We start from the raw sequence: 144,179 nt of genomic DNA, 5'->3' as shown, positions 1-144,179 counted from the left end.
TTCAAAAGCCTTTAATTCTAGTCCATGCTTTATACTGGTTATAGCTTTTCAATGCCTGAAACTTTACTATCAGTGATTTGTTCCTTTCAGTAAGTTTCTGTAGTCTGTGAAAATGAAACCATCTTACTCTCAGGTTAGAAATACCCCTTAGTTTAAAGGAGCTAGTTTTCATAAAGGAATGAGGGGGACTCACGTGCTGGGAACAGTAAAGGAAGAACCCAGGAGACTAGAAGCATAGGTGTAAAGGGTCCATTGCTCTTAAGTCAAAGAAGAGTCAGGCGTTCACAGACCTCAACTTAAAGCTGTTTATTTAATTCTGAAGCAAATGCTATCCAGTTTATAATATTAAAAAAAATACGTAGGTAAGCACTGTTGAGATGAACAATAATTGAACATATATTTAGTTCATTCAATTGATAATTACTTCAGACCTATCTATATATTGGCAGGCACTTATCTATATATTGGAGACAGAACAATAAAGAAAGAGGCTTTGAGAGTCCCAGCTTTCAAGGAGATGTCATTCTAATAAAAAATCACTGTGTTCTAGAAAATACCTAATTTTAGCTACCACCTACAAATGAACGGTTTTGCCTCCTTAGTTGTAAACTGTGTGCCAAATATACCTATTGTGATGGTTCATTTTTGTATTGGTCAGGGCTCTCTAAAGGAACAGAAATAATAGGACATACGTATATATGAATGGCAGTTTATTAGGAGTATCGACTCACATGATCACAAGGTAAAGTCCCACAATAGGCCATCTGTAGGTTCAGGAGCAGGGAAGCCAATCTGAGTCCCAAAACTTCAAAAGTAGGGAAGCTGACAGTGCAGCCTTCAGTCTATGGCCAAGGGCCTGAGAGCCCCCGGCAAAACACTGGTGTAAGCCTAAGGGTCTAAAAGCTGAAGAACTTGGAGTCTGATGTTTGAGGGCAGGAAGCATCCAGCATCAGAGAAAGATGAAGGCTGGGAGACTCAGCAAGTCTGCTCTTTCCAGTTTCTTCTGCCTGCTTTATTCTAGCTGTGCTGGCAGCTGATTAGATGGTGCCCATCCAGATTGAGGGTGTGTCTGCCTCTCCCAGTCCACTGACTCGAATGTTAATCTCCTTTAGCAACACCCTCACAGACACATCCAGGAGCAATATTTTGCATCCTTCAATCCAATCAAATTGACACTCAATATTAACCATCACAATTGTATACACCAACTTTCCTTGGTTAAGGGATGCCCCAGATAGCTAGTACAACACTATTTCTAGATGTGTCTGTGAGAATGTTTCCAGAAAAGATTAGAATTTGATCCCTCATCTATGCGGGTGGGCATCATTCAATTTGTTGAGGGCCCAAATATAATAAGAAAGTGGAGGAAGGGTGAATTCTCTCTCTTTTCTGGAGCCAGGACATCCATCTGCTTCCGCCCTCGGACATCAGAGCCCCTGGTTCACTGGCCTTTGAACTCTGAATCTCTTACCACTGGTCCTCCCCTCCATATATTTCCTATATTTCCACCTGCCTCAATATGTCCAAAAGCAAGCTCATGGCCTCCTTTCGGACAGCCTGTATTCCCAATTATGGCATCATCTTCCATGCTGTCACTCATATTGGAAACCTAAGAAATATTCTTGATTACTTCCACTGTCCCAACACTCTCAGTGATCAGTCTTAGCAACTGCCCCCACCCCCCGTATCTTTATCAGCCATCATTGTCTCCAGCCTGGACCACTGCCATACCCTTCAGAGAGGGGCCTTGGCTTCTTGCCACTCTGCCTCTTCAATCCAGGATGTCCACTCTTCTTAGAATAATTATTCAGAACCCCAAAGTCCAGTTATGGAATGCTTCTGAATAGGAACTTTGTATTAGTCCATTCTCACACTGCTATGAAGTACTGTCCAAGACTTGATAATTTATAAAGGAAAGAGGTTTAATTGACTCACAGTTCTGCATGGCTAATAAGAACTCAGAAAACTTACAATCATGGCAGAAGGCCCCACTTCACAGGGCGGCAGGAGAGAGAATGAGAGCTGAGCAAAAGAGGTAGCCCCTTATAAAATCATCAAATCTTGTGAGAACTTAGTATCATGAGAATAGCATGGGGGAAAATGCCCCCATGATTCAGTTACCTCCCACAGGGTCCCTCCCACCACATGTGGGGATTATGGGAACTACAATTCACGATGAGGTTTGGGTAGGGACACAGCCAAACCATACCAAGCTTTTAAGAAGTTATCTACAAAATACTATGCACGATGACAATAAAGATAACTGAACCATAACGAATATTCCACATACTTCCTTGTATCTCCAAATAACCTTGTGCACCAGGCAAATATGATTACACACATTTTATAGAGGAGGACAATGGATTAACAGATTGAGGCTCTTCCCTGAGCTTTATCTCAGCACATCTGCATTGTCTTCTTGAAATAGTCAGTTTGCACCATTGTGTCTCTCCTTTCTCATTTGTAAAACAAAGACATCAGACAAAAATCTAATGACATTAAACCCAGCCCCCTGCCCTTTTTTTTAGATAGGAATCATGAATTTCTTTAAAAATTAAATGAAATCTATGGACTGTCTCCACAGAAAATTTACCACACGCATATAAAAGTAGACCTTCTAGGGGTCCATGGAAGCCATGTTAAGAATCCTTGTGCAAGTTCTAAGATAATTCTAGTGTTCATGTAGAATCTATGTTAAGTTCCTTAGCCAGTGTCAATAACAAAACTCGAACTTCTGAAAAGTGTCTTAAACTATGTCATAGAATTGCTCACACCACTCATTTCCTCCTTCTCTAATTGCATAGAATTTCTGGCTCATTGGTGGTTTTGTCATTTTACGTAAGGACTAATATTGCAGAAGAACTAAGAACTATGGTTTGCTCTTTGAAGTGTTATTAGCAATTATCTGTTCCAGATTGCAAATATCATCCAAATAGGCCAAAGTAAAGATTTCCACTCCCTGAAAGATACCTGGGCTGGAAATGTACACCTGATTGTGGAGCATGTGCTAGCGTCTTGTCAATAAGAATGAATAGAGTGCTGTAATCCCAGCACTTTGGGAGGCCGAGGCAGGTGGATCATGAGGGCAGGAGGTCAAGACCATCCTGGCCAACAAGGTGAAACCCTGTCTCTACTAAAATACAAAAAAATTAGCCAGGCATAGTGGTGCGCACCTGTAGTCCCAGCTACTTGGGAGGCTGAGGCAGGGGAATCACTTGAACCCGGGAGGTGGAGATTGCAGTGAGCCGAGATCGTGCCGCTGCACTCCAGCCTGGGCAATAGAGTAAGACTCCATCTAAAAAAAAAAAATGAATAGAGCTCCTCTCCAGTAAGAGCTGGGAATCTTCATGGGACCTGAAACATGAGCAGGCAATTACAATTTTAAAAGGCACGTGTTCCTAGCTCCAGACTACCCTGGTTTCATTCTGCACTCTGTAACCAATCACAACACTCATGGACTCTGAAAAAGTGAGGTTCCCCAATGATTACACTCCCTGGGAGTAAGTTTGTCATTTGTGGAAGTAGCATTTTCTCATCTAGTACTGAAAGATGCCCTGAAGCATGGACCTATCTCCAAACATAAGCTTACACTGAGAAAGAATTCAGTTCAGAATCTTAGATATGAATACAGTAAAAAATATACAAAGGCTGAGGAATGTTTTTTGACATAGCCAAGAACAGCAGGAAATGTCTACATAGAATATTAAATTGATGTTAATGAGCAGACTTGTTATGTATCCAGTTGTCCGTTTTCTAAATGACATAAGCAAATAATCCCATTGTGTATAAGTTGTAAACTTAAGTCTTTAGTTACACATTTGCAGGAATTTTGGAGGAATGCTCTATCTGCTATGTAGACATTTGCCCATTTCACAGATATTATTAAGCTTCAGCTATGTACAAATGACTTAGCCTGTGTCAATGAATAAAACCGGCAGAAATACCTGCCTTCTTGGAGCTTACAGCCTGCCTGATGGGGAGAGCTATCTGGGAAGATAGGAAAAGTTGAACATTATAGACAGGTAAATCATATAGTGTATTAGAAGGGGAGGAAAACAATGGACGAAATAGAGCAGGGTATGAAAATCAGGAGTTCCAAACTAGCTATGTGTTCAATTGTAAAGATGCCTGAATAAATATCTTTCTGAATGGCTCACCATGTGCCTGTCCCCTCTGAATACCACTACTGTGGGGTAAGACACTGTCTCTAGAAATCAGGGCTAGGTTAGTGGAGGGACCAGGCTTGGAGGCAGGCTACCTTGTCTTTGGAGACTTAGTTCCCTCACTGCTGCCAATGCATCACTTCTTTCCCAATAGGCACCCAGTACCTTTATGTTTATTTTAGCCTCTTTTGTGAAACTGCTCTGTGAGTGTTCTTTCAGGGTAAGGAAGGATTTATACTTTAATCAATTACACTACCATATCTGCAGAAGATGGAAATGTCCAAGGTGCATGCTGCTAACCTGGGCAGAGGACTCTAGATGAGGTGTCAGGGCAGAAAATATGGTGGAGTTCCAGGTGTTGACAACCATGCAGTGAGCAGTAGACAGGACTTGGTATGTCAGAAGGTGGTGACCAACTCCACATCCAGCACAGAGCCTCCTACACCCTGCTGCTTACCTCATTGCACGTGGTTGGTTCCAGGAGGTCCATGCTCATCCACACCTCTCACTGAGATCACTGCCTACTATGTAGTACAATTCTGAACAAGACTGGTTTGATTTTAAACCAATTGGCCTTGAAGTATGTGCTCAGTTCCTTTTTCAGTAGAGAGTATGTTTTGGAGTACAAACTGAGTTAGTGGCTTTGGGATTATTTAGACAAAAAACTCATTTTCTGGATGGTTACAGTCGCAACTATGGAGGATTTTTGTTAGTAACTTTGCTTCGTTCATTTGTTTGTCTGAAATAAACCTTGTTTATTGTAACATCCATATTTCAATAAGTGGGCTTAGAAAGTTAAGAGCTGAAGGATTCCTATTTCAGCTGATTTAAAAATCACAGCTTTCTTACTTGTGAGAGATAAAAAACAGCATTCCTCAAAGAACATCATCACATGTACAGTTGCTTGTGATTATTTCTGAAAACATAAATTTGTATGTAAAAATATAACATGATGGTAATAACACATTGCACTTAAAGAGTCTATGACACTGAAACTAAATGCTAAACAAACAGCAAATAAAAATGAATGAAGGGAAAGCTCTTTTCTATAGTAGAATACTAAGTATTAGGTTGATGCAAAAGTAATTGTGGTTTTTGCCACTAAAAGTAATTGGCAAAAACCACAATAACTTTTGCACCAACCTAATAATATAGAAGGAATACTAGAATTAGAGCATAACCACTTTGCAAACACCATAGTCATAGTTAATGTAAGCAAGAGTCATCAATGGATACTAAAAATATTGGGTGAAAGTTTGTTAAAGAATAGCATACTGCCAGGCATGGTGGTTCATACCTGTAATTCCAACAGTTTGGGAGGCTGAAGTGGGAGGATCTCTTGAGTCTAGGAGTTTAGAGACCAGCCTGGGCAACACAGGGAGACCTTGTTTCTACAAAAAAAAAAAAAAAAAAAAAAAAGAGAGAGAGAGAGAATAAAAAAAAATAGTATATTTATATAGATCTGAATCGAATCATCAGGAAATAATCAAACAACCTCAAACTGGGGGACATTTTTATAAAGCACCTGGTCTATGCTGTCGACGTCATGAGAGAAAGAATAAAACTAGAATAGTTTATTTTTAAAGAAAGTATAATGATATATTAACAACTAAATGAAATGTGTGGTTCTATACTGGAGCCTGAGTTGAAAGGAAAAATAAAGATTGAGACATCTAGAGAAGATTGAATTTGACCTATGCATCACATACTATTATCATAGGTGTATGAAATTTGCTTAATTTGATAACTGTATTGTAAATGCTGTGTTCTGCCATTAGAATATACTTATTCTTTTAAGAGATACATATGGAAATACTCAGGAGTCTGCAACTTATATGGTTTCACAAAACAATGACAGAGTCTATATAATAAAGAATTTGTCTGGCCTATGACCTCAGTTTCTGGGAGGTAGATTCTGAGCCGTTGGAATTTCCTGAGTGATAGGACTGTCTCTCTTTTATATTCATGATGGGCCCCATGGACCACATTTAATAGTTGATGCTAATGAAATTATTTAAGATGATATGCGGCCATGCCAAAAGGAAAAAGTATGTGATCAGAGAGAGGGGCCTTTGGGCCTCTTGATATTTGCCCAAACTTTGAGAAGGGAAGGTGGCTGGATAGTGAGTCATATGGCCAATAATTCAATCAATTGTGCCTACTCACTGAAGCCCCAGTAAAATCTATAGACACCAAAGCATGGGTGAGTTTCCCCAGTTGACAACAGTCTGTGTCCTTTCCCACAACAATGGTGCCGAGAAGATATGTCCTCAGAAACTATGGAACTGCAGCATTTTCCCAACATGTCTCTCCCTTTGGGTGGTTCTGGTGTGTATCCTTTTTACCTAATAAAACTCTATTCATAAGTATAGCACCCCCTGAGTTCTGTGAGTCACGGTAGCAGATTATTGAGCCTCAGCATTTAGTGGGAACCCCCAGATTTGAGGCCAGATGGTCAGAAATGCGGTTGGTCTGGGGACCCCGTCAACTTGCCACTGGTGCCAGGAGTGAGGGCTGTCTTGTGAATGACTGTCCCCTTAACCTCTAAAGTCTGGCCTCACTCTAGGTAATTGGTTAGAAGTCATTGCACATGCACTGTACTATTGTTACAAATTTCTGTAAGCCTATTTCTTTTTCAAGAAAAAATGGTAAAAAGCTTACGGCTCTTTTGTAACTTCAGGAAGGGAAACAACAGTCTGAAGACGATGTGGGGTGGACTGCTCGGTGTCTCTATGGGCACGTCATACCAAACACCGAGATCTGTCTGATTGGTGAATCCTCAGACTGGTAGCATTATTTTTCTCCAGAAGTTAGTTTGTTTGAATTGAAACTGTTTTAAGCCAGCTCGATTTTATAAGCTTAAAAATGTCAAAAGCTCAACATTAAGTGCTAAATCTGTGCCATTAGTAGCATGATAATGAATAAATTTTACTTGATCGGTTTGGAAAAAAATTAAAATGAGAATTTTTAAACCACTCTAAAACAGAAATCTTCTTAACACTGAAGGGCAGTCAAGCAATAGAGAGAGGTAGCTATCCAAATGCATTTAAAAACAACAATAAAAATCCACAGCCAGGCATGCAGGCCTGGTGGCACCCCCCTGTAGTCCCAACTACTCTGGAGGCTGAAGCAGGAGGATCCCTTGAGCCAAAGAATTGGAGTTCAGTCTGGGAAACATAGTGAGACCCTATTTCAAAAAAACAAAAACAAAAACAAAAACCTGTGCTAGCCACCTAGTGGGTGCTCAATAATTAGTAAAATTGATAAACAGCAGGCAAGAAATGTGAGGTACTTGAAGAAATGCTGGCATCAATAATTCCTTTCTTTGCTATAGCACTGTTCATTTTTAAAACTAAGTCTCTGCAGCATATTCTCAGCAAGCTGATATGAGATCCTGGCTAAACAGGTTTAATTACCATTGTGATCATAAAGCGAAAATATAAATGTAAACAGATTCTCATGGTCATGAACTGTAAAGTACGGATCAGTTCAGTCTCTTTCCACCACGTCACACATAAGCGCCCAAACTGAGGAGTCTGATCATTCTTCTAGTCTTCTAGATTGAGGGAGGGAGGGAAGCAGTGAGAGGGAGGGAGAGAGAGAGAGAGAGAGAGAAGAAACAAAGAAACAAAAAAGGAAGGAGGAGGAGGAGGGAGAAGAAGAAGGGGGAGGAGGAGGGAGGAGGAGGAGGAAGGAGGAGGAGGAGTAAGGAGGAAGGAGGAGGAGGAGGAAGGAGGAGGAGGGAGGAGGAGGAGGAAGGAGGAGGAGGAAGAAGAGGAGGAGGAAGGAGGAGGAGGGAGGAGGAGGAGGAGGAAGGAGGAGGAGGAAGGACGAGGAGGAAGGAGGAGGAGGAAGGAGGAGGAGGTGGAAGGAGGAGGAAGGAGGAGGAGGAAGGAGGAGGAGGGAGGAGGAGGAAGGAGGACGAAGGAGGAGGAGGAAGGAGGAGGACGAAGGAGGAGGAGGAGGAAGGAGGAGGAAGGAGGAGGAGGAAGGAGGAGGAGGAGGAGGAAGGAGGAGGGAGGAGGAGGAGGAAGGAGGAGGAGGAGGAAGGAGGAGGAGGAGGAAGGAGGAAGGAGGAGGAGGAGGAAGGAGGAGGAGGAGGAAGGAGGAGGAGGAGGAAGGAGGAGGAGGAGGAGGGAGGAGGAGGAAGGAGGAAGGAGGAGGAGGAGGAAGGAGGAGGAGGAGGAGGGAGGAGGAGGAGGAGGAAGGAGGAGGAGGAAGGAGGAGGAGGAGGAGGAAGGAGGAGGAGGAAGGAGGAGGAAGGAGGAGGAGGAGGAAGGAGGAGGAGGAGGAAGGAGGAGGAGGAGGAGGAAGGAGGAGGAGGAGGAAGGAGGAGGAGGAGGAAGGAGGAGGAGGAGGAGGAAGGAGGAGGAGGAAGGAGGAGGAAGGAGGAGGAAGAAGGAGGAGGAAGGAGGAGGAGGAGGAAGAGGAAAGAAGAGGAAGAAAAACAAGAGGGAGGCAGGCAGGCAGGCTTTTGCTTGTTCAGAATGTATTACATTAACAATTAAAAATGGTACTTCAGTTTTAATTTCTTTCCACCTGCTACTCAGTTGTAGTGCCACTGTTTAGCAGCACCATGTTTTCTCCTGTATAATGAGTGTTGTCTTCCCCTATGCCTTCATTGTCTACATCTGTATCTCAGACAAATGGCTTTTAAATAAATTTCATAAAATCTTGTCCATGTTACTTGTAACTTCTATTGCAGTAGTACAATGTGCTTGAAAATACATATTAATTTATTTGCAATCAACTTACATAAATGCAAGAGGGATAATTTACTCTGTCTTGCTCTCTTCCTCTCATCTCTATACATTATCAATGTTACATGTATTTTGCAACCTCACATTGCTATGGGGCTGTCATTCTGAGCTGTTCCAGTGAGTAAAACCAATTCTTTCCGCTCTCCCCTGAAGACAGTCAACTAACTGACAAGCTGGTTTCTTTCCTTACCTATATATAACAGCTTAAAGCATCAGAATATTTCAGCTCGACTTTTTAATTATATAGCTTAGCAAGCCAACATAATCAGGAGCTGTACTTAGATATTCAACCTGAAATGGACTGAGTATTAAATTAAAGTAAGCTACTAACTAAAGTAACTTTACTTGATATATCTGCCATAAGAAGTGACAATTCATCTAATTAGTTTGCAACACACGAGTTGTTCTGAATTATTTCCCTCTGCTGTGGATTTTTTCATAGTAATGGTGCATGTAGCATCCACTGATACACACGGTTTCTATGAAAGGATAACTTCTACCAGCCCACATTTTAACAAGTATTTTTTTCTGTTCCTAATGATATGCATAAAGTATTCTATTGAGTCTGTGGATGACCCAGTACATCAAAATGATATATTTGGGGACACGATGACATACCTCGAATACCTAACACCACGCAGCAGTTAGTCATCAGTGACCTCTGAGTTCCATAAGACAGGCTTCAAGAAAGGTGCAATTAAGGTTGTACAGCCCCACCCTTTCCTATCGTTCTAAAAAATATATCAGCGTGCCAGTGAGAGAATAAGATGATTAAGGATAACCTTGAGTCCACCCCAATTATCATTTTAGAAAAGCAAATCATTGGCAAATTTTGGAAGTTCAGCTGTTTTTGGCAGCAAATGTTTATATGATCACACTGATTATAATCCAAACAATTGTACTGCAGTGCTTTGTTGTGACTCATTGGGTTGGACCAGTTTCCAGAGGTTTCCAAAGGGGCTGAGATTGATACCAGACCTTGAAGGGTGAGAGGATTTAGAGGAACAAAGAAAGACTGAGAGTTCTGTGTGTCTGGGGTTAGGACAAGCGAACAATATGGGGAGAGTCTCAAGGCTACAGCAGAGCATAGTGGAATTTAGGACCAAGTGCAGCACATATAGATTATAAGATGAAGTCCTAGGAGGAGTCTTTTTTTTTTTTTTTTTTGAGATGGAGTCTCACTCTGTTGCCCAGGCTGGAGTGCAGCGGCACGATCTAGGCTCACTGCAGCCTCCTCCCACCTCCCGGGTTCCCGCCATTCTCCTGCCTCAGCCTCCTGAATAGCTGGGATTACAGGCATCCACCACCATGCCCGGCTAATTTTTGTATTTTTAGTAGAGACAGGGTTTCACCATGTTGGCCAGGCTGGTCTCGAACTCCTGACCTCAGGTGATCTGCATGCCTCTGCCTCCCAAAGTGCTGGGATGACAGGCATGAGCCGCCTAAACAGATGTGTTTAAAGCAAACTGAATGCAGACTAAAGTACTTGGCTTTCCTTCTCTAGGCAAAGTAGTGGGTTTTCATCTAAACTTTTCTATTATTAATGCTGTCATGTAATGACATCTTTTAAAATGCATTTCAGTTGGCTTTATTTGGAAGAACTGCAGAAAGTGGGAGGAAAAAGGAGGAAAGTCATGTATGGTAAGGATTCAGACTGCATCAATGAGTTTGCTTAGCAGGCAACAACAACAACAACAAAATAAAAATTGGAAAAATGAGATTGCTGAGCCTTGGTGTTATTTACTGCTTAATGGAATGTTGGCTGAAAACAGTGAAATAAATACTTCATTTTAGCCAGCATCACTTAAAAAGTAAATAAGGCGCAGAGCCCTTCTAAGACAATTGCTGTGGCAGTATGGGGTAGATATAATGGTCTTCAAGCAGCATAAAGTTTAAGCTAATATGCTTGGGCTTAGGAGTTTATATCTTCCTCTCCCCTGAAACAGTCCCCTATATGATTCCCATAGGTAAAACCATCTCAGTGGGTTTCGCAAACCAGTGTAAATAAGTGCAGGTTCGCCTTAAAGCTCCGGCTACATATTAAAGCCAAATCAACACCCTTTGCTAATAGAGATGTTCAAAAAAGATAAAACACCTCAAAGCCGCGCGCTGAGTTGGTGCTGCTATTTCATGTGAAGGCAATTACAGTGATGGTATTAGGAAGATCAGGGCGGGAGTGGTGTTGTCATACCGGGGAAAGGAAAGCACGCCTTTAAGCAATCATGTAGAGCATGCAGGACATCTTAAAGCTGGGGAAGGAACAAAGCTTCGCGCTGTCGGAATATTGATCTGCTCCAGAAGGTGCAGGGAGCTGCACTATGGTGATTGCCTTCCCCGCTGGGTTTAGAGAGGTCTGAAAGAATACAGTATTGATCTGGCCCCGTTCCCAAGAAGTAACTTAAAGATAAGCCCTAACTGGAGGCCACCAACCTTGAGAACAAACTGTTGCAAAGAAGCCCCGTTTGCCACAGTCCACATCAGAGCTAATGCTGTGTGGGTGATGATTAGAATATACTTAAGCTGGGCCCAGGACAAGCTGACCGTGTGCTTTCTCCCCCACCTAAATCACAGGTGTCTCCCAATTCTGAAACAGGTAAAACAATGGCCTGGGTGGAAAGGAGGGCAAGGCACAGTGGGAGTTCCATGTGTGAAGCTGTTTTATGTCAAGGAAGAAATATGGGAGTTTCTGAAGTTTTGTTTGTTTGTTTGAAACCACTCACAGCCTCCTTTACTTCATCTTTTAAATGGAAATAATAATGCCAACTTCACAGATCACGGTCTGGATTCAAGGCGATAAATAAACCTACTCAGAAAATGGCATCTCTGGCCAGGTGCCGTGGCTCACACTTGTAATCCCAGCACTTTGGGAGGCCAAGGCGGATGGATCACTTGAGGTCAGGCGTTCAAGACCAGTCTGGGCAACATGGCAAAACCATGTCTCTACTAAAATACAAAGAAAAAAAAACAACATACACACACACACACACACACACACACACACACACAAATAATAATAATAATAATAAACACCTGGCACATCTTAACAATCAGGGTATTGTTTGGAAGGCAATGAGGAATCTTTTATCATCTACTGTCTGCTTCGTCTCAGAAAGACTCTCTTCCAGCTACTAAAATTCTATGAATAAAAAAGAACATTTTTCAGAGAAAGGCAAACTTTCAACATTTCTGCTTCTAGAGCTGTGTGTAGAACTCATTTGCCAGTGAGTCTGTGTTTATTACCAAACCTCAAGTTCAAACTTGGAAATGAAAATACACTGCCCTGAAAATTCTTCACTGACATGCCACTCAGCTTCTCATGGTTTCCTGGTGGAAATTACTGTAACCACAGGATTTCACATGGTTTCAACCTCTAGCCACAAGTTAAAATTAGCCAGATGTTACTGAGGAGTTAGGGAACTAGGCTGTTTATATTTGGATCTGGTTATACTGAGTGTGTAACCAGATCCAAATATGAAAATTCATTTGCAATGAGATTTTAGGGTACAGCAACTTGATTTTCATCACGTTAAGAATATTCCATTTGCTAAGAAAGATGGCTCCAAGGTCATTACTCCTTTGGGAAACAAAGCCCAATAATTCTGCCGTGGTCCTATAAATCCTCACCCTGTGAGGGACACTTTCACTCTGACATATGTTGTGTGTAAAATGGGGTACGTCCCTACAACCCCAGTACCACGGATTTTACAAGTCACATATACAAAAAAGACCTGGTGTCCTGGGTGTTTTGTCTTTCTAAAGCACCAGTTCATCGTAGCTATGATGTAACAGTTTCATCAATTTCTGAATTGAGTGTATTGTGTAAGCAACTACTTCTGCTAGACTGTTTAGACAAAACTGGATTTTGTAATTTTGTTACATTTGGATCAGTTCAAAAATTAAAGGTGGACAAGTTACTAGTTCCACTTGTCTGATAACTTTCTCCAACAGTGAAGGAAACGAGAGCAAAGCCAACTGCATATCTTCGGCAGTTAAAGATCAGAATCACAACAACAATAACATCTCACAATTTTCCAAGTGCTCCTTCGGCTCTGTCTTTTTCCTCCCACCCGAGGCCCCCGGGGTGGGTGTAGACATTCATCTCTGCTTCATTTGATCCACCTCTGCTTGGCCACTGCTGGACTTTTTCCCAGGCAAAAGGAGAACCCCCAGGAGAGAGGATAAACTGGACCAAGGAGCTGCAGAGGTAGTTTGATTTCACCACAATCATTTCATCTGTCTTAGCAAAACTCCCTTGGGCTTGCCGTGTAGTACACAAACTTGGCTTTGTTCACGCAGCTCAAATAGAACATTTCTCCTTCAAACTTTAACTCAACTCTCGGAAACATCGAAAGGAAATGTGGCCTATAATTATCCAACGTGAGATGCAAGGGATTGAATCCTTTGTCCAAGGTAAATACTTAATCTTTTAAAGTTTCTAGGAGGTATCTTTGAAGCTGCAATAGAATTTGTAAAGCCAAATAAAAATATATACTAAATATGCATCTGCCATGAGGAAAAGGAAGTTTATTAAAAGCATTAGCACTTAGCTCTATTGGAAGCACACCATTAGTCAGTCCTACACCTTTTGTATACTACCATGGAAAAGGCATTAAGACAATCAATTTTCTCAAATTTATCCATATTGAAAAGTCGTTCTCATTGTCTTCTTTTCAGGAGGACACGATTTTCAAAACTCACATGTTTCATGACCAAGTTTCACAATCTACAAAGTAAGAAATGCACAACTACTTACAAACTCCCTACACATAAAAAAAGTGCCAAACACTTGTGCAGCAAGCCCGCTGCCTCCCTGACATTCCATGTATGTAAGCACAATAATTACCCATGTGATAAGAGCATCAAGGTCCTTTGTTATATCTTTCAGCCCTCTTTTTTTTCTTCCTTCCCTAGCTTTGCTGTTCTAAGAGAAGTCAAGGTGAAGGGTTTAATGCCTCTGAAGCTGGGGCAAGAAAACAATCGCCTTCTCCAACGGTCAGTAAAGAATACAAGGGCACAGTTAAAACAGAGCCACTGAAGTGAACAACCTTGATGCAACCAACAGGAGAAACACCCCCTCCAGGTACTCCCCACAGGGTTCCCTTTTGGTTGCAAGGCCAGGAAGGTCAGCCCATCTCTATGGCACTCCCTTTCAAGTGTGCGGGCGGCAGGCCAGCAAGCAGGTTCCGCATGACTGCTGGTGCACAGGGAAACTCCTCAGAGAGAGACCCCTGACCCACCAGAGGGGCGAAAACCAAAGCAGGATCAGGCACTTTATTTCAAGAGTGTGTATGTGTATGTGTATGTGTGCGCATGTGTGTGTGTGTGTGTATGTGTATGCTACAAAGGCAAAGGAGGCCTTTCAAATCTAGGAACACTACACACATACACACATTATGCAGAAGAAAAATAGGAAACAGAAATAGGAGAAACCACATCTTCACTAGTAAATAACTTATAAGACACTGAGAATATCAGTGACACTGCAGAGTTGGAAATTTCTATTTTAATTGTATCCATTGTTTTGAAGGAACAGAGTGAAAATAGCAGGATTTACACTTTTGTATATAATATACAATTTTCCAGATAAGCTCTTCTCTCTAGGCTGATGTCCTTCCATCAGTATTCATATGTGAAAAGTTGAATATAAAAAAATGCTCAAAAATGGCCAGGCGCAGTGGCTCACGCCTGTAATCCCAGCACTTTGCCAGACTGAGGTGGGCGGATCACCTGAGGTCAGGAGTTCGAGACCAGACTGACCAACGTGGTGAAACCCCATCTTTACTAAAAATAAAAAATTAGCCGGGCGTGGTGGCACATGCCTGTAATCCCAGTTACTTGGAAAGCTGAGGCAGGAGAATCGCTTGAACTCAGGAGGCAGAGGTTGCAGTGAGCTGAGATCATGCCATTGCACTCCAGCCTGGGCAACAAGAGCAAAACTTCATCTCAAAAAAAAATTAAAAAGGGTAGAAAATGCCATTCTTGCTATCAGGATCAGGCAAAGGATTCTGTCTGCTATATATGCACAGGGCTGTGGTCTTTTGCTGTGTTATGCCTTCTTGGCTGCTTACAGCTTACTTGACAAGCCGAGTCAGCAAAATCATCACAATGAGTGGGTGTCCCCAGCAAGTTTGTGAAGCTAGAGCCCCTCGGACCTAAACATTTCCTGTTTGCAAAAGAGCAGCAATTATGTTCCCTCACAAGCAGTCTTGCTCATAAGCCAATGATTGATAAGCATGTGACACTATCAAGCAGCTCTTGGAATGCCTTGGAAGATGTTTCAGATGCTAGGTGTGTTGCTGAGCACTGTGGCTACATTCCATTTCTGCATCTACTGAGAGGCTCTGGGTTGGAAGAAATTAGAGTCTTGCTGTGATGAAAGTGTGGGGGGTGACTGAGCTTAGACTGGAGAATCGTTGTGATGGGAATACCGTAAAGCAGGTTCAAGCATCATGCCTTCATTCAGCAAATATTTACTGAGCTCTGACTTTATTTCCATCCCTGGATATACATAAATAGGATGGACACAGCTGAGCCCTCATGGAGCTCACATCCTAGGAAGGATGGTGACATGAGAAAGGTCATTCTCCCTGTGTTGAGCCACATGAAGGAAAAAATGATGGACACCAATGGAGCATATAAGGAAAGCAAACCTAGGTGAGGAATAGGGAATGCTTTCTGGAGAACAGGATGTTTACATGGTAAAGGAAGAAAATTAATGTGCATTTGACTTACAAACCTCATTTGACTGCTTCTCAATTATGACTATCAGATATATCTATATAATAATTTCTACACTCATTTTCTCCTTTCCAACCCTGCACTGACTTCTTTTGTTAGCTATCACAACACATTAGCTAGATTTGAAATCTCTCTTTCAATTAAATTTGGAAATCCCAGCAGGGAAACATTCTCAGTAGTCTGTCTGATTAAGATTAGAAAAAGAATTGTATTTTGACATCTATAATCAAACCTCACAAAATAGCCCCAATTGATGTAAAAATTCACACTTCAACCATATATTATATTTTTATTTTCAATAGCACTAACTCTGTAACACTTTACATCTTATTATCATTTTCTAATTTATTGTCCTCACAAAATTCTGTATGACTATGAAATTGACAAGATGAGTTTTAGGTAGAAATGAGCTTCCTTTTTTCACAAAATTTGGGACATTAAATTCTCACTTTATTGAACTAACAAAAAAAGATATCCAATTTTGTGTAGATGTGGCTTAAGGTGGTTGCAGGTATAGTCTTTTTGGAAGAGGGAAATAAGACTTTTAAAATGTGGAATTTGAAGATAAACTATGAAACGTTGACTTGCCAACTTGCAGCATATCAAAATGTCAGCTCAGCACCTTAAAGAGTCTAAAGGGATTATTCAGCCCAATTTTCTCTGTGCTTAATGCCATATCCTGGCTTAGAGTCAGGTTCCTTTGGAAGAATATTTAACTCTTTCTGCACATCATTATTCCATTTTAAGCAACAAAGTTGTGATTTCCTAAATGACATTCTAATAATCTGAAATATTTCCACCAGCTTTGAAAGGATCTGTGCTTTGAGGATATAGCTTACATACTGCGATAACCTCAATCATTCCGTAGCAAGAATAGTATACCAAAATTACACTTACACTTCCATTAGTAAGTCCTAGCACAAATGATAATAAGAATATTCTTAGCATTATCCCAGGAAGAGATGGTGACTTGAGTCTTATGACAACTGTCTTTAAGCCTGTGGGCAGTGCTCAATGGCTTTAATGAAACAACATACATCTTTAACCATGGCATTCAACCTCTGAAGGAACAGGTACGTTACATAACATTTGGAAGGGGTCTCAGAGGTGGTCCAGTCTACTTTCCGTATGATTAATGAATCCCCTATATTGTTCTCCTGATAGAGGGGCTCAAGGACTCTGGGACCTTTGCTACCAAAGAACTCCCCACCTCAAGAAGCAGCCCATGACCTTGTCTGATAGCTCTAATATGAAATTCTTCCTTGTCGCCTGCCCTAATTACCCTTCCAAAACTTTAGCTACCTGAGCAATTTCTATACTAACGGGTTGCATAGAGTAGATCCAATTATTTTCTCACAGGACAGCCCTACTACTATTATGATTAAATCATTCCTTTATTAATTCAGCCATCTATTGGGCATCCACTATGAGTTAGACACCCATCTAGTCACTGGGGATATAACAGCAAACAAAGTTACTTCCCTCCTAGAACTCACATTCTGGAGAGAGTAGAGAGGAAGAAAATAAGCCAACAATTATAAGTAAACATGTAATATGTCAGTGGAGAAAACTCAGGAACGGGGGATTGCTACAGTGTGTGGGATGAGGAGGGGAGCTGTGAGGTTATCTCAAGTGGTCATGGAAGCGCTGCCTGCAAAGTACAGGTATGCAGAGACCTCAAGAATTGAGATGAAGTGGGGAGACAGAAGTGTGAGTGCAAAGCTCCTGATTCCTCCCAGTCTGGAGTGGCAAGCAGATTTAGCCCCTTCCGTTGAACCTGTTTGGTTGGTAGTGCTGTCCAGATCTCCACATTTAAGGCTGAAATATCAGTCCTGTCCTGGCTGGTGTAAAAGAGTGCTTGATTTGATTAGAAATATCTGCCATGGATGCCCAACAGAGAGTGGCAGTTGCTATTCCGCATAAGCATATTGTAGGTCTGCACTGTATTTCATGCAACTCACACACAGTCTTCTCTTCTCCCACTAGCAGTAACTTCATTCTTCTAAGCAAATCTCTCATTTTAAGGTATTTTTTTCCAGTCTTTACCGTATTTGCCTTTCTCAGGGGTAAAGTCTAGTTGGGTAATAATCTCACTTAAAGGGTGAAAGTCAAGACTGTGCATAATAATTTAGGTATCTTCTAAGCATAGAGAAAAACTGAAATCCCAGTAACTTGTTCTGGAGTCCATAATGAGACCTTTTCAGACTAGGGCTATATTAATTTGGGTTGAGAAGGACTCCTCATTGCATCCGTGTGTTCAGTGCTAAGTGGCTACTGATACGACAGGCTCATGACAGGTACTTTTCCGTCTCCTTCCCCTCCTTGGCTCAAAACTTAACATGAAATTTAAAGAAAGCTGTGTATGTGTGAGGAGTACCATTTGTCAAAGCAGACCCCAATCACTTCAGTCTGCAAGTTCTAGCACACGTCGTAAAACCGCAGCTCAACATTGCCCCATTCTTAACGAAAGGTTAATGCTTTAAGCTTTAAAAAAAAATTTGGATCTGTTGTTCAGTAATTGGAATAAACATTCAAATTTGAGTATCAAATTTCTCATTAGTTTCACATCAATACCTGTGCTGCAACTATGGATCAGTGAACTGGGCTCCTCGCTGCCCAAGTGAGTTCATTAATCATTGTCCCCTAAGATGGCTGTGTAAGTAGACAGCTGTTCTAAGCAGCTGTCTTCGGGCACAGCTCCTCTCATACAGACAGTGGGAAACTTTTTGCACGAGTCTGCTGTCGTTTTAGATGGAAGTCCTACTTGTATTTACAGGTCCAGAAGCAACTGGATCTCAGGTCAGTAACGCATTTCAATTTGTAAGTGGTCACTTTATGGTCACAGAGAGAAAGGTTTAAAACCATTCAGGCTAAGTTTCCATGTCTTATCTGACTTATCACCAGGAAAAAGAAATACGAAGCTATGCGTTTCAAGCTCACACTGCATTTGGTGAAAAGCCACAAACCTAAACTGAACTCTTGTAACCCTGCCCCAAATGATATGCCCTGGCTTGTTAGCGCTCCTGATCTTCCAACTATGGATAGTTAACTTTATTTTTATATTTTTGGATACACTTGGCTGCTTAGAGAGATCGGAATCCACACGCAGCTCCGATTCTCCATTATATTGAAGCAAGTACTCCAGTAATTGGAGCTTATCCTGTTTTAATATATGCAATCAGGAAATTTGAAACGGCCTTGATGGCCCCTATAATATTTCCCTTAGATGCTCTCTGATATGTCAGTGTCTACAAGTTCATCCACACAGCAATGACCTCATGTGGCAACCTTTTTCCATCTACTAGAACACTTAGTAGTAACATGAGAACCTGATTATCTTCTCTTAGAAAAAAAAAAAAAGAGGAAAGACAAAGAAAAACAACACACGTACACACAAACTTAAGAGGTATCTCTCTCGGAAGCAAAACCACCAAGACAAGTAGACACACATTGGAGAAAATAAAAATCACAGAATCCAAACAATTGTTTCCTGGGCAGAAGGTGGGTGGAGGGTTGTTGGGAATCAAAGGAGAGCCAGGCATATCTATTTCCTGGAGACGTATTTCGCCTTTCACATTAAGGAAAAGTGAAGATGCCAGAAGTTCAACTCAAGAAGATTTTTATTTCTCTCATTAAATGCAATCAAAAGTAAACACAGGGAGCTGGTAGGGAAAAGAAGGAATGTATTGCCTGGGCACTTCTTAGATAAATCATTTAAAATTGGACTTTCCTAGTGTGTGCTATGAAAAGTTCTGAAGTAGGTAATGCCATCCCCAAGTGAGAGATGAGGCAACAAAAGGTGATTCATTCGCTCACTCATTTAGTATTCCTGTAACAAACAGGTACTGAGAGCCTACTGGGTACTAGGTAGTATTCTGGGCATTGGGACTTGAGGTACACAAGGCAGAAAAGGGTCTTGCTTTCATAATGTTTAGATTTCAGTGGGGAAAAGGCAGAAAATAAACAAATTAAAATAGTAGCTAGTGGCCAGGCTCAGTGGCTCACACCTGCAATCCCAGCACTTTGGGAGGCCAAGGCAGGCAGATCACCAGAGGTAAGGAGTTGGAGACCAGCCTGACCAACATGGCAAAACCCCATCCCTACTAAAAATACAAAAAGTATCTGGGCGTGGTGGCACGTGCCTGTAATCCCAGCTACTCCAGAGACTGAGGCAGGAGAATTGCTTGAACCCTGAAGGCGGAGGTTGCAGTGAGCCGAGATGGCGCCACTGCCCTCCATCCTGGACGACACAGTGAGCACCCTGGCATGAAAAAAAAAAAAAAAAAAAAAAAAAGCAGCTAGTAATAATTGTCAAAGATAAAAATAAAATAGAATGATATCATGAAGAGAGATTAGTTTTTTAAGGTTGAGTGATATTGGAGGTTTCAAGGAGGTTGGAGAATTTAAATTGAGACCTGTAAAACAAGAAGAACCAGGGCTGGAGGATTTGGCAGAAGTCACTCTCCTAATCCTATAGCTGCTACAAAATGGGATTACTTAAGTCCACATCTGTATGACTGCAAAGCCTCAGTCTTTCTCCCAATCTCCACTTTACTGGAGCATCATGAAATATACAGCCAGTTCTGTCAACTATTAAATCGAGAGGATAACTGGCAATTATATGTAAAATGGGAGTTGTGTAAATAGCATAATAGGATGAAGTATAAATTGTCTGCTTCTGCTTGGGCCTGTCCAAACTGGTTATCAACTCAGCCTCATTTCTGTAGATAGTTGTCCACATTAAACTTCTTTTGGACATAGCTTTATCTTGAGAGCATTATTTCTAGATGTGTCCTCATCCTTAAAATTAATGTATTTTGCCATTATAGAAGTGTTGTGTATTTGTCTTCATTGATTTTGGATTCCTACTCTCTTCAGATCCAATTTACTCTAATGTAGCTTAAAAGTGCATGGACTATAGCATGGAGTATGTTGTGACTGGAGCTTTGATTGCATTCCAGTCAATGTTGGGATGCAGTGAGAAATAGAATGTAAAAAGACTTATAAAACATTTAAAAATAGTACATGAAAAGACAGACCCAGAAAGCTTTGCAGAGTTGAGCCATCTATGCTCAGTGGAGAATATTAATGGAAATTGTTTAATGAGTGTATTTCACAGTAATTATGTATTAAAACGCTAAACACTTGAATGGAAACTTTGGTCTCTGAGACTCTTGGAACGTTTTCTAGATTCCACTCCAGGGATGATTTCACCCCCTACTGCATCGCTCCCCTTCTGAGGCTGATTGTTTCATCTCCCTCAATGTACTCGGCAGTGGTTTGTTCTTTTATAAATCTAGTTGACTAAAGAAGAAACAAAAAGTCAAACTAAAGTTGATAACCTTTAACTTTTGAGATTTTTCAAAGCCTGTTGAAGTAAAATCTGCTATTTATACTTTTTTCTTTTCTTTTACTTTTATGTCCTTATCAACTTGTTTATATAATTGGTACTTGGCTCTCATCAGACAAAACCATCAGTGTTTTATGGTGTATATGGAGGAAATTACTAGGTAATAAATATTATATAAAGAGTATTGATAAAACTCAGATTTTGAAATATGTTTTATAATATTACATCCATAAATATGAGTTACATTATATCCCTGGAATGTTCCTCCTTATTCCTGTTTTTGCTGAAATTACAAATATAGATTCAATTTCTCCTTTAAATTTCAGTTATATTTCATTCCTTGGGCTTCTAACCTCAAGGGTCAAACTAAAGAAAATTGTATATATTTTATTCTATTGAAAGCTAACAACAATCCAGAATGATTTGTATAAATGAACCTGGTGAGAAAATAAGAACACATGCATAAATTATTTTGTATGCAATTTTTGTAACTATAAATTTTGTAAAATATGTTATTTATAACATTATCATTTCCGACAGTTGTATCATGGGTTTGAGAACATTCAACTACAAAAAATAGTCACAGATGCATGAAAATTAGAGCTTAAAGAAATGTAAGAACACATCTGGTTTAATCCCCTCTCTTGATGGAGAAATCAAGATATAGAAAGGCAATGGGCCTTGTTTCTGGTGGCTCAGCCATTTAAGGGTAAAGCCCTGGCATACTGATGGTATGTGGAAGCAACAGAAGAACTTTCTTCAGGCTATTGCTGTAAAGTTTCTATGGCCTAACTATGCAATCTTATGTGATACTCAGTGAAATGTCTTTGAAATTTTTATGTAAAGAATATTTTATGAATACAAACTTCCACTAACTAGAAAACTCTATATTATGGATTGAATGTTTGTGTCTCCCCAAGATTTACATATTGAAACCCTAACCCCCAATGTATCAACATTTGGAGATTGGGCCTCTAAGGAAGTAAGGTTAAATGAGGTCGTAAGAGTGGGGCCCTGATCCAATAGAATTAGTGCCCTTATTAGAAGACACACCAGAGAGTTCCAGAGAGCACACTCCCTTTCTCTCTTTGTCCCTCTCCCCCAATCCAGCATGCATAAAAACATCATCTTAGCATACAGAAAGATGGCGGCCATCTACAAGTCCAGAGAAGAGACATCAGAATGAAACCTACCTTGCCAGCTCAGATTTTGCAATATGTTTTGTAATATTACACCCATAAATATGCGTTACATTATATCCATGGAATGTTATATCATGGGCTTTCCATCCTCCAGAACCATGAGAAATACATTTGTTATTAAACCACCCAATTTGTAGTATTTTGTTACGGCAGACTGAGCAGTCTAATACACTATAATAATTCATGTGAGATTTACCTAAATTTCCCACTTTTTAATTTTATACAAAGAACTGGTTTTGTTTTAGCAAACACATAGTATTAAGTAAAAGAAAAAGAAACTTTTTAGGACAATGATTTCCTAATATGGGTATGGATATAATAATTAGTTTGGAAGTACATATTCTCACATTATTACTATTGCAATGAATATTCCTGTAGGTGAAGCTCTGCATGTATCCTTGATTATTTTCTCAGAAACATTATTGGAATGGTACTTGCTGGACCAAAGTATGCACTTTTTAAGGCTTTGAAGTAGTAAGGTTTCGCAGAAATATTGACTGCATATTATACTACTCCCCAGAAATTAGCTTTGCAACATAGGTGGGTATGTCAATGGATAAGAGGCAGGAAAGAGGGCTGCTGTATGTACTCATAGGTAACTGCCTCTCACATTTGGAGAACTCAGCTTAGGTTGTGATTCCAAAATTGCACTTGGGAATCTAAGAGAGAATGAGGTAAAGGGAAGAGAAAGAACCTGTTCTCACATTTGTTTACTGAAGACAAATTGCCAAAGTACTACAATTAGAAGATACCCTGCTCCCTAAAAATTATCACCCCCCAAAATCTCTACAATCTAATTAAAATGTAAGATTTGTTTTTTGTGTTTTGTGTTTTTTGTTTTCTGAGATGGAGTCCCACTCTATTGCCCAGGCTGGAGTGCAATGGTGCAATCTTTGCTCACTGCAACCTCTGCTTCCTGGGTTCAAGTAATTCTCCTGCCTCAGCCTCCCAAGTAACTAGGATTATAGGCATGCACCACCGTGCCTGGCTAATTTTAGTATTTTTAGTAGAGATAGGGTTTCACCATATTGGTCAAGCTGGTCTTGAACTCCTGACCTCAGGTGATCCACCTGCCTCAGCCTCCCAAAGTGCCGGGATTACAGGCTTAAGCCGTTGCGCCTGGCCTCAAATGAAAGTTATTATTGGTCAATTAAAAATAAAATAAACTTTAAAAAAAGATAAGCAGAAATCATGTGTGAATCTGACCTGAAATTGGGCTTCCTGAACTGGGGCTTCCTGAACTGGGGCATTGATTCAAACTATTTTCTCTTTCCTTTCTTTTTCTTTTTTCCTTTCTTTTTTTTTTTTCTTCTTTCTTTTTAAATTTAGGAACCTAAGACCAATTTTCTACAAGAATACAATTGGTATTCCCCTCAGTCACCCTCACAAGGGACACTTACAAAGCACACTCCAATCTCAGCCATTACTGACTGACAAGATAAGAATTTTATATTTTACATCGCTTCATATCAAGAAATTTTTCAAAATGATAACTGATGCAGTTAAGCCTCCCAGAAAATGAACAGTTTGGAGGATTAGGCTAGAAAACCTGGTTACCTTTTGAACATCTCCAGCTAGTAGCCACAAGGGGAATTTTTGAACTGCAAAGGTGAGCTTTGCAGGCCTGCACCTTGACCCCTGTCTCAGTCTGGGGCTCAGGAATTGAAGGTTGTATGATTTCATTTGAAATGTCTACCTGGCGTGGAGCAACGACAACAAAAAAAAATTGAAAGTGTAAAAAAAAGAAAAGCTATTATATCTTACAGCAGTATCTCCTGTAGTAATGAACTTTAAAACCAGTATGTTTAAACGCTTCCACACATAGGCACGCCCTCCCATCCACTTTGCACTACTCATACCTTCACATACTAAGAAAAGTTACCTTTTAAAAGGAGAGAAAGTATATCATAGAGATATACTAATCCTCTAATTCCTTAGAGGAGCGAATAACCTTTTCTCTTGATATAGGAACCAAGCATTGATCTGTCACACTGTTTGTTCTAGCAGAGCTCCCAGAGGCACATTCAGTTTGAAACGTTAAGGCTAGTTCATTAGGCGTCCCTGGCTCCTTTCTCCGAGAGACTCAAGATAACACTGTGGTTAGTTAATGGCTTTCTCTTGTTTCCCCCAGAGCCTGCCTGTCTGAAGCCTGCAGGCCCGAGAAGCTTCTTTCTCCCTTCTCTTGGCTATTAGTCACAGCTGGTAAGGCTCACAGGAGCCGAGACTGTTTGAAAACAGTCGGATCACGAAAACGTTTGAGTCTTTCTGCTGCAAGCAACAAACTTGGCCCAGGCTGCCACAAGGAGATGGAGTGGGAGTGGGGGTGGCGATGGGATGCACCAGGAACGAAGGAAGAAAGGGAAATTGCTAACCACCTCACTTCAAAATCTTCTCTGAGGGAGCCAGTGGTAGGCACCCTTGCTGGGAAGGTGGACAGACTAACTTTTAAAATGAAGTGATGTTGCCTCTTGGGGCTAATGTCTCCTGCCCAGCACCCAATGTCCTCACCTGGAACCCCGTATTCTGGAAATGGGGCAGTGGGGGCAGAAGCTAAATGATGAGACCCTAGAATGTAGTGAGCTACCTTCGGCTGCTGCAGTTCTCCAAGACCTGCCCACCCCTTTTTCTTCTACACTTACTTTGTACAGAACCAGTGGGGGAGGAAAGAAAAAAAAGAAGTTAGGTATTAGGTATTAGAGATAAATTCAAAATCCAAAACCCAACCCATAGACCTCTCTAATGTCCAGGGGTAGAACTGCTGAATGAGAAACATGATGCCCCACAAGTATGACCTAACTTTTAATAGCCCTATTATCTGGTTGTTCAAGGCACTACCTCACAAAAGCAGCTCCGGGAAAACCAAATAATTTTAGTTTCTGCCTCTCATAGGACCTTGGCAAACTATTAACAAGGCCCATGTGTCTACCTGTTCCCCGGAGTGGCTGGTGTGCTCCCCTGTAAAGGAGACGCTAAGACAGTCCATGATGCTGTTGGTGATGGCAATGATGTCATCACCAGTAACAAATCACCCTTTGTCACTGCCCTGATCTTGAGTCATGAATACTATGATTGCATTGGGTTTATGAGACCAATAAACAGATATGCTTTGGCGTCAAATTTAAATACGAGGTGGAAGAGTTTCATTTCCCTTTCAGGGTGCCTACAGGATTCATATTGTACTGAGAAATCACAGAGGAAAGTTTTATGAGGGATCAGGTCAAGCCCATGAAAGTAATGGGGCTCTTCACATCACCTCTTTCAGGGCAGTCTGAAGCTGGTTCCATATCTGGCTTGTATTTTTCAGATAATAACCCTGCCTCTTCTTAAATGGTTTGAGAAAACGTAGGTTCTTCCTCTGAATTTAGAACATGCCAATGACTTACCAGACATGACAAATACAGGAGGGTATACAGATTTCTAGATTCTAACTTGATGAAAGATAAAACAAAAAGCCACTCAAACACACTGTCATTCTTTTTCCAAAAATGGAAATATGTGTATCACATTTCTAATTTACAAGGTCTACTGCAATTATGTTTTAGGCTATTATCCTGGTTCAAAGGTCACAGATAGAAGATAATAAAAACAAGAAGAAATAAAATTCAAGATCCATTAGAAGACTTCTGGATTGTCCATTACAGCTTGTATTACACAATAGAAAAATGATCACTAATAGATGACAAGCTATTTAATTTTATGTTTACTTTTGGAAGGATGTGGGTACTATGCAGGGTTTCTACAACACACCAGCATTGCTTACACCAATACTTCAAATATGAGTTATTTAATCACCCAAGTTAAATGAAAATAACCAAATAATTAAATAAAATCAAGTCATACTTCATATGAAGACTTTACTTCAGCTTACAATTTGGGAGACTTTGCCTAACGTTGAATGTTCCACATTAATGTACTGCATAATATTGGCCAGGTGTGGTGGCTCACGCCTGTAATCCCAGCACTTTGGGAGGCTGAGGCGGGTGGATCACAAGGTCAGGAGTTCGAGACCATCCTGCCTAACACGGTGAAACCCCGTCTCTACTAAAAATACAAAAAAATTAGTCAGGCGTGGTGGCCGGCGCCTGTAGTCCCAGCTACTCAGGAGGCTGAGGCAGGAGAATGGCGTGAACCCGGGAGGCGGGGCTTGCAGTGAGCCGAGATCGCATCACTGCACTCCAGCCTGAGCGAGAGAGCAAGACTCCATCTAAATATATATATATACATATATATACACACATATATACATATATACATATATATACACATATATACATATATACACATATAAATGTATATATATACACACACATATATATACATATATATTGCATATATATATTGCATAATCTGCATATATATATATTGCATATGTATATTGCATAATCTGCCAGTTATCTGGCAACTTATTCTGTGGGGGAATGTTTCTATGGGTATGCATGAAGTTACATTAGTGTTGCTCATTTATTCATCAGGCACCAATTACAACTGCATTATTTAATGCAACTCATTCTCAGCACTTTTGGTCCTAATAACTTTATCCTTATTCTCTTCTTTCTGCATGACTCCTTCAGTGTGTATTCTTCCTCACATTCTCTGCACAGTAATTGTCTATGGTCTCAGTCTTTGGTTCTATTGATCTGTATTTTCCTCCTCAGAGACAAAAAGGACTATGTCCATTCTAAAAGGCTGCATCAGATTCTGTTCCACTTTGCCTTCATTGAACACTTACTATATTCATAGCATGTCTTTTTCTGGTCACTGCAGGAAATACAAAGATAAATAAGTCTCAATGCCTGCTGTCTTGGCAGATGAAATGATAATAATGATATAATAACTAAAAACACTTATTTAGCACTAATGACATGCCATTCTAAGTGCTCCATACACATGAACTCATTTAATCTTTAAGGAATCCTTTGACAGAGTCACTATCATTATCCTCATTGTACAGAGAAGGAAACAAAGACATAGAGAGGTTGGGTTATTGCTCAGTGTTGTACAAGGATACAAATAACCATGGTGCAAAGGGAAATTGAAAAGTTGTATGCAGAAGACACAAACAAAAAATCATGGAGAATCAACTGATGGGGCAGGGTGGGCGAGGGGACCACAGGCCATATTTCCTAAAAAGAGAACCTATGAACAAAAATTTTAAAGTAAAATTTAAAGACTTGTTATGTTCTTAGAATTTACAATGAATATTTTGTTTCACATAATTCCAACCAAATCCCCATTTCACCAATGAGAAATTAGAAACTTAGAAAATAGGTTTGCTAGCCAGGCGCGGTGGCTCATGCCTGTAATCCCAGCACTTTGGGACGCTGAGGCAGGCAGATCACCTAAAGTCAGGAGTTTGAGACCAGCCTGGCCAACATGGCAAAACCCCGTTTCTACCAAAAATACAAAAAAAATAGCTAGGCGTGGTGGTGGTCGCCTGTAATCCTAGCTACTTGGGAGGCTGAGGCAAGAGTATCGCTTGAACCTGGGAGTTGGAGGTTGCAGTGAGCCGAGATTGCAGCATTGCACTCCAGCCTGGGTGACAGAACAGGACACTGTCTCAAAAAAAAAAAAGAAAAGAAAATAGGTTTGCTAATGTTATTAAATATTAAAATGCAATACCAGAGTTTAAACCTAGGGCAGTCTTAACCCAACATCCATATTCTTAGCCACTCTACTAAACTGCTTGTATCTCCAAGGTAGATGGTGAAGGATGAATTAAATTTTGAAAGCCAGAATTAGGAGGAGAGGATAATATAAGTGAAGAAGTATCAGTATAAAATCAACGGAGGTTTGCCAGAAATAGAGAAAGGGTGAGTTTACCTATTCATGCTGCAGCAAGAATGCATGACACATACATGACAGATAGGAGGCACACAGATGGACTTTTACAGTCTCTAGGGAGGTACGATAGTCCATGAGACACTGACACCTGGTGTAATGTGGCAAGAGTGAGCCTGAGATGCTTGTGTAGAGAAATAGGGAAACAGATAAGAAAAGAAAGATGGGCTGGGCATGGTGGTTCACTCCTGTAATCCCAGAACTTTGGAAGGCCAAGGTGGGCAAATCACCTGAGGTCAGGGGTTCGAGACCAGCCTGGACAACATGGTGAAACCCTGTCTCTACTAAAAATACAAAAATTAGTCAGGCATGGTAGCATGCAGCTATAATCCCAGTTACTTGAGAAGCTGAGGCATGAGAATCACTTGAACCTGGGAGGCGGAGGTTGCAGTGAGCTGAGATCTCGCCATTGTACTCCAACCTGGGCAACAGAGCGAGACAAAAGAAAAGAAAAGAAAAGGGAAGGGAAGGGAAAAAGAAAAGAAAAGAGAGGAAGGAAGGAAGAAAGAAAGAAAAGAGAGAGAAAGAAGAAAGAAAAAGAAAGAGAGAAAGAAAAGAAGAGAGAGAAAGAAAGAAAGAGAAAAAGAAAGAAAGAAAAGGAAAAGAGAGAGAAGGATATATCACAACAGGCCTTAAATGCCAAGCTGAGATGTTTTAACTGACTATGTCATGCAGGGAGCAGCTACTTTCTATTATTTAGAAGAATGCATGGTAGGAATTATGGTTTAGTAGCACTAATTAGACAATGAGATATATTGGGGGAAGTAACAGAAGGAGCATTTTTGAAGTCCTTAAAAATAACTTAAAAAAATCTATGGGTATTTGAATACCAATGGGGACTGTGATACTCAAAAAGAGGGGATAAATCCAAAAGTGACTATTGAAATAGAATACATATTTCTCATGTTGATGGGCTTAAAGGAAGGAATGAACGATGATTGCCAAGTTTCCACACTGATTGACTCGTAAAACAATGGTGTGGTGCCTACAACAAAGGTCAAGAAAGCATGACATCGCCAGGTGTGGTAGCTCACGCCTGTAATCCCAGCACTTTGGGAGGCTGAGGTGGGCAGATCACCTGAGGTCAGGAGTTTGAGACCATCCTAGATAACAACCCCATCTCTACTAAAAATACGAAAAATTAGCTGGGCGTTGTGGCACGCCTGTAGTCCCAGCTACTCGGGAGGCTGAGGCAGGAGAATCGCTTGAACCCGGGAGGTGGAGGTTACAGTGAGCTGAGATCGCTCCACTGCACTCCAGTCTGGGCGACAGAGCGAGACTCCATCAAAGAAAAAAAAAAGAAAGAAGGAAGGAAGGGAGGGAGGGAGGGAGGAGGGAGGGAGGGAGGGAGGGAGGGAGGGAGGGAGGGAGGGAGGGAGGGAAGGAAGGAAGGAAGGAAGGAAGGAATCGTGATGCCTACCTGATGTTATGCTAAAAAAGATGAGTTTGAATTTTGAAGTACTTGATTTGAAACACCCACCCAGCATTCCACTGGAGCAGTCCAGCAGGCACTTAAAATGTGGGTCTGTGCTCATGGAAGAAGTTGGAATGGGAAACTTAAATTTTAAAATAAACTTAAAAAAATTGTTTTAGATTTACAGAAAATTGTGAAGATACGATGAAATGTTTCCATATACCCTGCACCCAGTTCTACTATTAACATCTTGCATAACTATGGTACATTTTTTTTAAATTGATGAGCCAATAATTATATGTTCTTATTCACTAAAGTCCATAGTTTATTCAGATTTCCTTAGTTCTTACTTAATGTCCTTTTTCTGTTCCAGGATCTCATGCAGGATACTGCATTATGATCAGTTGTCATGTCCCCTTAGGCTCATTTTGACTGTTAGAGATTCTTAGACTTTCACTGTTTTTTTATGACAATGACTAATTAAGGAAGACTGGTTAGGAATTCTGTAGAAAGTCAGTCTTTTGGGATTTGTCTGAAGTTTTTCTCATGGTTAGACTGGGATTATATGTCTTTGGAAGGAAGACCACAGAGGTAAAATGCCATTCTCATCACATCATATCAAGGGTATATATTATCAATATGACTGATCATATTGATGTTAACGTTGCCCTGGCTGAGGTTGTGTTTGTAAGGTTTCTCTGCTGTAAAGTAATGCTCTCCCAACCCACTTCTATACTGTATTCTTTGGAAGGAAGTCACTATGTGCAGCCTACACCAATGAAGGGAGGAGCTGTGATTCCCCTTCTTCAGAATAAAGCATCTACATAAATTGTTTGGAATCTTTTTGCACAGAATATTTGTCTCTTTTCCTCAAATATTTACTTATTAACTTATTTATTTGTATCAGCATTAACATATAGATTTATTATACTTTGAATTATAACCATTATAAACAATGCTACTTTACTGTTTTGCTCAAATTATTCCAGCTTGGGCTATGGGAACTCTTTCCATTGGTTTCTATGTCCTTTTGGCATACCTTCATCATTGTGTGTAGAGCTGGTTTGTTTCTTTAGTTGCTTAGTTTTGTTTCTTAGCACTTTCTTACCTTCTGCCACTGCAAGATGCTTCAGGATCATCTTGCATATTTCTTGCCCTGGGCTTAGAATCAGTCATTTCTCTGAGGATCCCTGGTTCCTTTTTATCTGAGCACTAGATGTGGCCATTGCCACTGGAATGGCCTTGCTTCTAAGTCCTCCTAGATAACAGAGCAAGGAAATATGTGTGTGTATACTAGCCCAAGTACACATATAGATCTATAAATATTTTATATGTAACCATCTGTGTCTATATAAAGTAAACATGACTTTATACTGATGTGTCCAATTCTAATTCATGATCACATGGGTCATCCTAGCTTCCTCTCCTTGCTTATCTATAAAGTCCCACTCTAACAGGAGAAATCTGGCTCTCACCATTGCTATTCATTTACTTAATTGCCCAATTCCAGCAGACATTTTTTGTGGTATTAGAATTGTTAGTCCACACCTCAGTAAAACAACCTTCTCACTGAAGCACAGGGCTTATGCACACTTTCTTTTCACTTTAGTTTCATGGACTCTGCTCATTTCTAAAGTACATAGGTCAGCCTCTCCTCCTCATCCCCAACCAGAATATGTTTTGAGAAGCATAATTTGCACAAAAATGATGGCAAATAACAAGAGTTTAGATGAGTTTGATGAAGGAGTACAGGACCAAAGGCACATTTTGAGGAAATGCTGTAGTTTTTTGAAAGGGTAGGAGAAGATGGAACAAGTGACAAATGATAGTTAAAAAAATAAAGAAATAAATAGGAGGAGAATGAAGAGGGGACAGTGCTACAGCAGAAACTGGTAGGAAGTTTTACAGAAGAAAGGCTGGTTAGTTGGATCATCAGGAGCATAAAGTTGGACACAGGTTCTCACATCTACGACCAGACATGAGCTTCCTACGTGGGACCATTTCCTTTTTACAAATGTCCACCAAAGACACTCCCTATTTTGGGTTCCTGTTGTACATTCTCAAGTAACATCTTCATTTCACCCCCAAATAAACTTCTCCCCCCATTCTCTTCCTCCTCCTCGTCCATCTCCACTTATTTTCTTCTTCCTCTCCTCTTTCTTCGAGTCATCACGTTCTTCTAGCATCACCCAGTCTAGTTTACCTAAATTTTCAAGACTTGATCTTCCATTCATTATTCTTCAAATAAAATGATCAAATAGAATTTCCTTCCAAGATCCTCTTGATCCTGTATTCTCCAGAAGTAGTGAGATGTTCCCTGTGGAAACTCCCATCATATTTTACTTCCCCTGCTACACCAGTGCTGTTTGTTAACTTCTCTATCTTTTGCGAGCCTGTCAACTGCATAAGAAGAAGACCATGTTTACTTCAGTCACCACTGAATGTGCCAGTAGAGTATGTGACATATGGTAAGCACTTGATAAATGGTTGGTACATAAACACACCCACAGTAAGAATCCTTTGCCTTTGCCATGTCAGTCTGACCCACAAATGATATATCTGTTGTCATCTTTGAGACCTATTTATTTAATTATCCTTTTTTCTCATCATCATCAACCAGAAGCTACCCATCCTTCAGCTTTTCAATGATCCCTTTCACTTCCCAATTTGTAAAATATTCATGGTTACTCAGTTGCTCATTTTGCTTTCCCACGATTTAATTTTTTCATGAGTCCTTGTTTATGACATCAGCAAAGGATAAAATCTACATTTAACAGTAGAAAGCATTTATTGAACACCAACACTATATATGTAGGAAGACTTGGCCTTTATCGTTTAGAGACTTGTTATGTGGCTATGTTAACAGGGACATGGAATGATGAGGGAGTACTTGAAAAGTAACATAGGGGAAAGCATGTGGCACAGTACAGACTTGCTTAGTAATTGCAAATGGAAAATAAAGCCGAACTTTGGGTAAAAATTGTCAGGAAAGGTAAGAGAAAGTTAGTGAGTCATGGGAACTTTTTGGTGGTGGAACAAATACAGCATCCCTTGGAGATGTTGCAGGTTTGGTTCTCTAATAAAGCTAATATCACGATAAAGCAAGTCACATAACTGTTGGTTTCCCAGTGCATATAAAAGTTACATTTAAACTTTTTTTTAACACTGTAGGTCTATTAAGTATGTGATAGCATTATGTCTATAAAAAAGTACATACCTTAATTAAAAATACTTTATTGCTAAAACATACTAATGATCATCTGAGCCTTTGGTAAATTATAATCTTTTTGCTAGAAGAGGGTTTCCTTTGATGTTGATGGCTATCGATTATCAGGGTAGTGGTTGCTGAAGGTAATATGGCTGTGGTAATTCCTTAAGACAACAATTAAAATTGCCCCACTGATCACGTCTTCTGTTCATGAGAGATTTCTCTGCAGTATGTGATGCTGTTTAATAGCATTTTACCCACACTAGAACTTCTTTCAAAACCAGAGCCAATCTCTTAAAGCCTGCCACTGCCATATCAACTAAATTTATATAATATTCTAAATCACTGGTTGTTGTTTCAACAACGTTCACAACATCTTCACCAGGAGAACATTCCATCTCCAGAAACCACTTTCTTTGCTCACCCATAAGAAGCAACTCCTCATCCATTCAAGTTCTAGAATGAGAATGCAGCAAATCTGTCACATCTTCAGGCTTCACATCTAATTCCCACTCTCTTGCTATTTCCACCACATCTTCAGTTACTTCCTCCACTAAAGTCTTTAACCCTTCAAAGTCATCCAAGAGTGTTGAAATCAACTTCTTCCAAACTCCTGTTGACATTTTGACTTCCTCTCATGAATCACAAATGTTCTTTTTTTTTTGATTTGCCAGATTCTTTTTTTTTTAATTATTATTATGATACTTTAAGTTTTAGGGTACATGTGCACAATGTGCAGGTTAGTTACATATGTATACATGTGCCACGCTGGTGTGCTGCACCCATTAACTCGTCATTTAGCATTAGGTATATCTCCTAATGCTATCCCTCCCCTCTCCCCCCACCCCACAACAGTCCCCAGAGTGTGATGTTCCCCTTCCTGTGTCCATGTGTTCTCATTGTTCAGTTCCCACCTATGAGTGAGAATATGCAGTGTTTGGTTTTTTGTTCTTGCGATAGTTTACTGAGAATGATGATTTCCAATTTCATCCATGTCCCTACAAAGGACATGAACTCATCATTTTTTATGGCTGCATAGTATTCCATGGTGTATATGTGCCACATTTTCTTAATCCAGTCTATCATTGTTGGACATTTGGGTTGGTTCCAAGTCTTTGCTATTGTGAATAGTGCCACAATAAACATATGTGTGCATGTGCCTTTATAGCAGCATGATTTATAGTCCTTTCAGTATATACCCAGTAATGGGATGGCTGGGTCAAATGGTATTTCTAGTTCTAGATTCCTGAGGAATTGCCACACTGACTTCCACAATGGTTGAACTAGTTTACAGTCCCACTGTAAAAGTGTTCCTATAGATCAATGGAACAGAACAGAGCCCTCAGAAATAATGCCACATATCTACAACTATCTGATCTTTGACAAACCTGACAAAAACAAACAATGGGGAAAGGATTCCCTATTTAATAAATGGTGCTGGGAAAACTGGATAGCCATATGTAGAAAGCTGAAACTGGATCCCTTCCTTACACCTTATACAAAAATTAATTCAAGATGGATTAAAGACTTCAATGTTAGACCTAAAACCATAAAAACCCTAGAAGAAAACCTAGGCATTACCATTCAGGACATAGGCATGGGCAAGGACTTCATGTCTAAAACACCAAAAGCAATGGCAACAAAAGCCAAAATTGACAAATGGGATCTAATTAAACTCAAGAACTTCTGCACAGCAAAAGAAACTACCATCAGAGTGAATAGGCAACCTACAAAATGGGAGAAAGAATCACAAATGTTCTTATTGGCATCTACAATGATGAATCCTTTTCCAGAAGATTTCCCATTTACTTTGCCCAGATCCATCAAAGGAATCACTATCTATGGCAGCTATAGGCTTACAGAATGTATTTTTTAAATAATATGAATTGAAAGTTGAAATTACTGCTCGATCCATGGGATGTAGAATGAATGTTACACTAGCAGGCATGACAACAACATTAATCTCCAAGTATATCTTCATCAAAGCTCTTAGGTGACCAGGTACATTGTCAATGAGCAGGAAAATTTTGAAAGGAATTTTTTTTTTTTTCTGAAGACTAGGTCTTAACAGTGGACTTAAAATATTCAATAAACCATGCTATAAACAGATTTACTGTCGCCCAGTCCTTGTTTTTTCATTTAGAGGGCACAGGCAGAGTAGTCTTAGCATAATTATTTGTGGCTCTAGCATTTTCTGCATGGTAAATAAGCACTGGTTTCAACTTGAAGTCACTAGCTGCATTCGCTCCTCACATGAGAGTCAGCCTGTCCTTTGAAGCTTTGAAGCCAGGCATTGACTTCTCTTCTGTGGCTATGAAAGTCCCAGATCAGTAGTCTTAGCTAGATCTTCTAGATAACTTACTGAAGTGTCTACATCAGCATTTGCTGCTTCACCTTACACTTTTATGTTACGGAGATGGCTTGTTTCCTTAAACCTCATGAACCAAGCTCTGCTATCTGCAAACTTTTCTTCTACAGCCTTCTTACCTCTCTCCAGCCTTCATAAAATTAAAGAGTTAGAGTCTTGCTCTGAATTATACTTTGGCATAAGGGAATGTTCTGACTAGTTTAATCTTCTATCTATGCCACTGAAACTTTCTCCGTATCAGCAATAAGTCTTTTTCACTTGTTTTCATTTCTGTGTTCACCAGAGTAGCACTTTTAATTTTCTTCAGGACCGTTTTATTCGCATTCACAATGTGGCTAACTGGCACAAAAGACCTAGCTTTCAGCCTATTTTGGCTTTCAACATGACTTCTTCACTAATCTTATTCATTTCTAGTGTTTTATTTAAAAGGTCTGTGACTCTTCTTTTCACTTGAACACTTAGAGCCATTGTAGGGTTATTAATTGTCTTCATTTCTATCTTGTTGTGTCTGAGAGAATAGAGAGACCCAAGGAGAGGGAGACAGACAGAAAAACAGTCTATTGCTGGAACAGTCAGAACACACACATTTATTAAGTTTGCTGCCTTCTATGGGTGCAGTTGGTGGTGCTGCAAAACAGCTGCAACAGTACCAGTAAAACTCACTAATTGCAGATCATCATAACATATATAATAATAAAGAAAAAATTTAAATATTATAATTACCAAAATCTGACACATAGACATTAAGCGAGCACATGATATTGGAAACATGGTGGTCAATAGACTTGTTCTATGCACATTTGCCATAAACTTTCAATATGTAAAGCATGCAATATCTATGAAGTACAATGAAACAAAGTGCAATAAAACAAAATATGCCCATACAGGAAACTGACTGCTCTTCTTATCTGCTTTGCTGGTCTCCTTCAGAGTCAGAGTGGTTAAAAAATAAAACAAAACAAAACAAACAAACAAAAAAAGGTTGTCAGAAGGTCTGACTTCAAGTGAGCCTTGGGTCATGGTTGGCTAGTTGTATAACCCTGGGCAAGTCACATAACTCCACCGAGCATCAGTTACTCCTCACTCAGATGGTGTCTTAATGTTAGCCTACTTCTCAGGGACTGTATTAAAGTGCAGATGCCAGTGAATGGTTTTCAAGGGGAGTGGGTAATGGTGAAAGAAAAATCAACATAGATTCCTAGATTTCTAGGCCTCAACCTGCATGCAAAGAGTACTGTCATTGACTGAGATGAGAAAACTAGAAGAGGAGGAGGTTTAGGTGTGGAGGGAGGAGAAAGTTGGGGAGCCAGTGAATCACGAGTGCCCTTCTCAACATGCTCCATTTGTGAACCCCATTAGATAGCGGGCTTCCCCCTGCTTAATTCAGATCTCTGCTTCCTGACACATTAACCCAAATGCCATGCTCAGTCACTTTCTCTTTCTAGTTTCACTTCAATTTTTTCTTAGAATATATTCCTTTTTGAAATTATATTAGATTTCTATTTGTTTGTTTGTTTGTTGTTTATGTCCCCCATTAGAATGTGCGTGCTACAAGGACAAGTATTTTGTGTTGTTCACTATAAAGCCTCTAATGCCCGGTACAGTGGATGGCATATTGTGGATATTTAACAATGAATGAAAAAAAAAATGAATGAATGAGTCTAAGGAGAGATGTGGATAGAACTTTTGGTTATAGGAGTTTGGGGATCATGGGTCAGATCAAAACTTAAGAAAAAAAACTTAGTGCTTTCCTGCAATCAAATATGATATAAAGTCATGAGAATATGGATGGATAAGAAAAAGAGGAGAAAATGCCAGTTAAGGAAGGTTGAGAGACTTGCCGACACCAAAGAACATATGTGGAGGAGACAGGTTTGAGTTTAGTTGCTTGTTGCCTTCTGAGCTGAGGCTTTGAAGCACTGCTCCGTCCTGCCTCCTCCAATGGGGGAGTGATCCTTGCTCAGACCCCACCTCTCTACCCTCCAAAAAAATCACCCTCACCCATGCCCTCCACCAGACCTTCAACAAGATCTGAGGCAGCTTCATGTTGACACACTATGAGTGAGAGTAGCTTGTTGAATTTAAAAGATGTTTGTATTTGTGTAGGGAAAGAAATTTGTAGTTCAAAAGAACCTATTTTTAACAGCAGAATTTAAGTTTCAGCCTCAGAGCACTCTCAGAGATTGTTAAAGCAGAAAGCCTTAGGTGTCTGTCTAGTCACTGCGGATAGTTGCTTGTCAACAGTTGAATATGAAAACTCTTATTCCCAGAAGATCGGTGACAAGGGAACTCTGTGATCTCATCCTAGTTTTTCTACTCAGGAATTCCCCAGGGTCTTTCTACAAGTAGAGTGATAGCCCAAAATAAAGCCAAAATAGTGTCTTTTGCTATTCCTTTGGCGACTCAACTAAAGAAACAGAAAGAGAGGGATAGGCTCCACGTTCCCTGCCAGGTACTTAAGTGGAAAACCATCTGCACTATTTCAATGTAAGTGTAATGTCCCTGGTTAAGATCTTGCAGCCCACTCCACTTGAAAGGCCCAGAAATTCATGAATACAGACTGATTTTTGTTAAGCTGGGTACACTGAGTTAGTTCTTGAGTTTGGAATGCTTGCAAAAAAGAAACAAACACACTGTCAGGAAATCAGGGCTCCTTTAAGGGTGAAAAAAAAAATAGAACATCTTTCTCATTTGCTTCAGGGGACAAGCAATCTAACATGCCATTTTCCCTAGAGTCTGTGATCAAGAGTTTTAGGAGATCTGAATTCATGACAAAATTAAGAAAGCAAAAAGTTCAGAACATTCAATCTGCTCAGCAATTCACTTTGTGATGTTCTTCTGTGGTTTAATCAATGCTGAAACTTGACTCACAATACCAAGAAGGGCATGGGTTATGTCTTCATTACAGGAATGAGGCCTTTTTGTCGAATTCTCATTTATAACTTGTTCTCCTATTATAATATTTTATTAAAGAAATTAGCATTCACAGAAAACATCACTTTCATAAGATCTTTACAGTAATAATAACAAAGTAACAGCTTTGCAAACCAAAATGTATGAGTCTCCCTACCCTTTAGCAAGACAATTTTTTATTTTGCTCGTAAAGTGCAAATTCATGTCAGCATTAATTCATGTAAGCATTTGTATTTCAAAAGCTGTGGTTGGATCACATCATTGTGTCATAATTTGGAGAATAGGAAAAATGAATATTTTTTAAAGTAGTTTGATTAAATATAGTGAAACCAAGCTTGAGCCACACGAGAGTAATTTCAACAGAGTGGTTCTACAACAGCAAACTGAAGAGGATTAAGCTTGACAAATCCTTTCATTTGAAGGCTTTATATGCATGTGTTCTTCTTAGACATTGGGTAAAGCAAGATGGCAACAGCCAATTTGAAACAACAATGAACAATTGTCACCTTAGACACCCATGAAGGCTTAATTTTGCTTCCTGAAGAATCTCCCACAAAGCATTGAAATCCATCTTTACTCCTTCCAGTTAACGCTGTAGTCTATTAAACACACAGTTTAGCACCAAGGTTACTCGAAGACACCATTAAAGTCAGTCTTGAATAATGTATTTATATTTGCTTTTGGGGATGAGGATGGTAGTGGGCTGTATGCAAACTTGTAAAATAAAACTTAGAGTGTCTGAAAGAACTTCATTTCACATATGACCTTTTACAGTAATTGGATCTGAATTATAATCAGTCACCTGAATCCTGAAATAGATAAAATAGTTTTTTAATGTTAAAAAGTTTTAGCCCTTCGTTGATTATCTATCAGTGCTTACAGTCCTGTGAAAATAAGATAAATGAGAAATTTGGTCTCTAATTAGACTTCACTAGATTTACAGCTTTTAATTTATACGCCAATGCAGCTCAGGCCGGCACTAACGCAGATAGAGACGGAGCCACAGTTTTCAATTGATTTAACAATTTAATTGCAGCATTAACATCCATTAACATTTAACTAACCTTTTAAACTAACCTCAGGCACAACCTTAAAGACTAAATGAAGTAAAACTGCATATAAAAAGGTACTAACATACAGCTGTAAGAAGCCAAAGTGAATCTTGAGGGAGATTTAGCACTGCTTCCTCACATCAGCAGGAGGGAGTCTGTTTTCCTTCTTGCAAAATTCAGTAGGAAAGCATGCTCTAATTTATAGGAAAAGGAAATAGGCACATTTGACGATTATTAACTCTCATTTATATCTTCTTGTCTATAGTGATATCTAAAAGATGTAATGTCTCTTCAACGGTGAAGCACTGATGGTCGAACACTAAAGAATATAAAGGATGGGGTCTGGAAAAGGGGACCACAAAATAACTGAATGCAAACTGGATAGGAAGCTGAACTATATTTCAAGTTTGCTATTGCACTCATGAAACATGGAGAATATATACATTACACCCAGTTAGCAGAACCAGCCCTGTACTTTTGCTTGTTTTAATTTGAGGTTGGGTTACTTGGATCAGTACTTCCTTTACATTTTTTAAATCTTTTTTATGCCTTTTGTCAATTGAATGGAAAGATTATTAATTGCATAATTAATTATAGTTTAAATTTGCACGGAAACTCTGGTTGTAATTGTAAGATCAGTTTTAAGGTAAGAAAAGTGAAGTAAACTTTTTTTTTTTTTTTTTTTTGAGACAGAGTCTAGCTCTGTCGCCCAGGCTGGCATGCAGTGGTGCGATCTCGGCTCACTGCAAGCTCTGCCTCCTGGGTTCATGCCATTCTCCTGCCTCAACCTCCCGAGTAGCTGGGACCATAGGTGCCAAGTGAAGTAAACTTTAAGATATCCTCTGGCTTTAAAAACGCATATTAGGCTGGGCACAGTGGCTCACGCCTGTAATCCCAAAACTTTGGGAGGCCGAGGCAGGTGGATCACCTGAGGTCAGGAGTTCAAGCCCAGCCTGACCAACATGGAGAAACCCCATCTCCACTAAAAATACAAAATTAGCCAGGTGTGGTGGCGCATGCTTGTAATCCCAGCTACTCAGTAGGCTGACGCAGGAGAATCACTTGAACCCAGGAGGCGGAGGTTGCGGTTAGCTGAGATCACGCCATTGCACTCCAGCCTGGGCAACCAGAGTGAAACTCTGTCTCAAAAAAATGTCTATAATATATGACCCATAATATATATCATATATTATATATAATATATGACCCATAATATATATCATATATTATATATAATATATGTTATATTACATATAATATAATTATATATGTTATATTATATATAATATAATTATATAATATGTTACATTATATATATGTTATATTATATATAATATATGTTATATTATATAATATATCATATATGTTATATTATATATAATATATCATATATGATATATTATATATAATATATGTTATATTATATAATATATCATATATGTTATATTATATAATATATCATATATGATATATTATATAATATATAATACGTTATCTTGCATATAATATATTATATGTTATCTTGTATATAATATATAATATGTTGTCTTGTATATAATATATATGTTATCTTGTATATAATTATATAATCTATAATAGGTTATCTTGTATATAATTATATAATCTATAATAGGTTATATTATATATAATTATATAATCTATAATAGGTTATATTATATATAATTATATAATCTATAATAGGTTATATTATATATAATTATATAATCTATAATAGGTTATATTATATATAATTATATAATCTATAATAGGTTATATTATATATAATTATATAATCTATAATAGGTTATATTATATATAATTATATAATCTATAATAGGTTATATTATATATAATTATATAATCTATAATTGTATATTATATATACAATTATATTATATATAATACAATTATATAATATACATATGTATACATAATATACATAATAAGTATATTATGTATATGATATAATTGTATTTTTTATATATATATATATAATTGGAAATGTCTAGTTTTATAACATCTGGGCACCTCTCTAAACAGAGTCACTCCAGATGGCTCTGTTTTTAAGGTAAATGTAGAATTTCCTAAAAATTGGTTTGATAATGTTACTATAATGTAATACTTGGACTAACTCAACAGAGTGGCACAGAAGCCCTGCCTCATGATGATCAGCACTCTGTCCCGTGAGATCGGCGGGCTCCAATTGCCGTGGGCTGTCTCCCTGGGATTATTCCCGTCAACGGCATGGACTGAGGTATCTGGGGAAGCAGTAAGGCCTTCCAGCCCGCAGAGCCACACCACTCACAGGCTTGATACATCATCCATGTAGCAGTTCAATGATCCAGATATTAAAAGCCCATAACTGTAAGCACTGACACAGTATATTGTCACTCTTTGCTATTTTTCATGCTTCCTGGCACTTTAGTTTCCATTTATGTTGCAGAGCTCTGAGAATATATTATATCAACACTGTGTTCATGTAGGAAAGGTGGGAGTATTTTAGACATGCCTGCCTTAGAAATTTTCCTGTAGCTCCCCCTCAATAAAGGGCTATAATTAACCTTAGTAAACAACAAGAAAAAGTTATCTGAAAAACCACTAGAGTGATAACATTATAATCTGCCTTTTCTGTTTACCTTTGTTTTTGTAATGTTTTGTTTACAAATATCACTGAATTGTATAATTTATCTTATCATAGATAGGTATTATAATGCCTATTATACAATTCAGTGATATTTGTAAATAAAACATTACAAATACCAGTGATATTTGTAAATAAAACATTACAAATACCTATTATAATAGGTATTATAATAATACCTATCTATAATGTATATTATAATAATATAGCTCATAATAAGGTATATTACAATGTAGATAGGTGTTATTAATGATAGATATTAATAATATGTATTAATAAGTATTAATTAACAATGTTATTAGTAATACCCAATAATACCTATCTATAATAAGGTATATTATAATAAGATATGATAATAAGGTAGATTATAATATAGATAGGTATTAACAATAGATATTAATATCTATAATAATAATAGGTATTATTATAATATATCTATCTATAATATACCTATAATATGTTATTATATATTCCAGTTCAGGACAGGAGAGGGGAGCTCTGAAATCAGACTGAGTCTGTATCCTGCCTTCCTACTTGCTAGTTTTATGTTCAAAGCAAGTTCTTAAAACTCTCTTGTCTCCATTTCTCTTCCTTAAAAAAATTGGAAGTAATTAAAATAGCTTATTTTCCACAGGCTGGTTGTGGATATTAAATGACAAATACCTAACACGGCATGCATTCACTACAGTGACTAGCAGAGAGTTTTCATTAAATACGTGTTGGAAAAAGAGAAAGAGAGACAGAGTAAGAGACAGAGAGAGGGATAGAAATGAGGTTCCAAGAAACCTGCAAATGTGGGAATTATATGTCAAACACTATCCATATAACTACTGGTGTGTGGTACTAAATGGAATCAAAAAGTTAAGAAAACTAAAGTTTTGAGTGAGTTACACTAAGAGCAAATGATCTACCATTTTGAATTAAAAGATACTTTAATAAAATATAAAACCATAATGTTTTTAAGATAATACACAGGAGAAAAATAAATCTTCGGGTTAAGTTCTTAGATTTGATGCTAAAATATGAACCATAAGCAGGAAAAATTGATAAAACAGACCTCATCAAAATTTAAAACTTTAACTCCATGAAAGACTCTATGGTAAAAGGATAAAAAGACAAGCTAGAGACTGGGAGAAAATATTCATAAATCACATATTCAACAAAAGATTAGTAGTTAGAATATATAAAGGAATCTCAGAAGTGAATAATCTGAAACTAAACAATCAAATTAGAAAATGGGCAAAAGACAAAGATATTTTACTGAAGAGGATATGCAGATGGCAAATAAGCATAAAAAGGTATTTAATATCATTACTCAGTAGGAAAAGGCAAATTAAAACCACAATAAGATATCACTACACATCTTACAGAGTGGCTAAAATAAAAAGCAGTGAAAGACCAAATGCTGGTGAGGATGCAGAGAAACTGGATTATTCATACACTGCTGGTGGCAATGCAAAGTACTATAACCAAAGATCGTTAGTTTCTTTTTCTTTTCTTTTTTTTTTGTTGTTGTTGTTGTCGTTGTTTGCTTTTTGAGATGGAGTCTCACTGTTGCCAGGGCTGGAGTGCAATGACGTGATCTCAACTCACTACAACCTCTGCCTCCCAAGTTCAAGTGATTCTCCTCCCTCAGCCTCCTGAGTAGCTGGGATTACAGGTGCCCATCATCACGGCTGGCTAATTTTTTGTATTTTTAGTAGAGATGGGGTTTTATTATGTTGGCCAGGCTGGTCTCGAACGCCTGATCTCATGATCTGCCCGCCTTGGTCTCCCAAAGTGCTGGGATTACAGTCATGAGCCACAGCACCCAGCTGGTAGTTTCTTTCAAAACTAAATATTTAATTAGCGTATGGCCCAGCAATTGCACTCTTGGGTATTTATCCTAGGTAATTAATATGTAGCTTCATATAAAAAATGTGAGTGTTCACAACTGCTGTATAATAACCCCTAACTGAAAACATAGGTAAATGGTTAAAAACTATAGCTCATCCAGACTATGGAATACAACTTAGCAATAAAAAAGAACACATAACTGATGCATGAAGCAACTTGGATGAATCCCAAGACAATTATGGTAAGTGAAAAATGTCAATCCCAAAGGGTTGCATACTGTATAACTTACTTTACATAATATTCTCAAAATGATAAAATTATACAAATGGAACACAGATTAGTCATTCTCAGAGGTTAGGGACTGGGGTTGCAGTTACAAAACAACAGCATGAAGGATCCGGGAAATGTTGGAACCTGTCCTAATCTTGACTGTAGTGGTGTTATACAGAAATACTCCCATGATAAAATCAACAGAACTGAATATAAAACACACACACAAACACACAGGCACCTACAAAGGAGTACATGTAAAACTGGTGAAATCTAAATTAGATTAATGATTATACAAATGTCCAATTCTTCATTATTGTATTGTATTATAGCATAGTATTCTATTAGAACTGCAATGTGTTACCATCAGAGAAAACTGGGTGGAGAAGTGTACACAGGATCTCTCCATATTGTTTCTTGCCATTGTGTGTGAATCTACAAGTATTTCAAAATAAAATGTTTAATTTTTAAAAAGAGATCAGATTGTAAATATTTGATACCTAAAAAGAAGCTTGAACCTTGGGCATTTATGGGTCAGAAGTGGGCTAAGAAGGCTGCGCAGCCTCCAGGGAGAGCAAGAACCTCAACATCCATTTCAAATGTGGTCAACGAGCATAAAGAAAAGAAAAGGAATCCCAGAGGGGGAGGCCAAGGTCCATAGAGCACCACAGAAAAGAGAAACAGCATCAATGAGTGATATTAGCACCCAACGAAGGCACTCAAAGATACCTTCCCAGAAGAATTTCTATCTTGGTTGTGTCACCATTCTTCCCCTCTTCTAACCTAGTGATTTACAGTGGTTGTACTGTACTTTCACTACACTGGATGTTGGTGCCAGGGAAAGATATGTCTTTTTAGTTCATGTCTGGATGAAGAAAAAACACATTTCAGCTTACAAGACTACCATGGGTCCCCCTCCTCCCCCATGAAAAGGCTGTGACAAGCCAACAAGAGATCCTGGACCGTGGATAGGGTTTTGGATTGTCTTCCTTGAGAGTGGAAGGAATAGATGGGCTACCATGTAGCTAAATCTTGGTGACCAGAAAGACAGACAGGGTAGTCCCTAGAGCCCCATCCTTTCTACAACAGGGTTGCATTTGTCTTTTTGAAGTTGGTAACAACCATTTGCACTGTTTCATTTCCTGACATAAAATGGGAGAAAAAGTGACACTTGTGGAAGCCTTTAAAGGGCAGCAACCAACTCACCACACTTCCTTTTGTTTTGCTATTTCAACCTACACTGTTCCAAATGCTGCAGGCTACACCAAGCCTCCATTCAGGAGTGAGAATGTTACGACATATGCACATGGCCAACCTTCAGTGGATTTGTATAATAAGTGATAAACATTTCTTGTTTAAAATGCTAAGATTTGGGAGTGCTTGTTACTATGGCACTAACTAGCCCATTCTGACTGATGTTGTTTTCTTGAATTACACACAGTACCTCAGTTTAAAAAAAAATATTCTAATGGATAGCTATTGTGATGGTTCATATTGAGTGTCAACTTGATTGGACTGAAGAATGCAAAGTATTGTATCTGGGTGTGTCTGTGAGGATGTTGCCAAAGGACATTAACATTTGAGTCAGTGGACTGGGAGAGGCAGATCCACCCTCAATCTGAGTGGGCGCCATCTAATCAGCTGCCGGCACAGCTAGAATAAAGCAGGGAGAAGAAAGTGGAAGGACTCGACTTGCTGAGTCTTCTGAGCTTCATCTTTCTCCTGTGCTGAATGCTTCATGCCCTCAAATATCAGACTTCAAATTCTTCAGCTTTTTGACTCTTGGACTTACATCAGTGGTTTGCCAGGGGATCTTGGGCCTTTGGCCACAGACTGAAGACTGCACTGTCAGCTTCCCTACTTTCGAGGTTTGGGGACTGGACTCATCTACTGCTGGCTTCCTTGCTCCTCAACTTGCAGACAGCCTGTCATGGGGACTTTACCTTGTGATCATGTGAGTCAATCCTCCTTAATAAACTCCCTTTCATATATACATATATCCTATTAATTCTGTTGCTTTAGAGAATCTTGACTAATACAGTTATCTTTTTTTTTCTGCCAAGAGTATTTCTATCATTTCTTTATTTAGGAAATCCCCATTGCAAAATCTGCATAAAAGAGAGCACACCTCTCTCTAAAAGAACCTGAAAAGGCTAAATGCTTACTTTACCAACTTTTCTCTCAGAGCCTAGACTTGACAAATGAAATGGATCTGCCCAATACTCTGGATCCAGAGCTAGTAATCCAGGGACTGGGGAGAAACTACTGTGGTGGTAGTGATTATGGTGATGGCAAAATCCAGTTTTCTGGGTGGGACCAACATTTTTAATGAGGCTGGTAACTGACTGCAGTGCAGGGTTGCCATGTCCTCCTCCACTCAGCGGAAACAGCGTTAGCGTCCTTACCACCCTAATGTCAGGGCTTGACAGAAGCTGTGCTCCTCACTGCTGTCCAGCCTCTCTTCTTCTCAGTTTCTTAAGGTGGATCCTACAGGCTTCTCAGAAATTCTGTGACTTACTCAACATTCTGTCAAGGAATCCCTCCAATGTTTAAAACAGCCACTGATGGTATCTATTGCTGGCAATTAAGAGCTCTGACTGATACAGACTAATGCAGGCCTCATTTCCTGACATTAATAACACTGAGACGGTATGAATGATGCAAAACCCTCTTTAAATTCTGCATATTTCATTCCAAGCTGAACTACTCAAATGTAATTGTTTGACAAGAGAAAAGTAAAAATCATCTCAAGAGAACACTGAATGGCCATATGTCACAAACGTTCAAAACTCTCTTTTTTTTAAATTGGAGAAATTACTTAAGGATAACTTTTCATGTGGCTTTAGGTAGGCTTGCTCAGTCTTGTAAACATATCCTAGGGGTCAGCTGAAAGGTAGCGTTTATGTTTTCAAAGCCATTACTATCTAACACTTGCAGAAAACATTCTTCCTATCTTTTTTTTTTTTTTTTTTTTTTGATACCAGGAATACCTGAGAGGGAAGGGTTTGGACCACCCTAATCAATGTCTCTATGTTTTAGTATGAGGTGGCCAGCTTCAGTTGCTGATTCCAGTAGTATAAAAGCCAAGAATGTTTTTTTCCATAAGCCCTTCTAGGCGTAAATCATAATAGCTACTGTGACACATACTATGTTCCCTAGATGGTCACAGCAGTATCTCCTATCCCACAAGTACTTCTAGAAGTTTGTCACTCCCCAGTTGAGAAGTAGAATCTGTGGCCTCTTTTCTTGTTGTTTTTCTCGTTGTTTGTTTGAGACAGGATTTTGCTCTGTCTCCCAGGCTGGAGTACGATGATGCTATCATGGCTCACTGCAGCCTTCATTTTCCAAGCTTAAGTGATCCTTCCATCTCAGTCTTTCAAGAAGCTGTGACCACAGGCTCTTGCTACCTTTGGCCTCCCAAACTGCTGGGATTACAGGCCTGAGCCACTGTCCTGGCTGATGTCCCCTTCTCTTAAACCTCTTACTGCATTCACTAGTTGAGCGACACTATGTGACTTCTGGGTTTGGGTCATAAAGGCCAAGCACTCTGACTTGCTTTTTTAGGGCTTGCTCTTTTAGGCCACAGCTTCCATGTTGTGAGGAATCCCAAGCACCCCATGGAGAAGCCCACTTGGAAAAGAATCACAGCACTGAGTTGACAGGACACAATTCTGTGAGCTGAAAAGCATCTTGAGTGTGTGAGGACTGACCTGCCAGCCAGATAAGGGGCTGTGCTCAAGAGCCAAGCCATTGAAAGTGAAGCTCTGAGCAACTCTGAGATGCTCTCAAATTGTCTGCAAAGACCCAGCTCTTCTCAACTGTCAGCCTGACCATCTATTGTGTTCCTCAGGCATGAACCCTATTTTATCTGACCCTTTATTCACAAAGAAGCAAACTTACCTTAACATACCCAGCATGGCCATAGGGAGCATGTCATGCTTACTGTCGCATGATCAGAACCTTGAGTTGCTGGGTCCCTCTCTCCTACTGTCCCCCAAGTTACATGGCTTTGAGTAAAAACACATAGGGTTATCCTCTTAGACAACTCAAGAGGAAAAATGAAAGAATTCTATTTACTTAAAACCACAGATATATACACATATATATGTGTATATACTATATATGTATAAAACTTTTGAAATTCAAAATAAAATCTTTTATCTTCAATTTCAAAAGAAAATGCATTTGTAAAGATAGCAAGAGGAAGAAAATAAAATTAAGTAGCACACTTTCCTTTAGAAACTTTACATTTTCTCTGATAGGGGTTTCTCTGAGGGAGAGGGGTTGTATAGTATTGAAGTTTAACAGGAGAAGCCATAAAACCACTCACTAATGAAAAGATAAAGATGATGACCAAGAGAAGAACTTGGAATAATAGTAATACTGAATTGTACCATCTTTTCATCTCTTGCTGTCATTTATATATTAATTCCACCAATATTAATAAGTATTTGCTATGTGCCAGGCACCTTACTGGGTAAAATCTCTGTTTTGGTGATAGGAGACCTTAGATACAATAGATATCTGTTAACTCATACTGCTTTGTGTTGAATTTGCAGTGAATGTAGATACTAAACCTAGGTCTTTTGTCTCACAGCTTTAGAGTTTATTTAGCCACAATGTCTTTACTTTAAAAGCCTACTGTTAAAATCAGTAGTTCCGATGCAACTTATCCATTGAGCAAATCATGTATATTCTTTCTTAAAACTTGGAAACAAAAATCTGGTGATCTATCCACCTAGTTACCTTCTTATGAAACATAAAACTATAAGACTCATGAAGAAGGCTCTTGCTAAGAAGAAAGTCAAAATTGAAGTAATATCAATTAATTTCTGCTCAGAATGTAGGTTACGCCCAAGCAGCAGAAGGGCAAAGTATTCCAGGCTGCATCTGGGAATGGGGCCAGTTGGCTGAGATTGGATTTCCAGTGGGCTTGGGGTCCAAAATAAATCAGAGGTCTGGATCCAGGAGGCAAGCGAGATGAGAAGAGGTTCTGTGGCCTTATACCAGAGGGAGAGATCAGTGTTAAAGTCAAGGAGTTTGAGGCCAAGAAATGTCCACCTCTTCCCTAGAACATTTATTCTCTCTGTTGGTTGTGGAAGACCCTGGATCTTCAAAAGCAGATACAGTCTGTTACAGCTAAGAGACAACCAGAAATCCACAAATGGCCCAGTCCCGCTTAAAGCTAAGGTCAATCACTACTTAATATACTTAAAATAATTACAGAAAATAAGCAAAGGATTGTTGAATCTGGCATTTTCATTAAGTATTTTTAAAATAAAATATTTATTAATCTTCAATGTAATCCTATGAAGTAGGCATTAATATTCCTGTTTTCCTTGAGAGAACTGAAGGTTTGGGGAGGCCAACCAGCTTACTGAAGATTACAAAACTAGTTCCCAGTGAGTGCCACAATTCAAGCCAATCCCTGCCCTGTTCTAAAATCCTTTCTCTTAACCACTGAGCTGTACTAATATTCAGGAATTAATAGATTTGTAATAAAACCAGCATTGTGCTAAACTAGGTATCCAAATAATCAATGCTCAAAGACTTTCTTCTTTTTCTCCCATATGGCTAATCTGGAATTCCTTTTCTTTTTCAAACTCTCAACCAAGAGTTCAGTCTATTTATACTATTGTTACTTAATAGAAAATAAAGAAGGCCTGATGGAAATCTTATTGACAAAATAGTGCTGTCAGGAAGCACTCAGAAAGCCAGCGTCAATCAGGCTAGAAGTCCAGAACGTGTTGAATATGAATCTACAGTATGCTATCCGGTGTCCTATCTTTTCAGGCTAGGTCAGAACATTTTAGCCATCCATGCACACTTCAGCAGTTTAGACCTAGGGATACAGAGACCCAGGAAGTAGATGATCTACCAAGAAGGCGAGTGGCTTTGGTGGGCACTGGTCATGTTAATGAAAATTTGGTACATATTAAACATTTATTTTAAAGTACACATGCTGAAAATCCACTGTAATAGTCTGTTTTCACGCTACTGATAAAGACATACACAACTGGGAAGGAAAAAAAGGTTTAATGGACTCAGCTCCACGTGGCTGGGGAGTCCTCATAATCATGGTGGAAGGTGAAAGGCACTTCTTACACGGCAGCAGCAAGAGAGAATGAGAGAGAATCAGATCTCATGAGACTTATATACTACTATGAGAACAGTATGGGGGAAACCCCCTCCATGATTCAATTATCTCCTACCTGGTCCCTCCCACAACACATGGGAATTATGGGAGCTGCAATTCAAGATGAGATTTGGGTGGGGACACAGAGCCAAACCATATCATTCACTTTTATGAGATGCTCCCAAAGGGTTTTCATTAACTTCAGATTATTTTTCTACTAAATAATTACATCTAATACAAAAAGAAGAATCTTGGGTATTAAGAAGAGAGAACATTCAAAAAAAGATTAGTTTTTAAAACGATTTTGGGCCGGTCACGGTGGCTCACACCTGTAATCCCAGCACTTTGGGAGGCCGAGGCAGGCAGATCACGAGGTCAGGAGTTTCAAGACCAGCCTGACCAATACGGTGAAACTCCATCTCTACTAAAAATACAAAAATTAGCCAGGCATGGTGGTGTGTGTCTGTAGTCCCAGCTACTCAGGAGGCTGAGGCAGGAGAATCGCTTGAACCCAGGAGGTGGAGGTTGCAGTGAGCCAAGGTTGCACCACTGCACTCCAGCCTAGCAGACACAGCAAGACTCCGTCTCAAACAAACAAATAAAAAACGATTTTAATCATCCTATGACTGTTATGACTGCTAATGAACACTGAAAAGTCAAGACCAAAGGTTTCTTTATCCTTATATCCTTAGAGCCAAGCACAGTGTATATGGTATATAGTAGGAGTTTGACTGATGGCTATTAAATGAACCAGTAATTCTATGGGGCCCAAATGGTTCCAGTTCTTCCCTTTAATTCTGGACACCTTTATGAAAGTACCTCATCTAAGCAACTTGGTTAGCTGTTTCTATTTTAACTGTCTAAACTGGACATATGCTTTTACAGAAATGAATGAAAAAATAGTTAATTCTGACACAGCCCTGATGTTCTTGGGAGACTGTTCTTTTGAACACCAGTTATTGTTTCTGCTACCGTCGGGTTCCCAGACAGGGTAAATGTGCTGGAATTTGAATGACCACAGTGTGGAAAGGCATTCCCACTTAGCATGGTTCACCATGTCCCTGCCTTTTCCTGCCAGCTGAGCTGGTGATGAGATGCCTCCTGACAAGCTCAGGTGAAGAGAAGAAACTCACTGTGGGAGGCAGCAAGATAGTTCTTCCCCTCTGGAGAGTTTACCTCGCTCTCTTTTCCCTCACTCTTAATCAGTGCCACATGGGCAAAATACAACTTTTATTTCCTTTCCCCACCAAGGACACCAAGGGAAAGTAGTACAATTACATGACAGCATAAAAATTTTAGCTTTATTTGCTCTTGACAGTTTGATAAACTTAAGACCTGCAACCCAAGGGCATACTGCAGGATCTGAAGCTTATAGTTTGGGTTTGAAAGTGCTGTTTTGCTGTGTTTTGCCTCTTTGTCTCAACAGAGAGGACACTTATTTGTCTGCCTCTACCATTTATTTGGCTATTGTTTAACTCTTTTTGCTTCCCATTTGTTGAAGGCAAGGACTCAACACATTTTCAAAATATACTACTAAGACTTACCCTTCTGCTTGATCTTAATAAAGATGCAAATAAACAACGCCTTTGAAAAATAATAAAAACCTAAAGGCAAAAGGAATCTGGCAAATAAATATTTGAGTACACTGTGGCAGTACCTCTGATATATAAAATTTGTCAGAAAAAAGAAACACTAAGATTTCATTAAGACTTAGGAGGCAAAGTATTTTATAAATAGCTAATAAAATGGGTTTGTTCAGCCTTACCAGTTATTTTTTCTTTTTTTTTTTTTTTTTTTTTTTTTGAGACGGAGTCTCACTCTGTCACCCAGGCTGGAGTGCAGTGGTGCAATCTCGGCTCACTGCAAGCTCCACCTCCTGGGCTCACGCCATTCTCTTGCCTCAGCCTCCCGAGTAGCTGGGACTACAGGCGCCCACCACCACGCCCAGCTAATTTGTTGTATTTTTAGTAGAGACGGGGTTTCACCGTGTTAGCCAGGATGGTCTCGATCTCCTGACCTTGTGATCCGCCCACCTCTGCCTCCCAAAGTGCTGGGGTTACAGGCATGAGCCATGGGGCCCAGTCCTTACTAGTTAATTTTAAACATTAAAAAATAACTAGCAAAATATTTTTAAAAGCTGAAGGTATCCTCTGCTGGTGAGCATCTGGAAAAGGGACTCTTGCAGGAATATAAATTGATACAAGTTTTTTTTTTTCTTTTTTTTCTTTTTTTTGAGACAGAGTCTCGCTCTGTCTCCCAGGCTGGAGTGCAGTGAAGCGATCTTGGCTCACTGCAAACTCAGCCTCCTGGGTTCAAGTGATTCTCCTGCCTCAGCCTCCCGAGAAGCTAGGACTACAGGGGCATGCCACCACACCCAGCTGATTTTTGTGTTTTTAGTAGAGACGAGGTTTCACCATGTTAGCCAGATGGTCTCTATCTCTTGACCTCGTGATCCGCCCACCTTGGCCCCCCAAAGTGCTGGGATTACAGGCATGAGCCACTGCACCCGGCCAATACGAGATTTGTGAAAAGCCATTTGTCAATAACAGTAATATTTCCTGAAAATGTTCATACCAACTTAGTTCACTTATTAGGATCTTGACTAAGGGAACAATACTAAATGCAGAAAAAAGGTGTTATGGGAAAAATGCTGATTTCTGTGCTATAAAAAAATTGTGAACATTGAAAACATAGGCAATCTGAAATCAGAGGGCTAAGTACATGATGGCACAGGAACGACGTGATTTATAATAACATGATAAAAGCTTTTGATGTGTTTTGAGTTAAATAAACTGTAATGGATTGTACAAACCACACATGAGACTGAGAGAATAAGAGACACAGAGGGAGGGAGGGGCATCCTGTGATATGTTTGTGTTCATAGTGGTTTGTGTCTAGTTCCTTACTTTTACTTTTTTGCTTTCACCAAGAAACATTTTATATATATATACATCAGCACAGATAAGAAGAATTTCTCTAGAGCTATTGAAGCTATCCGGGTAGAAGGAGGAAAGTAATGGTCTTCAGAACGTAATTCATCATCCAGAATATTGTCTTTCTACAGAACACAAAACACAGGACAAGATGTATATCACAGTTCTTTCTGTGAATGTTTAAGTTGAAATAAGAAAACAAACAAACAACAGAAAACAAAACAACAACAACAAAACCAAACCCACTCCCTACCTTCTCTTCTGCCCTAGCTTTGAATTTCATCAAGGGTCTACTTCATTTTTCAAGGAGGGTGCTCTAATCAGGGCCAAGGGGTGGAGTGTATGAAATTGTTGGTTATTTACCAGAAGTGAACACTGAAAACACATCTGTGCCCTGAGACATTATGGGGCCTTTCAGACAGCCTCTGAGGCAGCTATCTATAAATCTCTGCTTCTGTCATGTTTAACTAAAGCCCAATACCCACTCAACAAGAAATCCATCAATGTTATAAAGGAAACAATGACAAAGCACTCTCCTTTGTGTCAGGAAAAACCAATACTTCCACACATACACAAAATCATTCTTGAATTCTTTCTACTTCTCTCTTTCTTTTATCTTCTTTCTTTGTTCTTCCTGTTCTTTCTCTCTCTCTCTCTCTGGCAAGCTTCCAGGAGGGCCCAAAGAAGCAGTAATAAAAATGTGAGAAAGCAAATTATCTTACCAACTTACAACTCCAGCCCATGATAATGCATGAGGCACCCCAAGACCCCAAGTTTGTATTCATTCCAACATTTTATGTGGAGAACGGAGTCCCATGGCTAAAGTCCTTTGCCTTCCAGCTGCACGTTGCTATTATAGCTGGAGTGGCATTTCACTCAAAGTCATAACCATCTGTTACTCCTCTATGATCTTGCTCAGTCTTCCTTTTAATTATCTTGCTTACATCTTTGGAAAAAAATAGCTAGCAACTGGGGAGAGCTGTGGTGATGATACAAGCCCCTGTTACTTTGTCCTCTTTTGTGTCTTACAATTGCTTCAGTGGATATGCATCAGAAAACGATGTAATATTTAGAAAATAATGTTACCCTGCTGATAACGTTGGAATTAAGCTTTTAACATGCACCTTGGCACATGGGTTGATCACATCTCAGATATTTTTGGAAGGAAATCTAGGATATGTGAGACATAGTGTTACAAAATACCTTATCTCAACTGACATCCTCAGTCCATTGGCTCTGAGGTTGTTCTGTGCCCTGACAGGAGGAACCTCTATTGGACCCAGCCCCAAATCTCCCTTATCAATGGCCTCTTCTGCCCTAAGAAGACCCCATACAGAAGGGAGGTCCTGGACCAGCATAAGCCCTCACTGCATTCTACCACTGAGGCCATACATTAAGGGGGCAGCATACTCCACTCCTTATCAAACATAATGCTAGATTTCATCAATTTATAGCCTTATATTCATTCCTAAAAAGTGGACATTTAGACAAGTATTTTTTAATAGTTCTTGAATAATTTTTTTGCTTTTAATTAAAGTGACATAAATTCATGTCCTGATTCCACACTATTGATCATATCTTCAAAATAGTATCAAAAACTAAATTACGTGAGATAAATAAGCCTAACTAATAGTGTATTCAGATTTTTTTGTTTGTTTTTGAGATGGGACCTCACTCTGTCACCCAGGCTGGAGTGCAGTGACACAATCTTAGCTTACTGCAGCCTCTGCCTCCTGGGCTAAAAGGACCCTCCTACCTCAGCTTCCCATGTAGCTGGGACTAGAGGCATGTGCCGCCATGCCTGGCTAATTTTGTATTTTTTTTTAATAGCGATGGAGTTTTGCCAGGTTACCCAGGCTGGTCTCAAACTCCTGGGCTCAAGTGATCCCAACCTCCTCAGCCTCCCTAAATGCTGGGATTACAGGCATGGACCACTGTGTCAAGCCTTAAAAGATTTTAATTGTAATTCCTCTCTCCATTATTATTAATGTTATTGTTATTTTTATTATTTTATAAATATTATACAGGGTTAAAACTTTAGAGATTATAAACTTTAGAGATATATATATTTCACAGATATATTCCCATTTTAGTGTTTCAAGAATTTTATTTAAAAATAAATATTACATCATTCCCATTATATTGATTAAAACATTTGGGAGGCTGAGGCAGGAGGATTCCATGCACCCAGGAGTTCAAGGCTACAGTCATCTACGATCATGTCAGGTACACTCCTTCCTGAGTGACAGAATAAGGCCTTATCTCTAAAAAGAAGTAAAAATTAAAAATTAAAAAAGAAAAAATAACAAAAATTAAACTCCTAAATATGCATTTCAAAAAGCTTTACAACTAGTAACTGGCTATGTTAGAATTGCCATAAAATGCTTGTTGCTTGTTTTATCTAGAAATCAAGTAAGCGTGTAATCCTCATAATGTCTAATTCTTACATTACTCTTACTTGGGTTCAGGGGCTGTATTATCTTTCTCATTACATTTACTATTCACTGACAGATCATCCACTTGCTCTACTCTCCTTGGTCAGCAAGTAGGGTTCCAAACCAATCAATATAACAGTGAATTTATAAATTGTGGGAACCCACATATGCATGGAAGTGTTAACTATTGATAAATATAATTCAAACTCATTTTAATGATAAGAGATACAATTAGAAATTTCCCTTGTTATAGAAGTGGTGTTTTAACTCCTCTAATAAGTCAGTAATGATGCTAAGACAATGGCATTGTGGACTTGACTTCCAGTTGTACCCATTTTCATCAACAGTTTCCTCCATGTTCTCAGCTGTAACATCCATGCTGACCTGCATTGGGTTGACATATACACAGACCAGGCACATATGCTGCATATTTACTGTATAATAGTTTTCTGCCATTTCTTTAAAGCATCAGCACTAATATGCGTGAAACCCAACAGCTCTCGATTTTCATTATAATTTAAATTTACAACATATTTTGGTTTACATCAAGTTTCCACTGCTGCCCAGGCTAACTGGGTATCAGGTTCTCTCAACAGAAAACAAACATTCTGCCAAATTCTTTTCATTTAGGCAAGAGGAAAGCCAGAGATGAGAAGAGAAGGCCTTACCCATTATGCCTAGCTGGCAAGGACAGGGACACATGGGACCTTCCACCAAGGAGTAAATTACAGCTAAGCAAGTCCATTTGAGGAGGTAGTGTCTTTAGACAAATAGCCTGATACTCCACAGATGAAAATAAACCTGGGAACCTTGGCTGGGTTTTCTGATGGGCATCTGAAGCTTCACTGAAGGGCAGGATCTGAGAGCCGGAGGGGCAGGTATGTAATATATAATTTGTTTTTATGTTTCTGTAGTGTTTGCTTTGAGGTCATTAGCATATGTCTTTTATTTAATCACCTAGCAAAAAGGTATTTTTGGATACACCTAGGCTACAATGTTGAGGCCTAGTTAAGTAATCTTAGGGAATGTTGAATCCCTCAGTAAGTCAGGGTAGATATTTTTCATTGACATGTGTGCAGTATGTAAATCTCACAAAGCCCTTTCTATATAGTGACTGCCCAGAAAGGCAAAGATAAATTTCCCTCCCCATCTTAGCAACAACTGTCACAACAACAACAAAAACTATTTTGAACATAAAAGTAAAGATTACTCAATAATGGTTGTTTCTTAGTTGAATGAATAAATCTCCCCTTAAATTCTGAGGAAATATGAAACTTTTTAATTATAATTATTTTAAGAAAAAACAAAAGAAAATATATCAAGATACATTCCAAATTATTTAAGAAAGGAAACTAAAGGAAAAGGAAAGAATGAAGGGAGGGAGCAAAGATAGAAGCAGGAAGAAAAAAGTGGGAGAAAGTGAGAGAGGAATGAAGGGATGGAGGTAGTAAGAGGTAGGAAAAGAGAAAGCCCTCCAACTATTTAAAGAGAATACTAATAAAAAGTAAGTATTCTGCCCCAAACAAGCTTTGATCTTCTGGAAAAAGTTTCATTATCTGACTATTAATATTGTGGTCAAAATTCTCAATATATGGTCAACATTCTTAAGCTACAAATATACCCTTTCAGGTTTAGTTATTTATTTTAATTGAGAAAATTTTGCTTAGCTGAGCAGTACTATGAAATTGATTAATAAATTACCATCAACTATCATTGTTCTAAAATTCCCTACTAGTAATATTTGACGCAGGGTTGACGGTAATTAAATAACAATTTCACCACTAATAGCAATTGAATATATCCAACTGAGTGGATCACTATGCGACACATTAAAAATCCTATTCTTATAGTATTACATTGATTGATGGGTAGATGAAAGAGACAATTTTCTTTTAAAGAATCTGTAGATTAAGATGGTCTTTCCTATTGTAAAAAATATTAAAACATAACTTTTATTTTACAAATGGAAAACTGCTGTCAGTTGACTCAAATTTGACTCATTTGAAGCTAATAGTAACAATCACTCCCAACCCTGAATGGTGTTCATTTGGAAAACTGGCAATATTTGGAAGAGATGTAGCAAAATAAATAGAAACTTCATCAAAAGGTAGACTTGCATTTTTTCACATTTGAATGCATCCTACAACTGAGGGTATGTCTTAACTTAATTGAGAATATTGTTCTTTTTTCATTTGTATGGAAAGTAGCTATACATCTTACAACTATAGATGTCTTCTTAGATTTCATAACATATGTTGGGTATTATTTCATTTCTAATTTCAAAAAGTCACTTTAAATGTTTGCCCTGGATTGGCTATCATAATATTTGGATAAATTCTAATAACTTAGAATTTTAATAATTTATGAGAATAAAAATAGTCTTTTAACACATTTTCTAACTTCAACATTGTAACATACTCAGAATTGGAAAACTAATAAAGCAGAAGGGCAATTTCTCAACTACATGAAGTAGCCATGTTACTTGGAAATATGTAGCTGATGATGTAATGAATGAACATAATTCTTAGAAAGTGGTTAAAGAAGCCATCCCATAGGTACCTAGATTTTTTCTATGTAAGTATATCCATATTGGGACCTTCAGTGAGATATATACATTCTTTCCCTTAAACTATATATAATAGTTATATATGCAGTTTATTTCCTTTAAACTATAAATGATTTAAAATATATTATAAAAACATAATAAAATTATATATAATATAATACAATATTATATTATATTTAGTTTAAAGGAAAGATAATAGTGTCTCTGATTTGCATGGCTGTTAACAATTTAGAATCATTTACATAGAGATCCAAGACTTTTAGTTTTTATGTCTTGACCCAGGAACTACCAAGAGTCTGGACAGACCGAAGTTTCTAAAAAAAAATCTAAGTTTTTTCAGAAATATGATAATAAATTTTATTTTTTCATGTAAGATATTTTAAATTGTTATACAATTTATGTACTATAAAGATCGTTGATTTTAAGTGTAAAATTCACTGAATTTTAGTACATTTATACCACTGGGTAACCACTATTACAAATGAGTTTTAGAACCTTCATATCACCCTGAAAAGTTCCTTGGATCCTGTTTGCAGTCAAACCCTGCTCCACTTCCAGCCACAAATGACCACTGATTTTCCTTCCGTCTCCACACATTTTCCTTTTCTGGAAATTTCATATAACTGGAATGATACAACTTGCCTTTCACATCTGGTTTCTTTTACCTAGCATCAGGTATTTGAGGTTTGCTATTTTTGGAGGGGATATCGGTATTGCATTCCATTTTATTACTGAACTCCATGTAGCATATTTTGTTTACTTATTATTCACAAGTTGATGGACATTTAGATTATTTTCTGGTTAGGGCTAGTATAAATAATCCTGCTATGAACATTCATATACTAATCTTTGGGTGGATACATGGTTTTATATTTTTCTTAAGAAGAAATCTGAGTGGAATTGTTGGTTTGTTAAGTTTACGTTTTTTATGGTTTTTTGTAATAAACTGCCAAACTATTTTCAACATATTGGCACCAATTTACATTCCCAGCAGTGATGTTTTAGAGTTCCAGTTTCTCCATATTCTCACCAACACCTAGTACTGTCAGTCTACTTAATTATAGCCATTCTAATAGAGGTATAGTAGTATGACATTGTAGTTTTAACTTTTATTTATCCAATGACATGACATTGGGTAGCTTTTCAGATAAATGATTTGCAAATACTTTTTTTTTCTACTTTGTAGCTTGCTTTTGTCTATTTGTTTACTTTCATTTTCCTAATGGTGCTTTTGAAGACCAAAAGTTTTTTATTCCCTGATGTTTATTGTATTGTTCTTATACAGATTATGCTTTTGCTGTCATCTGTAGAAAATCTTTGCCTAATCTAAGGTCAAAATCCTTCATTCTAAAAGTAGTATAGCTTGAAACTTTATATTTGAATCTGTAATCTATTTTGAGTTAAGTGTTGCATGTTATATGAGGCATCAACCAAAGTTTAGTTTTTGTTTGGGATTTGGTTGTTGTTGTTTTGGTATATGTATAGTCAGCTATCCCAGAACCAATAGTTGAAAAGACTATCCTTTTTCCCAAAGAATAGCCTTAGCAATGATGTCAAAAATAAGTTGAATATTCCAGAATTTATGTCTGTGATCTCATTTTGTTCCTTTGATCTGCATGTCTAACTCTTACCAGTATCATGCCATTTTGATTACCATGGCTTAAGTTTGAAATAGGTTAGTGGAAACCTACAGTTTTATTCTTCTCTTGGAAAATGACTTTGCTTATTCTAGGTTCTTTGAGTTTCCATAAAGTTTTAGGTTCATCATGTTGATTTCTCCAAAAAAAAAAAAAAAAAAGCCTGCTAGATTTTGCTAGGATTGCGTTGAATCTGTAGACGATTTGGGGGAAAATCACCATATTTAAAATATTTTTGAAGAAGATTTGAGATATCATTCACATACCAGATGACACGCCAATGTAAAGTGTACAATTAAATTATTTTTAATATGTGTCTTAAACACCACCAGGTTGAACTGTGCAGGTCTACTTATAAGTGGATTTTTTTCAATAAATACCGTCAGCCCTTCATACCCAGGGGTTCCATATCTGCAACCAAATGTGCAGATGGAAAATGTAGTATTTTAGAAATAAAAAACCAGTGGTTATGGAGGGCTGAATTTTTCTATACTTGGGTTCCAGAGGGCCAACTGCAGGACTTGAGTATGAACAGATGTTGCTATTTGAGGTGGTTGCTGGAACCAATACCCCATGGATACCAAGGGACCACTGTATATTCATAGAGGTGTGCAATCCTCACCCCGATCTAATTGTAGAACTGTTTCACCACCCCAAAGGCAACTCTTTGACTAACAGCAGTGTATTAGTTCGTTTTCACACTGCTGATAAAGACATACCTGAGACTGGGCAATTTACAAAAGAAAGAGGTTCAATAGGACGCACAGTTCCATGTGGCTGGAGAAGCCTCACAATCACGGCGAAAGGCAAGGGTGAGCAAGTCACATCTTACATGGATGGCAAGAGGCAAAGAGAAGAGAGCTTGTGCAGGGACACTCCCATTTTATAAAGCCATCAGATGTCATGAGACTCATTCACTATCATGAGAACAGCACAGGAAAGACCTGTCCTCATAATTCAATCACCTCCCACCAGGTTCCTGACATAACACATGGGAATTGTGGGAGTTACAGTTCAAGATGAGATTGGATGGGGACACAGTCAAACCATATCAAGCAGTCACTCCCATTTTTCTCACCTTCCCCAACCCCAGCTGTACATAATCACTAATTGTCTTTCCAGCACTATGAATTTGCCTATTCAGGCCATTTTATATATATGAAATCACAAGATACAATCTCTCTCATAGAATAATGTTTTCAAGGTTCATCAATATTATAAAATTTATCAGTACTTCATTTTATTGCCAAATAACATTTCATTGTACAAATCACCACCTTTTATCCATATTTCACCAGTTGATAGAAACATGGGCTGCTTAAAGTTTTCAGCCATTGTGAATAATATTTCTGTAAGCATTCATGTACAATTTTGTGTGTGTACGTATCATTTCTTTTCTTGAGCACATACCTAAAAGTGAAATTTCCGAGGCATAATGTAATATTACATTTAATGTTTTGAGGAACTGCAACACTGTTTTAAAAGGGAATATATCAATTTCTGTCCCCACCATCAATGTATGATATGTCCACTATCTCCAGAACTTTGCCAACACTTGTTATAGTCTGTCTTTTTGTTTACAGTCATCCTATTGGGTATGAAGTAGCATCACAGTGTGGTTTTCATTTACATTTCCCAAATGAATAATGATTTTGAGCATCTTTTTGTGTACTTATTAGCTTTTTGTGTAAATTCCTTGTAGAAATATTTATTCAGATCCTTTGTCTGTTTTTAATGGAGTTATCTTTTTATTATTAGTTATATGAGTTCTTCATATACCCAAGAAACAAGTCCCTCATCAGATACATGATTTGCAGATATTTTATAGCCTCTGTAGGTTGCCTTTTTACTTTTTTGATTGCATCACTTTCAGCCGAAAAGTATTTAATTTGATGATGCACATTGGTAACCTAAATAATGGCCTTTCAAAGATGAGCAAGTTCTCATCCATGAAATTTCTGACTATGTTAACTTACAAAGTACTTGGCAGATTTGATTAAGCTAAGGATCTTTAGATAGGAAACTTTTCCAGCATTATCTTAGGGGGTCCAGTGTAATCATAAGTTCATTTAAAAGGGAGGCAGGAGAATCAGAGATAGAAAAGAAAATGTGACCAACAGAGGCAGACACATGAAAGGAGAAAATATGCTGTGTGCTTACTTTTGAAGATCGAGGAAAGGGCCAAGCGCTAAGAAATGTAAGGTCTTGAGAAGCTGGGAAACTGAGGAATTATTTTTCCTCTGCAGCATAGAGAAGCCATACAGCCCTGACAACGCTGATTTTAAACCAGTGAGACTTCTGACCTACGACATGGTAAAATAATAAAGTTGCATTGTCTTATGCCATGAAGTTTTTGAAAGCTTGTTATTGGAGCAATAGGAAGCATATTTTTGTACCACAGGTGGGGTGCTGCTTTGGAATTGGCAATGGGAATATGCTAGAAAAATATTTAGGATCATAGTACCATACGTTGCTTTGAACAGACTCGTAGAAAGATGATAATTCTGCTAGTAAGGAATCAAATGAAACAGGGATATAGTAGAGAAAGCTTAGTATCATCTTGTAAATGCCTAAATTGTTATAAACAGACCATTGGTAGAAATGCAGACATTAAATACACTGCTGGTGAGGAATCAGAAGAAAATGAAGAACATGTCATTTGAAACTGAAAGGAAAGTGGTCCTTGTCATATGGTAGCAGACAACTTAGGTGAATTCAGTCCTAACTTATGTGGAAAAGGGAATTTATAAGTGATGAACTTGGATACTTAGTTGAGAAGATTTCCAAAGTGTTGAAGGAAACTTAGTTCAATTGCTTTTTCTTTTTTCCCTTGTGCTTTCAGTTTTGCAGCAAAGAAACCATTGTTTAACCTATTCACAGAGATTTACTCCCATATTTTCTTTTAAGAGTTTTACAGTTTTAACAATTATATTTATGTCTATGAACAATTTTGAATTAGTTTTTGTGTATGATGTGAAGAAAGTATCCAGTTTTTTTCCTTTGCAAGGGGATATACAGTAATCCTATCCTCATTTTTTGAAATAACACTTCTTTATTTTGTTGTCTCAGCACTTTTGTCAAAAAGCAATTAGCTACAAAAGTAGGAGTGTATTTCTGGAGTGTTAACTTTGTTTTATTTACCAATATAACTGTCCTTATTTGCTAGAACCATTCTTTATTGATTGCTCTAGATTTGTGATGTTTTAAAATTAGAAATTGTGATTCCTCCAACTTGTTTTTATTTCTTCAAGATTGTTTTGGCTACATTGTGTCCCCTGAACTTGCACTGAATTTTAATATCCACCTGTTAGTTTCTGGAGGAAAATGTATATAAGATTTTGATAAGTATTGTATTAAATTTATAGATCAATCTGAGGAGTATTGCCGTCTCATCAAAGTATCTAATCCATGAACATGTAAGCCTTCTATTTATTTAATTATTCTTAATTACTTTTAATAAAATTTTATTGTTTAAATTGTATATAAGTTTTGCACATCTTCTGGTGCCTATTTTAGTCTTCTTGATGCTATTTTAAATGGAATTGTTCCATTACAATTTTGAATTTTCATTGCTAGTGTATAGAAATAAAATTGAATTTTGAATATTGATCTTGCATCCTACAACCTTGCTGAACTAATTTATTAATTCTACTCATTTTTTTTGTTAATTCTTAGTATTCTCCACATACATGATTATGTCATCTGCAAGTGAAGATAATTTACTTCTTACTTTCATATTTGGATACCTTAAATTTATTTTTTCTTGCCTCATTGCCATAGCTAGATCCTCCTGTATAAATCTGAAAATAAGTGGCTCAAGTGGGCATATTTGTCTTTTTCATGATATTAAGTGTAAAGTTCTTAATCTGTCAACAAAATGTGGTATTGACTGTGGGTTTTTCACAGATGCTTGCCTCAAATTGAGGAATATTTCTTTAATTCTTTCTTTCTTTGGTGTTTTGTCATTAAGTTTTGGCTTTTGTTAAATGTTTTTTTCTGCATCTATTTAAATGATCATGCTGCTTTTGTCTTGTATTAATGTAGTGATTATATAATGATTATATTATATATTATATAATGATTAATTTTAGATATTAAACCTTCCTTGCATTACTGTGATAAATCCTTCTTTCTCATGGCTAACATCTCTTTTTAGATGCTGCTATATTTTGTTCACTAGTATTTTGTTGAGGATTTTGGTGTTTATATTCATAAGAAATATTGGTCTATAATTTTCTTTTTGTGTGTGATAAAGTCATCTGGTTTGGGTACCAAAGTAAAACTGTTCTCAGAGAATGAGATGGGAAGTAGTTCCTCCTCTCTTATTTTTTAGAAGAGTTTGTGAAGAATTGGTATTAATTCCTCAATGTTTTGTAGAATTCATCAGTAAAGCCATCTGTGTATGACCCTCTTTTTGTGAGAAACTTAAATAATTCATTCTATCTTTTAATTTGCAGTTAAATATCTATTTATGTTATGTGTTGAGTAATTAAAGGTACTTTGTGCCTTAATAGAAATTTATCTATTAATCTAGTTTATCTTATTTGTTGACATTCAATTTTCATAGTATTATATTTCTAGTCATTTCTTTAAGACTAGTGAATATGTCACCTCTTTCATTACTGATTTTTCTATTTTGAATCTTCTTTCCATTTTTTTATAAGTCTAGCTGAGGTTAATGTTGTTAATTTTTTTTAAAAAAGGATGTTTTGATTTTATTTATTTCCCTTTTAAATTAAGTTTTATTCTAATTCTTATTACTCCCTTCCTCTGCCTGCTTTGGGCATATTTTTCTAGTCTTAAAATGTTAAGTTTACTGATTAGTGTTTTCATTTTCTATTGCTGTTGTAACAAATTAATACAAATTTATGAACTTAATACAAATTTTTTTATCTTACAGTTCTGTTGTTTCGAGTCAAGCATATGTCTAAGCTCAAATCAAGATGTCAGTGGGGCTGGGTTCTTTTCTGGAGACGCTGAAGGATCATCTATTTCCTTGTCTTTTCAAGTTGCTAGAGGCTTCCTGCATTCCCTGGTGCATAAGCCCTTCCCTTGACCTTTAAAACCAAGAATGTAGCATCTTCAATTCTCACTTTGACTCTCCAGTTCTCTCTTCTAATTCTCTCTTCCACGTTTAGAGATCCGTGTGATTCCATTGGCTCTATCTGAATAATCCACAATAATCCTCCCACTTTAAGGTCAGCTCATTAGTAAATCTAATTCCATATGCACACCTAATTCCCTTTTGTCATGTAAGAGGTAATACACAGGTTCCAGAGATTAGAGATCTTTGGGGAGAAGCCATATTTGCCCACTATTCTTCGAAATATTTCTTCTTTTAAAATAAAGGTGTTTACAGCTATATATTTTTCTATAAGCACTGCTTCAGCTACATCCTGTAAGTTTTGGTATGCTGTGTTCTTCTTTTCCTTCATCTTCAAATAGTTTCTGATTTCTCTTCTTTGAACCCACTGGTATTTTAAGGGCTTGAATTTCCACATATCTGTAAATTTCTCAAACATCCTTTGTAATTGATTTCTAATATTATTCCATTGTGGTTAAAAACATGCTTAATATGAATTTAATCCTTTCACATTCTTTTAGGCTAATCTTATGACCCAGGTTCTGGTGATAGTGAATGTTTCATGTACACTAGCTATGTACTCTGCTATTGTGGGATGCAATGTCTTAGAGGTGTATGTTATTTCTATGCATTTCTAGTGTTGTTAAACTTCTTTATTGCCACGTTAGTCTCCTTTTTGTTTATACCTTCCATGGTTAATAGTGGAGTATTGAAGTCTACAACCATTATTTCTGAGTTCCCTATCTTCTCGTCAATTTTGAGAGTTTTACATTACATATTTGGGAATTCAGTTGTTAATTTATAATTTTTATATATTTCTGATACCTAAAACTTTTCTTCTTTATCTCTAATGATATTTTCTGTATTCTTCTTCATATCAAGTTCATTTTTGTCCAATATCAGCATAGCCATTCCAGCTTGTTTATAGTTACTGTTTTCATAATAATATATTTCTGCATCCTTTACATCCAACATATTTGTATCTTTCAATAGAATTTGGAACTCTTGAAGAAAGTACATACTTGGGTATTTTTATTTGTTTTAAATAAATTTTAGCAATCGCTACCTTTTGATTTGTTTGTATAAATCATTCATTTTAATGCCATTCTTAATATGGTGTGATTTGTCTGTTATTTTGCTTTTCTAGGTCTATATGCCTCATTTTTTGTTCTTGTTCATTTATCTCTGCTTTTTGCCTTGTTTTTTCTTAAATGAGTACTTTCTAATGTGTCATTTTAATTCATATAAAGCTTTTCTTTTCAAAATTTTTAAGATTTCCTTAGTGATTTCTCTAGAACTTACAATATACATACCAGAATCTATTCCAAATACTAATTTTCAGTGAGATACAGAAACTTTATTGCTATATATCTATATTCTCACTTACCCTTTTGTCATCATTTTGTATATTTTGTTTCTATATATGTAATTAATCCAACAATTACCTTGTTCTAATTATTACTTTTGATAAGTTATATCTTTTAAAGATGCTGAGAGAAGAAAGGAGAATGTATATTTAGGTTTGTCATATGATGATCTCATTTTTTTCTTTCAGGTCCTTGTCCTTTCTTCCTGTGAATTTGACTTATTATCTGATGTCATTGTGTTTCTCCAATACAGGTTTATTCCCACTCAACTTCCTTGTGACATTATTGTAAAATATATTTCTGTATGTTATAAGAGCAAAAATACTATATATATAGTATATGTATTGGTCAGAGTTCTCTAGAGAGACAGAACTAGTAGGATATATGTATATATGAAGGGAGTTTATTAAGGAGAATTGACTCACACAATCACAAGGTAAAATCCTATGATAGGTTGTCTGCAAGCTGAGGAGCAAAGAAGCAAGTGTTGGCTCAGTCTGAGTCCCAAAAGCTCAAAAATATGGAAGCTGACAGTGCAGTCTGTGGCCAAAGGCCTGAGAGCACATGGTAAACCACCAGTATAAGTCCAAGAGTTCAAAAGCTGAAGAACTTGGAGTCTGATGTTCAAGGGCAGGAAGCATCCAGCACAGGAGAAAGATAAAGGCCAGAAGACTCAGAAATCTGCTCTTTCCAAGTTTTCTGCTTGCTTTATTCTAGCCCCACTGGCAGCTGATTAGATGGTGCTCACCCAGATTGAGGGTGGGCCAGCTTCTCCCAGCCCACTGACTCAAATGTTAATCTCCTTTTGCAACACCCTCACAGACACACCCAGGAACAATACTTGGCATTCTTCAATCCAATCAAGTTGGCACTCAATATTAACAATCACAGTGTTCTCTCTCTCTCTCTCTCTCTCTCTCTCTCTGTGTGTGTATAGTTTGATGGCTTTTAAATCAGCTAATCAGTTATGAGGATAAAATAGAATAAATATGTAGTTAACATGTCTTTATAAAATACCCACATATCTTTGCTGGTTCTCTTTTGTCTAAAATATGTATTCAGATTGCTGTCTAGTGTCACTTGCTTTCAGTGTGATTGACTTAGTATATCTTGTTAGTTGGGTCTGCTATCAATTCTCTCAGTTTTTGCCTATCTGTGGCTATTGTTTTTCAATAGTATTTGTGAAAGATGACTTGCTAGGTAGAAGATTTTTCTATTGAGTTTCGTTTTTCTTTCTGCTCTTTGAACATGTCATCCCACTACCTTCTAACCTTTGTTATTCTTGATGGGAAGTCATTCTTTAACCTTCTGGGACCTCTTTGTATGTGATGAGTCATGTCTCTTGCTCTTTTTCCTCTTGTCTTTTTCATTTTACTTCCTGACTGCGATGTGTCTAGGATCTCTTACATTTATTCTACTTGGAGTTTGTGGAGCTTGGATATGTAGATTTATATTTTAGATACTTACTCAAGAAAAGAAAATGGTACCATGTATCCACAAAAAGATTTGTACAGTAATATTGGTGGCAGCTTCATTTACAATAGCTCCAAAATAGAAACTGTTTAAATGTTTATCAGCAGAATTGATTAAATCATTATATTCTTATGATAAAATACTATTAAGCTATAAACTAAATAACTAATGGATGAATCTTGAAAGCATGATGCTGATCAAAAAATCCAGACAAAAAAGAATACAAACTGTATGGTTTTATTACATATAGGCATAGCTACTTATCTCTATAACACCAGTACTTGTATCTGACAAATATAATAGCTTATATCCATATGATATATAGAACTTCTACAACTTGATAACTAAAACACAGCTAACCTGATTTTTACAAATAACATTTTATACACTCCATAAAGGAAATAGTGTCATAGTGAAAGAAATAAGAGATAAATGACTGTGTTTTGAGGAACGCATGAGGAAGCTATCTGGAGTGATGTAAGTGTGTGCTACAGGGCTGTGGGTTGTATGGGAGTGAACATTTGTCAAAAACGATCCTCTACACACTTCAGAGCTGTTCATTCTGCTCTATTTAACTGATACCTCAATTTAAAATTAAACACATCGATACCATTATTATGCCCTGTTGCCAAAAAAAAAAAAAAAAAATCTAGCCACAGCCTAGACTTAGAAAAACCAAGATAGTAAAATATTATTATTTTATATGCCTATTCAATTCATATAAAATCCATCACAATGATGGACAGATCCTGATGCACTATTGGAGCTTCCCACTTTTGCTTTATAAAGCCACAAGTACCTCTCGATGACCAAAAAAACCTTATAATGTGTAACATTATCCTATAAATTCAAAATCTTTTTACTATTTTCCATCTCCATTAATGTCAAATTGGACTGAAACTCTTCAGGAAATATATACTATGAGTGTAGGAACACTGAAGGAATTAATTATGATTGATTTCATTAATTATCTGTGTCTAATGCCTTTACAGTAATGGGATGCTTAAAACACTGACTCAGGAGTAAATGGCACACCTAGTGATTACATGAATTCATTCCACAATGCATTGTTTCTCCTTCAAGTACAAAAATGAGTTTTTAATGCCATTCATGTTTTAATTAAACATTTGTTTTGAGATTATGATAGGTTCACATATAGTTGTGAAAAATATTAACAGGGACATCCTGTGTGCCCTTTAACCAGTTTCCCCCAGTGGTAACATCTTGCAAAAACATATCATATGGTTTGGCTGTGTCCCCACTGTAGTTCCCATAATCCCCAAATGTCATGGGAGGGACCTGGTGGGAGGTAATGGAATCCTGGGGGCAGCTGCCCCATGTTGCTGTGCTTATGATAGTGAGTGAGTTCTCACAAGATCTGATGGTTTCATAAGGGGCTTTCCCCTCCGTTCGCTTTGCTCTTCTCCTTGCTGCCACCACGGGAAGAGGAACATGTTTGCTTCCCCTTCCATCATAATTGTAAGTTTCCTGAGGCCTCCCAAGCCCTGCAGAACTGTGAGTCAATTAAACCTCTTTCCTTTATAAATTACCTAGTCTCAGATATGTCTTTATTAGCAGTGTGAGAATGGACTAATACGCTGTATTATAATATCACAACCAGACACTGATACAGTAAAGGTACAGAACATTTAATCACCACAAAGGTCCCTAAGGTTCCCTTTTATAGCCATACCCCTTTTCGTCCTGCTCTCACCCTCTCCTTAACCTCAAATAAAAGCTACTCTGCTATATTTTTGTATAATTTTGTCATTCCAAGAATGTTATATAAATGGAATGATATAGTGTGTAATGTTTGGTACTGGCTTTTTTTCACTTAGCCTGAGGATTCATTCAGATTATTATTATTATTCATACTTCATTTCTTTTTATTTCTGACTGATATTCCCTTGTATGAATGTATCACCTTTTTTTTTATCATTCACCCTTTAAATAAATCTGAACTATTTCCAGTTTGGGGCTATTATAAATAAAGCTGCACTATACATACAGGTACAGTTAGAGTAAACATGTTTCATTTCTCTGGTATAAATACCCAAAAGTGAAATTACTGCGGTTGTATGGCAGTTGCATCTTGATAAGCAACTGCCAAACAATTTTACAGAGTTGCTCTACAATTTTACTTTTCCACAAGCAATGTATGAATGATCCAGTTTCAACACATCCTTGCTAACTTTTGATGCTGTCACTATTTTTTATTTTAGTTATTTTGATAAATTTGTAGTGATATTTCACTGAGATTTTAATTTACATTTCCCTAATGGCAAGTGGTGTTAAACATCTTTTGTGTGCTTATCTGCTATCTGAATATACTCTTCAGTGAAATATCTCTTTGTTTCTATTGCCCATTTTCTAGTTAAATTGGGTAATTTTGTTTTGTTTTGCTTTGTTTTGTTTTCTACTGTAGAATTTAGACAGTTCTTTATATTTTCTAAATACTAGCTCTTTATCAGACATATGGTTTGCACACATTGTTTTCCAGTCTTTAAATTTTCTTTTCATATTCACAACAGGGTTTTTCACAGAGCAAAGTGTTTTTAATTTTGATGTTGTGCAATTTATTAATTTTTCCTGTTATGGATTGTACTTTTGGTATGATGTATACAACCTCTTAGCACTAGAACTCAAAAATTTCTCCTATTTTTTCCTAATACTTTTATAGTTTTTCATTTTACGTTAAAATCTATGATTCATTTTGAGTTTAATTTTTGTATAAGATTTAAGTCTTTGGTTGAGGCTCACCTTTTGGCCTATGTATGTCCTATTTGTCTGGCACTATTTGTTGGAATGGCTGCCTTTTTTTCATTGAATTTCTTTTTTGTACATTTGTCAGAATCAGTCAGGCTTATTTTTGTGGGTCTATTTCTGGGTTGTCTATTGTGTTCTATTTATCCATGTCTAGCCTATCATCACAGTCTTGATTACCATAGCTGTATAATGTTTTGATATCATGTAAACTGATTTCTCCCAATTTTTCTACTTTTTCAGAACAGTTTTAACTATTCTAGTTCTGTTGACTTACCTTAAAATTGCTTAATGGTCTTTATCTATAGCCATAAAAAATCTTTCTGAGATTTTGGTAGAAATTTCATAAAACTTGTATATCAATTTGTGAATAACTGATATGTATACTATGATGTTTTTCAAAAGAGGGAACATAGTATGCCTCTCCATTCATTTTCATCTTTGATTTTTCTCATCGGTGTTGTGTTGTTTTCAGCAGTTAAATTCTGTACACAGAACATACAAAATAAATGTTGATCGACTGTTTATCAGTAAGACCTCTGGTCAACAACCGTCTATTAGTAGTTAAGTTTTGGGGAGTCAAAAGTTATACATGCATTTTTGACCGTGTCGGGGGTCAGCACCTCTGCCTCCTGCATTGTTTAAGGGCTAACTGTAAATACTATTTACAATTTTAAAATTCACAGTTGTAAACATATCAATTACTCTGGCATAAATATGTTAAACTGTGTACAGAACTTAACTGGTGAAAACTACACAACAAAGTGAAATGTATACAGCTTGTTATATGCTGTATTATTACAATAAAGTAAGCTAGAGAAAATTAAATGTTACTGAGAAGTTGTATTTAATATTCATTAAGTGGAAGTGAATCATTCTAAAGGTTTTCATCCTTGTCACCATCATGCTGAGTAGGCTGAGGAGGAGGAGGAGGAAGGGGAAGAGTTGGTCTTGCTGTCTAAGGGGTAGCAGAGGTAGAAGAAAAACCATATATAAGTTGACACGTGTAGCTCAAACCAGTGTTGTTCAAGGGTCCACTGTATTTTTTTCATTTTGATGTTCATGTATTCATTGCTAACATGTAGAAATAAAATTGCTTTTTATGTTTTTTTCTTTTATTTTTCAACTTTACTGAACTTATTAGTTTTAGGACTTTATGTGGGAGATTACTTGAGATTTTCTATGTAGACAGTTGTGTGCAAGCTGTATACATTTCACTTTGTTTCCTTTCTTTATTGTACTACCAGAACTACCAGCAATGTACTGAATAAGAGTGGTAAGAGTAGATATTTTCCCTTTCTTTCTGATATTAGTGGGAAAGCATTCAGTTCTTTACCATTAAGTATTATGTAGCCTATAGATTTATTGTAGATCCTTTTTATTGAGTTGATGAAGGTCTTATGTCTTCCTATTTTTCTTTTTTTAACTTTTAAGTTCAGAGGTACATGTGCAGGTTTGTTACATAGGTAAATTTGTGTCCTGGGGGTTTGTTGCAAAGGCTATTTCATTACCCAGGTATTAAGCCTAGTACCCATTAGTTATTCTTCCTGATCCTCTCCTTCCTCCTACCATCCACCCTCCAGAAGGCCCCAGTGTGTTGTTCCCATCTATGTGTCCATGTTCTTAACAGAACTAGAGAAAACTATTTTAAAACTGAAATGGAACAACAACGAAAAAAAGCTGAAATAGCCAAGGCAGTCCTAAGCAAAAAGAACAAAGCTGGAGGCATCACACTACCAGACTTCAAACTATACAACAGGGCTACTGTAACCAAAGCATCATGGTACTGGTCTTCCTATTTTTCTGAGTTTTATCATGAATGAGTATTGAATGTTGTCAAATACCTTTTCTGCATTAATTACTATGGTCATGTGATTTTTTTTCTTTAGTGAGTTAATATGGTTAATTACATCTATTGATTTTCAAATATTATACCAGCTTGCATCCCAAGAATAAACTCCACTTGGTCATGGTATACAATTCTTTTGATATATTGCTAAGTTCTATTTGCAATATCTTCTTAAGAATTTTTGTCTATATTTATGAAGTCTGTAGTTTTCTTCTTTTGTACTGTTTTGTCTGATTTTGGTATTAGTGTAATACAAACTTCATAAAATGAACTGGACAGGGTACCCTCCTCTTTTGTTTCTTGGAAGAGATTGTGTAGAATTCATTTTAATTCATTTAAAGTTTGTTAGATTTCTCCAGTGAACACATGTGGACCTAAAATCATTCTTGGAAGGGAGATTTTAAATTATGAGTTTAATTTTCTTAATAGCTATATGACTATTCAAATAATCTGCATCATATTACATTCTGTGGTATTTTTTGCTTTTTGAATAATTGGTTCATTTCACCTAAATTGTCAAATTATGCATAGAATTGTTTGTGGTATTCCTGTATTGTCCTTTTGATGTCTGTGGGATCTGTATTGATAGCCCTTGCTTCATTCCTGATATTGATAACTTGTGTCTTTTTTTCTTTTTTTTTCTGTCAGTCTCGCTAGAGTTTGGTCAATTTTATCCATGCTTTAGAGGAACATATTTTTGATTTATTGATATTTTCTATTGTTTTAAATTCTGTTTATTTCTGCTTTCATCTTTACTATTGTTTTCTGTTTGTTTTGAGTTTATTTTTTCTTCTTTTACTAAGTTCTTAAGATGGGAGGTCAGGTTAGTGATTGAGACTTTTTTCTTTCTTAATTTATAAATTTAGTGCTATAAATTTTCCTCTCAGCACTGCTTTACCTGTACCTGCCAAATTGTAATATGTTGTATTTTTATTTTAATAAAATTTAATGCATTTTTCACTTCCCTTAAGAAATCTTCTTTGACTCATGGAATATTTATAGGTATGTTTGTTTAGTCTCAATGTATTTGGAGAATTTCCTGTTATTTTTCTATTATTAAGTTCTATTTCATTGTGTGTGGTTGAAGATCACAATCTGTGTAACGGCAATTCTTGAGATTTGTTTTTTGTCCAGGATGTGATCTATCTTAGTATACGACTTTAAAGGAGATTATCCTTGATAATCTGAGTGAGCCTGATCCATTCATTTAAAAGGATTTAAGAGCAGAACTGAGGTTTGCTTAAAAAGAATAAATTCCATCTGTAGACGGCAGCATCAGCCCTGATTTGGAAGTTTCCAGCCTGCTTTTCTTGATGGCTGGCCCTACAGACTTTGAATTTCAGTCTCTGTACCTGTCTATGGTTATTTCCCCAGTTCCAGGATGCATAACTGTAATAGGCATATTCCACTGACAGAATCATTACATTCTCACATTGGTTCCCTGACCTGTGGAGTGAGAGCTATTATTCTGGGAATGACCAAGTGGAAGACACTAAAACTGCCCCCACCAAGAAAGATAGTAAACTAATATCAATACCTTATTCCGGAGGGATTGCAGAGATTAGTGTCACCTTTAAGGTCTTAAAAATACAGGGAGGTAATTCTCACCACATTCTCATTCAACTCATCTATTTGGCGTGTGCAGGAAACAGATGGATTTTGGAGAATAACCGTGGATTATTGTAAATTTAAACCAGGTAGTGACTCCAATTATAGCTGCCATTTCAGATGTGGTTTTGTTGCTTGAGAAAATTGGTTTGTCTCCTGGTATATAGCTATTAAGGTATTAAACCCGACATTCATGTATTAATCTGGCAAATGCTTTTTTTTTCTCAATATCTGTTACAAAACTCCAATAGAAGCAGTTTGCTTTCAGCTGGCAAGGCCGGCAATACATCTTTCTGTCTTATTCCAGGATGTAGCAAGTCTTCAGGTTTATAATTTAGTCTGTAGGGGCCATGGTCACCTTTCCCTGCCACAAAATATCACACTAATCCATTATACAGATTGGCATTATGCAGATTGACATTATGCAGATTGGCCATTGTCAGAAAGAAGCTGCAGCTACTCTAAAGATATTGGTAAGATAAGTATGTGTAAGAGGATAGGAAATAAACATAAAAAAATCAGGGGCCTTTTACCTCATTGGAATCTCTAGAGGTCCAGTCGCCGGGACTCTGTCAAAATATCCTTTCCAAGGTAAAAGATACATTGTTGCAAGTGGTCCCTCCTGCAACCAGAATAGAAGCACAGTACCTAATGGGCCTCTTGGGAGTTTGGAGATAATATTTTTCTCATTCAGGTGTGCTACTCCAGCCCATTTACCAACTGATCCCTAAAGCTACTAATCTTGTGTGGGACCCAGAACAAGGGAAGGCTCTGCAACAGGTCCTGGCTGCTATGCGTGTTGCTCTGACACTTGGGCCATATGACCCAGCAGGTCCAAAGTGTCAGTGACAGATAGGGATGCTGTTTGGGACCTTTGATCAGCCCACACAGGTGAATCACAGTGCAGATCCTTAAATCTGGAGGAAAACTCTGCCATCCTCACAGATAATTATTCTGCCTTTGAGGAATAGCTTTTGGTTGTGGCTGGTCATTAGCAGTGATTTCACATTTAACCACAGGCCACAAAGTTATCATAAAATTTGAGCTGGTCATCATGAACAGGCTGTTGTCTGACCCTCCATGTCATAAAATTGGGCTTGCACAGCAGCACTCTGTTATGAAATGAAAGTAGTATATACAAGATCAGGTTCAAGCAGGTCCTAAAGGCAGAAGAAAGTTACACAGAAAGTGGCCCAAATGCTTGTAGAAACTACTTCTACTATATTACTGAGACGTGAAGCCAGCTGGACTTCTGGGTCGGGTGGTGACTTGAAGAACTTTTCTGTCTTACAAAAGGATTGTAAAATGCACCAATCAACACTCGGATTGTAAAATGCTAGGATTGTAAAATGTACCAATCAGTGCTCTGTGGCTAGCTGGAGGTTTGTAAAATGCACCAATCAGCCCTCTGTAAAAATGCACCAATCAGCTCGATGTGGCTAGCTAGAGGTTTGTAAAATGGATCAATCAGTGCTCTGGAAAATGGACCAATCAGCACTATGGAAAATGGACCAATCAGCAGGACATGGGCAGGGACAAATAAGCAAATAAAAGCTAGCCACCCCAGCCAGCAGCGGCAACCTGCTTGGGTCCCCTTCAGTGCTGTGGAAGCTTTGTTCTTTCACTCTTCACGATAAATCTTGCTGCTGCTCATGGGTTCATGCCACCTTTGAGAGCTGTAACACTCACCACGAAGGTCTGCAGCTTCATTATTGAAGTCAGCAAGACCACGAACCCACCAGAAGGAACAAACTCTGGACAGATTACCTTCTCTCTTCTAGACCACACTTATGGCTTCATGGGAAAGCCTTTTTGAGCAGTTGACTGAGGAAGAAAAATCTTGACCTGGTTTATAGATGGCTCTGCACAGTATGCAGTCAACACCTCAAAGTGGACAACTGTAGCACTAGAGCCCTTCCTGAGACATCTCTGACAGTAGGGAAGGTGAACCTCCTGGTAGGCAAAACTTTGGTAAGTGTGCCTGGTTGTTCATTTTGCCTGGAAAAATAGTCAGAGGTATGATTCTATATTCATGGACTGTGGACAACTGTTTGGCTGGATGGTCAGAAACTTGAAAGGAACATGATAGAAAAATGTTGATGAGGTGCATGGATGTCTCTGAGGGGTCAAAGATCATTAAGATATTTGGATACCTTGCAAATGTTAGCCAAAAAGTGACATCAGCATCAATGTGAGCTGGAAATATCCATTGATTTTGACATCCCCTTACTGAAGAGGATATGTACTTTGTATCTTACCCAATTCTGATTATATATTCCCATTTTTAAGCCTATCCCAGGAGGAAGATTTTAACTGTCAAATAAATAGATTGAACCACTTTGTGTATACCAGTAAGCCTCTTTTCGTAGCCACACCTGTAACTGTGAACCAAATGGCTATGATGGCAAGAATGGGAATTATGCATGAGTCTACCAAAATGGGCTCCATCGAGTTTCAATAACTCTACCAGACAAAGAACTGGGGCTATAATTCCCACCTGTTCAACCTAGCTACAGTTAGTGCTGAGAGCCCAATCTGCCAGCAGCAGAGACCAATACTGCATTCCTGATATGGCTTCATTCCTTTAATCATCCAACTACCTAGTGGCAGGTTGATTACATTGTAAAGAGTAACACTTTGTTCCCGTCTGATAAACAGTTACTCTGGGTATGAATTTGATTTCCCTGAAGCAATGCTCTTCCCATAACTACCATGTGCAGACCTATAAGATCCCTTATCCATTGTCATGGTATTCCACACAGCATCCTTGATTTAAATACTGTGCAGCAATAGACCCGATGCCACTGAATTCACTGGCTTTGCCATATTCCCCCATCGGCCTGAAGCAGCTGGCTTGATAAAATTCTGGAATGTCGTTTTGACAACTACATTACCATCTGGGTAGCAACAATTTGCAGGTCTGGGGCAATGTCTTCCAGGAGACTATATACACTTTACATCATCATCCAATATATAGGATGCTGCTTCTCTCAGAGCAAGGGTTTATGGGTCCAGGAACTAAGAGGTAGAAATGGGAATGACATCACTCACTGTTACCCCTAGCTGATCCACTAGCAGAATGTTTGTTTTCTGTTCATGCGGCCTTATATCCTGCTGGCCTAGAGGCCTTCGTTCCACAGGGAGAATTATTCTTATCAGGAGACACAACAATGATTTCACTGAATTGGAATTTATGACTGTCACCTAGCCACTTTGGGCTCCTCTGAATCAACAGGCTTCAAGGGGAGTTACTGTACTGGCTAGAATGATGGATCCCAATTACCAAGAGAAATTGAGCTGCTACTGTGCAATGGAGGTAAAGAAGGGTCTGTATGGAATATAGGAGATTCCTTAGGGTATCTCTTAGTATTACTATGTCCAGTGACTAAAACTAATGAAAAGTTATATCACTTCAATTCAAGCAGAAATTCTAATTACCTAAACTCTTCAGGAATGAAGGTTTCAGTAAGTCCATTAGGCAAAGAACCATAGCCCAGAGGTGATTGCGGAGGGCAACGGAAATATAGAACGGTTAGTGGAAGAAGGTAGCTATAAATACCAACTACAATCACGTGACCAGTTGCAGAAATGAGGACTGTAATCATTGTGTGTGTTTTTTTGCTTATTTTGTTATGAATATATTTGTATATGTATGAGTATACCAAATATTTTTTCTTTCCTCTTTTATCTCATTGCCATCTAACATACAATGTTTTAATAATAGTTAACCTTATATCTCAGCATTTAAGTTGTAGGATATCAAGGAGGAGCATGCACATCACCCAAGGACTTTGCATCTTCTGCTGAGAAAGGGGTTAGTACATTTCCAGCTGTACACAACATAGTTTTGTCATGTTAGATGGAAATATGACTTTGTTGTTGCCTTTATTTAAAGATTAAGTATAATTTTAAGAGATACGTATTGGTGTCAAGGTGACAAATTATGGTCTGTGGTGGTCAATTTTATGTGTCACCTTGACTAAGCTATTGTCCCCGGTTATTCAAACACTAGGTGTTATTGCGAAGGTAAATTTGTAGATAGGATTAATACCTACAATCAGTTGATGAATAAAATATTGATAGACTTAAAATGTGAGTGAATCTTGAAAACTTTATAGTAGGTAAAAAGCCAGTCACAAAAGGCCACATATTATATGAAATGGCCAGAATATGCAAATCCATTTAAAAAATAATAGATTAGTGGTCGCCAGGGGGAAGGGGTATGCTGAAATGAGGAGTGACTACTCAAAAGCTCAGGACTTCTCTTTGTGGTGATTAAAAATGTTCTGAAATTAGGTAGTGGTGATAATTGCACAAATCTGTGAATATTCCAAAAACCACTTTTAAAGGATGAATGTTATGCTGTGTGAATATCTCAACAAAGCTATTATAAAAAGAGAAGTTGAATGAATCCCTAACAAGATAAATTCAAATAAATCCATAAAAACATATATTAAAATTAAACTTCTGAAAACTGAAGAAAAGGAGGAAAACTCAAATAAAGAATAGGGAAACAAACCCTTATATATACTGGAAAAATAGTCCAGATACTACTAAATTTTTCATCAGAAACCATAGACACCAGTAGAAAATGGCGTAATATTTTTTAGGGGCTTCAAAAAAATAACTGTTAACTCATAATCTTACTCCTAGAAAAGATACCTTCAGTAATGAAAGGGAACTCAAGACATTCTCAGATGTAAGAAAACTGAGAGAACTTGTTGCCAGCAGACCTACTCTAAAAGAATAGCTAAAGGGAGTTCTCTAATCAGAAAGGAGATAAAAAATAAAACAAGGAATCTTGTAACATCAGTGTATCATTCAGCATACCACCAGAGAAATAGATATTAATAGGACATATATTACGAGATTTATTGAAACGAATTGGCTTACACTATTGTGAGGGTTGGCTATGCTAGTCCAAAATCCACAGGGCAGGCCTTTAGGAAAAGCAACCTGGAAACTCTCAGGCAGAAGTTGATGCTTTTGTCCACAGGCACGATCTTGCTTTTCTTTTTGTCAGCTTTTATTAAGATATAATTCACATATCATGCAATTTACCCATTTAAATTGTACAACCCAACGGTTTTCAGTATATTCTCAGGATTGTGAAACTACCACCACAATCAATTTTAGGGCATTTTTATCACCCAAGAAAGAAACATCATAAACATTAGCAGTCATTCCCAACTTCTCCATCTCCCTCAATTTTTTTCTTCTTCAGAAATACTCAATTCTACTCTTAAGACCTTGCAACTAATTAAATAAGGCCCCCACAAAATATTAGGGGTAATCTCCTTTATTTTAAGTTAATTCATTATAGCTCTTTCCTTAACATGCTTGAATAATATTTCATGTATGAATATAGCACATATTGTTTATCCATTCATCCGCTTATGAACATTTGAGTTGTTTCCACTTTTTGGCTGTTATGCATAATGCAACTATAAACATTCATTTAAAAGTTTTTGCACAAGCATATGTTTCTAATTCTCTTTTATATACCCTAAGAGTAGATGGTTGGGTCATATGGTAACTTAATGTTTAATACTTTGAAGAACTATCAAACTGTTTCCAAGAGTGGCTACAAAATTTTACTATCTTACCAGCAATGTATGACAGTTCCAACTTCTCCACATCCATACCAACACTTGCTGTTTTCTCTCCTTTTATTATAGCCATCCTATTCAGTATGAAGTAGTATCTCATTGTGGTTTTGATTTATATTTCCCTAATAACTATTGATGTTGAAAGATGCACTCATGCACTTAACAATTTGTATAACTCCTTTGGAGAAATTCCTACTCAATCTTTTGCCCATCTTCAAATTTTCTTTTTTTTTTAATTGTTGAATTGTAAAAGTGATTTATATTTTTTGTATTTTGATTAATATAGCCTTGTAGTAAGCTTATAAATTGGGAATTATGAGCGGCCCAATTTTGTCTTGCTCTTTTAAGATTGTTTTGGCAAAAATGGGTCTTTTCAGTTTTAATATCAACGTGTCAATTTCTGCAAAAAGTGCAGCTGGGATTATAATAGGGATTAATAGGGATTACAGTGAATTTGTAGATAAGTTTGTAGAGTATAGCTATTTTCACAAAATGAAATATTCTGATTGACAAATATGGAATTTTTTATTGATTTTGGTTTTATTTTTCTTCTTTCAACAGTGTTTTGTAGTATTCAGTATATACATGTTACTTTTTTATTAAATTGATTTCTAATTATTATTTTTGATGCTAATATAAATGGATTGTTTTCACAAATTCATATTTGCATTGCTCATTGCTAAAGTATAGGTAAATAACTGATTTTTGTATACTGACCTGTACTATACAGATTTTCTGAATTCATATATTAGTTCCAATTGAATTTTTGTGGATGACTTAGAATTTTCTGTGTACCAGGCCACTTCATCTCTAAATAGAGATAGTTGCACTTCCTCCTTTGCAATCTGGATGTCATGTGTTTTCTTCCCTTGCCTTATTCCCCTGGCTAGAACCTCCAGGACGATCTTCAATAGAAGCAGTAACAACAGACATTCTTGACCTCTGCATGAACTTGGGTGAAAGTTTTCAGTGTTTCATCCTTTAGAATGTTAGCTAGATTGTACTTGAGTTCTTTGAACTTCTTGCATGTGTGTGTAAATATTTTGTATTAGATTTTGAAAGTTGTTAGCCACAACTTCTTCAAATATTTTCTCTGATTATTTTTCACTCTCTTTCTTTCTGGGATTTCCATTGTGCTTATGCTGGTATATGAATGGTTTCTTACATTTCTCTGAGGTACTGTTCATTCTTTGTCCATTCTTTTGTTTCTCTGTCATTTGGATTGCTCAATCTCTGTTGAGCTACACTTAAGTTTGCCAATTTCTCCTTCTTCCTGTTCAGATGTACTCTTGAGTCCTTCTAGAATTTTTTATTTCAATTATTATTCTTTTCCATCACAGAATTTCTATTTGGTCATCTTTATAGCTTCTCTCTATAGATATGCTGTACTTGGTGAGACATTGTTCTCATACTTTAATTATTTACATAAGGTTTCCTTTAGTTTTTAAAGTACATTTATAACTGTTGATTTAATTTCTACGTCTAATATAAGTCTAACATCTGGGCTTCCTCAGAGACAGTTTACATTGACTGCTTATTTCCTGTTTATGGGTCATACTTTCTTGATATTTTTGTGTGGCTCTTCATTAGTTAAAAACCATACTTTTTTTGTGAGACAGAGTCTCTGTCGCCCAGGCTGGAGTGCAGTGGCACGATCTTGGCTCACTTGCAACCCCCGCCTCCGGGGTTCAAGCAATTCTCCTGCCTCAGCCTCCTGAGTAGCTGGAATTACAGGCCTTTGCCACAATGCCCCGCTAATTTTTGTATTTTTTTTAGTAGAGACCAACATGGGGTTTCACCATATTGTCCAGGGTGGTCTTGAAATCCTGACCTCAAGTGATCCTCCCATCTCGACCTCCCAAAGTGGTGGTATTACAGATGTGAGCCACTGTGCCCCGCCAAAAACCACACATTTTAAGTAATTTTGTATTGCATTCTGGAAATAAACCTCCCATTGCATGATTTGTTGTTGTTTTGGTTCCTTTGTTCCTGTTTAGTGACTTGTCTGAATCAGATTGCCTGCTTCTCTAGAACCCAGTTTGACAAACATGAAGCAAAAAGAAAATCCAGGCAATTCACTACCATACTGTTGTGTGTGTCCTAGGACTCCCAATTACTCTCTCTTTTCTCTCTGCTTTTCAGAGTTGTCTTATGTTTGTTTTATAAGTAATGTGTAGAGATTCTTTTGTTTTACTTAGGAGGAAAAATAGAAAAATGTTTATCTACTCCATGTTCCCAGAAGTGGAAATCATAATGTCATTCACTTTTAAAATCTATTTTAAATATGGAGAATTTACTGATAATTCAGTGATGGTTTTAAAGGAGAAGGCAAGGTTACAACAATCATTTGCTTGAACAGAAGAAAGGACTTCTCTTCTCTTTAGAGATCTTTGAAATACCTATTCATAAATCCCTTTCCTGAGCAAACCTTACCTCTAATACACTGGTGATTCTAGCACTTTATCAATTCCTGAATAATTGAACTTTCTGCTGTGTCTCAAAAGTTAGAAAAAAGTAAAAGTATTTTTATTACATTTTAAGTAAATTCACCATTTTCTTCGTAGTACTTTGCCCAGGCTGCTGCAATAAAATACCAGAGAAATTTATTTTCTCATAGTGCTGGAGTCTAGGAAGTCCAGGATCAAGGTGCTGGGTAGCTGAGTGTCAGGTAAAGGCTCTCTTCCTGGCTTGCAGACAGCACCTTCTCCCTAGGTCCTCGCAAGGCCTTCCCTCTGTGCAAGTTCGGTGAAGGAGAGAGACAGAGGGAGAGATTTCCAAATTTCTCTTCCTATAAGACCACCATTCCTATGAGTTTAGGGCCTCACCCTTATGATCACATTTAACTTTAATTACCTCCTAAAGATCCTATATCAAAATACAGTCACTTTGAGGGTTAGGGCTTAACATGTGAATCTGGGGAGACAAAATTCAATTCCTAGCATTCTTTTGTTTTATTTCTTCCCAGTACCAAACAGGTCCGGCACACAATATTCACAATAAAATGATAAAATGGGCTTGTTTGGTGAGTGTGTGAATATATGGACGAATGCACGAGAGAATAAATGGAGGCAATCATGAATGCATCAACGACTAAAAGTGCCATATCTAATCTTTTCCTAAGTACCTTCCCAGGGTTTCAAAGCAATAATCCTTTATGCTTGGAACTGTGCTAATTGGTTTTACACTGGGTCTTACTAATCCTCACAACACCTCCACCAGGAAGGCACGTGGGACTCTCATTTTACTGGTCAGAGAACTAAGGCTTAAAGAGCTTATGAGAGCTACTCAAGATCACACAGCTGTTAAGTGTAGAATTATTACCATGGATTAAATACAAATTTAACTGAGTCCAAGCCCACATAACGATTACTACGTGTCGCTGTGCTATGTCAAATCCCATGAGCATTATAGTCGTGTACCTTGTAACACATAAACTAAATCATGCATATAGAGTACAGACAACTGTAATTCTAGCATTATTAAGTCAACTCAGAATTTGGTTCCTTTTATGTAAATCTGCAGAGCATTCAGTAATTTCAAACTGACATTTGTTTAGTTTGATTGAGAAGCTAACATTAAACTCCAGCAAACCAGGATTTGAAGCTCTAGTGGATGATAATGCTTGCTTTCTGGAGAAGCCTCAGAGGAATCCTGGGAGCACGAAGGAAGGAAAGCAGAAAGTTAGGTCAAGAGTGAAGGCACTGGGGGAGATGCCTAAGGGAATAGGTAGGATATTCACTGCTTCTTCTCCGAATTTTTTAAAAGCACTCAGGGACAGAAACAGAAGCACTGACTTGGGCTTTATGCACAATTTCCTAGCCTCTAAAATATAACATTTCTGGCCGATCAACTTTACTCAATCTACGAGTGTCAGAGACAAGACTCATGGTAAACAAGTGATAATCTGGGATTTAACCACATGCTAGTCCATGGTAATGAGTTTCCTGTGGCTACTATATGATGTTTCAGATGCACGATGGCTACTTCTTATCCTGCAGATTGAATTTTCTAACTAAGAATTTTATAAAGTAAACTCAGATCAGCATATGTTTCAATGAAGGGTAAGGTGAGATGACACTCACTCAAGAGTAAGGTGAGATGCTAGTGGAAGAAGTGATAAGAACTCAGGTGTTCTTTACATACAAGTGGAATAGTCCCACCTAGGTATGCATGCTGTCTGGTGGTAAAATAATTTCTAGGAGATACAGGTCTGAGGTGGAGTTCCCAACAGTACTTTAGAAGGAATGCATTTCCAGGCCTTACTGGAACTAGGGCTTTTCAACACCCATCCCACGGCAGGCACCCATTACCTATTACGTGATACCCATTACCTGAGAGGTAAGATAACAGTCACTCATTATGTGAAGCACCTGGGGAGGGATGACACAGGCATCCAAAAGTAAAGAATGACTTTTCTGGTCCTGAGCAGACTGCAAACTTAGTCACCCTTGGCCATTTTTTGAAAACTGAGTGATCCTACTTCCATTTATCTCTCCCCCAGAAAGGGGCACAGAAGGCTACAAATTGTACAAGGCAGGTCAAATTATGCCAAATGAAAATAAAATTTTCGATAACAGCAATGGTCTCTACACGTGGAGCAGCAGCACATCCTAGCAATGATGTGTTTGTGATTTCAACACCTCTTCTCTCTAGAATTCCACAGGAATGAACTTGCCTTTCTTTGGCAGAGCTACTAGCTTTATACCCAGGGATAACAAGTTTACTTTTTAAAGTTCATGCCGCTTGTTGCATTTTCTCTACGTCCCACCACCCTATTATCCTATAAGAGAAGAGGCTATGCCTTCTTCCTTCCATACTAAGGGGAAAGGTGAACGAACAGCACATATATGCAAGATTAGACCTCCCCTGTAAAGGAGGTAGCTGGGCATACAGATTGTTTGATGTGAACCTGACCATAAGGAAAGGCAAGAGAGAAATAACAAAGTTCCTTGTTATTTTGTTGACAATATTTTTTCTGAAACCACCTTTTCTAAACCTTAGTCTCAACAGTTACTCTCAATCTTTGCCTTTGTCTTGTTTATCTAAAACCAATCCTGAGCCCTGCTCACATCAATCAATGCTGCTCTCAGAATGATGACAAAGGACTCCCAGTTCTCTTGTTTAACAGCTTATTCAACACCTATTGCCTTCAGAGACCTTTTAAGAGGTACACTTCCTGACTTCGTGGCTACCAATCTTCTAAAGTGAAAACAGAGACAGTTTAGATGAAAAATAGAGCTAGATTTGCCCACTTCTAGAATGGTAGGAGTAATGGGTATAAAAAAAGGTCATATTCATCAAGGAGATTTGGGAGACATCGAAACAATTCAAGGTTTACAGTCTCCAACTATTGGACTAATGAGAGGAGTTTAACAAAGTCTAAGTAGTTTGTACCTTACTCATTTAGAATTTATAATAAATAAAACTAAGGCTGGACTGAAACAAATCTATACATAAAATAATTTGCTAGACAAATTATCAATGCACGCAAAATGGTCAAGAATATTTACTTAAGGCAAAAAAAGTTCAAACACTGGAGAGGCATGTATTTGCATATAATAATAGAATTATTTGTATATGCAAACTGAAAATCATAAAGGCTGTCCTTCTTTTCAGAATCTCTTTACTGTAAGTCACTACGTTTACCAGAAAATAGCAGACACTGCCTCGGATTTAAACAAAATATTGTAGTTATTAAAGCAGATAGGTGTTTTCCCTAATCTGAATTAGTGTCATTTCATAATACTTTACCTTAATTATTTTATTTTATAAAAGCTAACTAATAGCCTACATTCTCATATAAGAAAAAAGTCATACTACTCTTTTAGAACCAAGTGCTCCTACTATAACTTTTTGTTAATGTCATCAATAAAGTCATCATTTAAATACTGTGCCACATTGAAAAAAGAATCATGTGCCATCAAATAAGGGAAGATAATACCAACATAGGGTCAAATACTGATGTCCTCGAGACTTCCTAGTGGCCCAAAAACTTACTCAATCTCAACATATGTTTATGGATTTTTAAATAAATTACCTAATTACAGAAGCATACTTGTGTTGTGTATGCAGTATAAACAATAGAGGAATAGTAAGCAAAAAAGTATGAGACACAGGATATATTTTGTTTATTAACAGTCTAAGCAACTTTTTGTATTCACTAAAATTATTAATAGAATTTCTTTCTAGAACAGAATTATTCTTCATTTCTCCAAGTCTATAGAAATTTAAAGGTCTGATTCTAAGTTCAGTTTGTTTCAATTACTCTGTTACTATGGTTGTCAACGTTGAAAAAGATTTCACAAAAATTTGGCATGTTCTGTAAATATCCTCCACCAATACAAACAGTTGTTACTGAAATTCAACACATTTTTATCCCATTTTTATTCAATTGGTTTATTGTACAAAATTATCAAAAGGTGTTGCATTTATATATGCTCAATAAATGGGTTCAAAATCTACTAAAATTGTAATTTGAATTTTTTTTAGAGGTTAGAAAATCTATGTTTTGATGGTTTTGTGTCTGTGTGTGTAGATATGTGCATATGTGCATGTGTATGTTGTGTATGTGTGTGTCCATCCATGTGGATATGCCAGGATTTCTATGTACACATATATCATTTGATAATGACTCAGAATATACTAAAAAGCTACTGTAATCAAAACAGCATGGTACTGGCATAAAGACAGATACATAGACCAATGGAACAGAACAGAGGGCCCAGTAATAAATCTACATAACTATAGCCAACTAATTTTTGACAAAGGTGCCAAGGACACACATTGGGGAAAAGATACTCTCTTTAACAAATTCTGCTGGGAGAATCAGATATCACATGCAAAAGAATGAGACTAGACTCCTACTTTTTACCATATATAAAAACCAACTAGAAATGGATTAAAACCTTAAACGTAAATTCAAAACCATGAAGGAACTAGAAGAAATCATGGGAAAATGCTTTAAGACATTGGACTGCCAATGAACTTTTAAATAAGACCTTAAAAACACAGGCAACAAAAGCAAAAATAGACAAGTGGGATTATATCAAACTAAAAAGTTTTCTTTCAAAGCAAACAAAACAATTAACAGTGAAGAGACAACCTACAGAAAAAGAAAAAATATTCACAAACTATACATCTCATAGGGGTTAACATCCAGAACATATAAGGAACTCGAGCAACTCAATAGAAAAATAAAGCAAATAACCTGATTGAAAAAGGGGCAAAATACTTTAACAGACATTTCTCAAAAGAAGACATACAAATGTCCAACAGGTACATGAAAAAATGCTCAACATCACAAATTATTGGGAAAGTGTAAATGCAAGCCACAATGAGATACCACTTCACTCCAGTTAAAATGGCTATTATCAAAAAGACAAAAGAAAAGTGTGGTGAGGATGTGCAGAAAATACTGCACATTCTGTGATACTGTAAATGGATGCAGCTATTATGGAAAACAGTTTGGAGTCTCCTCAAAAAATTAAAAATAGAACTACCATATGATCCAGCAATCCCAGTGCTGGGTACATATCCAGAGGATGTGAAATCAGAATGTCAAGGAGATATGTGCACTCCCATGTTTATTGAAGCACTATTCATAATAGCCAAGACATCAAATCAACCTAGGTGTCCAATGACAGATTAATGCCTAAATAAAATGTGGTGCAGATACACAATGGAATATTATTCAGCCATAAAAAAGAGTAAAATATTGTCTTTTCTGCTAACATGGATGAACCTGGAGGACCTCAAATTAAGTGAAATAAACCAGACACAGAAAGATAAATAACACATGATCTCATTCATATACAGAATCTTAAAAACAAAAAAGTTGATATAATAGTAACAAGTAGAACTATGGTTACCAGAAACTGTGGAAGGGAGTGGGGAAGAGAGAATGGGAAGAGGTTCATCAATGGATACCAAGTTAAAATTATGAATGCTGAGTCAGTTCTGGCATTCCATTGTTAAGTAGAATAATGATGGTTGACAGAGAGATATTATTGTATATTAAAAAATTACTAGAAGAGAGGCTTTTTAATGTTCTCACCACAGAAATGATTAATATACGAGTAATGGATATGCCAAATATCCTGATTTGATTATTATACTATATATAGTATTGAAACATCAAATTGTATCTTATAAATGTGTACAATTATGTGCCAATTAAAATAAGTTTTAAAATATTTTTTAATGTGCAAAATATGTCATTTTCATTTTACCTCAATGTATTGCTATTGAGTTCTATCTTTTTGTTCACATACATATTTTGAATCAATGTTAGATTTTTCAGGGTTTTTGAATAGTCCATGTGCATTTTATTTAAGTTAATTAATTATATATATATATATATCCCGGGTGTAGTGGCTCACACCTGTAATCCCAATACTTTAGAAGGCTGAAGCAGATGGGTTGCTTGAGCCCAAGAGTTCAAGACCAGCCTGGGCTACATGACGGGACTCCCTCTCTACAAAAAAATACAAAAATTAGCAGGGCATGGTGGCACACGCCTGTAGTCCCACCTACTCAGGAGGCTGAGTTGAGAGGATCACGTGGACCTGGAAGGTAGAGGATGCAGTGAGCTGTGATTGCGCCACTGTACTCCAGGGCTTGGGTGACAGGGTGAGACCCTCTCTCAATAAAATAAAATGAGGCTTATGTATATTACACCTAACCAGGTAGGACCATGTAAACTGCAGTATCTCACACTATGCTTAAAGTGAATGCTAAGTCAGAGTTCCTCCATGAGACTACCTCACCTGATGAGTGACTATCAGACATATTGATAAATGATGAGGCCCCCTAGGGCTAATCCACATAGTATATATGAATCATGCTTAATTTTCTTATTTTATTGGATGGAAATATTCATACCTCTTAATGCATTTTTCCTACACTCTAGGAGATCTCCCTGGTGTTCCTGAGGTACTTGCTCTCCTCTTGGAAGAACATTGATTTAAATAATAAAACCTTATCATGCATAGGAAAATCTGCTTTTCCTGTCCTAACTTCTGGTGGACAATACCTCAACATAGGTAAATACTTAGGTGCAGATTTTTTAATGTAGAAATGTGAAGAGCTAAAAATGATTTATGGCAGTAATTAGCCAAAATATGGTTTCCTTACATCTCAAATTGTATTTGTATGCTGGCATTTTTCTGGACTTTGACAAATATCAAACATAAAAACAATTGAGACATTTGAAACTGAAATAACTGATCACTATAATTTTTCTTTCAATGTTAATCTAGCATCATTTAGCATGGAGAAGCCATCTATCCTGTTTACTTTGACACTGGCCAAAGTTAGAGCCAGGACACAAATAAGATAATTGTGTTTTTTTTCTCTTCAAAAAATATGTATTCCTTCTGTTAGTCTCCAAAAATGAATAGAAAACTAATTCTTAGAGAACTAACAACTTGTTAATTCTAAAACATTAATTTTTCACCTTACTGGTAATATTTTCAAATGTTCATAAAATAAAAATGGAATCAAGAACTTGTACAATGTCTGTGCTCTTCCTTATCATAGATAAATTTTTAAATAATGAACGAAATCATGCAGATTCTCAAAATAGTTTTAGCTGGGTAATACACCATCCATTCTCTCAATCATTGACTGTCACTATCAGAGAAACTGTGTGGCAACATGAATAGCCTAATCCTCTCACTTCCATTTCAGTATGATATTCTACCAACTATCAGAAATAAAAGGATGCAATCCTTCATCATAAATTTGTCAGTTGTATGATTATTATAATACTAGAAAAGATCAGAGCTTTGGTTAAACGCTAACCAAAATGTATTTGCAAGTGAAAGTATGGGTGGTGGGTAAATTCTCACTGTGATAGAATTTTGAAGCAGTGTAATTTCATCTCCACTGGAGTTCCCAGCATGTGTAACAAAAGTGAAACAGAAAAAATCTGTTCTCCATCAACATAAGGTTAATTTTTTTTCTAATTGGTAAGGAAAAACAAATCTCATTTGACTGCCCTGTATTTCTTTCCAAATTTAAGCATAGCAATCCAGCTCCAGCTCCGCCACTTTTGGCAAGCTATCTTTAATGGACATGAAATAAATGGTATCTCTCTTCATAGTTATGCTTTCTTTACCTTCTCAAATCAACCATAAATACAATTATACAGTTGAAGAAATAATATTACAGGATTGGTTTCATTAATGAACTGGATTTTAAAAGCTATTGTGTGATCCATTGTGTAACCTCACTTGTTGAACATATGTATTGATGTAAGTCTCCAGGATAGCAGGGAAATATGTATTTAATATATAACATACTCAAAGTGTGAATCATGTGAAATATACACCACGTGGGTCCATGTTTACATTTAGAGTGATTGGTGACCAAGTGCATATAAAGGAACATATGTGCAGGAGTCTGATATCATAGAAAGTGTGTGCTTATTTGGAATCAAATAGTATGTGCTTGATTTCTTGTACCTGTTTGTAAATACCTGAAAGAGCACAGTAATGATTACATTTCTTTCATTGGATTGTTGTATGGATTCTGCATGCAAAAGGCTACACTTCACCCATTCATTTAATGAACCTTTACGGAGCACCTCTGCTATAGTCTGAATGATATATATCCCCAAATCCATATATTGAAACTAATCACAATGTGATGGTAGTAGGAGTGGGGCCTTTGAGAGGTCATTAGGCCATGAGGATGCAGACCTCATGAATTAGATTAGTGCCTTATAAAAGAATCCACAGAGAGCTGCTTTGGCCCTTTGCCATGCTAGGACACAGAGAGACAGTATCACTTATGAATCAGAAAGCCCTTGCCAAACACCAGATATGCTGGTGCCTTAATCTTAGATGTCTCAGCATCCAGAACTGTGAGCAATAAATTTGTGTTGTTTAAAAGTCACTCACTTGTAGTACTTTGTTATAGCAGGCCAAACAGACAAGACAACCTCCTATGCCTAAATTTTCTGCTAGGTGCAAGGAAACATATATGATATGATCCCCTCCATTAAGAGACTGGTACTTTGTTTTTATCCCTGGAAGTTGTAAATGCAGTTGTAGTAGCAGTAGCTACAGTAAAACAAGTAACAGATGATACTGATTGACTTCAGCAAAGGCAGTATGAGAAGTATGTATTTATTCATTCGTCAGCAAACACTGATGACCAAATGATAAATATGGTGTAATCGCTGACCTCAAAGAAGGGAAGACTATCCGATAAGATAGTTATAATATTCTTAAATAATGGCAGAAGAGGTAGCAGGAATGTTTTATGGAGCATCAAAGAACAACACCAAGTCTTGCCTGAGGAGATGATACTAGAACAGTCTTCTTAGGAGATGCCTTGCAGGCAGCTTGAGAAGCCTGGGCATACATGGTATGCTGCAGTTTCTTCAGGGAGCATGAAGTAAATACAGCACCAGTGGTGGATGGAGGTGCAGACAGAGGTGAGAATTCAAAGGCCAGGAGAGTCAAGATTGTGAAAGGCCTTCAGTACCAAATTTGGAGGTAACTGACACATATTAAACAAAGGATTTTAAAGAGAAACACCACCATTGCTTTCTGTACCAGATAATCAAGGAGATGGGAATTAACTCTGTCTTATGTGGGACATGGGTGATCATTCCTGGGGCCATTCTCCAACAGCCTAGACATAAAGGAAAGAAAGAAATGAGACTGACAAGCACTAACAGTAGTAGCAAGGGCCCTGTGGGGTCTGGAGTAGCAGCCTTGAGAACCTGACCTTTTGGGAAAGTGGGGGATGAAGAAGACCCTGGGGACACAGCTCTATTCTCTAAAAAGCTCTGTGTTTTCCATTTCTTTTTACTTTCCCATCATGTAAAATGGCCACAAAGACTCCATCTGAGTGCTCTAAAATGCAGAAAGGGGAAGGGGAAGGTTTTCACAGCGATTTTACAAGGGCAGGCTATAGACCTCGGGTTCATGAGCATTTAAATTAAGTCATCCAATGAGCACTTACTGAACACTTCCCACAAGCCAGGATCTATAAATAAAGCTAGAGCAGTGTTTCTCCACCTTGGGCATGCGTGGGAATCTCCTGGGATCTTGTGAAAATAGAGACTCTAATTGAGTTGGTTTGAGGTAGGGAACCAAGATTCTGCATTTCTAACAAGGAACGACACTGATGCTTCTGTTCCAGGGACCACACTTGGAAACACAAGGAGTTACAAAACAGAAAGGGCCCTGGTCTCTGCTGCAGTAGAGATGATAATCTAAATGGTGATACAATGTATAAATCTCTGCAATGTAGTGTGGTAGGCACTATCATGCAGAGGCATAAGCGCTGTGCAAACAAATATTAGTAATTGTAAACATGCAGTTGTCATGAGACATTCCTGTTTAGAGAGCTTTTTTTAAAAGCTTGCGTGCTTCAAGGATTGAAAGTAGAAAGTGTATGCTCCTTCAGTTGAATGCGTTTAAGAATCTAAAAACAATTTGCAATATCAAATTTGATTAGGAGAAACAAGTTATGGTGTTAGAGTAAAGATGGAACAAAGAGAAGTGACTGTGTCTACTCTGAGAGTCAGAGCTTGAAAATGACACTACATCGTTATTTCCTCCTGTGTGCATTTTTCCTCCCCACTATTCACATTGATTTCTTCTGTAGGCAGATTTGGCTAACAACCTTTGAACCAAGATCTATGGTCACTACTCATAAGTCTTACTAGCAAAAAGAAAATTTGAATGCTCCAGTCTCTTTCTCGCAGACTAACCTATTTGGGAAATTGGTAGAGTCCGTGATAAGAAAAACTTCCACAGCATTATGAAAGAGAGGATTTCTAATTGGTAGCTACATTTTCCGTTTAGAATATGTTTGAGGCAGCTGTTCTATATTCCTTCATGGTGGAATCACAAAGATAACTTTCCACTTTTCACATTTTACATGAACTGAGATGAGAAAGACCAGGCAATATTATGAAGTGAGTAAAGTATGAAATGAAGAGTTCTGTGTTCCATGGGAAGCACTACAGCGTGCATGCTTATTTATACGTTAAAATCCTAACCCCCAAGGTGATGGGTATTGGGAGGCAGGGCCTTTGGGGAGGTGATTAGGTCAAGAGTATAGAGCCCTATACTCTTGAATGGGATTAGGGCCCTTATAAAAAAGGCTCAACAGAGCCAATTCCTCCCTTCCACCATGAGGACACAATGGGAATAAAGCCATCTATGAACCAGGAAGTGAGCCCTCACCAGAGAGTGAACCTGCCTGCACTTTTATCTTGGACTTCCCAGCCTCCAGAACTGTGAGAAATAAATTCTTGTTGTTTATAAGCCACCCAGGTTATGGTATTTTGCTCTGGCAGCCCAAATGGACTGAGTGAGTTTGGAAAGAATAATTTGATAGAATGGTGAAGGAAGCTGAATTGAAATAGATGGAGGATAGAAAGCAACATGAGAATGATTCTTTAAGATCACATGAACAAGAAATGTGCCTTTGTCATAAAGCTAGTGTAGTGTATGCAGAACATGAATGTTAAGATATTTACAAATTTAGATAAATATGTATTCAGTTATACATCATATTTCTGTGAAACAAACACTAATGGTATTAACACTTATGTACTATTTAGCAAATATTCATTTAATTCCTAATATGATGGAACTGAGATATTTTGAGTTAAAAGATTCATTCTCTATCTGCTCAAAGGCTGAGTTGCTGAACGTTTTCATAATGTACTTCCTTAGTCTTTGGTCTCTACTCCAGACTATGGTAAGTAACTAGGTAACTTTAGGCACCAATCAAAGGATTCTGATAAGCAGTATGTTAGAATAAATAATTATGTATGAAGAACTTGGACAAAATCAAAGTGAATTTACACTCACTAATTCAACAAAAATTTAGCGAACATATTTCCCCATACAGGAAGCTTCAAGTGGCAAGGGTGGTACAAAGAACAATTTCTTGGGCACTCTGCAGTCTGAAAGCTTGTAGAAAACTTGTAGGTAGATAAGAGACAAACAACAACAACAGTGCAAGACAATATTTAATAAATGACATGGGGTGAGAACATGCAAAAATATGATAAGAATTTAGGAGAAGAAAAAAATTACATCAAATGCTGATTAAATTTGGGATTAGCACAAACTGGGGACAGAGCTAATGGACTGATGACAATCAGTATTTTAAAAGATAGCAATGAGCTAAGGTTATGTGAATGTATCAAGATAAAACAATGTCGTTTGGATAACAAAATGAAACAAAACTAAAAATATTATAACTTGAAGCAATATTAATAGCTAATATTTATTGAACAATTTCCATGTAACTCGCGGTATTCAAATGCTTATGCATATTAACTTATTTGACTCTAAAGCATCCTAATAAATGAATATCATAATTATTTTCATCTCAACCATCGAGGAAATCTCCATGTGTGACAATAAATGGCAAAGCCAAGATTAGAACCCAGATATTCTGGCCTGAAAGTTTACATGTGTCAGCCACTACAGTATACTACCATTATTTATATATTATTTATTTAAAAACTGGAGCATTCAAAACCAAAACTGCAATAGTCCTACTATACTTAACATTAATGCAACCACTTCTAGAGAGCTGTGCTCAAATTAATTCATGCATTAATTTAATATAGCACGTCTCATCTCAAAAAAAGTTGAGAGGGGATTTTGTTTTAATATTTGAAATTCAAGATTTAAAAAAGGGATAGTTGAATTTAAACATCCTGGGTTCTATACAGAGAAATGAGACCCAGATAGCTTTGATTATAATACATCATTATGTACACCTGCAAGCAAAGATAATACTTGGCGTGGAGAGAAGACTTCAGTCATGCAGTACCAAATAACTTTAGAAAAATGAAGAGAGCAAGTACTATTTCAGTAAACTCCTGGACCCCAGATGAGAGAGTCTTGTTTGATTTAGTATTTAAGTGATCACCAGTGTTCTTAACTCTTAACAGAGTAGAGAGAACAAATGATGGAATTTTTATTTTTATTTTTTCAGAGAGAGGGGATTGAGGAGTGAATGGAGGCTTGGATGCAGGCACTCATGGAGAGAATTCCCAGAGTGAAAAGAAAGCAAGCAGGTAAAGGGATCATGGAAAGGAGGAAGAACACTTCCTGGAAGTTTCATGAATATGCGCCTGATGCTTTCACTCCATAAACCTTCATGTCCGGCTCTCAATGAGCCATGCCTCATCTCACCAGCTGGACTCATTATGTGTGTTTTAAGTGGCTGAATCATTGCCTTTTCTCCCTCTCACATTACTTCACAAACACTAAAAGGCAGAACTGTCTTCTTTCCCATGCTCTAGTCTCATGTGTCACAGCAAAGTAATACCCATTGAACTAAAATAGCTGTCAACTTGCTAATAAATAAGAAGTATTAAACTAAACTCACACTAATGGAGCTGTGTAGGGGTGACAAGGTATTCAGAGCCAGTCAGGCGTCCCAGCAGCTCACTCCTGCGGGCGCCACTTCATAAACAGAGGCATTGATGGGCATCCCTGAGCGCCGGGGGCTTCCCAATTCCCACATGTCATGAACAAGTGAGGATAGATATTAATGGGAATGGCACTTGATATCACCATCAGAGTTAAACAAACTTGCCATTATGCGAAAGCCTTCACAACATTTGGGTCTGAAAAACCTCTGTTTTCACTGTGTGTGTGTGTGTGTGTGTGTGTGTGTGTGTGTGTGTGTGTGTGTTGTGTAATGCTACATGGACTGTTTATTTTGCTTATTTTAAAAAACCAGCTAACATGCACAAGCAGAATGTTTCTGACAAAATAATGAGAAAAAGTGTTTGCAATATATAAAATTGTTCACTTACAGTCCTCCCACCCCCACCCAAACTCTACAAATATTTCCTTCTTATGTATCTGAAGTATGGAAACCCAGAATGTCCATAGCCCCTAGAGCTATTGATAAACAGCTGTTGATAAACAGAGCATAGTTCTGAACAACGTGACTCAAACCACTCCAGAAGACAGGTGGTGTGGCTGTGGACCATTGAACTTTCTACTGCTGTTCCAGGAAGAGCAGGGAAATAGGAAGGCAGGAGGGACTTTATAATTTTCAGTACCCAGGGCTAAATAAAACGGTAGAGCTTCTTGTTCAACAAAGGGTTAAATATTTCCAGACTGTGAGTCAGAATATTAGAGCAACCTTGGTGCCTTCCATGAGACTGCACAGACCCTGTGGAAAGGATTCAGGGACTGCACGCCTCTAGAACAGCCACATACATTTTTTACTATTTTGTTCAACTTAGAACAGCTGCACTCATTATTTTGCATTTCCACAGTGCCCCTGTTTTTAAAAAATTATCTGTTCTTTTCAAAATCATGTCTTTGTTTAAATCATGGGTGGCTTAGAATTATTTCCCTTAAAGGCTGTATGAGTCAACTCCCCCACGGCCCACTCCTGTCCCTCTATTTCCTATCCTTCTACAAGTCCCTTGTCATCTGAGAAGAGCATAATTCTGGAAAGTCCCTCATGCTTCCATTCTTTACTAAATCGATGTATTCTCCTGTTTCGGTTATCTTCCCAGTGAAAGAGGAAAAGTGAATCCTGGCCAGGCGCAGTGGCTCACGCCTGTAATCCCAGCACTTTGGGAGGCCAAGGCAGGCAGATCACTAGGTCAGGAGTTTGATACCAGCCTGGCCAACATGGTGAAACCCTGTCTGTACTAAAAATACAAAAATTAGCCGTGTGTGGTGGTGGGTGCCTTTAATCCCAGCTACTCGGGAGGCTAAGGCAGGAGAATCACTTGAACCCGGGAGGCAGAGGTTGTGGTGAGCCAAGACCCGTGCCATTGCACTCCAGCCTGGGTGACAGAGCGAGACTCTGTCTCAAAAAAAAGAGAGAGAGAAAAAAAATGAATCCTGTTTCTGCTCTTTTTATCACCCTCTGCCTTGGGGAATGATAAACGCTTAGAAAAATTCTCAATCCATGACTGAAACTACCTGGTTGCTCACTGTGATGTGGGGAAGTTTTACTGCCTGGATTTCCTAAGCTGACCCTATTAATATCCAGGGGTCATCCCCTAGATTTCCAAAAAGTTCACTGTAGATGCTGCTGCTCTTGCTGTTGTAACAAATCTTCTATACATACATTGGGAAAAATACCCGCCCCTCCCCCAAAATATGAGGAACCGCTCAAACGTAGTCACACAGAAAAAGGGGAGGAAAAATGTGTTTCTGACATTTCTATCTAAAGATGAAGTATAGCTCTTCTTTTCTTCTTCTTTTCTTTTTTTTCTTTTGCAACCTCCGCCTCCCAAGTTCAGCGATTCTCCTGCCTCAGCCTCGAAAGTAGCTGGGACTACAGGCACACACCACCATGCCCAGCTAATTTTTGTATTTTTAGTAGAGATGGGGTTTCACCAGGTTGGCCAGGATGGTCTCAATCTCTTGACCTCGTGATCCACTCGCCTTGGCCTCCCAAAGTGCTGGGATTACAGGCGTGAGTCACTGCGCCCGGCCAGTATGTCCCTTCTGAAGCAAGATCATAAGTGTTTCAAAGAAAACACAAGCTTTGTATTCATCTCTGTTAGACAAAAAACAGAGATAACAAGAAACCCTGGTGATAAGACATGTAGACAAATGAGTCTATTTGGCTTTAAATGTTTGAGATGAACAAGGCTTCTCTACAGCCACCTCTCACGTCACAAACTGAGTTGAGCTACAAGTTGTAATTAAATCTTCATTTTCTCACTAACTTATTTTCCCCGTTTACAGTAAGTAGAGAGAGACAAATGTGAAAGTATCTATAAGGAAAAATATATATATGTAATATATAATAGAAAGGCATGGGAGTTGTGGCTCGTGCCTGTAATCCCAGCACTTTGGGAGGCTGAGGTGGGCGGATCATGAGGTCAAGAGATTGAGACCATCCTGGCCAACATGGTGAAACGCCATCTCTACTAAAAATACAAAAATTAGCTGGGCGTGGTGGCACACGCCTATAGGCCCAGCTACTCAGGAGGCTGAGGCAGGAGAATTGCTTGAACCCAGGAGGCAGAGGTTGCAGTGAGCCAAGATCGTGCCCCTGCAGTCCAGCCTGGCAATAGAGCAAGACTCCATTAAAAAAAAAAAAAAAAAAAGGAAAGAAAAAGGAAGAAAGAAAGGCATATTTATAATTATGGCCCAATTCACTTTTTCTCCTAACCCAAGTAGAAAGACCATCATCTACGTAGGGCTTTTTCTTGCTTTGATGGTACAGTTGGATGGTTTTTCAGTCATTTATTTTAAAAACTGATTATTGCCCAGCACAGAAATTTAGTTAGGTGGGCATGTCTGGCAAGAGCTGAATGATTAATCATATCATTCAGATATCTGTAATTAAAAAACAAACAAAAAAAACCCATTACTTAAAACTGTCTATTTAAAAATAGACTTGGTTTCTGACCAAGAAATCAGGGGGAAAGTGTTTCTCTCTCCAAGCAGCAAGGAACACAGATGCATCTAGAGGGTTAAGGCAGTTATATAGAAAGATATATGTTTTAACGGAGTTGTGCTTTAAAATTACTTCTAATTTATCCACTTACCAGACATGTATTGAGGTAAAATGATCAGCAGTAATGTGCAGCAGAAAGATATATACTTTTTTAATTGTAGCCAAGAGGAAAAAAGCAGCATGGAATAACTTAATCGTTGCTAATTATAATATCACTGAGGTAATTACAATAGATTTTGATTGTCTCATTTTCACACCAGAGGAGGGCACAATGCTGGCGTTTCTCTTAATACATATTTGTTTTTAGAGAAGAGCTGACAATTATACTAATTGTAGTCACAGCATGAAACTTTGTTTTTAAAGAAAAATTCGTCTACATGTCACATGGAATAAATGCACCCTTTCTGTTTGGTTAGGTGCAAATTAAAGACACATTAATTGCTTTGTTTATTGTGGTAAGAGATCTCTGCATTGTTGCAAGCATTATCAATTTTCCAAGAGCCTAATCCACTGCAGAATCCTCAACATCCAAGAAACTGTCCCACTGCTTAAATGGGTCACTTTTTGAAAGCTTTCGAAGGCTCTTCCTTCACATTGCCTGAAAACCACTTGTTCAGATTCGCAACTTCCATTCAGGAAGATGAGAGAAAATGCTGATAGGAAAATGCCAATGAAAGCTGAGTTGTGAGATGCATCTTATGCTCCTTCTGCAAGAACCCACTGGGGTCTCCAGCATATCAATGTGTATAGAATGTACCTGCGAGGAACAAAGTCTCATAGCCATGGGCTGTGGAAAGCTTGACCCAAGCAGAGTGGAGGAGAGAAAATTGCGGATTTCGGATTTGTAAGTGTAATCAGAATTGGTGTTGGGTTGATTGGTTCCTCTTCTTGCCCATAGGTGGCCTGCAGTCCAGCAGAAGTGGCAGCCTTTGTCCTTGGTAGTAAGAAAGCAGCCTCAGATCTGTGCATCTCCCTCTATTTTATAAGATGTCTAAGCCTGCTCTTCTGTTATGACCTCTCTAATGAGATATATTAGAAAGACAGCCATGTCTCCTCTCATTTACAATCATCATGCCAGAACTTATGCAGGAGGAAGGCCTCCTAGCCAGCTGGAATGCAAGTGGAGAAAAAGAAGGGCCAGCCTTTAGGATTCCTAGAATTCAGTTGGTATCATCAAGTTTGATGACATTTATTGTATCAAAAGCTGTTTATAGTAATCCACATCCAACTTCTTTTGAGTAACCTACACAGAGAGGCAAATTAACTACTCAAGATCAAACCATCTTCTCCTGCACTGGAGCATACTAAGAAGTTCCCCTAGCACTGGTCACCTAAAGCACCACAGCAGCACAGACACTATGCAATTCGAGTAAAACCACCCATCAGAGAAAGAAACATTTACTAATTTATGGTACAGTGAATAAAGGAGGTAAAATGCTGTTTTAATGTTTGGGGTTTTAAATTTGTTTCACTTGCTAAAGAATCATTACATGTGAATGTTAGAGAAAACTGGACATTAAATACATCTACTGAGCCAGGCAAGGTGGACATTTAGACCCTGGTAGACAGTCAACATAATAGAGCTCAGGCCAGGGACCTTTCTGCACACATTTCAATGTGGGTATTGGAACTTTCAAGAACCCTCAAGCATTTCCCCAGGCCACTAGGCCACTTTTACTGCTTTATGACACCCCAGAGTGAGGCCTTCTACTTCCTTTACTGACCTCTTGTACCCAATTTTCCTCTCCCCATTCCTGTGATCATTATTGTGATCTCAAGCCTCTGGATCTCTCCATCAACTCTGCAATGAACCCTAACTGGCCTCTTTGCTTTCCATTACACCAAAACCAATCCACTATAATATCATAGGCAGATAATCCACATTCATGACAGTTCCCTGCTCAGGAACTTTTAATGCATGCCCATTGCCTACCAAATAAAACTTCCACTACTGAGCCTGGCTGACAAAGCCCTTTGTTACTCTGCCCCCAACATAGATTCTCAATGAGACCCTTTCCAGACATCCTGTGCTTGCTCCAGCTGAGCCAGATGACTTCAGCAAGCATTATGTAGCACTCAAGAGCAAGAAACTTTGGCATTAGGAAGGTTTAGTTTGTATCCCAGATTTCTTATTTACTGCAATGTTCGCTTTCTAATATTTGGCTTTATTATAAATAAATAACAAATACATGATGGAAAAAAATAATACCTACCAAGAACACATGAGGCCAGAATGAGAAACAGGTATCTACTCATCCACATTTCCTAGGCACATGGCAGTGTGTTAGGTAAATAAGAGCATCTTCCATCAGCACCGTCTTTATTTTTAAACATTTCTCTTATTTTTCCACCTCTAAGTGTTTGCACCCTCAACCTAGAATGCCATTTCCTTAGCTCAGTAAGACGCCTACCCAGTTAAAACACCACCACTTTCATGAAGTTGGTGCCCCTTCTCTGTGCTTCACCATTACCTGCGTTTTTCTGACATGTTCACCAAATGTTGCCTTTTACTGCATTGCTCAGAGCAGCAGGCCCTGAGTCCCACACTGGGGAATCCAAGACTAGTGAGCCCAAGCCCTTTATGCATGCAGAAAACCAGAGCTCTAGCTGAACTTAAGCCAGAAGCTCTCTCTCTTACATCCCAGATCCAGCTCTTACTGGGTCTTTCTCTCTATGTTCTTCACTCCACTCTCACTCCTCTTCTACCCTGAGGCCATCATCTCAGCTCAGGCTCTTCATCAACAGAACAAGAAGATGTGGCTGAAGTCAAAGAATAACAAGAAATCTTGAAAATGTAAAATATGTTCCCCTCAAAATTCGCTGAACAGGTTGTATTAAAAAAACAGACTTCATTAAGATTAACTTGGGGATCTGGAAGATAATAATACATAAATAAATTTTCTATTACCAGGCGCAAAATGAAAGGGTGTGCCACACTCACAACAATGAATGCTGGTTGTGAATATGTTTTTAAAATGAGTAGCCAATGAATCATAATTACTGAATTCATCCAATTCTAAAGGTCCAAAGCTAGGATGTAATGACCTTCCATAGGAAACAAATGAGATAATACCTACTCCTTGACCAATGATCTACTTGAGGATGTGGGTAAAATACGTGGACAGTGTAACAAACTAAGGAAGCTTTTCATGAGTGCCAAAAGCAAACAAAAGAAAACAGCATTTTTGAAAATATGAAATAAAGGTTCTACCCATCTGCTCCCTTCACTATGTTATAGGAGTTCCAGAACAAAAGATAGACAATGAAATAACAATAGAATAAAAATGGCTCAGAGCTATTTTATACCATAAGACACATTCCAGTCTTTAGATTTGCAGGAGTCACCATTATCTCCACTCCAGGGAGAGCTAGCTGAAATAAAATAACAGAGACACACTTGTAGACACATTCTGATGAAATTTCTGATCTCCGGAAATTGAGAGATATAGAAGAACTGAGAGATGGTGAAAATACTCCAGCTCCCTAAGATTTCACAACAAACCAAAATGTACCAGTGGACCTGCATTATTTAAAATATAGAGATATTCACCAAATCTATTACAGAAACGGAACAGTGGCTATTTCTGGGGAGTGAATTGGAAAGAAAGAGCTGGAAGATAACTTTTACTTCACATGTGATTCTCCTCTATATGTTTGCATTTTTTTTTTGCTTTTACTATGGGAACATAGTACTTTTATGATGAAATAATTTTCTATTTGTTTTGTAGGTTTTTTGTTGTTGAGACAGAGTTGGCAGCCTTGACCTCCTGGGCTCAAGTGATTCTCCCTCCCCAGCCTCCTGAGTACCTGGGACTATAGGCATGCACCACCATGCCTGGCTAATTTAAAAAATTTAATTTTTATAGAGATAGGATCTTGCTATGTTGCCCAGGCTGCTTTCAAACTCCCAGGCTCAAACAATCCTACTGCCTTGGCCTCCCAAAGTGTTGGGATCATAGGCATGAGCCACAACACCTGGCCTCTGAGTATTTTTAAAATTTTAACATGGCATCATATTATAAGCATTTACACATAATTAAATTGTCTTCAAACACATTAATTTAATTATTTTACAAAATTATAATTTATAAATATGTCATATATTATACAATGACCTATATCCTCTGGGATATTTCTTGATTTTTGCTACTAAAACTTCATGAGGAAAATCTTCATATATTCATTTTTCTGAGAATCTCTGGTACCCTATAGCATTAATTTTGAGAAGTAAAATTATATCTTGAAGGCTTTGGTGTTTATTACGAGTTGTTCTACCAGGAGATTGTAAGAATTTAAAGCTCAACAAAAGAAAGATAAAATGCCCGTATTGCCACACTCACAATAGTGAATGCTGGTTGTGAATATGTTTTCAAAATGAGTAGCTAATGAATCATAATTATTGAATTCATCCAATTCTCAAGGTCCAAAGCTAGGATGTAATGACCTCCCATAGGAAACAAATGAGATAATACCTACTCCTTGACCAATGATCTACTTGAGGATATCAGTAAAATACGTGGACAGTGTAGCAAACTAAGGAAGCTTTTCATGAGTGCCAAAAGCAAACATGCAAGTTTTTTAATGCAGATGACAAAGACCTTTCTAAGTATGTTATAAATATCAGAAAGCACAAAAGAGCTGACATATTTCAGCTACATCAATTTAAAATAAAACAAAGCAAACTTCTCCACGGAGCTGCGGGGCAGGGGAGGACAGTAAAACAAGCAACAGAATTTCAACTATATGTGTAATAAATAACAATAAAGGGCTTCAATGAAGAGGTTTATAAGGAAGAAGAGAAAGAAAGTAGAAGAGATTCAAGAGGAAGATGGGTAAAGATCATGAACAGACAATTCATGAATGAAGAAATATAAATGGCAAGTACGTGTGCACTAGTGTTCAATTTCACAGATAATCAAATAGTGCAGTATTATTTCTGTTAATAAGACAAAATTTAAAACTTTATTTAAAAAAACAGTGTTTAATGAGTGTGTGCAGAAACATGTGCTTTCACTTGGGGTGTAAATCATATGAACAGGATGATCTTTCTAGAGGACAGTTTGATCACATGTATCAACTATTATGTGTATATAACCCTTGACCTCGCTAACCCACCTTGAAGATTTCAAACAAGAGATAATCAGACACACTGGAAATGATGATGTACAAGTCATTCATTACAACATTATTCATAAAAGTAAAAAGATGCTCTTCCATAGAGTACTTAGTCAAAATGATGCATGTACACTATGAAGTACCTACAGACAATGAAATTCAGCCATAGTTGTTTACCTGGAAAATGGTCCATTAAATGTTGTGAAAAAGATAAATTACATAAATTCAGAGAAGCATAGTGTAATCCCACTTATGTAATGCACATGTGTATATAGGCTTAGATAAATGTTTGGAAGAATTTTCATCAAAGGCTAATGATGATTACTTTTGATTATTTAAATTTTATGAGTATCACTTTTGCCAAAAACGGTAGTCATTAAAAAAACCCTCACATTCATTTTTTTATTTTTATTTTTTTATTGAGATAGAGTCTCTCTGTCACCTAAGCTGGAGTGCAGTGGCGAGATCTTGGTTCACTGCAACCTCCACCTCCCAGGTTCAGGCGATTCTCCTGCCTCTGTGTCCCAAGTAGCTGGAATTACAGGGGTGCACCACCACACCAGGCTATTTTTTTTTCTTGTATTTTTAGTAGAGACAGGGTTTCACCAGGTTGTCCAGTCTCCTCTTGAACTCCTGAGCTCAAGTGATCTGCCCACCTTGGCCTCCCAAAGCGCTGGGATTACAAGTGTGAGCCACTGCACGAAGCCAAAAACTCATATTCTTTTTTTTTTTTGAGACAGAGTCTCGCTGTGTCGCCCAGGCTGGAGTGCAGTGGTGCCATCTTGGCTCACTGCAACCTCTGCCTCCCAGGTTCAAGCAATTCTCCTGCCTCAGCCTCCCGAGTAGCTGGGACTACAGGCACGCACCACCATGCCTGGCTAATTTCTGTATTTTTAGTAGAGACGGTGATTCACCATGTTAGCCAGGCTGGTGTCAAACTCCTGACCTCGTGATACACCCACCTCGGCCTCCCAAAGTGCTGGAATTACAGGCGTGAGTCACCGTACCCAGCCTCATATTTCTGATATTGGTTCAGAGATGAGACAGGTTTCCTAGAGGAACTGGGGTTTGTTCTCGGCCTTGAGAAACTATAAGTTCCTGTCTCTTAAGTTTTATTGGCTGAAGCAAACACTGAAGAAAGTGTTGGTCATAAAATGATATAATCACCACCATCATCGCCACTGTGTATTTAGTCCTCCAAATTGAATGTCAGCGTCAAAACAATTGGAAAACCAGGAGTGAAGAAATGGTCACTTACTAGAGAGAGATCAGAGGGAGCCTGTGTGCACTGTGGAGGTCAAGCTGGAAGCAACTAGTGCAGAAGGAGTTTGACTTCTTCCTGACAAGTGTTCGTGGTCTGACTGTGAAGGAGAGACAGGTTCTAGGAAGAAGAGTAATAGCCATATCCTCCCAGTTGAAGGAAAACAGGAGCAGAGAGGACAGCCTTAAATAAACGACGTTTGTCTCCCAGATTAGGTAGAAACTAATTTACCTGAGAAACAAAGGGGACCGATTAACAAATAGAGGTTCTGGACCCCTCAGGGGTTTTAGAGTTAGCAGGAGGAGGTTAAGGACCTTCATGGGTTTAATATGGAACTTGCAGAATCCAGAAACACAGCCAAAGCCATACTCAGCACTAAGAATCAGTTCTGATCCTTCACCTGCAAAACCTGATAATGTTAAGTTCTTTAGTATTCATAAATGAAAATCAGAGATCAGTTTAATTACCAATGTAGAACAAGCTTCTATATGGGTATGGGTTCTATTATTTAGAGACACTATGTTGAAAACAATTCCACAATTGCTTTGAATAATAATGCAAGAAAAACTAAGCATTTTAAATTTTCAGTATTGTGTCTAAAGAAAAATGTGTTTTAAATCCTTAAATATACCAATTCACCACATTAAATACATTTATTGTCCATTTGCTCTTCACCTCCTGTTGAGTGCCTTGAAGTGGAAGACCGCTGAGTCACAGTGAGGTTTTAGGATTCAAACTTTGAATACATTGAAGCTATTATATTGATTATGTTCTTTCCCACGTCACTTCATTCGTTTCCTGAATGGGTACTGGTTACAAAGGTATATTCAGTTGGTAAAATTTTGGCCATTTGTATAATTAGAATATGAAAATTTTTCATATTTATACTTTGTTTCCATTTTAAATGGCAATCTGAGTTACTTGGGAACATAAAAAAGAAATAATATATGATTTTCTGAAATCATAATTCTCAAATTTCACAAAATGTCAAGTCAGTATAAATATCCCCACATTTTCAAAACCAGAAAATGCTCAAAACATGGATTGTTCTAAACCTCTAAAAAAGGTTTGCAAAAGCTCCTGTGCTTTCCAACAAGTCAATAGCCTTCTTTATATGCCTTGGAGATCCTAGATCACATCTTAGACAATGTAACAAAAAATTAACAACAAAAAATGTTGTCAAATTATTTTCATATTTTAGGGAAAAGTTGTTTGTTATTTTTTGCTATTTTTATCACAAGAAAAAAAAGCTTCTTTTACTTATCCAGTGTGTTTAATTTCGTTCTTAAAATAATTGTGTTAGATCAAACATATGAAAAAATAAGGCTTTTCAATCTTGCATAATCCTTAAGTACCTTATTAATTATATTTCTACTTCTTAAAGTTATTAGTTCACAGATATGAGGGCAGGGAAAAGCAAACATTTTTCAAACCATTAAGATATTTCCACTGAAAATCAGGTGTATATTTATTTTTGTTTGGTGATTATCCTCTGAGCTGGTTTAGCTTCTCACATTTGTTACTTTTTCATTTTTCAATCCAACATATTGATTTTTCTCTTCATCCAGGTCTGTGCAGTTTGGAAATTATACCTCTTTATGAAGATCTGTGAAATCTTTTATGGGAAAAAATAATCGAGTTCTGTCAACTGAATCACTCCTGTCAGTTACTGAAAGACACACAGAATAAATTATGGCTGGCCAAATGTGACCTTTTAAAAACCACAGTGGCTCTTTAAGGTATAAGCTTTATCCCACCTCCTGCCAAAAGGAATGATTATGAGAAAAGCTCAGACCCTATTGTCAGTGTTGTATGTAATATTTATGCAGGGTAATCCCCTTGGCATGTAAATAATTCAGGATTTAAAAGTACTAAGTGAACAAACAAATACTAAAAATTCAAAATATTGCCACACTCCCTAAGTGGTGAATTAGCCAATCTTGGTTATATTCCATGACTGAGGGAAAGCAAATCAATCAAAAATGAAAAATAACCTGTGTATAGTAATATACGTCCTGGGGAGAACTGGCTGTGTGCAAACGAAGTATTACTTGACACAGTGCAATACGTTACTAAAAGTGGATCGGAAATACTATATTTGTTTAACTGGTGTAATACACACACACACACACACACACACACACACACACACGGGACTTGAGTAGGGTCCAAAAGAGGTTTAAGAAGAAAAGGAAAGGGAAATTCATCTGGACTGGGGAGATTGGTATGAAGGCAGAGACAGAAAAGGGAAGGCAAATGTGAAATTAGCTTGATTGGAGTAAATTCTTGGGAACGGAATGGGGTTGCAACTAGACTGAAAGAGGCTCTCAATGATATGTAAGGCAGAGGCATATTTTTGTGTTCCAGAGGCAACAGAGATACATTAAAGGGGACAGAAAGAAAATTGGTAAAGGTCGTTTTATGAAAATATTGTGAAAGTATGAGCTTTTCTAAATCTTCATGAATTTCCATGTTGTCTCTTAGTTTGGGAGCATATAATTGGTAAGAATCTCAGGAGGCTGCCTAGTCTCTCCTCCACTCCAAGCAAGACCGAGCAATTCCTGACAGACATTCGTTGTATTTTTAAATGATGAGCAGAGGTGGCACTGTGACCTTGAAAGGTGATCAGTTTCATGTTATATAGCACCTGCACAGTTATGGAATTCAACCCGGGTTTAGCTCAAGTCCATTCTTCAATCGATGCCATATCTTTTCATTGAAATCGGGATAAGTGATGGGAAGAGTCTTTGCCATAACACTGGACTCCTACAATTCCAGCTCCCTAAAACTAGGTCGGTGTTGTACATCAAGGCACTTCTTCATCTAAATGACTAACATAATGAAGAATACTTTAATTTTCTATGTGATTTTAGAGCACATGAGACCCTATAATATTTTTGCATATCCAGGCTTCCATTTGCTTTTTCATCTTCCTGGAAACATTTCCGTTCTTATTTTTCTAACAAAATCCAATTCAACATTCAAGAGGCAATTCTGATGTTAACTATATTTTAATAAAGCCTTTTCTTACCTCCTGCAGTCTCTTAAACCAACTTCTGTCGTAACAGTTATTACACTGCTGTAATAGCCTGGTTGCCCATCCGACTTTCTCCCTGATCTTTGAGCCCCCACACATTCAATGACTGATACGCAGTAGACTTTAACAGAAGAGCTCTGTGGTGGTTAACACTGAGTGTCAACTTGATTGGATTGAGGGACACAAAGTATTAATACCAGGTGTGTCTGTGTGGGTGTTGCCAAAAGAGATTAACATTTGGGTCAGGGGGCTGAGGAAGGCAGATCCACCCTTAATCTGGTGGGCACAATCTAATCAGCTTCCACTAAATATAAAGCAGGGAGAAAAACATGAAAGAGAGAGGTGGGCCAAGCCTCCAAGCCTAAGTCTCTCTCCCCTGCTGGATGCTTCCTGCCCTGGAACATTGGACTCCAAGTTCTTCAGTTTTGGAACTCAGACTGGTCCTCCTTGCTCCTCAGCTTGCAGACAGCCTATCATGGGACTCTGTGATCATGTACGTTAATACTTAATAAACACTCCTTTAGATAGATAGATAGATAGATAGATAGATAGATAGATAGATACATTATATTTTTAAATGATGAGCAGAGGTTGCACTGTGACCTTGAAAGGTGATCAGTTTCATGTTATATAGCACCTGCACAGGTATGAAATTCAGCCGGGGTTTAGCTCAAGTCCATTCTTCAATTGATGCCATATCTTTTCATTGAAAACAGGATAAGTGATGGGAAGAGTCTTTGCCATAACATTGGACTCCTACAATTCCAGCTCCCTAAAAATAGGTCGGTGTTGTACATCAAGGCACTTCTTCATCTAAACGACTAACATAATGAAGAATACTTTAATTTTCTATGTGATTTGAGAGCACACAAGACCCTATAATATTTTTGCATATCCAGGCATCCATTTGCTTTTTCATCTTCCTGGAAACACCTTCCCTTCTTATTTTTCTGACAAAATCCAATTCAACTTTCAAGAGGCAATTTGGATGTTAACTATATATATATATATTTTCTTATTATTATACTTTAAGTTTTAGGGTACATGTGCACAATGTGCAGGTTTGTTACATATGTATACATGTGCCATGTTGGTGTGCTGCACCCATTAACTCATCATTTAGCATTAGGTATATCTCCTAATGCTTTCCCCTCCCCACTACCTCCACCCCACAACAGTCCGTGGAGTGTGATGTTCCCCTTCCTGCATCCATGTGTTCTCATTGCTCAATTCCCACCTATTAGTGAGAACATGCGGTGTTTGGTTTTTTGTCCTTGCAATAGTTTGCTGAGAATGATGGTTTCCAGTTTCATCAATATCCCTACAAAGGACATGAACTCTTCATTTTTTATGGCTGCATAGTATTCCATGGTGTATATGTGCCACATTTTCTTAATCAAAAGAAGACATTTATGCAGCCAAAAAACACATGAAAAAATGCTCATCATCACTGGCCATCAGAGAAATGCAAATCAAAACCACAATGAGATAACATCTCACACCAGTTAGAATGGCAATCATTAAAAAGTCAGGAAACAACAGGTGCTGGAGAGGATGTGGGAACACTTTTACACTGTTGGTGGGACTGTAAACTAGTTCAACCATTGTGGAAGTCAGTGTGGTGATTCCTCAGGGATCTAGAACTAGAAATACCATTTGACCCAGCCATCCCATTACTGGGTATATACCCAAAGGACTATAAATCATGCTGCTATAAAGACACATGCACACATATGTTTATTGTGGCACTATTCACAATAGCAAAGACTTGGAACCAACCCAAATGTCCAACAACGATAGACTGGATTAAGTTAACTATATTTTAATAAAGCCTTTTCTAAAGGCTTTATTATATATGTGTATATATGTATACACACACACCCATATATATGTATACATATATATATGTGTATATATATATACCCACACACAATCACTATGTGGATGAGTGAGTTTAATTAATTCTCATTTTACAAATGAGAAAACTGAGACTTTGTTAAAGATTACAAAAGTTTCTTGAGTTCTTGGTCCTTTCAGCTGGTTCACACCACCTCCCTAAATAGGGTTTGCCAAAACAAATAAACAAACAAAAACTTAAATATAAAGAAAACAACTATAATCTGCAAATATAGTGGGTTTATGCATGAAACTAGTTAATTTGCATTAAGGTAGACAGTACAGAGTAGGACATCTATGTCTCATTGAATCAGAGTGCCTTAGTTTGTCATCAAAGAAACTAGTGTAAGTGGGTTTGTTTGCTGTAGATTATTAGGGAGTCCACTCCATTTTTTATGATACAGAATAGGGATGTATCCAATTGAATGTAAGAACTATAATAAAAATTCTTTTCCAAAATCATAATATTCCAAAGTACAATTATGGAATTCCAAAATTAAATTATCTATACCATTTTGGCTCTCAACATTTATTTGACTTAGTTTTGCCCTTGATTTTATAGAATAAAGGTCAATGATTTTCTGCTTGCTAACTTTGCTACTAATAAAGCTTTTGGTGGTGTATTTGTTGAGTATTTTGATTAGCATTTTTCAACTGATTAGAACAAAATGTAACCAAAGCTTCTCCAAAAATGTAACTATCTTTGTCAGTCACTTATGGTTATTTATAAATACATTTCTCTAAATTTCTAACATTTTAAAATTCAAGTGAGGGGGCAGCAAAGAGAAAACACATACTGCTAGCTCAAATTTTTTAAAATTATTTTTACTTCCACATCAGCTTTGTCACACACACAAAAATTGTTGTTAAGTTATTTTGGGTATATATGTATATGTATATATAAATTTCATCAATTCTAACAATAACTAATTCTATTTTTTGATACATTATAGTAGTGTGTAGGAATGACTTAGGAACTATGTATGCACCACAACCAATTTGATAAGAATATTTCTATACCATTTATTTATTAAATTGATAAAACATTATTTTAGCACAATATAGTATTGCCCAAAATTCATGTTGGATTAGCCCAAAAGCAAACAAATGAAGTTTACGTCCTATGTTGAAACTCTTGACTGAACTGACTATAGCAGGCGTCCCCAATCCCCAGTACTGGTCCCTGGTCTCTTAGGAACACCGGTGCGTAGCAAAAAGTGAGTAAGTCAACTTTCATCTGTATTTATGGCCACTCCCCATCACTCGCATTACTGCCTGAGCTCCGCCTCCTGTCAGATCAGTGGCGGCATTAGATTCTCATAGGAGTGTGAACCCTATTGTGAACTGCACATGTGAGGGATCCAGGTTGCACACTTCTTCTGAGAATCTAATGCCTGATGATCTGTCACTGTCTCCCATCATCCCCAGATGGGACCACCTAGCCCAGGACTCTCACTGATTCTACATTATGGTGAGTTGTACAATAGTTTAATTATATACTACAAGGTAATAATAATAGAAATAAAGTGCACAATAAATGTAATGAGCTTGAATCATTCCAAAACCATCACCCCCACCCCAGTCCATAGAAAAATTGTCTTCCATGAAATAGGTCCCTGGTGCCAAAAAGGCAGGGGACCACTAAACTATAGCATTTACAATAATATCAGATACAATAATGTCAGATGTTTCATCTTTGACAGAATATACCTCAAAAAGTTTATTTTGACTCTATAAATTGGATGAAAAATTAAGCCACTATTGGTATTAACTGATTTTCTACCAATACATTTGATGACACGCACATAAAACTGGTGTCTTTTCACCATTTGCAACATCCTTCTTTTGCTAATGAATCCAACATATTAGCAGCTGTCTCTTCAGTTTTTATATGTGCATGAGAAATTTTGGTAACACTACTTGGAGCAAAAATGAGCAAATTCAATTGAGAGCAGTTATTTGATTCAAATAAAAGTCATGTGCCACAGAACTATCTATAATAAACCTATCTTTTGTAGCTACATGTATTAAATTGTTATCTTTAGGCACAGTCTTTTAACATAACTATGAACTGTTGAGGTTAGATGTTGATACTTCATTGGCAGATTTTTATCTTCTGGTTTACATGTCGTCAGTAATATCCTCATGGTCCCCCTGGTGAGTGACATATGTTGACATTTTGTCAAATTAATCATTTATCAATTTCTCATCAGGTTTCCAACAGAAATTCACAACTTGAACCTGAGTTCTTTTACCCAAATGAACTTTCTGCTTTTTATGTCATTGGTGCTGAAACGTATATTGCCCAAAATGGGAGTAATATCAATAATATATAATAAATGCATAGTTGTAAATCTACACAAGGTAATAAATAATGAAACCGCAGTTGCAAGAGTATTCAAACTACTTTCTATATACTCTTTACCGCAGGATTGTTTACCCTCTCCTTCTCACACATATTTCATGTGTAATTGACCTGTAATTTCGCAAATTTCCGTAGAGCCCATCAGCTAGTAGTCTTGAGGCTTTGTACATTGGCAAGGGCCAGCAGTGCCAGTGGGACCAGTGATGTCAGATGCCTCTCCTTCCATAGCCCCACACTGTAATGCTTACTCAGCTGCTTATATCCTGTGTACTTCCTTTTGTTAGGGAGTTTCCTGCATGCTGTCCCTGAAATGGATGTCTTAGTTATGTTGTGTCAGGAGAGGGTTATCACTGGTTGCTAAAAGCAAGATTTGACCAAGCATTAGAGCAAGAACTTCCTTCACTGCACATGCATCTCACGTAGCCCTGGACACAATAGTAGAAATGGTGGGTCTTACCAATCCATCTCACCTTCTTTCACACACAACCAATGATAATACTAAGAAAAAGAAAAGTTTGGTAGGAGACTTCCAGTTTTGGATCTGTATTTAGAGAGTTGAGAAGTTGCCACTTCATCCTAACAACAAGTAAAGTGCTTAAAAGACTGAAAAATCAACAATCCAATCTTCTTGGATCTAGTAGAGAGAAAAAGACACAGGGTAAACTGCTGCCCTTAAGATGAGGGAGACAGGCAGGCAAATACAGACAGTCACAGCTTTCCAGAGTAAAGAGTAGAGACCCAAGAGTAGAACCCACCAAGGGAATCAGTGCTGGGGTAGGAAAAAGTGGGTTCTAATTAATAAATTGCTAAAAGCTCAGTGTGGACAACTGTGAAAGTTAGAGACTCCTGGGGAAGTCAGTCACAGGGTACTCCAACCTGCTTTTGTGAGTTTTAGTTCAGGGAGCTTGATGAGTTTTTTATAGTAAATATTTGAGAAAAATTATCTTGTGCTTTCAGCAAGGGGAGGGAAAGAGGAACCGTTTTGAAAAACACCAGAGCACCCTGTTCTTTTTAACAAGGCCTGCCCTCAGGGGAAACTAATTAAATAGCACCTAACCTGCTGGGGTATTATCAGAAACTGACTTGGGGGAAGAAATATACCAAATTCTAGCCCAGTGTAATCATCCTATTCCACCTAAGAGGGGAGGGAAAAAAACTCTGAGAAACACTTATGAACCCACGGGTCAGAAGGATAGGCTTACTGAAAGACTAAGCCTTAATCATACAACCACAGAACACTTCCTCTGCCACCACAACTTAACAGAAGATTATTAAATGCCTATTTACAGCAGTTCATTTTATCCAGCACATCATGTCCAGCTATCAAGAAAAAATTACAAGGCATACCAGAAGGCCCCCCGCCAAAAAAAAGACCAACAATTTGAATAGATAGAGCAAGCATCAGAACCATATAGGGCAGGGATGTTGGGGTTATCAGACCAAGAAGTCAGAATCACTATGATTAATATGCTAAGGATTTTTATGAATAAAGTGAATAACATGCAGGAATAGGAGGTCAATGAATGTAAGCAAAGAGATGGACATCCTGAGGAAGACCAAAAAAAATGCTAGAGATAAAAAACACTGTAATAAAAATGAAGAATGCCTTTGATGGGAGTATTAGTTAACTGGACACAGATGAGGAAATAATCACTGAACTTAAGGATGTATCAAAAGATCCTCTAAAACTGGAAATCAAAGAGAACAAAGCCCTCCCCCCCAAAAAAAAGTTCAGAATATTCAAGGACTGTGGGACTACTGCAAAGGTGTAGCATGTGCATAATAAAATACCTGATGGAGAAGAGAGAAAGAAACAGAAGAAATAGTTGCAACAATAACAACTGAAGATTATCTGCAAAAAAAAAAAATGTCAGACACCAAACCACAGATCCAGAAGTTCAGAGAACACCAAGCAGGATTAATGCAAAAAGCCCCAATATCTAGGCATATTATTTCAAGATGCAAAAATAAAAAATAAAAATAAAAGAAAAAACAATGAAAGAAGCAAGAAGAAAAGAAAAACACCTTTTATGTAGAAGAGTAAAGATAGGTCTTACATCCAACTTCTTATAAATCATGGAAGCAAGAAGAAAGTGAAGTAAAATATTTGAAGTATTGAGAGGAAAAACTGCCAACCTAGAATTCTGTATCCAGTGAAATTATCTTTGAAAGTAAAGGAGAAATATTTTCTCAAAAAAAGGCATTTTTAGTCAGTATATTGCCTTGCAATAGATATTACAAAGAAGTTCTTTAGAAAGAAAAATATAATGTAGGTCAGAAACTCAGATCTACATAAAAAGAAAGAACACTGAAAATAAGTATTGAAGTTAAACAGAAACATTTATTTTTCTTATTTCTAAGTGATTTAGAAGGTAACAGTTTGTCCAATATAATAATAGCAAAAATATATTTTATTATATATGTTTATGTGTGTGTGTGTGTGTGTGTGTGTGTGTACTCAGGTATGCTTATATGTAATTGAAATGAATGACAACAATGATACAAGGGACAGGAGGGAGAAATTAGAATTATTTTATTATAAAGTACTCACTATGCAAGAGTGGTACAGTGTTATTTGAAAGGTGACTTGGATTCATTATAAATGCATATTGCAAACTCTAGGGCAACCAATAAAGAAAGTTGTAAAAAAGTATAACTGATATGTTAACAAAAGAATCATAGAAAATGTTCAATTAAAAGGAAGAAAAAGAGAAGACAAAAATAGGAAAAAAAAAAGAACGAAGGTAAGAAATAGAAAACAATAACAAATATGGTAGACATTGATCCAACTATATCAATAATCGCTGTGAAAATAAATGGCCTGAATGTACCAATTAAAAGACAAAGGTTGTCAGAGTGGAAAAAAAAAAAAAAAAACAAGATTCAACTATATGTTGTTTTAAAAACCCACTTTACATGTAAAGACACCTATAGATTAAAAGTAAATAAAGAAAGAAAATATATCATGCTAACACTAACCAAAAGAAAACATGGTAGCTATATTAATTTCTGATGGAACAGACTTTAAAGCAAGAAAAGTTATTAGTGCTAAAGAAGGGCATTACATAATGATACAGGGGTCTATTCTCCAAGAAGACATAATAATCCTTAACATATGTGCACCTAACAACCACAGAACACCAAACTACATGAGGCAGAAATTGATAGAACTGCAAAGAGAAATAGATGAATCTACTATTACCATGGCAGACTTAAACATCCCTCTATCAGAAATGGACAGATCCAGCAGGCAGTTAATCAGTAGGACACAGTTGAACTCAACAGCAACATCAATCAACTGGATATAATTGACATGTATGGATTACTTCATCCAACCACAGCAGAATACACATTCTTCTCAAGCTCACATGCAACATTCACCAAGATGGGCCATATTCTGAGACATTACAACAGCTTAACAACTTTTTAGAAAATATAGATCATTCAATGCCTATTCTCAAAACATATTGTAAATAAACTAGAAATCAATAACAGAAAGATTACTAGAAAATTCTAAAATACATGGAGGTTAAATGGCACTCTCTAAATAACACAAGTCAAAGAAAAAAATCTTAATAAACACTTAAAATGTTTTGAACTAAATGAAAATGAAAATACAACTTATCAAAATTTGTTGGATGCAGTGAAATCAGTGCTTAAAGGGAAATTTATAGCATTGAATGCATATATTAGAAAAAAGAAAGATCTAAAATCAGTAATCAAAGTTTCCACCTTGGGAAATTACAAAAAGAAGAGATGAAAAGAATTAGAGTAGAAATCATAGAAACTGAAAATAGGAAATCAATAATCAACAGAACTAAAAACAGGTTCTTTGAAGATTAATAAAATTGATAGGCCTTTAGCCAGGATATCTAAAACAATATAAAGGATGCACATTCTAATATCAGAAATGAAATAGAGGATATCATTATCGATCCCACAGACATTAAAAGGATAAGAAAGGAATACTATGAACAACTCTGTGTCCACAAATTTGATAACCTAGATACAATGGACCAATTCTTTGAAACACAAAATCTTCCAAGACACATACAAGAAGAAATAGACAATATGAATTGGTCTATATCTATTAAAGAAATTGAATCAAAAATTAGTTACCTTTCAGAACAGAGAGCGCAAGGCCCAAATGAGTGTACTGGTGAATTCTAGCTACCATTTAAGAAAGAATTTTTATCAATAGTCCAATTATACAAAGAAATTGTACAATGTCTTTCAAAGATAGAAGCAGAGGGAATACTTCTTAACTTATTCTATGAGCCCACCATTACTCTAATACTCAAACTGAAGACATTATAATGAAAAAAAGTACAGTCCAATATCTCTAATGAACACAGATGCAGAAATTCTCAACAAATATTATCAAATTGAATTCAACAATGTATAAAATTAATTATACAACATGGCCAAGTGGGATTTTTCCCCAGTATGTGAGGCTGGTTCAACATTCAAAAATTAATTAATGTAGATCACCTCTTCAAGAGGCTAAAAGAGAAAAATCACAAAATCATATAATTAGATGCCAAAAAAAAGCATTTGACAAAATCCAACACTTATTAATTACAAAAACACCCAGTAAACTAATAGAGAGAAACTTTCTCAACTTGGTGAAGAATATATACAAAAACCCCACAGCAAACATCATACTTAGTAATAAGAAACTTGAAGTTTTCCCAGTAATATCACGAACAAGGCAAAGATATTTCCTCTCACCACTGCTTTTCAACATCCTACTGGAGGTTATAGCTAATGCAATAAGACAAGAAAAGACAAATGCTATGAAGATTGGAAATAAATAAAGAAAATTACCTTTATTCTCAGATGACATGATCTTCCATGTAGAAAATTTGAAAGAATTAAGTATAAAAACTCCCAGAATCACTTATTAAAGCAATTATGGTGAGGTTGCAGGATACAAGTTTCATATTCAAAAGTCAATCGCTTTCTATATACCAGCAATGTACAAGAATAATTTGAAATTAAAATCATAATATCATTTACATTGGCATTTCCCCTAAAACTCAAATACTAAGTTACAAAGCTAACATAATATGTACAAGAGCTGTATGAGGAGAACTATGGAACTCTAATGAAAGAAATCAAACACTAAATGAATAGTGACATATTCCAAGTTCACTGATAGGAAGACTCAAATTGAGAAGATGCCACTTCTCAACTTGATCTACTGATTCAGTGTAATACCACCCAAAATCCCAGCAAGTTTGTGGATATCAACAAACTGATTCTAGTGAGGTGCAGTAGCTTGGGCTTGAAATTCCAGATATTCAGGAGGCTGAGGAAGAAGGATGGCTTTTAGCCCAGGAATTCACGACCAGCCTGAGTAATACAGTGTGGTCTTGTCTCTACAAAAATTTTTTTTAAATTAGCCCAGTATGGTGGTACACCCCTGTATCCCCAGACACTCAAAAGGCTGAGGTGGCAAGATCACTTGAGCCCAGGGGTTTCAGGTTGCAGTGAGCTATGATTGTGCCATTGCACTGCAGCTGGACAACAGAGTGAGATTCCATCTCTTACAACAAACGAAAAAAAAACAAAGCCTGAATTTAAAGTTTATATACAGAGACAAAAGTCTCAGAATAGCCAACACCTTATGGAAGGACAAGGAAAAGAGCAAAGTTGGATGACCAACACTGCTCAACTTCAAGATCTATTAGAACACTATAGTAATCAAAACGGTGTGGTATTGGTGAAAGAGTAGATCAATGCATCCATGAAATAGAATAGAGAGCTTAGAAACAGACCCACATAAATATAGTCAACTGATCTTTGGCAAAGGAGCAAAAGAAATACAATGGAGTAAAGACAGTCTTTTCAGAAAATGGCACTGAAACAACTAACATCTACATGCAAAAAAAAAAATCTAGACACAAAACTGACACTTTTCACAAAAACTAACTTAAAAGGAATCATAGACCAAAATGTGAGATGCAAAAGTATAAAACAAGAAGACAACATAGGACGACGCATAGGTGATATTGGATATGGCAATGACTTTTTAGATACAAGATAAAAGGCACAATTCACCAAAAATATTGACATGCTGGAATTTATCAAATGAAAAATTTCTGTTTTGTGAAAGAGAATGTAAAGAGAATGAGAAGACAAGCAGTAGCCTGGGAGAAAATATTTGCAAAGACACATCTGATAAAGGGTTATTACCCAAAATATACAAAGAACACTTAACACCCAACAATAAGAAAACAAACAACCCATTTAAAAAATGATCCAAAGACTTTAGCAGACACTTTATCAAATAAGATATGCAGATGGCATATAAACATATTAAAATATCCTCCACATCATATGTCATCAGGGAAATGCAAATTAAAACAATGAGGTACCACTTACACACCCATCAGAATGGTCCAGATCTAGAACACTGACAACAACAAATGCTGACAAGGATGGGAGCAATGGGAACTCTCATTTATTGTTGGTGAAAATGCAAAATGGTAACCCCTTTGGAAGGCACTTTGGCAGTTTCTTACAGAAGTAAACCTATTCTTGCCATATGATCTAGCAATTATGCTCTTTGGTATTTACCCAAAGGAGTTGAAAACTTATGTCCACAAAAAAACTTGCACAAGGATTTTTATAGCAGCTTTTTAAAGAATAAATTATTCACATATATTTAACGTAAACAACATGATGTTATGGGATACATATACATAGTAAAATTGTTACTATGGTAAGGCAAAATAATATATCTATCATCTTACATAGTTACCCTTTATTGTGTGTGGCCAGAGCAGGTAAAATCTGCTTCAAGACCTATTAGAAAACTACAGTCATCAAGAAAGTGACAGTAATCACTGTCCTGATTACTGTAGTGTTCTAATAGGTCTTGAAGTGACAAAGTCAAATAAACAGAGTTAAAGAATAAAACACCGATTACCAGGAAGAAAGAGAAAAGAAATGGAGAGATGTAGGTAAAAGGACATGAAATAGTAGATATGGATGATGAACAAGTCTAGAGATCTAATGTAGACCATGAGAATTATAGTTAATAATATTTTATAACAGCTTTACTAATAATTAGCCAAAACATGGAATCAATATGTCCTTTAGTGGGTGAATGGGTAAGCTAATTGAGGTACATTCAGACAATGGAATATTATTCAGTGCTAAAAAGAAATGAGCCATCAAGCCACCAAAAGACTTGGGGAAAACTTAAATGCGTATTAGTCAATCAAAGAAGCCAGTCTGAAAAAACTACATACTGTATGATTCCAACTCTATGACATTCTGAAAAAGGGAAAACTATGGAGACATTAAAAAGGTTAGAGGGGTTGGGCTCACACCCGTAATCCCAGCACTTCAGGAGGCCGAGGCAGGCGGATCACGAGGTCAAGAGATCGAGACCATCCTGGCCAACATGTTGAAACCCCGTCTCTTCTAAAAATACAAAAATTAGCCAGGCGTGGTGGCACATAACTGTAGTCCCAGGTTCTCAAGAAGCTGAGTCAGGAGAATCACTTGAATCCGAGAGGCGGAGGTTGCAGTGAGCCAAGCCAAGATTGCACCACTGCACTCCAGCCTGGTGACAAAGCAAGACTCTATCTCAAAAAAAAAAAAAAAAAAAATTAGAGGGCTGAGTGTGGCATCTCACACCTGTAATCTCTGTAATCCCAACACTTTGGGAGGCTGAGGCAGGTGGATTGCTTGAGCCCAGGAGTTCAAGACCAGCCTGGGCAACATAGCAAAACCCCATCTCTACCAAAAAACTAAAAAAATTAGCAAGGCATGGTGGTGCGTGCCTGTAGTCCCAGCTACTTGGGAAGCTGAGGTGGGAGAACTGCTTGAGCCAGGGAGGCAGAGGTTGCAGGGAGCCGAGATCGTTCCATTGCAATTGAGACCCTGGGCAACAAACGGTGACTCTGTCTCAAAAAATAAGTAAATAAAAAAATAAGATTAGGGGTTGCCATGTTTGGGGTGGAAAGAATAGGGAAAACACTGCACAGGAAAAAGAAAAAAATGTAGCTTTTTGCCAAAGACCAAAATGACTAAAACATATTTTTTTCTGGAAGCTTTTTGAAATGTAATTGCTATCTTTGCAACTGCAGGCAATGAGTGTGAGTTTTACTCCTCTGCTTTTTTATGACCTTCCATAGCACATGAAGTATCAGCTGCTGGGGCCCATCTATGGAAGGTGTTTCTGTTTCCCTGGCAGGATGAGTCCATCCACATCCTATCTGAGCTCAGAGAAGTGGACAGGGGAGATTAAGGACATATTAGGGTCATAAATGACCTGCTTTTATTTTAAACTGTGTCTGGTCAAATGGGACACTGTACTCTTGAGAGGATAATTAACTCTATTTTTGTTTGTTTGTTTTTATTCAAGAGATGGGAAATGCGTAGAGAACGAAAGGAAGAAAGCATTCTGGGAAAATAGCTAACCTGCTTCTGGAGTTAGACAGCACTGAGCTTAAATCCCAGCTCTGCCTCTGAGTAAATTAGAGTCCTAGGAAAATTAAGTGAACGTCTTTATACCTCAATTTCTATGTTTACAACTGGTGAGAAAAACACCTTCTTTATAGAGCTGAAATGAGGAGTAAACAGCCATCTATTTTAAAGCTCTTACTGAGAGGTGACAGCGTGCTGGCAGTCCTCGTGGCCCTCGCTTGCTCTTGGCGCCTCCACGGCCTTGGCGCCCACTCTGGCCGCGCTTGAGGAGCCCTTCAGCCCGCCGCTGCACTGTGGGAGCCCCTTTCTAGACTGGCCAAGGCCGGAGCCGGCTCCCTCAGCTTGCGGGGAGCTGTGGAGGGTGAGGCGCAGGCGGGAACCGGGGCTGCGCGCGGTGCTTGCCGGCCAGCGCGAGTTCCGGGTGGGCGTCGGCTCGGCCGGCCCCGCCCACCCGCCCGGCCCGGGACAGTGAGGGGCTTAGCACCTGGGCCAGTAGCTACTGTGCTCGACTTCTCGCCGGGCCTTAGCTGCCTCCCCGCGGGGGCAGGGCTCAGGACCTGCAGCCCGCCATGCCTGAGCCTCCCCCGCCACCGTGGACTCTTGCGCGGCCCAAGCCTCCCCGACGAGCGCCACCCCCTGCTCCACGGCGCCCGGTTCCATCGACGACCCAAGGGCTGAGGAGTGCCGGCGCACGGCGCGGGACTGGCAGGCAGCTGCACCTGCGCCCCGGTGGGGGATCCACTGGGTGACGCCAGCTGGGCTTGTGAGTCTGGTGGGGACTTGGAGAACCTCTATGTCTAGCTAAGGGATTGTAAATATACCAATTGGCACTCTGTATCTAGCTCAAGGTTTGTAAACACACCAATCAGCACCCTGTGCTGCACAAATCAGCAGCACAAACCCTAGCTCAGGGTTTGTGAATGCACCAATGAACACTCTGTATCTAGTTACTCTGGTGGGGAATTGGAGAACATTTATGTCTAGCTAAGGGATTGTAAATACACCAATCAGCACTCTGTATCTAACTCAACGGTTGTGAACACACCAATCAGCACCCTGTGTCTAGCTCAGGGTTTGTGAATGCACCAATTGACACTGCATCTAGCTAATCTAGTGGGGACGTGGAGAACTTTCGTGTGGACACTCTGTATCTAGCTAATCTAGTGGGGTCGTGGAGAACTTTTGTGTCTAGCTCAGGGATTGTAAACGCACCAATCAGCAGCCTGTCATAACGGACCAATCAGCTCTCTGTAAAATGGACCAATCAGCAGGATGTGGGTGGGGCCAGCCCGAGCCAGCACTGGCAACCGGTTGGGGTCCGCTTCCACACTGTGGAAGCTTTGTTCTTTCACTCTTTGCAATAAATCTTGCTACTGCTCACTCTTTGGGTCCACACTGCCTTTCTGAGCTGTAACACTCACCAGGAAGGTCTGCAGCTTCAGTCCTGAGCCAGCGAGACCACGAACCCACAGGAAGGAAGGAACTCTGAACACATCCGAACATCAGAAGGAACAAACTCCAGACACGCCACCTTTAAGAGCTATAACACTCACCGCCAGGGTTGGGGGCTTCATTCTTGAAGTCAGTGAGACCAAGAACCCACCAATTCCGGACACATTACTACTGGACCTAGCACAAGCAGCTAGCCGTTACAAGGCATCTATCAATTTTATTTTTTCATTTAATTCATACAAACTATGTAAAAGATGTTACTATATTTCTGCTCTGAATATTGAGGCTTAGAAAAATAAAATAACTCCGTACACAGGACAGAGCTGGTATCCAGACTTGGGTTTTCCTGAAATAAAAGCCTATGATGAATGAAGCGGTGCATGCAGATAGCATACTTGAGGATATAATTCCAGGGACAATGAACTAAGGCCAGGGTGTGCAACAGAAAGAAGAAAAGCCAAAACAAGGATGCACCATCCAGATGGCCACTTCAGAGGGCTTATAGGACCTTCTGGGGAGCTTTAAGAAAGGTCCCAGAATACCAGCATGGGCAGGTGAAGTCACTTCTTCATTTTTCTCATTCCCCAGTGGTCAGCACTAGGTTGCAGGAGAGATGTACGGCCCAGTTGGAGGCAGACCAGGCACTCTGGAGTTGCAGGTGCTGAAGGATCTCCAGGCCTGTGAGGATCTGGCTGTCTCCATGGTGGGCGAAGTAAGAGGCGGGGTATGTAACAGATCTGAACCAGCTAGTCACTGGAGGGCTTGGGTCTGTTTACCTCCAGAGCTTGCACTTTTTCTAACATACCGCATGATTTTCTGGAATACAGACACAATGACTTCCCAGTGCAAATCTTTCTGTGGGATGGTTCAACTCTGTTGACCTCGAAAGAGATCAGATGGCTGTAATATGTGATTTTGTTCTGATAGCTACTTCTTAAACTGCCTCTACCAGGTGGCACAATTGCAAATCGAGGGGGATTATGGTTTAATTATTTCCATATTGCATGCAAAGGAAACCTTGATGGTTCTCAATCTTGAATCCATGTTAGAATCACCTGGAGAGTGATTCTAGAAACCCAGTTTCCATTTCTCGGAGATTCAGATGTATTTGATCTGAGATATATTCTGGTGCTGCAGATGTGCAAATTCCCCAGGTGATTCCAAGGTGAAGGTAGGTTTGAGAATCACTGATTCAGAAACCAGCAGCCAGAGCAGCTGTCCGGTCTTTGTCTCTGCAGATCACATCCTTATATAGTCCTGAAACTTGCCCAAGAGTCTCCTCAACGTTCACTTCATTTTGCTCATATGAGAACAGCTGTAAGTGATGCTGTCATTCCTCTCCCATCCTCCCTCCCACTGCATTCCCAGCTGAGAGAATTCCCTTATCCCAAATTCTCCCTGTTTCATTGGAGGCCAGAGGTTACAGGTTTGGTTATACATACCTATTATAAATAGAGAAGAGAGCCCCAAGGAGATGAGGCTGAAGATAAATAAACATTTTATATAAATGAAAAATCAATAACAGAATATTGTATCATGTTAAGGTAATTTTTCCAGATATAAACTTTTCATGTTAGAATACTTCAAAAATACGAAGAAAACTATAGTCACCTAGAGCTAATCTCTATTAAGATGGTGTGTTTTTTTCAGTAGCCTTTATTTATGTGTATACATGTATTCATTGTAACTTCCTTGTTTAATCAAGTGTCTTTTCTTAACCAATCTTTCAATTATCAAATGAATGCTGTGACTCTTCAAAGCCTCTGATGGTAGATGACCATATCTGTCACTCCAGTTTGGAACTGAGGAAGCGGGGGCTGTGGCTCTCCTAGAAATCCCTTGCTGGGCAGAGCCATTTGCCATAAGGAACCTCTATTGTCCCTGCCTGGTTCTTCTCCTACAGCCAGAATCAATCCGCCAGAGGCAAGGTTAGGCAGGTGATGCTCTTGTCAGAAAAGTCTCGGGGTAGTCGGCTCTCTGAAGGCAGGGGCTGTGTGCTCTCTCCCGGCTCTCCTGCTGCACTTTGCCTGGCCCCAGACTCTGCACAAAGGGGATTGTCAGTAACTGGGAATTGACCGAGAACTATGTCATTAAAAATTCATAAATACCTCCCAGCATTTCAATGAATATCCAAAGAATATGGTGCCCTTAGCTACATTATTGTATAATCTAATCAATAAGAAGATGAAAACAAGGAGCAGAGAAGCTCCTCAATGTCCTAATTGTTTATCAAGAAACAAGAGAAAAGAATAGAAAGTGTTTGGTCCTGAAGCAAAAGGAATAGGTCACCTTTACTCCTGTTCATTTCACTTCAGCTGCCTGATTCAGTCCCTTTTCTCTTTCTAATTGCCTGGGTGTTTTGTTTGTTTTTGCCTGTTTTCAGTTTTTTAAAAATTGTTGTTTAATTTCCCAGGAATTCATCTATTTTTTTCCTCAAAAAGCTAGGTTTTGGACTGTTATATTTTACTTCTTCATATTTTTAACTCATTGTTTTCTGTTTTAATATTTATTGTGTTCTATTTCTTATATTCTTAGGGTATAGTTTAATAATTATTTGAATTAAAGAATAGTTCAGTTTACATCCTTTTGGCAACATGCATTGCAAGTTTACCATTTAACACTGATTTTGTTACATTTGACAAGACTATGCTTTGTTCTCATATTGTTGGCTTATGAAAAATCCGATGCTGAGATTTCATTCTTGTCCTCTTTAAGCAATTTTTCAAAGCAACTGTTTTTCAATTTTTAAGTGATTTCTTGTTAACATATTATTTTCCATTGTTAATTGATTTGTGGGGAAAGGATGTACCTTGGCTATTTTATAATTTGAACAAGGTCTGATATTTTTTTCCAATGCTTCTCAGACTTTAATGTGCATATACATCCTCCTGAGATCTTGTAAAAATGCAGATTCTGATTCTGGAAATCTGGAGTCACTGAGGATGCTGCCTACCTGTCAAGACCCCAGAGGACGTCCAGGCTGCTAGTCATAGAGCCTATATAGCTTGAGTAGTCAGAATGCAGAATATGAATATTTTTAAAATAGTTCAGAGATGTTTGTAAAGAAGATGTAGTGTTTTAATTTTGTTTGTAATAAACAGAATTAAATATATATGTACTTATTGTAGATATATTGTAAATATAATCTTTGAGGGGCATTATATGCATTAAAAGCAAAAACTTTAGAACCAAATGGCTTGTATTCAAAATCCACTGAAGTCACTTTCTCCGCATGACCATATGGAAAAGCAACTTATCTGCTTCACAGAGTGCAATCATTACAAAGAATTAATATCTGTAAAGATAAGTGTTTTTGTTTTTATTATTTATTATACTTTTTGTATTTTTCCAAGCATTATGAAAAGTATTCACTCTATATATTTGGATGTTCTGTAATTTGGTGCAGAAGAATTCACTATTGTTAGGTATTTATTATGCATTTTATATCTTTAATACTAATAAATATCTACTGTATTACAAGAACTATTATGATTTATGGTTCATTTCGTTTGAGTTTGTGTACTTTGAATATTTCCATGCCATTTTCTTTTTTATGTCTCTTATAAGCATCAGGCAGTAGGACTTTAATCCCAAAGGCTTTAATTCAAGAGTCATTGCTTTGATCAAGTTTATTTATTAAACTGCCCTAGTTAAAGTAGAACCAGATATAATCATGGCAAAAGCTTAATAATGTTATCAATAATATAAGTGACTGACACATTCATTGCTTGTGTATATATTTCATTACTCTTACAAGCAGCCTTTTGGCTTATTTTGAGAAATAATTTAGAGGTAATTCAGTCTCACTTCCCACTGAATGTATAAGATTCCAAAATGGTTGTCAATTAACTTTCATCACCAATAGCTGGCATCTATATGCCCCTCCTCATCCCATCTCCATGCTTCTTCCCAGAAGTATTCATTATCCTGAAGTTTAGGTGTGTTTTTGTGTTGCCTAGTTTAGAATACATTTATATGTACTGTGCTTGGAAAATATACTGATTAATTGTAATGGTTTTGAATATTAACAATAAAGATATTTATACTGCATCTAGTCTTTGTATTGCTATTTTTGTTCAATATTATTTCTGCCTTTATATTTCTAGACTTCATCCACTTTGTTGCTTACAGCAATAGTTTATTCATTATCACTGCTGAAGATATTTCACTGTGTTTATTACTACAATGTATTCATTCTCCTGTTGATAGACACTTGAATTTTTTTCCCAATCTTTTGCTATTATGAACAGTGGTGCTATGAAGATTCATGCTAAATCTCCTGGGGCACATGCACTTGGGATTGGTGAATGTTTGACTTGACAAGATGCTTCTACATTGTTTTCCAAGGTATGTACACTAGTGAGTATTAATATATAAGTGTTTTACCTCGACTCCTTGATTTTGCCAATGTAATGGTACAAAATGATATCTCTTTGTACTCTTCATCAACATTTACATGATTACTACCAAAGCTAAAATGAATATTTCACATATCAAATAGTAACATATACTTCTTTTGCTCTAAAATTTCTGTTCATGTTTTTTCTATTTATTAATTAGGTATATTTACCTTTCGTTTTTATTTAAAACGGTTTTTACATATTTTTTCATTCCAGCTTTGGTCTGTTATATGGGTTGCAAATATCTTCTTCTACTTTCTGGCTTATCTCTTTAATCTTTAAATGGTGCCTTAATGGAGAAGCATTCTTAATTTTTTCAGATTAAACCTCTGAGGACTCATCAGTTCCATCAAGGTGTCCCTTAAACTTGCACCTGGTGCAGGCAGTTCTCCCTTAGCACCTGTTCAAATGCTTGTAGAACAGCCTTTGTCATAAAATAGTTTATTCTGATGTTTCCTCAGTTTGACTGTGAACTCCTTCAGAATGAAAATTTGTAATTTCCTCATTTATTATATTGGAATAAACATAATTCCTTTCTCACAAGTTTGCTTTGTGTATCAAATAAGCAATTGGCTGAACATATTTTGTTGGTTTAGGTTATATTAAGATGTTACATCTTATTTATAATATACTGCTTTAATGACTCCAAATTGGTCTAGCCAGCGTTCAGATACACAGAGACTGTGGAGTTTATGCTTTTGCTATTACATCATGATTGAAACCACTTAAGTGCTTTCATTAAACTACCCTAAGCACAGTCTATGTTAAGTTTCTGCCCAAGTAATCCAAGTCTTCCCTGCAACACCCCAAAATAGAACACTGCTGTGGTATGCTTTTGTTCTTTAAAAGTGGAGAAGAGTAAGAAATTTGTTGGGAAAAGAAAGTCCCAGGGTGCTGGAGAAAGCTAGAGTGTTTGTCTGCATTGCACGAATTTCTGCATACATGCTCCCCCAACACGAGTGACAGCTTTACCCTGAGAAAGTCACATTCATTCTCCTGTGATCTGCAGCCCATGCTTGAGTGTGGTTTCTCAGGTAGGAGCCTATTGGGTGGGAACACGGGCAGGTTTGTAAACTTAGAGCAAAGCCACACTAACTGGACCTTGTGGTAATTGAAAGCACAACCTTGGCCTTTTTGTACCAGACTGTAATCAACTAAGTTGGGGAAATTGTTTCCTCTGATACCGGGAACAGGGATAACAAGAAGGGGGTGGCCTGAGTACACCAAGCGAGCGCCCTGGGCAGAGCTGGCTTTTTCAGAACACCTTTGCATGAATGGGCACAGTGGCATGACACTCCCAACAGGAAATGTATATTCAGAAACCCTTTTGAGATTTCTCCCTGTTCTCCTTCCCTTGTCATTCATTATTTTATTTCCTTTAGGTTTGATTAAATAGCCTGCTCTGTTACCAGAACAAAATTAATGATTCAAGTGTACAAGGAACCAAATTAATCTCTCTTGACCTTTCTAATATGAAGTGTAATCTTTTGTGGTTGTGAAAAAGAGAACTTTGTACAAACTGAGGTTAAGCATGATTAAAGAATGCCTGTGTAACATGAACATATTCTGCACATTATTTTCCTGGCAAGAGGTTTTACAATGTCAGGAAAATACTGTTACATATATATTTGTTTAAAAAGGATCGTTATCTTAAAGGTAATGTTGGAATCCTTAAGGTTTGGGACAGGGAGAATTTTAGAAAAAAGTACAATTCTATACATAAAATGGAAGTTGATATTTTACTTTTAGTTCCTTGTCATGTCTAAATTTTCACTACAGGAGAAATACTGTGAGTCGTAGCAGCTACAGGTTTTACATACTTGGTTAATTAGCAATTCTTACCAAACCAAGTGTATCATTTCTCTTTAGAATCCTACATGGCCTCGATTAGACATATTTACGGGAAAAGTCAATGGATAAGACATTAGAGGCCAACCTCAAAGTCAGAATAGAGCAACCGTAGACCTTAGAGAAGTGCTTTATTAGCCAAGAATTGGTTGGTTATTGATCCTGGTCTGTGTCTCTGGTCACAATAGCACTTACCCTAATTTTTCTAGTGTAAATATAAGTAAATTTGAATGGGTGTTGCTGAAAACAATCTGTAAATCTACATTTTGTGGTTTTGGTTGTAATTGTAGTTACTGGAAGGTTCAATATCTGGGGCATGTGGAGGAGACAAGGCTGTGGCCTGGTACTCTGCTCTCTTCAAATACCTCCTGAAGCACTTTCTCAAGGGCTATTAAAGTGACTCTGGCTCTCTCTGCTCAGAAGCACAGAAACCACATGGGTACTCAGCCGAAAGGAAACTGGGGGCTGGGATGCGTATTGTCAGAAGATATGTTGTGCATTTAACTTAGATTCATTTTCCCCCCCTGAGGTCAACCAAGCAATTAAGAAAGAAAGATATGAACAGTTTCACTGCTTTCTTGAAGGTAAATAATAAATTCACATTGGTTGCAACATTGTCATTCCCCGGCCTTTGAATCTTCTTTTCTTTTCCTTTGTTTGTCTCAGCGCCATCTTATATTTGATTTTGGAGAGTTTCTAACAAACGCTGTATTCTCATCACAACCTAAGTTCTAGTTGTACTGGGAAACACCTCCCCTTAACAGAAGATGCTACAGGGTTAATGAGGGTTAATGGGTATTGTATTTCACCTGGATATTGCCAAGAAAATTTTAGCTGAGATGAAATGGTGGTGGGAAATGGCTTCAGTGATGATGAAACAAGCACAAATAAAGCGTTGAATAAATCACACCATTGGAAGACCGTGAAATAGGAATTTTGTGAGTCTGAATTACTAGTGCTGAAGTATTATCATTTTCATTCTTTCCAAAGAACTCTGTACCTTTAACTTCCATTGAAACATTACATAGAAATTGTTTCTGCAAAAGGAAAAAGTAATAATTAGACATGTGAAAAAATGATGTGAATTAAACTATCTGAACAATACCTGCACACACACACACACACACACACACACACACACACACCCCAAATCATAACAGAATCTTCAGAAGAGGCAATGAGTGGTGAAGATGGATCTTCTAGATCTTATACGATAGCCAGTTATCTGCTTTCTGGTTGGAGAGTGGTTGTTCACTTGTGTTAAGTAAGTAATTTGTGCTTACTGGGGGGCAATCTATTTAATTCCAAGCAATGCTTTCTTCTACTGGGTACTTGTGTTTTACAGCTGACATCTCTAGCTTCAGGTCCTCACCATCTATTAGTCCCAGCCACAATGAATGAATAACATTCTGCAAAGCTTGTATTTTCAGTTCGTATTTCAGTGGCTTGCCACATGCTGTTTCCTCTGCCTACTATACCATTCAAACCTTTTTCTCTACCTGGCAATTAATTGTACTCTGGAGACTCTCACCAAATGTTGCCTTCTCTGGAAAGCAAGGTACCTCCCAACCCATTCTATATTCATGTAGAAATATGTGCTGAATTCTAACAGCATAATAGCATCTCAATTATTCCTGCAAAACTGTGGAAAGAGGAAGAGTGTGTTGGTTTGTCTGTCTATAGAAAGCAACTGTCATACTATTTGTGATGTCATTGCTATACTCAGTAAGTATTGACTGATGAGTGAATGCACGAGTGAATAAATAAATGAGTGAGTGTGCCAAAGTCTCTCGGTAAGCCTAAGCAAGCCCATCAAAGTAAGGCAGAATTTACAACCAAAATGCATGTTTAAGGGTTAGGTAAGTGACCTAAATTAAAGTGACGTGGAGTGGCATTTATGTTGCCTAAGCAAATTGGTATATATATCCATCCAATGTTGCTAGGTCTTCTACTTTTCAAGATAAACCAGAAATTTGGCTTTATATTTAGAACCAAACATCTTTTTAATTTTGGAAATTTACTGTGTTTTGTGTGGTCCACACTGTCCCAGATAAAATTCTTCACCAGAAAATTCTGTAGTATGAGACATGCCTAGGTCTGTTTCTCCAGCAAAGTAAGATTTCAGAACCATCAAAAGACAATGAATGATGTGGGCAAGACAGGGTGCCTTCGGGACCTGAGAACTAAATGCACTTACAGGATTGACCAGTTGCTTAGGTAATGGAGCCAGTTACTTGGCCTTGGAATTTATTTTGCCTAAAAGAACTTGTATGGAATCAGGAAAGTGTAATGTTCAATGTTCAAGACAGCCTCCATTGACAGCATCTGGGAATCCATTATCAGTGAGGTCATGATAAGGCAAAGAGAGCTAGAAAGACAGAGAACCCAAGAGCACATATCAGCCAAAGCCACAGGATACACTTATCAAGATGTGTCAAAGAGAGAGGTTTATTTGAAGAACAGATGATTGTCTATTTCTATGGAATCTGCCAGAAAGCTACTAGAACTAATAAGTGAGTGTCTTATTCTGTTTTGTGCTGCAATAACAGAATATCTGAGACTGGGTAATTTATAAGGAACATAACTTTATTTCTCACAGTTCTGGAGGCCGGGAAGTCCAAGATTAAGTGCCAGCATCTGGGGAAGGCTGTTCTCTGCTTCCAAAATGGAGCCTCTTTCAGAGTGGAGGAATGCTGGGTCCTCAAATGGCAGAAAGCTGAAAGCAAAAGTGATAAGCTACTTCTGGCAAGACCTTTATAATGACATTAGTCTACTCATGAGGGCAGAGCCTTCATGCCCCAAATACCTCCCTAAATGCCTCACCTCCCAATACCATTGCATTGAGGATTAAGTTTCCAACACATGAATTTTAAGAAACACATTCAGACCATGGCAGTAAGTTTAGCAGTCACAAGATATAAAATCATTGCCAAAAATAAATTGTATTTCTACATTCTAGTAACCCAAAACTGAAAATTAAAAATGTCAATTACAATATCATCAGAAATAGGAAACTAGGGATAAATAGGAAAAATAAAATTAAAAAAATAGTTAGTAGGGATAAATCTGGAGGAGAAAGAGATATGTGGCTGGGAATGCTGGCTCATGCCTATAAACACAGCACTTTGGGAGGTCACAGATATAAATGTAAAACATGAAAGTATACAACTTATAGAGGAAATAAAATTCTTTATAATTTTGGATTAGGTAAAAATATCTTAGATACAATGCAAAAAGTCCAGTCTATGACAGAAAAGAAATTGGTAAATTGAAATTCATCAAAAATAAAAACTTCTGCTCTCCAAAGACATTAAGAGAATAAAAATAAATGTCATATACTGAGAGATAATATTTGCAATTCATATATCTAATAAAAAACTTGTACCCACAATATATAAAGAACTCTCAAGATACTATAATATGGAAACAAACAACCCAACATAAATGGGCAAGTGATTTGACAGACACTTCATCAAAGAAGACAAACAGATGACTCATAAGCACATGAAAAAATGCTCAGCATCATTAGTCATTGGGATATCCAAATTAAAACTACAGTGAGATACCACTCTATGCCTATTAGAATGGGTACAATCAATAAGTCCTACATACCAATGGTTGGCAAAGATTGGGAGAAACAGGAATTCTGCTACACTGCTGGTAACAAAATAAATTGGTAAACCACAGTGGAAAACAACTGGGCAGTTTCATAAAAAGTTAGACATATACCTGTCATATGATCCAGCCATTCTATTTCTAGGTACTTGTCCAAAAGAAATAAAAATATATGTTCATGCAAAGATTTGTTCATGAATATTCATAGAAGCTTTTTTGTAATAACCAAAAACTGGAAACATCCCAAATGTTCATCAACAGATGAGTACATCAACAAGTTGTGGTACACAATACAATGGAATGCCACTGAGCAATAAAAGTTATGAATTATTGACACACAACTGCAGGGTTGAATCTCAAAATAATTATATTAAGAAAAAGAAGCTTGGCCAAAAAAATACATGTGGTATAATTTCATTTATATAAAGTTCTACAAAAGGAAAATGAATGTATATTGACAGAGAACAGGTCAGAAGTTGTACAGAGGCAGAGGGAGAGATTACAGCGAGGTAAGAGGAAACTTGCAGGTAATAGATCAGTTTATTATCTTGATTGCTATAATGGTTCCATAACTGTGTAAATAAGTCAAAACTTATTAAATTGCACATTCTACATATATTCAGTTTATTGTGTGTTAATTATACCTCAACAAACCTATTAAGTGAAATATGGAGAAGACGCCATCTGCTGGGTTGGCCTGCAGTGCTGAAAAATGAGCAGACCAAGGTCATTCCTGGTTCCAGAAAAGATGACTCTCCAAGCTGTTTCTCCATGCAAGGACTTAGGCCTGGGAAAAATGAGTGCATCTAAGTTATTGGGTCTGGGTACAAGGAGAAGGAAGGCAATCACCTCGTTACTAGAACCAAGACGCAAGGTCAGAGTCCCCATTGCTGAACTCTTGAACCAAAGCTTCTAGAGTTTCTCATGAGAACAGGATTGTTCTGATAGCTAAGGATAGATTAAATCCTAACAAGAGATGTCAAGGGTGCTTGTCACGTATAGGGTGAGGCTGAAGAGGCAGAGCGCCAACCTTCTAGCCCAGTTATCTCTCCCCTACACTGGAACACACTTGAGCTTCAAAATGCCTCATTGCAGTTCACCTGTCCTATAAAGTATCTCTGCAAGGTTGTAAGGGTTTCCTTCTCTTCTCCCTTTTTAAGGACTTCACCTAAACTATCCTAGACCCATTTCAATAATTTCAGTTTTTAACATAACCTATCGTCCTCTCACCTATTTTGCATGTTGAAGAAATGTTTCCATCATGCGAAGGTGCTACGCTAAGTTCTAGAGATACTTGTAACCCTCTACTGGCAGAAATGCTCTGAAAGATATTATAGAGGTATCTTCTTGCTTCAAAGGGATGAGGGGGGCTTCTCAGATAAAAAAGACACAGGGGGATGACCAATGTATGTACCTAAGCCACTCCACCCCCTCTCCTATAATTGCTCACTCTCACTTCCACCCATACACCTTTTTGCTGATCTACCCCGGTGTCTCAGGTCTTTCACCTCCTTTCCAATAAGTTCACACTTAACCCCATCCACTGGCCTTGCTACGCTTACTGATGAGCTGGATCTTCTGATACACACACACGCACACACACACACGCCTGCAGTCATTATATCCATGTGGTTAAAAATCAGTTTGTAAAATTGCTCACTTATTGCACCTGTATAGTTGAAAAATAAGATTCTTTACTGGCAGGGATCATATCTTCTATGCTTATTTGCCCCTGAAGAGTTCTGTTTCCATAAATGAGGTCATCTGGAGGGAGGCAGACTTAATGACACCATCTTGGTTTAGATAACCATTTGATTAAATACAGCCCAAGCCTTCCAGAATTGACAATTCACCTCTTGTGTAGCACACCTATAGTTTAATTAGAAACCATTAAACTTTTGCAGCTCACTGTAAAAATAGAGATTCTAACAAAAAATAATTGGACAAACTTATAAATGTACAACATAAAGTTGATTGTCATATGGTTCAAAGTGGCAAAATTACTAAAGCAACATAAAGGTCCATCCACAGGAGAATTGTTAAATCAATCATGTCATACTCATCCCCTCGTGTATCATACAGATATTAAAGAGATGAGATCTAGATAATGATCCCTGCAGTACACAGCAAAATGAAAAAAATTATACACGTGGACTAATCTTACTTTTGAACACACATAATATATGTGTACATATATACCCATTTGATTTTGGTATCTCTGGGTGGTAGGATTATAGGCGGTTTTTATTTTGTTTTATATGCATATTTTTATTATTATTTCAGAATTCCTTACAAAGAGCAGGCATTACTTTCATAATTGGAAATTATTTTTTTCCACTTGGGCAAATAGCCACTATTCACATCTCACCACTGGCCTTGGCTGTAGGCCAGGGAGTCCATTCTCAGGATGTGGGGAGAGGGAATGGATCCGTCTTGTGTAGCTAATCGTTCTGACCCCTGACCTCCTCTTTGATTAACACTGAGACCAGCTGACTAATTTAACATGTGCCATTTCATAGGTTAGAGCAGCCTTTTAAACAATGCTTAAAGATGGTCAAGTTTACCAAAAAAAAATTAATCTCCAAAATGCGCCTTTGCTCATACTTATTAAAAACTTCTTCCTCAGAGCGTGCTCTGTCTAATGTAAATCCATATTTTTAAATTCCTAATGAAAGTTAATCATTGAATATAATGTACAATATATTATAATATAATACATAGTAACAACATAAACTGTGGCTATATTAGTTTCGTAGGGCTGTCATAACAAATTTACACAAGCTAGATGATTTTTTAAAACCAGATTTTGGCCAGGCCATGGGGCTGATTCTTGTAATCACAATTTGGGATGCCAAGGTAAGAGGATCACTTGAGGCCAGGAGTTTGAGACCATCCTGGGCAAAGAAGTGAAACTTCATCTCTACCAAAAAAAAAAAAAAAAAGTTAAAAAAAAAAAAAGTGAGGTTGGGCATGGTGGCTCATGCCTATAATTTCAGAACTTTGGGAGGCTAAGGAGGGGGGATCAACTGAGTTCAGGAGTTCGAGACCAGCTTGGCCAACATGGCGAAACCCCATCTCTACTAAAAATACAAAAATTAGCTGAGCATGGTGGTGTGCGCCTGTAGTCCCAGCTGCTAGGGAGGCTGAGACAGTAGAAATGCTTGAACCCGGGAGGCAGAGGTTGCAGTGAGCCGAGATCATGCAACTGCACCTCCAGCCTGGGTGACAGAGTGAGACTCTGTCTCCAAAAAAAAGGTAGCCAGACATAGTGATGTGTGCCCGTAGTCCCAGCTTCTCAGGAGGCCAAAGCAGCAGGATCTCTTGAGCCCAGGATTTCGAGGCTGCTGTGAGCTATGATTGTGTCACTGCACTCTAGCCTGGACAATAGAACGAGACGCTGTCTCTTAAAAAAGAAAATAATAAACACTTTGGGAGGCCGAGGCGGGCAGATCACGAGGTCAGGATTTCGAGACCAGCCTGAAAAACATGGTGAAACCCTGTCTCTACTAAAAATACAAAAATTAGCTGGGCGTGGTGGCAGGCACCTGTAATCCCAGCTACTCAGAAGGCTGAGGCAGGAGAATCGCTTGAACCCAGGAAGCGGAGGTTGCAGTGAGCCAAGATCATGCCACTGCACTCCAGCCTGGGCGACAGAGCGAGACTCTGTCTCAGAAAAAAAATGATGATAATAATAATAGTAATAGTAATAAAATGGAACGAAAACCAGACATTTAGAGTGTTAGGTGGGTTGGTTCCTCTTGAGAGTTCTGAGGGAGAAGAATCCATTCCTTTCCTCTCTCCTATCAGTTCTTGGTGTTCCTTCATTTGTAAATGCCTCAGCCGAGCCCCTGCCTCCATCTTTACATGGTATCCTCTGTGTGTGTCCTTACATGGTCCTCTGCTTATAAGGACACGTGTCGTATTGGATTAGAGGCCCACACTATTCCAGTATGATGTCATCTTAACTAATTACATCTGCTGTGACCGTATTTCCAAATAATACCACATTTTGAGGACAACAACATAACTATTTTTAAGGGGGCTGGGTGGCACAATTCAATCCTTAAAATTTGCCTAGAAGAATTTGTAGGATTAAATGCCCAAAGAGGCCCTGCAAATACCTGGCAATGCCAATTCCAGCCCCTCTGTTCATATCCACCCTGCTAGAATTGATGAAGCATGCCAACCATGCACAGTTGGAACTTCACAGATTTTAACATATCCGAGTTCTGTTATTATCTTATCACTTTACCCCAGGAAGCAGCCACATCAAAACAATTTACCACCCTTCCTCTATCTCTTTTATGCTTGAGGGGCCAGGAAGGAGCTCCTGGCTGGTCTTATCTTCCCTGGGAAACAGTCACAGGGGCACTCAGATTCACACTGAGCAACCCCTGGCCTCCATCACTGCTCCCCAGAGTCCTCTGGCCTCCAGTCTCTCCTCCCTTGAATCTATGGTATTGACTTTCTGAGTCAAACCAAGTTACAGAGCTACCAACACCCTAAACCTCCTCGTTCTGTGCGCTAAGAGTTAAGCCAGTGTGCTCAGAGGGGCCTTGGTGCTCTCCTCTTTGATCTTGTCCTCTGACCCACTACATAGATGCTGTCCAGCAGTCAACAAACCCACTCACTGCTTTCCTCACACACACACACACACACACACACACACACACACAGGCACCTGCATGCACACACAGACACAGACATGCGCATGCACACACGCATGCGCACACACACGCACACGTGCATGCACACACACATGCACGCGTGCACACACACACGGTGTGTTTCCTGCTGCAGTGCCCTTGCTCTTCTCGCTGCCTGGGATGCTGCGCCAGCCCTCACAACAGGATTAATTCCTATCTATTCAAAATTCTGCACACATACGCTCTCCTCCAAGGAGCCCTGTCTGCTGCCGCTAACTGAATGTCATTTCTCTTTTTCCTGTTCTATCCACACCTTTCCTACAGAAATTCCTATCTACTTTGCTGATGTCTTTTTATATTCCTGCTCTTCTACCAGAGTATTTCTCCTCCAAGGCAAATCCATCCATGCTGGCCTAAGTGAGCAAAAGCTCTCAGTGGTTCCCTGAGCCTGCTGAGGCAGAAGAGGGTAATGGTAGGAGCATGGGATCTGGATGCAAACTGCCTCAATGTGAATCCTGGCTCAGGCGTGGTGTAATCAGAGGAGTGTGGCTCCTGGTTAAAATCCTATCTGTGATTTCTCAGGCCTGACCGTAGACTATTATGAAAGCTTTGCCTAGCAGGCCCCTCAGGGGAAACTGCCATCCCTGCACCAGGCTTGGTGCACAGCCAGCACATTGCAATCTCTGAAGGGATTTGCAGTCAAGGCTTCAGAACCCCCTGTCCGGTCAGGCTCTTGCACAAGTTTGCATTCTTAGCTCCTGCTCCTGCATTCCTGGGTCACTTTATCTGAGGTCTTGGTGGGGAGGTCTTCTTCGGGCATCTCTGCGGAGGCCTCTTTATGGTGGAGCGGAGGAAATCTTGAAGATACTTTTCCCTACTCTACTTCAGTACTTTTCCACTCCTAGTCTTTCCTTCTTGTCCTCTCCCTGCCACCACCTCAGGGTGCACAAAACTTCTAGAGCCTCTTGTTGGGGGCTGCCTCCACCCGTGAGATGACCCCACATCTGCATTGATCCACGTGACCCGTGTGCCATTCCATGGGGGAAAATGGAACAAGGGGTGTCGGTGCTTTCTCTGGCCTTACCCTCTTGCTTGCACTATCACAGTAAGTCATTAAAGGCTTAACTCATTTATGGCTTGTTGCTTTAGTTGGCTACTCCAACACCTGGCAACTCAATGCGCTCCTTTTCTCTTTCTCTCAGCTCAGCTGAGCTCCTGACAAAACCAGGGTATAATAGAACCTAACGTCTAGGAATATTGCAATAGCCAACTAAGACAATGCATGTAGCATTTTATTTTTAATTGTGGTTAAAAAAAAAGTAACCTGAGGTCTACAGGCTTTATTTATTTATTTTTATTTATTTATTTATTTGTTTGTTTGTTTATTTATTTATTTATGAGATGGAGTCTCACTCTGTCACAGGCTGGAGTACAGTGGCTCGATCTTGGCTCACTGCAACCTCCACCTCCCGGGGTCAAGTCATTCTCCTGCTGCAGCCTCCAGAGCAGCTGGGATTACAGTCACGTGCCACCACACATGGCTAATTTTAAAAAAAATATTTTTGGTAGAGACAGGGTTTCATCATGTTGGCCAGGCTGGTGTCGAACTCCTGAACTCAAGTGATCCGCCCACCTTGGCCTGCCAAAGTGCTGGGATTACAGGCATAAGCCTCTGCAGCCAGCCTACATGCTTAAATTTTTAAGGACGCAGTGCAGTATTGTTACCTATAAGCACAATGTCGTAGAGCAGATCTGCAGAACTTTTTCATTTTGCACTACTGAAACTCTAGGGCTAGGGGGAGTGGCAGATGGAAAGTTGCTGTATGTATAGCACCTTTTAATAGAAACCTGGTACATGGTCTTTCTCAATAAATGCTTACATTTATTGTTATTATTGCTATTGCCTACGTTATTACCGCGACCTTCTTCAAGCCCTGAAGCACATGAGGGCTTACATGAGCGTGCCGCCTTCCAAATAATGCCTCATTTTGCACTCTGCTGAATGGGAGAATATTAAATGCTATAATTCCACTTCCTGCCTTTTCACTGTCTTCAGCCATAGCAAATTCTTTTTAATTCCCGCCAAATATATCATTCGTCTCCCTCTCTCCTTCTTCATTAAATTGAGGCCTCTCCCATTTGCCTGACATTTTCTCACTTATCCCTCGTGGCCCTGCTCAGAAGCCACCTTCTCAGTGAAGACTTGCTCATTCCTGCAGCTTCTTATCTCTCCCTTCTTTCTGATACTTCCTTTTGTTAAATGTCTTCATTTATACATATATTTCATTCAATTGCATTTATTTAGTTCTATTTCTGTTTTCACTTCCTAGAAGGAACCACATGTTTTTAACATTTGCATTTCTAACATTTCTAACCAATTGTTAACCATTGATTGAACAAACTGACATACAGCGGCTACTGGGATGGTAGGATTCGTGTCTGATTCCAGGTGTTTTTCCAGGTGCCTAGTATAATGCCTGGAATATAACTGCCATTGGGAAAATGTCTAGAAACTACACAAACAAATGAAAGGCGGATTTCCCCAAATGCAAACGTCGGCTTAAACAAGATCAGAGGTTCATAAAGATCCCATCAAATGCAAGAAAAAAAATTTAGTGGTAGAAGAAAATCACATCAAAGTATTTAAACAATATCTAATTTTCACCATATTTTTTCAGGATGTTTAAGTTGAAGGGAATATGTATTCTTGGCTTCTTGGCTTAGTCATTGTGAGCACATTTTATGTTGGTTTGGTCTTCTTTTATAACAAGACAAACAACAAACAACAACAACTGAAATCCTTTCTAAAGATCAGTTATCACCAAATACTTGGGAATACTATTCATGTGGAGTCTTGATTTCAGCCTGTGTGTGTATGCAAGCCTGTGTGTGCAAGTGTGTACATTTGTGTTTTTTAAAAACTGTAACTTTAAAAGATTGGGGTTTAATATCCTTTGAGAGTTCTCTAATTAGTCTCTGCTCCTCTTCTTAGATGAGTTTAGTACCCAAGTAAATGAACTAATTAGTAGTCTGTTGTTGAATGGGGCCACAATGTTGTATAAAATCCCTGGTCATCATTGAGAGTTCCTGCGTAGAACAGCAATTAAATAGTTCAGAAAAAATAAAACCTGTTCTCTATTCCCTCACCTTATTCCATGACAACAAAAGGGTTTGCATGTGCTGTGCTTGGTTCCCAAATGGGCTTGGGCAGGAGGCCTTGGGTGATGGGCAGCAGGCAGCCCAAATCTGGACAATAAAACTGATGCAGTGATGAAAAGACAAAGGCAACCCCCAGTAGACCAGTGATCTCTTGAATGACCCAAGTAGTCTCTGCAAGCCTTTGAATTTTACCTTGATGTTTAAATGAAGGCAAGGAGAGAAAGGAGGGGCTAATTCTATTGATTGGTGTGACTCAGAAATCTAGCATAAAAGTAACACACTGATACGCAGAGCATGTGACATAAAAACAAACCTAGTCCCCCATGACTAAATCATACTCTGACCTTCTATTGTCCCCACGGATTCTTGTAACACAACAAGCTAGAGTTTTGATGGGGATTCATTTATTAATAAGCAAATATATCAAAACTTACATGAATTATATTTAGCCTTTTCTGAAATGAACACATTTAGACAAGAGAAAATGAATAATAATTAGTGTTTGGTACTGGTTTTTAGATGAATCTTGAGAATACTTTTTTTTATTATTATACTTTAAGTTCTGGGACACACGTGCAGAATGAGCAGGTTTGTTAACACAGGTATACACACGCCACGGTGATTTGCTGCACCCATCAACCAGTCATCTACATTAGGTATTTCTCCTAATGCTATCCCTCCCCCTACCCCCAACCCCCTGACAGGCCCCGGTGTGTGATGATTTCTTAGACTGTAATTAGATTTCACTCTTTTTTTTTTTTCTTGAGATGGAGTCTCGCTCTGTCACCCGGGCCGGACTGCAGTGGCGCAATCTCGGCTCGCTGCAAGCTCTACCTCCCAGATTCATGCCATTCTCCTGCCTCAGCCTCCCAAGTAGCTGGGACTACAGGCGCCTGCCACCATGCCTGGCTAATTTTTTGTATTTTTAGTAGAGACGGGGTTTCACCGTGTTAGCCAGGATGGTCTCGATCTCTTGACTTCGTGATCCTCCCGCCTCGGCCTCCTGAACTGCTGGGATTACAGGCGTAAGCCACCACACCCGGCCTACATTTCACTCTTATCACAGTTCTCTGCTTCTCAACTCACCCCAACTCCCGCTCAAAGGGCCCAAGTTGCTTTCTATGGGAGTACATTGCTTTAGAATTGGACACAGCTGCCACTAGGAGCTGTGTTTCTGGGGTCCCTCTGTGCCTCAAAGTGAGCATCCAATACCCAGGGCTTCGTAGAGAACGGAGACCATTAAATGCTATAATACATATAAGCATTGACCAAGAGCACATAGCACATAAGGGAAATGCTCAATCTATTTCAGGTTCCTTCTTCTCAGTGTAACTTTTCCAAGTCACCTCCCCTGCTCAATATATTCCGAATCAACCTACAAGCCCAGCCTCACCTACTTGTACTCAGAGCCCTCTTTCACTATAGCATCTTCTCGTCCCAGGCATTAATCTGTATAATTTTGCGGTGATGATTTCATCCCCAGTCTCCTGAGTCCTGGGAATCCACTCTTACCAAAGCCACTGACTACCAGTGTTTTTTCCATGAATGCTAAGGAAGTGGGGGTCTAGGCCTCGGTGGCTACAGATCCCACAGGGAAGGAATAAGAGATGAGGGACGTGCTGTCCTACTTGCACAGGAGAAGGAAGCACAGCTCAGGTCTTCATCAGGCCACCACTTCCTCTTCCTAACACATCTAGAGTGAAACATACCTATTAATACACAGATTTACATCCCCATCTGTTCTGAGAAAGTCATTCCCATTCAAAGAAGCCTGGTTCTGTTTTGGGAACTAACACCGTGAGTTACTTGACGAAGCATCTTAGAGTGATGGGACACCAGAGAAACCAGGCCAGATCTCACCTCCTCCATCCCAGCTCCCACCTGCTCCTGAGAGCAGGAGGGAGATCCTTTCACCCCACAGTATTTAGATCAGTAGCAAGTTACTGGTTCAAATTTCAATTAAAATAGGAATATCTAGTAGAAGCTTCATGTGTCTTCAAAGATATTTCACTCAGATGCAATACTAAAAGGAAAAGTAATTTGTCTACAGAAAAGTGTCATAACTAGACCAATGTACTAGAAACTGTTAACATGTCTCAAGTTGAGAGAGGCTGGTGGAAGGGCTGTGTATTCTCTGAAGCATTATTTCTGTCAGAAGAAACCTTAAAACAAAGCCAGCAACCTTCCAAAAACATGGGTTAAGGGAGAACATAAAAATGATAACTTAAAAATATAGGATATTCCGCTGAAACCCGGATGTTTTTAATACGCAAAAATATTGCATGATGGATCTTAAAGATTTTGTTACTAAGAGTCAAGATGGTCAGCACAGGTCTTGCAGGGCAGGAGGTCACCACCGGCCCACGAGGACTCTGTTGTCACTGCCCAGGACACTGCCAGGCAGGAGCGGGTCTCAATAATGGTTGTGGAACAAATGGATGAATGAAGTGCTGCTATTGCCTCTCGCCCCAAATGCCGCAGGGTAAAAGCTAGAATCTGTCATGTACTGATGAAGAGCTAGGTGTGATCCAAGTGCTGAATTTCTGTTAACTCTTTCAAGTCTTTTTTTTTTTTTTTTTTTTTGAGACGGAATCTCGCTCTTTCACCCAGGCTGGAGTGCAGTGGTGTGATCTGGGCTCACTGCAGGCTCCGCCCCCCAGGGTTCATGCCATTCTCCTGCCTCAGCCTCCCGCGTAGCAACTCTTTCAATTCTTACATCAAGTTTATGAGATAGATTCCATATCATTTCTTTTTTACAGAAATTTTAGGGAATTTGAAGGTAGCCAAACAGGCCAAGAGAGGAAGGGCCAAGAGTTGGTGCAGTCAGTTTAGCTGCACATTTCACAACCTCACTTTATGGCCTTACAGAAATCAGGTTAAATTTTGAATGTGACTTAGAATCAAACACAAGTCTAAGAAAACAGCCAACCGTAATGTAATGCTGTGGTCAGTCTGTTTAACAAAATGTGTATTGAATTCCACGTTCTGTTTTCCCTTTGAAGTCTTTATTAATCAATGGTACAGTTTACCATGAATAATGTCTTAGGTTCAAGGGAATAAAGTGAATAGGCCCTGTCAGCCAAAAATATTTTCTCATAGGAAATACCATGACAACAATTTAGGGACCCTCAATTGTCATTGTTTAAGAAAAAATACAATCTTTTTTGTTGCTGTTGTTGAGTTGGAGTCTCACTCTCTCTTCTGGGGTGGAGTACAGTGATGCAAATAGGGATCACTGCAGTCTCAACTTCCTGGGCTCAAACGGTCTTCTGAATAGCTTGAAGGCTCCGCCTTCTGAATAGCTGGGACCAAAGGCATGCACCACCAGACCTGGCTATTTTTTTTTACTTTTCATAGAGGTGGTGTCTCACTATGTTGGCCAGGCTGGGAAAAGACAATCTTTAATAGTTAGTTTCCTCTGGCCACAAAGTCTTTCTGAGCCTCAATTTCCTCAATTATAAATGGGAATGAGAATGCCTAAACCCCGGGAGTTATCTGGAAGGATTGGCAATGGTATGTATAAATCATCTGGAATTGTGCCTGGCATACAGGAGGGACCTCAGGTACCACTGAGGTTAGCAAGTACCACTGTTAAGTGATATTCGTAGTGCAAACATAGCAAAGATGCACTTCATGCTTCACCAGGCTCTCCAAGATGGTCCATATTATGAGTCTGTGGTCAAAGTAATGCATTTAGAGTTGGTTTTAATGAGCCGCCACCCGTCTATTAACCCTTACAAATTCGTTTAATCATCCTGTTGGGTGAGGGTCTCTAGACTACGGTCCCTGCCCCTTTGGTCTGGCAGCCTGACAGAAAGCGGTCTCTGGCATAATACCTACAATTATACACAGCTTCCCATCAACACGGCCCTTTAATAGCTCTAGTGAACAAAGCACCTTGTAAATAAGGTGGTGTTGGCATTTTCATGTTGGTTTCCTTTAAGTAAGAGTCTATGGTTTAGAAATGGTTTCAAGTTAAGCTCAGCATTCTGATATCCCACTTAAGGAGGATTGCTTTCTGCCTTTCCTCAACATTCACTCATCCTTTGGGGAAATATTTACTCAGTCCCTGGGATGTGTTTGGCATGGGGCTGCTCTTGAGATACAGAGGCAGTGAAAAGGGAATTCCCATCCTCATCTAATCTATAGCCCAGGGGGAACACAACCATTTGACAAGTAATGATGAGGAATTGTCCTGGGCAACATGAAAGAAGTACAGAAAGGTGAAACCAAAGGGTATGAGACCTGGGCTAGTCTGGAGGAAAATAGAGGGAGCTTCTGGGCTGCAGATTCCTTGACTACAAAGTGAAGAATGAGAAGGCCTCAGTTGGGTGAAGCAGCACAGCTGGGAGAGAGTTCAGGCCTGGTAAAACCCCTGAGTGGGCATCCAGAGAAAAGGGTGAGCAGGGCACTTTCTAGGAAATGTAAGCAGGGAGAAAAGCAGTCCACCTGGACCATGTGGAGCAGCGGGCAAGAAGCATGGGAACTAGTGGTCAAGGTGGGCAGCACTCCATTTGGAGGACGTCTAATCCATGTGAAATCTATGAGGACAGCAGCAAACACTAAAGCCAACATGCATTTTCTTCCTTTGATTCACTTGGGCTCTAGCAAATATAACGAGGTTGTAGTTAGAGTGAAATGACCTTACACACTTGGATTTGTGTGTAAAAGAGCTGAAAGATGACCATGCTCCTTTACAAATCCTACCCATCCTTCAGGCCCAGCTTAAAACCTACCTGCACTAATCCATCCATTCTTGATCAGTGTAAAGTGATTTCTCCATATTCAGATCTCCCAGTATTTATTGCTTTCATCACTTAATTTTACTGGCTTGTTAAATTATCTTCTCATACACCAGTGGCTTAACCATCTTATTAGAAGCCTTCTAAAGAACTATGATACTCTTTGAAACTTCTCTGTATCCCCCACCATACCTGATATTCACTTGGCCAAAAAATTATTCTCTTGGCCAAAAAATGTGGTTTTAAGCACAAATAATACATCAAGGAATAAGATAGAAATGGGCTTCTGGTCTTGGGGGTCTTAAGTTTTGTCAGCAATTCAGATCAGATAAAGAAATAATTTTATAATATTATACATATGAACATATACATATATATGCATAAATATAATCTTAAATAATGCTAAGAACAATGATGAAATAAAGAGAAATGCATAAGGAAGTGCCTGGTTTGGGGGCAGCCTACTTAATATTTTATGCTAGAGAAAATTCAAATGGTTGATAAATTAAGATGGGACATGGATAGGCCGGGTATGGTGGCTCACACCTGTAATCCCA

Source organism: Pongo pygmaeus, chromosome 16 (assembly GCF_028885625.2).
Source record: "Pongo pygmaeus isolate AG05252 chromosome 16, NHGRI_mPonPyg2-v2.0_pri, whole genome shotgun sequence".
In the NCBI taxonomy this organism is placed as follows: domain Eukaryota; kingdom Metazoa; phylum Chordata; class Mammalia; order Primates; family Hominidae; genus Pongo; species Pongo pygmaeus.
The sequence above is the reverse complement of the archived record's forward strand: the minus strand, read 5'-3'. Positions refer to the sequence as shown.